The following is a 121,896-nucleotide window of genomic DNA, read 5'->3' as shown; positions in this document are numbered from 1 at the left end:
GGCCCCTCGCTACAAGAAGGACGTTGAGGTGCTGGAGCGTGTCCAGAGAAGGGCAACGAGGCTGGTGAGGGGTCTGGAGAACAAGTCTGATGAGGAGCGGCTGAGGGAACTGGGGCTGTTTAGCCTGGAGAAAAGGAGGCTGAGAGGAGACCTCATCGCTCTCTACAACTCCCTGAAAGGAGGTTGTAGCGAGGTGGGGGTTGGTCTCTTCTCCCAAGTAACAAGCGATAGGACGAGAGGAAACGGCCTCAAGTTGCGCCAGGGGAGGTTTAGATTGGACGTGAGGAAATATTTCTTTACTGCAAGAGTGGTTAAACATTGGAACAGGCTGCCCAGGGAAGTGGTTGAGTCTCCATCCCTGGAGGTATTTAAAAGACGTGTAGATGCAGCACTTAGGGACATGGTTTAGTGGGCATGGTGGCATTGGGTCGACGGTTGGACTCGATGATCTTAGAGGTCTTTTCCAACCTTAATGATTCTATGATTCTATGATTCTATGACCCGCTCCAGTCACTTGGGCTGCAGGGAAAACCCTCCCCTGCTGCCCAAACCCCTCCTTCAGCATGAGCACAAGGAGCATCGTGGTGTGGGGCTGCCCAGAGCCCAGGCTTGCCACTTGAGAAACAAGACTGGGACCAGAAGCTGCGCCCGGGATCGTAGCTACTCCTTTATTATAAATCATGCCGTTACGTCGCTCATCCTCAGAGTTAGTAAGTTAAACATTTTTCATTATATATATATCTATATAAAAAGGTGAAAACACCCCCTGCCCTCACCAAAATGTCAGAACGGAGCATTGCACCAGGAAGGAAGACAAATGAAGGCCCGCTCGACAGCCAAACGGGATTTGCTGAGCACCAGAGAAGCTGTGATCGGCTGATGAGCGCGTAAAAATATAGATGGTAGAGTAACACATGAGGGCTGGCAGGGCGGAGAGGTTTGCTCTGGGGAAAGAGGGCTGTCTGCCTCCCTGCACCATACGGATGACCCCCAAGGGGAACAGAACATGGCTTTGGACAAGATTTCCCATCTTTGTGATGCAGAAATGCCTAAAAATAATAACAACAACAACAATAATGACAACAAAAAGAACATGCTTTGTAGATTGGATATTCAGGTCTCCTCTGCAGGGTGCGGTGGTCCATGGAGAAGACGTGTGTTGGCCCAGATTTGGCCAGGAGGTGACCTGGAAGAATTTCAAGCCTGCTCTTTTCTCATCACTGGAGGTCTCCTGAGGGCAGAGGAGTGGGTGGCCCTGGGACCAGCACCCCGAGGCCACAGCAGCATGTGGCGAGGCTGCCTTTGGAGGCAAAGCACCTTTTGGAGGCAAAGCACCTTTGAAAGTAAAGCACCTTTGGAGGCAAAGCAGCTGTGGAGGCCATGGCGTTCACTGGGGAGGGCCGAGGACCAGGCAGACTGGTCCCAAGTCACAGCTCAGCAATGGGGACACTGTGACCAAGACAGTTCTCGTCCTGCATCCTCCTTTGTTTTGCTTTTTGCAGTCCGACACGTCCTTGATGCCCGTTAAGTGACTGCAACCCCGAGCACGCCTCAGTGCTGACCTCAGTTTGTGCTTCGAGGTGTCTCTGGAATAAAAAATGGTCATAATAGTGACAAGGGCTTTGAAGAAAAATAGGGGGGCACCCCAATCAAAGTAGGTTGTTACAAGAGTTTGAATAACCCCCTCTCCCAGTTAAACTGGTGTCACCACTCTGCTCACTGTGTGACCTGCTTTCCTCTGTCCCCTGCTGCATGTCCCAAGGTGACAGGATGCAAACCAAGAAAACAATATTCCTGCTCCAACCCCACTCCCCAGAGCAGCTCATCTTCATCCATCACCCAGAAGCAACAAGCCACGCTTGTCACCCGTGGCACCTGAAACCACCTCCCTGTCTCCCCTGGGATCCCCGAGGGAAAGGCAGCAGCCCCCGGTGCGCGTAGCCTCCGGGGACACCCCACTGTGGACCACGATGCCCCGCGATGCCCTCGGGACACAGGCACGGAACAGGACGAGGCAGGAGCGGGGCGAGTGGTGCCGCTTCGGTGGCTGTCTCGGCGCTTGCAGGACCTGGGTCCGCTACTAATAAATAACAATGTCAGAATTTCAAGTAATGTCCCTGCTGCCGTGCTCTGCCCAGCTTCTCCCTCTCCCACCGCTCATCGACTGGCTCCTGTCGCACTGGGCCGTGGCGGTGCCTGCAGTGGCTGGCAGTGGTTTAACTGGGAACCTGCCATTGTGAAGCTCGGGGGCAAAGGGTGCATGTCTTTGGGGGACGGGTTTGGGTGACGCCGGCTCCCACTGGAAGCACGACCAGTGTCTGTGTTGGACCCAGGGGAGATTCCCAGGGCGGAGAGAAAGGGCACGGTTCGGCGGCCCTCCGGCGCAGCTTTTGCCTTCCAGTTTTCCCACGGGGGTCACGCTGTGTCCCTAGTGCCCCTGGCATGTTTTACAGCACATCTGTCGGAAGTAGGTCCGGCTGCAGAACTTGAACTTCAGGACGAGCGGGCAGTAGGCCACCTTGTTCACATCCTTGCATTCTGGATGGGCGACAGAAGGAAGCAGGGTTACAGCTGCCTCGGGGGTGAGAAGCCCTGAGGGGGGTACTGCTAACCAGCCATCTGCAAGCTCCTTTTGCACCCCGATGCCAAGCTCCTGGAGGCTGTTTACCAGGAAGCAGAAGATGCAGCCATGCTGAAGAAGCTACTGAGAACCTCACCACTGAAAACCTCTCTTTGCCAAGGTGCAGTTACTCCATTTATCAGGGTCACGGCATGCCAGTTTGGCCTGGGACCAGAGGGGACAGCATCAGGTCTCCCCACAAGAGCCTTACCCCACAGCACAGCACCTAGAGCCCAAGTCGGGCTGTGCTGGCTCCGGTGTCCCTGTACCGTGTGGCCCCTGAGGCTGGCAGTGCTCCGCATTTCCCTCCCCAGTCCCCCCATCTCCCTCACCTTCAGGGTTGTCCGTAGGTCCTGATTCGCACTTGGTCTCGCACTGCTGCATGCCGGGTGGCTGCAGGGTCTCCACGCAGTCGCTGGACGGCTGCCCGGTGTGAGCCAGGCACTGGACGGATCTCCTTTGCTGGCCAAGGCCACATTGCGCAGAGCACTGCCGGGAAACAGCACAGCACAGAGCTGCGGCGGCCGCCATGGCTTTAATAACGTGGGGGGAGAGGGCATGGCCAGGTCTTAGGAGGTGCAAAAGGTGCTGGATGCAGTCATCCCTTCCCTCACCAGAAGCTGCAGGGACCTCACCGGCACGGCTGAGCTCTGCGGCCCTGCTTCCTGAAAAGCTTGGTCCGAACCTCCAGGGCTCAGCGAGGGTCTCTCCATCCAGCCCTAAATCACCGGCCTTTCCCAGGCCTCCTGCACTCCCATGTCACCCTGCAGCTCAAGGGGTGTTAGAGGGAAGGGAGGACTGTCCGTGTCGCCCCGCTGTGGCAGGTGGCCCAGCCCACCTCTGCAGCCCATTGCTCCCACTGCACTGTACCGCTCCCTGCCTCGCTGCCCCCCAGATACCCATGGGGGCCCTCCGACGACTTCTGTGGGGCCCTGCTAGGCCTGGGAGACTCCCTGGGTCAGCTGTGCGCTTGGGCCACCATCACAATGGCCTCCTGAGCCAAGGGGGAGCAAAGAACACTGCCACAGAATCCTGCTGCCCCTGAGATAGTTGTGGTGGCCACATTGGGTTCTGCTGGCAGGTAAAAGCCTCATGTGCGCTAGGATGTGAGGGGCTGGGGAGGCAGTCTCTTCTCCTTCAATAACCCCATGAAAAGGATTGTCCCTACCTCTCCCCACTCGCCAGTCACCCAGCGCGGCGGTGGGCAGCGCCGCAGGTTGCACCTCATGCTGGTCGGGGGCTTGGAGCCTTCGTAGCACTGGGAGGTGGGCAGCGTTGCACTGTGGTCACCGCTCTTGCAGAGGACAATGCGGTGGCGGAAACCTGGCCCGCAGCTTGGGGTGCACTGCAAAGAGAGGACACATGCGGTCAGGATGTACGGCAAAGAGCAGAGAGGGGCAGCGCTGGCTCTCCCCACCAGCGCTCCCACCTTGCCTGCCTCCTGAGCTACAAGACCGTTTACCACATTACGCTCTCCATGGCCAGCAGCCATCACCGATGTTCTGGCCTAGTGATTGACACTGTTCTCCTAAGGACCAGTGCCATCAGGGAGGTGAGGGCCGATGTTAAGCACTTACCTCAGACCAGTCCAGGGCGACCCACTCTGGAGGGCATGTCTGGTTATTGCAAGGCTCAAGCATCTTTGGCCGTGGAGGGGTGCAGGAAGCATCATCCAAGGTCTTCTCCTCGATGGCAGAGATCTTACGCTTGCAGAAGACGCTGCGTGTGCGGACACCTTCGTTGCAACTTCGGCTGCATTCAGACCAGTTCCCAATCATCCAGCTGGAGACAGGTAAAACAGCAAAGCTTGCGAGGGGCACAGTGGTCCATGCTTGTCCCCATACGCCTGTACACAGCCCTATTCCTACTCTGGCCACAGACTCCCAGGCAGCTCTGGTTGAACCACAGAGTTCCTCCATATCTCCCCTTCCCCTTCAAGAGAGGGGTAAGGGCCAGCCAGGGAGGGGCTGGGACAATTTCTGAGGGACTGTGCTGAGTATCTGCTCTGCACCAAAGGACCAGATGGGGAGGGCTCCTTTCTGCAAGTAGCACAGCAGCGCAGGGAGGAGGTCACGCTACAGGGACCACCTTCGGCCAACACACCATGTGCTCGGCACATCTCTCACCGAGCAAGGCACAGTGTAGCCTCACGGACAGAGCACAGGTTTCTGCTCCCTGCATCGCCACTGCCCCTTCCCCGCAGTGATGCACTTGGGCTGTGCAGGTTGCGCACTGTATTGTGCTCATGATGGGGCACAGAGGAGAAAACTGCCCCCCACCCTCCAGAGCAGAGCTGCTCCAGCCAGGTAGTGTCACCCCTGGGTGCTGTGGCAGGGGACTCTGACTTGGGAATGGCAGAGAGGGGGGAATTTCACCCTCCTCCACACTGGCTTTTCCACCCACACTCCCTTGATCTGGTCTAAGCCATGGTACTCACGCTGGGGGGCACGGTTCGGTATTGCACGGCCTCTGTCGCTCTGGCATTTTGGTTTCAGGGCTACAGAAATGGTTGAAGACAGTTGAGCCATCGGAAAGTTTCTTGCATACCACAGATTGGATCTGGCTGCCTGTCAGGAAAAAGAGGCAAAGGGGAAAGAGAGGAGGACCCTGAGGCTAGCGCTGAGCCAGGCTGCAGGTACAAGCCCCACAGCTCTGCTCCCACGTGGGCAATGTGACCAGGCAACCACTTGTCACTGCACCTCGTCAAGCCTGAACCGACTTCTCTATTCATAACCAAGGCCTCCTTTGCCTCTAACACGTCCAGAAAAGAATGGATGGGGTGAAGGCTCACCAGCCAGGGCAAGAAGCTGGCAGAGTTTGCAGAGGATGGAGGATCAAAGCGTTCCAAGGCTCTCATCCTCAAATAAACCTGTTCTAACCTTGGTCTTGTGACACTTTCTGGGCAGCACTGGGGGGAATAGCTGGAACAAGAGGGGGCAACACTTTGTCGAGGCCTAGCACGCAAGACCAGGTTAGGGCCCTTATCTTTTAACAGGGAACATTATTAAGTCTTGCTTTTGAAACTGCCTCTCTCTTCTTCTGAACACCAGCTCAGTCACCCGCAGCCAGGTTCTCCAGAGCCAGGAGACATGGCGCAAACCTTTGTGTCAATCCCCACGGGAACCAGCCCAAGGGATTCAGGGAAGCATCAGCGGTGTTTCAGTTCACAGCCGCATAGATCTGAAGGCCAGAGGGGCCGGTGCGATCGGCTAACCTGTCCTGCAATGCACAAGTAAATGAATTTCAAGCATATCATGCTACCTTCCGTCACCTCTACCACTTACACCGCAGTCCAGCCGAAGAACGGCATCCAGGTTGTTCGCCCTGACACTCTGCCCACAAGATCATGCTGACTGACACCAGCTTGCATGTAGCTGAGTGCAGGATGGGAATATATAGAAACCCGAGAGCTCCTTTAGAGCAAAGCAGATGCTAACGTCTGTGCGCTGTCTCACGTGGCCCAGACACAATGCGTGGGAGTCACAGGAGTGCAGACACGTGTCCCCCCACCAGCCGACATGGGGTCAAACCTCACCCCCTGCACACAGTGCTGAGCATTTGGTCCATGGGGTGTAGTGCCAGGAGTACTGGTTCGAGGCATCCCTGCCGATGGGTGCGTTGAACTTGTACCGGATCCCCTGCAGCTCTGTCCGCACAAGGACCTGCAGAGAAAGGCATCACCGAGGCATCAGTGCCACTGAAGTCCAGCATGGTCATGACTGTCTGGATGGCGTCCCACAACCTCAGAGCGCTTTCTAAAATCCAGGGCAGCTGAAATCTCCTCCCCCTTCCCTTTCCAGCCCCTTCCAGCATTGACATGGCAGCCACCAGTGATGACAGTGGTGCAGCCACGAAGGTGACATGATCAAAGAACAAGCTCCTGTGCACTTACAGATCAAATTGTTCCAAAGCCTGGCAGGTTAGGGAGAGAGACCTGAGAATTTAGCCCAATTTATGTCTGATCTCTGTGCCCCTTTACTCCAGACAGCGAGGACAGAGGCTGATTTGCTCCAATTCCCACGTAGTCATGGCAAGGTCTCTTTAGCCCAGACCAAGCCCACACCAGGTGGGGGTATGAAGGAACCATGTTACCAACCATGACAAAGAGGGTGACGTTGGTGGGTCCCAAGGCCTCCAGGGACTCAGGCTCCTCTGGGGATCTCCTGTAGTGGAATGTTGTGCCTGCGATGTCAAAGCGCCGTGGGGGGTCGATGGAGAGCTTCCCATTGATGTAATACTCGCCGTTCTCCCCTCTCAGCGCTGCGAGGACAGGGAAGCAAGGGTTAGCAGAAAGGCTGAACGTACCTGTATCCAGCTTCGGCCGGGTGCTTCTCATCTGCCAGGTTCAGAGCACTGCTACAATGGAGGGTAAATATCATCAGCCTCATTTTACAGGGAGGGAATACGTGGGGTAAATAAAGTAGGTGCCCAGGTCACGGTCACACAGAAAGTCACTAGCAGAGGTGGGACTAATGTACCCATCATCTTGTCTCAGCCTGCGCACCACCTCACTGTGGAAGGATGATGCTGCAGGGAGCTCAGCCAGCTGCCTGGGGTGGTGATGGGGACACCTGGCAGTGTGACAAGCTGTGGCCACGAAGCCAGGCTCCAATCCAGCTGTGCAAACTGGGTCTTGGCTGCTGGGGCTACTGGAGGAGGCTGGTCCCCAGGAGCCTGGCTGTGGTTGCCCAAGCGAGTCGCTAGAGGGGGATCGGCTTGCTTGCTCGCTCCTGCTCCCGTTCCCACGCTCTCCCTGCTTGCTCTCTGCCACCAACACCGTGCTGGCGCCCAGCTCTGCATCACTCCTGCCCTTGCTGCTGGCAACGACCTCATTGCCATGATGCTCTGGAGGAGGAAAGATACTTCGTACGGATGAGGATGGAGGGTGCTCCCTCCCCTCCCACTGGGGTGCAGGGACAGATCCTGGAGTGGGAGAAACTGGTGGCAGCAGTCGATAGGGATACGAGCTTGGGCTGTGCCTTCAGTACACAGAAATCCAGCTTGGATGTACACGAGGAGTCCCCAGTATACCTGGGCCAGGCAGGGAGGGATGTCGGCATCCCCGAACCCAGCAAAGGGAGCTGGCCTGGAGGGATGCTGCCAGGAGAGCCCCGCTGCGACCTCCCACCGGTGCCGGCATCTGGGCAGGCTCCCGCGGAGGCACCAGGCAGCGAGCCAGCAGTGAGTGCCCCTGCCCACCTCTCCGCAATCACTGTCCATTGCTTGGAGGACAGAAAGAGAAGGCAAGGAGAAAGAAAAAAGCCCGTTGTAAAAACCAGCCAGAGTCTGGCTGGAAAATTAAGCCCAAGGAAAATGTGAGCAGGTCTATTTTTAATCCCCAGCCCAACATGCTGGCGGAGGGGGGGAATGCCAAGGACCTGCAGACAGTGCCAGGAACGGCGGGGTGTGGGGTTTGCTCAGGGTTACACTACTGAACAGTGAGCGCAGGACGGAGGCAGCACCGCAGCGAGACAGGGGCTGCGTGTGCCATACTGACACGGCCCATGCTGGCCTGGGACACGCCGCCCTGCCAGCAGGCACTGCTGCCTTCCTCTGCCCCCAACCCCAAGCTGGGACGCCCAACCCCATCCTCTGCTGCAGTGGGAGGTTTTCCGTGCTGAGCCTTTACCACGCTCTATTAACCGCAGGGAAATGGCAGACCAAGGGGTGTCTGGCTGGGATTTCAGTGTCCCCCAGCCCCATCTCACCTAGGTAGTTGATGGAGAGGTTCAGCTCCCGGATGTCGATGTGGACAGAACCCTTGGGAATCTGGATCACCTCCTCGTAACCTGTGAGACAACCCGGGGCTGGTAAGCAGCGATGCTCAGCCTCCGAGCCCAGAGCTAACCCTGCCCTGAGCTGGATGGGAGTGTGTGCCACCCTGTTACCCATGGGTTAAACACTAAACGAGATGCTGGCAGTGCAGAGGTGTTCGTTCAGCCACCCACTGCAATTAAACAGAAAAAGCACTATGGCCTACCAGGACAGTGACTTGCTTGCTTTGCAGTGCGGGCTTTTGTGATGGGAGTGGCCATGCTGGGGAGGTGCTGTGGAGCTGGGATCTCCATGGGCATCTCCACAGCCTGGCTTGAGGGCAGTGTGAGCTGGGGAGCAGGGAAGGAGCTTGGCGCTCTGTGCCAGGGACTTGGGTGCCAGCGGTGGCTGGGTCACGGCTTGCTCAGTGAACAGGAGCGATTTGCTCCCTGCTTGCAGCCTGGTCCTACCCTTTGGGGTATTTCCCTGGGATATGTCCCTGCCTGTCCTGTGCATCCCCAGGAGCAGGTGAAGCCGAGGAGGGACTCGAGGGTGGGTGACGCCGGCTGTGCTGGCCAGGCTGCTTGCTCCCTACCTCCCTCCGGCAGGGACTGGTTGAAGACGCCCTCAACGGTCTCACAGGAGCTGCCGTCTCCCCCACACACGCGACACTTGTCCTCCTTTGAGTCAGAGCCCAGGACACGGTCGCAGCCCACATGCTGGAGGAAGGAGCAGCAGGGAATTAGCCGTCCTGGTGGGGCTTTGTCCTCCCCACACCTGACCTGCAGCATCCCAGGGAGTGGGGAACTCCCCTGGGTTCCACCTCACTCCCCTCCATTGCACTGTACACCAGGCAGTGCTCAGTAACATCACCTCGGCCCAGCCCCACTTTTCTGCCACCCCTCTCCAGGGACAGCCCTGGGGGGGTCTCTGTCCAAGGCTGGGGGGCGCAGGCAGAAATCCCATGGCTGCGGGACGAGGCAGAGGTTAGGGTGCCTGAGTTGAGCTGGTGGAGCTGCAGCAGCCCAAGGAGAGCCGTGTCCCTGCAGCACCAGCATCGCGGTAGCAAGCCCACATGAAGCCTCCGGCTCTGCCCCGCTGCCACAGTACAGTATGTGGGCTAGCAAGCGGGTCACCACCACGGCTGTGGCTACCTATGGTGCAATCCCCGTTTTGTTCCACAGTATATTCAGCCCCATAGAGACAAATAGATCCCAGAGACACAGGAAGGGAGACAGAGACAGAGGGAGCCTGTCTGCCTGCCTGCTGGGGGACATTCACCACTCCCGCCGTGCTTTCTTATAACTAAACTTTTATAGCCCCTCCAGGTCCCATTTCAAGGGAAATATCAAGTGCCTGGGACTACATGGGCTGTAAATGCAGAGACCCATCACTAATGCAGGCCATTGTGGCACCCGGTGCATGGAGAGCAGATGGGCACAAGCCCAGAGGTGGATGTGCTCCTGCTCCTGCAGGTGAACAGGCAGAGGGATACCTGTGTCCGTGCGGGCATGTGCAGGGCAGCGCTCCCCTGCCTGGGGTCCTGCCCTTGCCTCCCCATCCCGAGCCTGTCCCAGACCCCGGCAGCACCTTGCATTCCCCGTTGACGCAGATGTCGTTGGAGTCCTGCCGGCACGGTGTCCCGTCCACCACGGCTGCGGCTCGTTCTGTGTAGAAGTTGAAACCCTCGGCCAGGCAGTTGAGGGAACAGGCTTTCACACCCCCTGGGAAAGAAGCAGAGGTTCAAATAATGCCACCAAGGACAGCGAGGAAAGACGTGGAGAGACAGACCTGGATAACAGCTGCCTTGCCCTCAGCCTCCCCATGCCTCCATCCTGCACCTGGCCCACTGCACAGCTCCAGGTGCCCAGGAGGATGTCCCTGCTGAGTGGAGGGACCCACGGAGGGACCCAGACACACTCCTTATTGATCAGCACCGAATCAAGACCCTTGAACTGGACACTGACACATGGTGAGACACTGTCCCTTCTGCACAGCCTGGGAAACACTGGCTGTATGTGACAGGGAAGGAAACAAACTGACTTGTTCTTATCTGGTGTCGGTCACTCCTGGGTCTCCTGGCACTCTACAAGGGCTGTCAACACCCTTGTGCCCATTTTACAGACAGAGAAACTGAGGCAGCACCTCTTAAGCGACTTGTCCAAGGTTTTTCAGCTACTAGACCAGTTACTAGGCCAGAGCAACCATTTCTTTCTGTTCAAGGCTGGTGGATACTGAGTCCTTCACAGCAAGGATGATAACAGCAGCGTGAGGATGAAGGGGAAAGATGCTCAAGCTATAGCTAAAGTACCTGCTTCCCAACACCCCTTGCCAAAGCACCGTCTAAGGAACAGAGGCTGGATATATGGATATTGACTTATGGTGCCTGGGAGCAGGACGTGGGACCGGTTATGGAAGAAGACACCTGAGCAGAACAGTTTCCTGCCTCCTGTCATTGGATTTTATCAAATGCTGGTGCAGATCGCGGCATTTGCTGCCTTTGCTGAGCATCCCAAGGAGACCCAACGGCCTGCATGACCCTGGCAGAGAGATGCATGCCTGAACTGTGGCAGTTCGCTCCTGCAGGCACCGGCAACAGTTGTGAGCTGTGTGCCAGAGCTGGGAAGCACCTAGGTTGGGAACAACCGAAGTCTGCAAAACTTGCAACTCGATACAGCACATCAAAAGGGCAGATGGAGGGGAGGGGTGGCCCAGCTGTGCCTGGGAGCACCTGAACGCAGCTGGGGGGAAGAAAGAGCAAAGCTGGGAGAGAGTGGAACAGGAGGAGACACGAGAGGGGAATTCAGCACCTTGGAGGCATGCCATCGAGCAGGATGCCTGGGCAAGCCCCTAGAGAAGGTGCTCAATCAACCCTCCTGGAGAGCCAAACCCCTCCACAGCACCCTGGGCTCTTCCCCGCCTGGCGAGGGAGCTCCAGGGCCACTGAGAGGGACAGCACAGGCATGACCCCGAAAACCTACAGCCATCTAACCACAGCATGCCTGGACCCCAGGTCTGTCCAGCCAGACCTCAGGTGCATAACATCACCAGCAAGGTAAGAAAACACGAGTCACGAGGGACCTACGCTGGCTGCGGGATCTCCCAGCTTGGAGAGGCCGTGCCACCGAGCCCCACCGACAACTGCACATCCCACACATGCAACTGTCCCACCAGCCTGGGAGAGGGGCTTGTGCTGGCCCTTCCTGAGACGTATCTGTGATTTAGCCAGCGCTTGCTGCCTTGGGAGCATCTCTCCTGCCGGTGAACTCGCTCCTGGCAGCGCAGTAGTGCGCTCCGTCAGCTGCATGGGACCCTTCGTCCCTGCCCGCATGCAGCTCTCTAAGGCCGTGCTCTCTCCTGCCATCACTGGAGTGCAGAGCAGACTATGCAATGAAACAGAGCTGAGAAACAGCCAGAAACTTGGGCTTTCATTTCAGGGCTCTCAGTTGGGTTTGCTAAGCTATTCACATGCACTCCCTATTCCCTTCGTTGTCTCCAGCTACAAGGAAAAGCGAGACCCACTGCAGACACCTTGCTGCAGTTCCCTGGTGGGCAGCTAACCCCTGCCACAGCCTGTTTCTGCCTCTCTCCCAGCCCTGGCTCCATTTTAGTAGCTGCCTATCGGCTGCATGATCCTCCTTTCTACCATAACTCCTCACCGCTGCTGCCCCGTGCCCAGGCTGGTACCCAGCCTCCTCCAGCAGCAAGCAGCCCCGACCGTAATCATCACAGCCTCGAAAGAGGAGCCCGTGGGGAAACCTGGAATGAAAAACATAACAAGCCAGAGGGAAAAAAAAGGGAAAGAAAAGAGGGAAAATAAAAGATCGGGGATTGGTGACATGAGGCCAAATTTCTTCCTTTGCCTTAAGTGCCCTGACTTTGTTACAGGACTGCAAAAGTGGTGCAAGTGCATGAACTCAGCTCATCGCAGAGCCAGGGGTGTTCATGCAGGTTTCCTCATTGCCCTCCCCTCGCTGGAGCCCAGGAAGATTCATGGGTGCGCACATGTGTGCGTGCACGCTTAAGTCCCCAGCAACTTAACCTTCTTTTGAGGTGACATCCGCAGAGAGGGAGGAAAGCACGTGGAAGAGAGCAAGCCCTCCATGCCTGGACAGTTGCCCTGGTTCCAGCCCGTCACTAGTGAAGACCCATTGCTGCCGATGCAGGCCCTGGATACCGGTGGCTCCGAGCATCTCGTGTGCACAGAGGGAGCCTGGGAAGCAGCCACTGAGCAGGGGGAACTCAGCACCCATCACCTTCCTTCCTGCAAGAGCTGACAGCGGGTGCTGGACTTGGGGGTCTGTGCATGGAACTGGGACTTGGGGTCCTGTGGTCATGCTGCCACCCAGCTGCTGCTCCACGTGGGACAAATCCCTGCTGGCTCTCCTCGTCTAGCCACTTAGGAAAGGCTTGCAGATGGGGGATTTCTGCCCTTAAAAGAAACAGTCTTATGGAAGAGAAATGGGGAGAGGGAGAATGAAGGAGGAAGGGGGAGAGAGAGGGATGACCTTGCATTGGTATCTGCATCCTAACTGTGGCTGCTCCAGTGAGCCAGCTGGGCCACCTGAGCTCAGGACCAGTCCCCAACACACCCTCCCCACCCTCCCTGGTGACAATTTCCAGGCAGGATTTGCCCTTGGCAGCCAGGTCACCCTCCCAGCGATCAGAGGACAGGGGGGCTAGTATCACTGCCCAGCGACTGTCAGGAGCTGGACTTTCCTGGGCACTCAGCTGGCCAAGAGGTACTCAGGTGGTCTGGGCATCACCTTGTCCTTGTTAAGGTGGTTCCTTAAAAAGGCACCTTTCTAAAGCCCTAGACCGGTGACAACTGTGTGTCCCCACGACAGCAACACTGACCACAGCAACATGGCCGGGGTGCATTTTGGACCCCAGAAAGATCCTTTGAAACAACATGGCACTCCTTGACATTCCTGGAGATGGGAATTAAGGACCGTATTTTCACCAGCAACCAGGATCCAGCCCCTCCCTTCCCAGTGTGTGAATGGTTTGGTGGGAGCTGCGCTTTTTGGGGTGGGAGCCTTAAGCCTGGCAGAGCAAGGCAGTGCTCTGCATCTTCCCCGGCTGGCTCACTGCTCCTCACCAATACCTGCATCCACAGGGCACGAGTGGGATCCTCAGCGCAAGCTCCGTGGGGTGGTTGGCAGCAGAGGGGCAGGAGGGGCTCTGCAGTGCCCATTGTCACCTGCACAAGCTGGGTCCACCACCATGGGAGAAGAGCCCACTTCCACAGAATGAGTGGGACCCCCTCAGCCTGCCCACTGTCCGGTGAATGTTACTAATTGACTGGGAAACGAGCAGCAGACAAGACCATACAACCCCGAAGAGCACAGGGTCTGCCATAAACACTGTGCAGATCCCCAGCCCCCTGCCCCCAGAGACGCAACCCCCCCCGGGCCATGCATCGGCCCACAGAGAGCTGCCCGCCCTTCGCTTTGGGCTGAGTAGCCCAAGGTCAGCAACAGCCGGGTCTGCTGCAGGTACTCCTTTTAATCTTTAATATAGCTATAAGAATAGAATAGAATAGAATAGAATAGAATAGAATAGAATAGAATAGAATAGAATAGAATAGAATATTTTCAGTTGGCTACGCAGTGCCTCAGAGGATGTTTTATTCCTCCTGCCTGCCCTGTCCCATAGAGGAATTAAAGTGCATTACAATTTATGATGAGCAATCTCCTGTTTTCTGCTAGCCCCTGCTCCTCCCCATCCCTCTCCCAGCCCTGTGAGCCGCTCCACTCTCCCTTGGCTCTTGCATCCGCCAAGAGCAAAATGAATAACTAAGCGAATAAAGCAAAATAAACAAACAATTAAAGCCGCATTCCACGAGGTATCTGCTGACTGTTGAGCTCCGAAAGGCTGAGCTCAGCACTTCTCACTGGGGCTGTGTCTTGCGATCCTGGGGTCTGGGCTCCAGGACCGTTATAAATCACCACCAGGAAAACACGCCGTACTGGCCTCATGCAAAACCCGACCTCAACTTGCCAGTGACCTGGCGGCTGGCGTCAGGCTTTCAGCGGGTGGCTCCTTCCCTTCCCAAATTCCCTGTGGGACCGGTGCCCGCCCCCATCCAAGCCAGTGGGGTACTCCTTGTCTTCAGGGTAGGGTTGCTCCATGCCCAGGACATTTCCCTGAACCGATGTGGGGCCAGTGTCTGATGGGCAAACGGCAGAAGCACCCCTGCACCGCCGCACCTCTCGGCAAGGGAGCGGCTCAAGGGTGCAGTGCCAAAGGCAGCGGCTGAGCCGAGCAGGGGAAGAGGCTCAGCAGAGGGCCAGGTGGTGAACAGCTCCCAAAGCAGGGACACGTGCCCAAAAGCAACCTGAAGACCAGACATGCTACCAGCTGGAGGGCAGAATGCCTGGGGATGAGGCTGCTTGTGCCAGTGGGGAGGGACTGACACTCGCCACCCCAGAGCTCTCTGGGCACCACTGGAAGAGGCCAAGAGGGAGTGAGGGAGATGATGGCCAGCCCTCATTGCCTCTCCGATGCTGGGGTAGGGATGCCTGCTAGCACAGGGGCTGCAGGGGAAAAACATGGGTCCTGAGAGCAAAACACCCATGGCAAGGGGAAGACAAGAGGAAACCGTTCCCTGGGGGTCTCATCTATGACATGGAGAGTGTGGAGGTGCAAGGGATGCTCCCTACCTCCCCCACAGATGTACCTCTGACATCCAAATGACACCAAGTATCACAAAACCCTGCAGGCAAGTGAAGATGCAAGTACTCGTGCTGCTGAAGTCATAGTCATAGAATCATAGGGGGGTTGGGGTTGGAAGGGACCTTCAAAGACCATCTAGTCCAACCCCCCTTGCCATGGGCAGGGACATCTTCCACTAGGTCAGGTTGCACAAAGCCCTGTCCAACCTGACCTTGACCACTTCCAGGAATGAGGCATCCACAGCCTCTCTGGGCAACCTGTTCCAGTGCCTCACCACCCTCATCATACACCGTTTCTTCCTTATGTCCACGCTAAGCCTACCCTCTTTCCGTTTAAGACTGTTGCCCCTTGTCCTGTCACTACAGGCCTTGGTCAAAAGTCTCTCTCAGTCTTTCTTATAAGCCTCTGTTATGTATTGAACGGCTGCAATCAGGTCTCCCCAATCCTGACAGAGCACCCAGACTCAGGCAAAGAAGGTCGTAGATGGAGTGGAACAGTGACGACACCTTACCACCTCCACGGTCCCAACTGATCTGAGGAGCCAGTGTGGACAGCCCATGCCATGAAGAGCTGATCCTGCTAATCCCGGCTGACAGCTCCCAGGCAGGTGGGTGTCAGCACACAGGGTTTCTCGAGAGCTGGGAGACGGGTGCCCTCCCAGCCAGGGGCTTGGCTCCCAGAACAGGCTGAGGAGCTGCAGCTTCCAGCACCTTTCTACTCATGTGAACGTGCTTCAGTTTCCCTACCTGGGCCACCGCAGAGGAAGACAGTGATACCCTTTGACACTGAATAAACAAAACATAACTGCTCTTCGTGGAGGAGCATGGTCCTCCATGAGCCAAAACATGGCTCCCCATCACCATTACCCACAGCCAACATGGAGAGCTGAGACAGGGAGCTCCCAGATCCCTTCAAGACATGATCGTGCCAATGCTCACAGCCTCCTGGGAAGGGGACAGGTTTCATCACCTTATTTTATGGAAGAGGAAGCTGAAGCAGAGAAAGACGAAGGGGCTTTTTTTGAAAGCCAAAGCAAAACCCCATGTCAGAGCCAGATTACAATTCAAGGGCTGATGTTCAACTGGCCAACTGTGCCCTGGACTCAAACCACTGGGCCATGCCTGGGGAAGAGAGAGGTCTGAGCACGGGCAGATCCAGCCTGCGGGGCTGTCTTCCACCTTGGCATCCATTGGGGTCTTTGTGTGACTTACTGCTTTGCAATTTTATTACTTTTTTATTGATCCATCCCCTGCAGCCTCAGCACATCTGCTCCAGCTGCAGGAGCCCCGCTGGGAGGTGTGCTTATTTACACAGCTGCGAAGGATTTCCCCAGTCAAGTTCATTAACTACATGAAGGAGACGCGCTGTTCTTTCTCATTATTAAGAGATTTCTGCCACAGAGGCCTCCTCCCACCCCCTCTCCTTGCTAGACACTTCTGCAGGACACAGGAGGACAGACCTTGGGAAGACGGGAGCGTTGCTCTTTGGAGGATCCACCGGTTCACCTCCCTTCCGCCCGTGTAGGAACTGGAAGCTTTATCTGCCTGCACAGGGAGGGCTGCCCTGTTTTCTCCCCATCAGGTACCAGACACTAGCAACTCCCTTCTCTCGTTTGTCTTCCTCTTTGCTCACTCAGCAGTTAAGGAAACAGACTCGAGGAAAGAAGTTAAACAGCTCTGATGCTGCTGGAACTGTTTCTAGCAAAGCGACGAAGTTAAAGAGCAATTGCACAGGGGTAAGTGACCCAGGGCACGGCAGGATGGTCGTGGGCCAGCGCCAGGGGCAGCTGCCTGGAGGGATGCACGTCAATCCACAGCCGCGCGAGGGAGAGGCAGCATACCCCAGGGACACAGAGCCGGCAGCCTGCGGGACCTGCCCACCAGACCACTGGGACCACGAGACCTGTCCCTGCAGAGAACGGGGGAGAGCAAAGCCCTGCACGGCCCTGTTCCAGTTCTGCCTGAGCCAAGGGATGCTCAGCCCAGCCCCAGCACTAACCTCCACGGTACGTCTTCCAGGTGTAGTACTTCCCTCGGAAGGGGACGTTATCAAATTCGGCACACTGCAGCTCTCGGAAGTCCTGGGAGCCCGGCGGGCAGTCCTGCGGCCACACAGCCAGCGATCAGCACGTTGGTGGGAGCAGCCTGCCTTATCTGCTAGGAGGGCAGGAGCTGCTACAGGCCTCCCAGCTGCGACTAACACGAGCCCTTCTAGGAGATGGACAACTGGACGCTGTTGCAGTATGGCAGAAGCATCTTTCCTGCAAAGCTAAATGCTATTTGAAGACTAATGGCATGAGCCGTAGGGCCCCAGCTGGTCTGTCTGCAGATGCAGCACTTGCTTTTGTGAGCAATCCTTTAAAAGCTAGGTGCAAAGCCCAGGAGAATCAATGGGGAGCCATCTGTTTTCCTCACTACCAGCCTGTGGATGTTAAAGCTACCATTTCCCAGGTCCAAAGCTTCACTGAGCTTCCCTGCAGCACAGTTATTTCTCTTTGCTCCCCTTGAGGTTTAACCCCCAGCCCTGGGAAGCAGGTGCTACGGCGTGTTTCGTGAGCCGCTCTCACCTGACCAGGCCTGCACTTGCAGCATATGAGAGGCAACGGTTGTCATGTCAGTGCTGGAAGCCTCTGATCTCTCCGCCTTATCCTCATTATCTTTTTGGGCCCCTTCTTGATACCGAAGCCCTGCAGGTACATACCTCCCACCCGCCCTCTGAGCCAGCTCGCAGCCGGTGCAGGCGTGCATCATCCTGCTCGGCTTTCCCCATTGCAGGATTGCTGCCGGCACAGCATGGCTCACCCCCACCCAGTGCTGCCACCTCCTCCCATGGGTCCCACAGCTGCACGTAACGCCCCGCAGCCATGCTGCAACACAGCGCTGCCTACCCCACCAGCAAAGCCCTGCTAGCTCACCACCGCTCCTCTCCCCGAGCCCACCGGTACTCACGTCAGTGTTGCAGGACCGGTACCGCTTCCGCTCTCCCAGGCAGTACTTCCCTCCGATCGTGGGCCTGCCAAACCGGGAATGAGACGGGAGAACCAGCTCAGGGCAGCGAGCCGCATTTGTGGCAGGCGGCTGCCCCAAGCTTGCAGGAGCACCATGGCTTTTCCCAACCCTGCACTGCTGCAAGGACGGATCCTGCCTGGAGGGGCTATTGCAGAAGTGCAGTCCCCCAGCAGACTTCGCATGCTTAGCTGCAAGCGCACAGTGGAGTTGTCCAAGTGGCTTTGGGTCTGTGGCTGCAGACCCAACACCAAAGGCAAAAGCACCTAGCTGCTGTGAAAGCAGGACATAGGATTTGCGTGTGGGAGCCAAGACCCTCCTGGGAACTGAGCACAGAGCTGCATGGGCACCTGGCTGCTGCCTTCCCCCCTAACCCGAACAGCGATGCCATGCAGCCAGGACAAGGCAGGGCCACGCCAACACAGCCACGTGCACGTACACCTACCGCGGGCTGTCACAGTGGCGAATGGATGATGATACGCCTCCGCCGCATGTCCTGCTGCACTCCCCCCAGGATGACCAGGCTCCCCAGGCACCATCCACGCCCTCCGGTCGGGTGCCGAAAGGCACACACTCCCTCTTGTAGCACCACTGGGGAAAGAGAGAGCTTCAAACACCCTGAGCAGACAGTCTCCCCCTCCCAGGGTGCTCTATTGGACGTGGCAGCCAGTTCAGAGCTGGGATCTGGTTTGACCCCATGAAATCTGAATGCGGAGCTGTTCTGGCCTTGGAGTCAAGTTCTCCGTTGCACAGGGCATTTGCTTCTCCTTAGGCACCCTCTCCTCTGAGTCACAGTGTCACCATTTGTGCATGCTGCGTACTTGGGGTTCTCAGGGATGCTGGGGCTGGTGCCCCCACTCCCTACCCCTGGTGCATCATCCTGTGGGGCAGGTGACCACAGGCAAATGGGTCACATCCCCACTTCTCCTCTAAAGGGGTCCCGGGTGCTGGGTCAATCAGAGTGACACACGTTGCGAACAGGGACATGTCAGAGCACACACCTCACGGCCTGTAAAAGCACATGGCAGTGAGTCCCAGGTGGGACTTGGACGGGAGCTGCTGCTGCTGGGCGGCAGGGCCAGGATCCCTGGGGTCATGGACACCTCCACCGCCAGCTGCTTCCTCCCAGGAGAGAGCGAGTTTTGTATGTGTACTGGGAGCTCAAGCTGTGGTTAATGTGTTAAAATGACCCAATTTGCAGAAGGTTCAGGTTAAAATAAAGTTTTGATTGTAACAACAACATTGTTGTGTCATTGTTTTGCCGAGGATGCCTAAAGAATCAGCCTGTCTCTGTCCTGTTGGTGACAGATGCTCATGCAAACTTGCCTATGAAATATTTCCTCGGACCTGGAAAGCGTCCTGCACCCCCTGGAGTCAACAGTGACGCAAGGAGCGGGACACTGCCAGACCCGCTGCCGTTCTCCGGGCACGGTGCCGGACACCATGCCTCGGGGGCTGAGATAATCCTAGGAAGGAAGAAACCACTGTGCGCTCCTTCCAGGGGCTGATAACCCACCCTGGAGCTGCTGGCACAGCCTCTCCTGGCTCCTGAGCCAGGCTCTCCACGGGCAGCACAGCCGGCAGGGAAAAATGAACCACGGCCTCCCAGGACACTCAGCTAGTGACCTCCTTGCACAGCAGCGCCTTTCCAAAGGTGTGATCCCGTGCAGAGGAGATGCTCTGCAGGCACAGCCTTTCTGGTGTCCCTGCTGATGCTCCAGACTGGAGGTACTGGGGCTGCTGCTTTTGCAGGAAGGACCCAGGAGCCTGCCCAGCCACTGCAAAGCCCTCCACGTGCTCAGGACTCCTGAGAGCATCCATGACGGGCTCTGCCCTTGTGCCCTGGCTGCTGGGAGCAGACCCTGGCGCTCTGTCCTGCAGCCAGCATGGACATGTGCTGGCTGCGAGGCCAGATATGAGTTGGGGGCATGTGGGGAGGGAGGATGCATAATGAAAGGCATCCTCACAGGGTGCGCTGACCACAACCTGCGTAACAAGTGCTTGATTAATGGAAATTAAAAAAAAAAAAAGAGATAAGAAAACCAAAACAGGCAGGGAAGGAGCCAGCAAGACAGAAAACCCGCTGTCTGAGCCGCCAGGCTGCTGGGGGCACCCCTAGGGCAGCAAAAACTGCCACGAGGTCTGGGCCTGAAGTCACCCACTGTGGGTGCTTAGGGTAAGACAGGTGAAGCCATAACAACCACGGAGGATCAGTTAAAAAAAAAAAAATGGAGAATTTGGGAGGAGGAAACAACCAGAGGCCTGGGATGCAGGCACAGCCATCATCCAACAGAGCTTCACCCAGCCTTCCCCCCTCACTGCTTCCCCACTTGGGTGGCAGAGCACAGAAACTCACCCTATCTCTCCTTTAATCTTGAATACCTTAAATAGTTTCTATGCCCTGATCCTTCCCTCTGCTCTCCCCAGCTAGAAAGGGAGGAGCCAGGGTAGACCTCAGAGAGCTGCTCCAGCCAAGGGTTGAGGTCTGAGGGCTCACCCAGCCGGCGAGCGCAGGGGCCACCAGATGGTGAAGGTGTAGAAACTTAATACAAAGGTGCATCTTCTTTCACCCAAGGATATCAAATCACTTCTGAAGCATGAATTAATACAAAAGGATAAACAGAAGCACAGGAAGGTAACTGAGGGTTCAAACTGAGTCAGTATCTTCACTGGGAATAGCTCCCACGAGTCCTGAGGGCTGTGACCGCTTGTCACTTCACTTCTCTTAAGATTTTTGAAGAACCCTGGTTAAAAAACAACTAGTAAGTGGGGGAAAAAGAGATACTTAAAAGTGAGAAAAGCTGGTAAAAAAAGATGACTAGTAGAAAAAAAATTGCCATCGTATATGGTGACTCTCCAATAGCAGGGGTGTTCAGCCCCAGGAGCTGTCTACTCCTTTTCGATCTGATTTCCAGCAGAACTAAGACAACTATTTGCAAAGAATAATGCATTTGTTAAAGCCATCCTTTTTCCTGCACATCAGCTTCTCCAGCTTCTTAAGGATTTGAAATTATTCTTGAATTTCTTGGGAATTATTTTTCCTCTAGTGGAAAAACACACGTCCATTTAATGGAGAATGTCCCAGCCCTGATTCTCCGTTATCCCAATTATCATTCAGTTTGCAAAGGCACTTTGTTTTAACAGTGCTACACGCTCACTTTATATTGACGCAAATGGGTGTAGGAGGTGCAAGGAACGAAGCGATATCATTTTGACAATCAAGTCAAAATTCACTTTCATAATATGTGGTCATGAAAAGTCCTGCCCTCCTCTCTCAGCTGAGTCTGAAAAATGAAGGTTTCATCATATCTAGAACTGCGAGGCAGTTTTTCACAAGTTCCTCTGAAAGCATGTTACAAACCTATTGCCCCTCCTGGGGAAACTGGGGCAAAAAAATCACTTTTCTCAGGACAGCCAGGAGACCTCAGCAGACCTGAGAACAAGATGTTCATCTAAAGCATACACCATAGCTTGACGTCACCTTACTATGCCTCCTAGGCGAGACCAAGAAGCTCGCTGGAGCAGGGACTTCATATTCTGCATTTCCAGCAATATGCATGATGATCTGTACTTTGGGGTGATTACGGGCCCCATGGCTCCTTGGCACATCCCAGCCTCCCTCCACGCTGGCGGTGAGGGTGGGAGTGGCTCCAGGTTCTGGGAGGCAGGGGAGGACAGGCTGGTGGGTGCTCTTAAATCAACTCCGTGCTCACCAATGCAAACAATAATCCTGGTTATTGCTGGAAGAGGGATTCAGCCACTCACTGTCAACTCGCTACGGTGCCCCAGGCTTCCTTACCCCCTTTTCAATGGTGTTGGTTTGGCATATGGTCCCCTCAGCAGCAGGGATGCTGTTGGTTATGCAGCGGTTGCTTTTACTCAGACACCATAACTCACTGCAGACTTCCTGGAAAGAGAGATTTTGGGGGAGAGAGGGGGAGGGAGGAAGAAAGAGACAAAGAAACAAAGCCGAGATTAGGATTCGCTTGTGCTAGGGGCTGCAAGGCTGGGGCAGCAGCACGCTGGTGCGCTTGAGAAGCACCAGCTGGGCTAGGACACAGGGACAGGAGTGTTTTCAGCGTGGTGGGGGGAAAATGAGACAAAATCTTGCAAGGTGTTGCCAGCTGCAGTCACCCCAAGGCCACTGACAGCTCACCCCCTTCTCTGGACTAAGCCTAAGCACTTCTCCTGCGGCTGGAGTTCTCTGGATTTGGAGGTTCCACTGCACTCAGGTGCCAGAGCCGGCTCCCCAGCCAGCCCCGCGCAGCCAAACCTGGTCTTTGTGCCACAGAGGACACATCTCCTCGGACATCTCGGTGAGTCCTGAGCTAATCCCGCTGTGTTCCATCTGACCCCTCTCCCCAGGGCTGAGGGATGTTCTCTTTTTTGGGTCTGTGCAGTGGAGGCCGAGCATAAGGGCCCATTCCTAGCACCTGCCATGAGCATCCCTTCGCCACGTGGGTCCAGATCTGCCACGCGGATCTGGACCTGCCTCTGTGGGAAGCTGGGATTCCCCAGGAGCATCAACACGGCACATCTGTCATTTCCTGCTACAGGAATGCACCGCAGCTCACAGTGTGACTAGCTTGTGTACTGGCAATCTCCAGCCAGCCTAACAGTTGTAAAGGCAAGACTCCTCTGGAAGATTTAGAGCCGTTTTCAGAATAATCAAAATAATGCCAGATACTGAGCTAGCCCTTAAGCAGCTCCAGAAGTGGGTACTTCTGCTCTCTGTCTCTGCTAGGTGCAGCTGGATCCACTGAGTGATACTGGGCTGAGGACTCCAGATCTCTTTCCAGGAGGTTTCCTGAGCCGCAGATCCTGAGCTTCAGCCCATCCTGACCTTTCAGAGCACCAGCAAACAAAAAGCTTCCCTTGGCTGTTCCAGAACCCACCCAAAAGTTAGGTCCATGACAGAGACTCTGCAAAGTTGTCACAGCTGCTAAATCAGAAAGTCCAGGCCCTTTGAACCTGCTCTGCCACAAAATCAACCAGGCTGGACTTCAACACCTGCAAACTGCAAAGCAACACCTAAAATCCAGAGCTGAGTTTCCTGCCAGGTCACCATCCTGCTCCTATTCTTACTGAAACAAGCCTATGGAAAACTTGCTGCTTTTCAGAGAGCAGCTTGCCGTGACTTAGGTTATACTTGAAAGTATTAAACAGGTTCACATTGTCAACGAAGGAAACTGTCTCGAGATGTGAGAGCAGAGCCCCAACAGCCACAGTTGCTGCTAACGCGCTCCCAGCACATGCCGGTGCCATTGCTGGTGCACACCAATGCTGCAGCACGGGCTGAAGGACCCGGCGTGCTCTGCGCTGCATGCTCCGGTGCCGGCACAGCGACTGCCTGGCCTCCTGCCTGCCTCCAGTCAGGTAGCAGCCTGTTCATCACGCCTCCGGGCTTGGTTCAGCCTTCCAGCAAGGCATTCCTCCGCCCCGCCAAGGGCTGTGCTCTAAACAGTAACCGATACCCCCGCAGGATGAACTGACTCAACGACTGGGAATCCTCTGTGCTGGTACCAAGAGGGATGAAAAGACGAACCTGGGATTTCTCTGCTTCCCTCCTGTTCCCGGGGTTGTGATAGCAGAGTGACACAGGGTGAGCCGGCAAAGGAAAATTCTGCGGAGTCTGTATCGAGGACCACAGCTCTGAGATGCAAAGGGATTTTGGTTCCCAACTCCTTCGCCAAAGCCCAGCTGCAGCTGGCTTTAACCAGTGAAAGGAGAAAGTCTCTCCCATCTTCAAAAGGCATCTACCCCTCCATACTGCTCTTGGAGAGCCAAGCATGACTATTGGGAAGTAGGAGCTCCTGTATAGTCTCTTTTCTCTGAGTCACCAAGGGAGAGGACTTCCCAGCTTCAACCAGTGACATCTGTTCGCTCTGTCCTCATCATATCTATTGATCATCCGCTCTGTACTGGCATGGAGGAAGGGATCCTGCCGTGTTTGCGCCATCACCCTGGCGTCTGTTTATATGGGGCACAGGATGGGTGGACTTACACATTTACCCAGATTTATCTGCACACACTTGAGCCCTTACGCCCTTTGGGTTTCTCCCAAACAACACGCAAGACAGGCTGGGCTAGAAGGGTCATCACAAGGACATCTTGTGCTTTTGTGATACTTGTATATATACAGGAAGCGTCTGTCCAAGCTAAAAATTAGCTGGGAAACAGGCATGTAAACGTGGAAAGTTTCCATTCCACTGCCTCTGGCTCAGCTGAGGAGGGGCACAGACCGCAGTCGGTAGCACCTGACATCAGATACCACGACCATGGTATTTGGACCCAGAATTCTCCTGCTGCGGCTCTGGGCATCTCACGAGACTGCTTCTGCCCCATGTCCAGCAGGCTCTGGGCCCCTGGGCCATGTCGAAAGACAGCACTGGACCAGGGAGAGCCAAGCTTTGCCCTTTGTTCACCAAGATGACCTGGTGAGACCACCAGGAGGTGGTTTAGTGTATAACCGTACCAAATAGACGAGCACTCAGAATGATAAACTGGTTCACATCAGGTCACTTCAATGGCAGCATTGGGCTTGGATTTACATGGTTGCAAGAGAAACTAAACCCTGGTCTGATGTGTTTCCTCCTTCACAGCTTTCCAGGGCTTGGACTGGGGTGGGTACACATACACGTATGTTCATCAGACAGCACAGCTGCCCGTGTATCTTACTGCTGGCTCCTCCGTTTTCTCTGGGGGAAAGTGGATGTGTTAAGGAGTTCAATTAGCCCTTTAGTGCAGATGCTTCCCCCCTCGCCACCATGCTCAGATAGTTGGCAATGTCCAGTACGTTAAGAACAGCAAAACGTCAGGCTGAGAACTTTTCTCCTGAAACAACCTTTCCTTTCAGTGGTTTCCTGGATTCAAAGATCAGGGGATGGCAGCATGATGGCGGGAGTAGCTTAGGTGGGCAGCTGTCCCTCAGACAGATCTACAGCACATCAACCCACCTCACCTGGAAGAAAGAATTTTCTCCTCCTAAGTTTGTACGAGCAGCATAATGACATCTAGTAAGGATTATGAAAAATATGTGTGTGTACGAACCCCCACTGAGAGAAGAGTCTGGATGAGGGGACTGCAGCTTGGCTTTCAGCTGCAACCCTTGGGGTCCAGCAGCAGCCAAGGTATCAGACAGAGGCAAGAGATCTCTTCCCAGGGGAATAATCTGACCGAAACTGAGCTGGGGTCAACCTTTGTGGATGGGAAACGACCTCCTCTGTCCTCTCACAGGGAAGCAAGGCAAAAAGCTCACAGGGAATGTGCCAGTGCCCTTCATTTGAAGCAGGACAGCAAAGCGATGTGGGCAGCAGAGGAACGGCCCCATGGCCCCTTTGCCCTTGTAGTCCCCGTCCTCCGCCCCCTGGGAACCGATAGTAAAGCAGGAAGGCTCTCTACCCCGTATTTACACTGGCGAGATTTAACTCCGTACTGGAAACGGCACTGCTCGTCTGCATCGTAGGCCTGTCCTGGAGCCACCGTTGGGTAGATAAAGTCTTGCTTGGGAGGAGCGTTGTTCAGGCATAATCCCATCCCGGAACTGGAAACAAGAGATGAGAATCAGAGCTCAGAAAGGCTTGTAGGAGAGCATCGCGGTGGAGCAGCAGGCACTCCCGGCTCCCCATGGGCTGAGCTCTCACATGCTTGGCTGCCTGGGGGGATAACTCTACCAGCCTCCTCTGGGCAAAACCGGTGCTGAGAAAGTGCTCTGAAGTCTTTCTGTCTGTGCCCTTGGGGCTGGGAAGCACATGCTTGTTCCTAGGTAACTCTACAAGTTTTAATCTGAGGGTTTTGCAGGCTATCACCAGCCGCTGGTTGTCCTGACGGGTGCCAGGTCCAGCAGACAGCGCGTGGCAGTGTGCAGGCAGGCACGCGTCCAGGACCCCCAGGGTGGCGGGTAGGCAGAGGGGCTGCCCTCCCACCCCATGGCTGCAGAGCCCCAGCTGAGAGCAACCGGAGGTGCCGAGCGCGGAGAGCCCCTGCTCTCCAAGCCCGTCCTTCTGCATGCCAGAGCTTTGTAGGAGCGTCCAAATTTTGCAAGAAACACGCCTTTCCCTCCCCGTTCCTTGCTGCTTTCTGAGCTCTCCCTAAATCAAGGCCCCTGTCACCACTCCCCCAGGCCTGTGTCTCGGGGTCTTGCACATACCATGGCCCCATCCCGGCAGAGGCTTCTGGGGCCGTGCTCAGGCGGGGGCGGCCAGCACAAACCGTGGAGAGGGCCGACATGAACTCGCCGTCCTCTGCCAGCCCCACTGGGACCTCGGGGTTACCTGAGGACAAGGCAGCCTCTGCCATGGCACTTTCCCGGCGCTGTCCGTGCAACATGCCTTGCTGCGGTGCACGTCCAGGGTTGAAGAGGGAGGGGGACAGGTTTTGCTGCAGCCAAACGTAAGCTGCCAGATGTGGGATTTGGTGATGAGCCATGCAGTTTGGCCAAGCTTTGTGGGACAGCGGGGCAGGCGGCAGCCCCTCGGGGAGGCTTGCCTTCGCTTCCCCTCTCGCAGCGTTACAATAACAGTGTCTCCAGTAGAGGTCTGGTATTCAGACTCCCCAGGGACTTCCCACCACAGTGATCCCACACACTTGCTTCTTCCAGTTGTGACTCAAGTCCTACCCAGTCCTTCCATTAGGTAGTGCCCATATCCTACCAAAAACCCCACCAAAATTGATCCTGACTGCTCATTTTGTGATAGAAACTCTGGGGGCTGCCTGAACCCTGGACGAGAAGCTCTTTCGGGCTGCAGAGGCATGACTCAGGCAAGGTGACAATATTGGAACTCTGGGACTTAGGAGCCTAAATCCCTTCTCCGAATCCTAAAGGTGCTTTGGAAAAAAACCAAAAACCTTTCTCCTACGTTGCTTGTTCACCACTGAAAACTCTCCTCCTTAGTGTCTGGAGAAGCTGCCTAGACCATGCAGACAGTCCTGTCTCCAGATCCTCCTTCCCCAGGACACCAACCCTTCCCTGCAGTTCCTGGCTGAACTTCAGAAACATCCAAATGCCTCCAGAAGCTACTGATACATTTGTGAAGTTTGTGGAAGTGGGGAACCTAAATAAAGGTCTCACAGCTGCAAGGTAAATGGGGTTAGTATCTTTAGCAGGCAAGCAAACCATGGGAAAGTCTAAAGGAAGGGAGGAAAGCACATGCCTCTTGGGACAGGATGAGGTGCTGGGAGACAAGACAGAAGGTGCATGGGCTGTGTGCTTTGGGGGCTTTTCTTTGGCTTTACCCACTCCTCACAACTGACTGTGAGAGGTTGGAGGTGTGTACTGGTTGTGAGGTAGAAGGAAGGGCAAGGTGAGATGGATTCCTTACTCCAGGAAGCTGGTGATGTAATCCCTGCTGCACGTGGACCATACAAACGGGTTGGTCTTCATGGTGATGTGAGCAGCCATGAGCTTGGCCGTTTCTTGCCCACGGGAGCCACAGCTGTTGCCGACCCCATCATGATTCATGCCAAACCTAGAAGGCATCACCAAGGCAATAGAGAGATGATCAGCTGCTGCATTTTTGACACATTCAGCTCCTGTTGGCAGCCACAAACCAACAGGGGCCCTTCCCTGTGATGGCCACTCCCAGGGACTCTTCTGGCATGGTACTCACGTGTGGCCGATCTCGTGGGCAATGGTGAAGGCTGTGGCCAGGCCAATGTCCTCGTTGATGCTGCAGCTTCGTTCTCGTTCGCACATCCCACCGACGGGGGCCAGGCCTAGGGAAGCCAGACAGAGCCGTCACATAGGGTCACAGCACAAAGCATCTGTAGGGGACGTGGGTGGTATTTGGGGACCAAAACTGATGTGCTTCACACTCACTAACACTGAGCATAGCCTGCTGTCAATAACAAGTTTCTTCCCACCGGTTGCACTGGGCTTTGGGATGGACCCATGGCTCTTATGGGCAGTGGGCATATGGTCACTCAGCACTGTCAACTAAATTAACAATGACAGGCTCGGAAATGCTAAGAATGGGTCAAAATCCTCTGAATTTCATATCCAAACCCCAGACTGTGCAGAGGGGGAGCAGTCCCTGCCACAACACTAGCACTGCTGGTAGGGGAACGTGCGATCAACTGCATCAGCACTTGGGCATCCGAAGTCAGCCAGGGCAGCCTGGACAACCGAGTAAGCCAGGATCCAACCTGACATCCACGCTTGGTTCTGACACCCACCATGATCAGGAATCCAGCCTGACTCCATCTGGAGGGCTGAATCATGCAGAAATCCCCCCTGATCAGCGGATTCCCCAACCCTCTGCCCATACACTGTCCCACCACTGCAGGCTGTGCCCGCTGCACCAAGCCGGGGAAGGAAGAGTCTCTGTTAAAGGAACGAATCAAGCCATCACGGCACCTCCAGCCTCAACCTCCCTCCCAGGCACCTCATCTGCAGCTGCATCAGGTCAGAGATCCACCAACTTTTCCTTTTTAACTGCAGTGATTCAGAGCAGTAATCCCTCCCTGACTGCTTAGTCTAGACCAGGGCAAGACAAATTAGGAGCTACAGCCAGAGAGAGCTGCAGGGTCTGTCTGCGTCTAACAGTTTAAATAAAGAACTCCCTTTATAGTCATCACAAAAAAGTCTTATTTCTCTCTCCTAAGCCAGGAATACACCACTAGGCTATGGACCAGCCCTAGATGTGAGCGGTTCTTAATCATCAGGCTGGACCTGACCCAGGGATATAACGGAGAAGCGTTCCAGAGCCCATCCGTCCTCCGAGTTGCTGCTTGTAGTGTTTACAGAAGTAAGGAGGCTACACAGTTGAGCGGGCTGGAAACCACTGGCCTGTTCCTGGCTCTGCTGCCGGTGCTTGCGGTAGCGCTGGGTGAGCACTTCCCCTCAGCCTGCTCACTAGGAAAGGGGGATGGCACAGCCCGCTCTTGCCACGCTCCCAAAGATGCGTGTGCTGGTGAGAAGTGCTGCCGAAGGGGCAGCAAAATCCTACCTACCCAGGGTGCCACACGGTTTATTCTTGTAGATGCAAATGTCGTATCTGCAAAGAAGAGAAGGCAGCGTTAAGAACAGTTACAATTTCGGTGGCTCCAAAATAGCGCATCTCCATTTTACTGATGCGTTCAACATCCAAAACACTTCAAAACAGCCCATGGCTCATGCAACACTTCTGGAATGGAAAGTACCAACTGTAACAGGTAAGACACCTCTGATTTGTATTGTACAACACTCACTTTCCCCAGGTCGAGACTCACTGTGGATTTTTAACAATAGCTCCTGTCCCTTAACTATGGGGCAGTGCTGAGCAGGGTCAGAAGTTTGGTTTTGATGAAACGTGGTAAATCAGCAGGGACAATGCTATTCCAGCCTTGAAGCTCTTTGGGTTTGGGTGAGGGGTCCAGCTCTGCTCACTAGCACCAGTGCACTCCCAGGAGCTGGCCACTTCTCTCCTGGGAGGCATCGGGCTCAAGGATCTGCCCCAGCAGCGCAGGGTGGAAGAGGACAGGGCCAGCCTCCTGTCCGCAAACTCAGGTCCCTCGCAGCAATTCGTATCAATCAAATATGCAATTCTGAATTTTTTTTTAAAAAAATAAGGAAAACATTTCAGTTTGAAAACATGTTCCATTTCAAAACCCACTGTGGTTTCATTAAAATGTTAAAGTGATTTTTTTTTTTTTCAGTTTAGTTCTTTACTGAGAATTTTCCAAACAAATTCAATATGGGTTGATTCAAGATGACTCTTCCCTCTGTTCCTGGCCTTGACTTCCAGCCATTGCATCAAGGAATCGACTGTTTTGACATCGTTAGCCGCGTACAAGGAAAAGCTAAACAAGGACAGCAAATCAAAATCTCCTCCAAATTGAAAGGCAGCACCCTCGCAATGGGACGCGGCAGCAGCTCCAAAAGAGACCAGTTTGGGCCAGAGAGTGAATATTATCATTTAATTGCAGAGATGAACCACATGCCCTCCCTGCCTCTGTTCAAATGCCTTCTCCAGAAGGTGAGACTCCCGTGACATTTGGGTCTTTGCAAAACCGGGGCTGAAAGGGGCAAGGTTAACACTGAAATCTGTGCAGGGTGGGCAGGCGGGGGGACTGGCGGCAGCCGGGCTGGACGCCCCAGAGCCGGGTTGGGGTGTTGCTCCTTAGCCCCGAGGTGCATTGCAACCTGAGTGCGAGCTGGGCTCAGAGCACCGTGGATGCTGATCGCGGTGCGGGTTTGGGGGATACCCGCACGGTGAGCAGGACCATCCGACACCGCTCGCCCCGGCGGCCTCACAGGGACGGGAGTGGGGAGGAAGCAAGCTGATAGCACATGATGGGTTAAGCGTAACGTGTTTCTGGTGATGGCTCCTGTCCCTTTGGCCCCTGGCGCTCTCTGGAAGTGTCCAAACCTCTCACCCCTGGCAGGAAACCAAGAGAGTGAAAAACGTTTGTTGCTTTGTTTTGAGTGAATACCGTTAAAGCCTTCGGAGGCTCTGGTTTGACACGTCCCTGCAAGAGAAAAAAGCCCGCAGCTCAGCAAGATGTTATCGGGAGACGGGGAATTTATTAGAGACGGGGCCGGATGCACTGGTGCTGTCCAAGCCTGGTGCGGCTGGCCCGGCGAATGGCTTTGGGTTAGCTCAAACATCTGGTGGGAGGCCGAAGAACTCGGAGCCAGCATTTGCGTCCCACACGTGTGGCGGGAGGGAAGGAAAAGCAGACACCGCAGCCCCAGGAGGGTGAAAAGCTGGAGCCGAGGGCCTTTCGCTCGCTCCTCCCCTGGTGCTTGCAGGCTCTCATCTCACAAGCTCCCCAGGAGGGATGCACCAGGCAGCTCTCACGAGCTCCCCGGGAGGGATGCACCAGGCCGCACATGGCTCCCGCCGCCAGTGGGAACTGGAGCAGGAGAGCGGCACATGGCGCCAACGAAACCGGCTCCCGCTTGGAGGCTCCCCTCTCCAGAGCTTTCATTTTATGACTTTCTTCCACTACGCAAGAGGAGGAAAACAAGGCACAAACAAATCTTGGGTTTGCCTTTGGCGTCTCCCCAGGCGGCTGCCCCTCTGCCCAAGCAGGGTTTATGCGGCACTGGAGAGCCAGTGTCCTGGGTGCAGCTGGCAGCACCGCCGAAAGCTGCCTCTCAGCGCCCTTCGTCCCCTCTGTCCTTCCAGCTCTCCCTTTGGCATCCTCTGTCCTCCCAGCTGCCCCTCTGTTCCTTCCACTGTCCCCATCATCCTCTCTGCATCTTCTTTCCTTCTGACCATCCATACATCCATCCTTCCAGCCGTCCCTCCCGTACCCTCTGCTGCTCCAGGCTCAAGCATCCACCTATTCTGACGGGGGTTATTTGTCCTGCATGTGAAGGTTCAGACCCCTTCACCCAGCTCTGGGGGTCTAATTCAGCATCCAGGTTAAGCTGCTGACCTAGACTGTTGATACAGGACTGCAGAGACACAGGCAGGGCAGGGCTGCTCTTGTCCTAAGGGAGCTGGGATGAAGTCACTACTTCAAGGGTGTCCATCAGCTACCAAGGAGAGGGTTCAGCCCTACATGTAGGCACCTAAAATGAGGTGAGCCAAATCCCATACTGGCTGGAGGCACTCTGCCACTGTCATGATGCTCAGATCCCACTTGTATCCTCTTCTCCATCTTTCACAGCAGGGGCAGATGGAGCTCTCTGTTTCAGTAGGATGCCCGATACTCCACAACTCCGGGGTGGGTTCTCATACATGCCCAACACCGCTGTACGCACTGCGCCATTGACTTTCGGTGCACAAATACCCATGGCTGCAAACTAAGCTCCTTGAGAGCACAACAAAGACTGAGGGAAGACACTGGAGGACGATAACTATCTGAACTGCAATAATCTGCATCGCTGCAAGGGAACTGGCAAGTGGTCAGCCTGAGGGACAGCCGCTGCCAGGCAGCTTGCGGGGGAGCGCATGGGAAGGAAGCCTTGGATGAACCACTTGGACAGAGATAGAGGACAGCTGCACAGAGGACATCCCCCCCCTGCGAGGACAGCGCTGCCAGGGCTGGTCTCAGCCTTACCTGGTGATCAGCACTGCAGTGTCGTGGTTGGCTATGCCGTTCTCGGGGATAGCGTTCCCATTGCCATTCCTGTTCACAATGGATTTCTGCCACTTGCAGAAGCTGTCCAGGGATTTCCCGGCATGGTGGTTAATCTCCAGTGTAGGCTGGAATGGAAGCAATATGACAGTGTGTTCCCAGGAAAGCTCTGATATGAAGGCACTGCCTATTCCCATGCCAGCAGAGCACTGACACCAGTCCAAATGCCTCCACCTTTTCATGGAGGCCACGGGAAAGCAAGACTTTAGAAGGACTAAAGCTACTTAAACCTCCCTAAAGCCACCTTATAGAAACAGTCCTCAGAGTCCCAGAGGTCTCCTCAGCCCATAGCCTGAACCCAGACCCCAGCTGCCATTGAGAGGATGTGGTGCACCCAGCAGACTGCGCTGGGGGGACGTCCCAGGGGTGACATCCAGGGGGAACACACAGACCCGCAAAGGAAGTGCAGACGCATGACAGAAGTGGCTCAGCAAAGCCCACCTTACCTGATCCTCGGTGAGGAGAATCAGCCGGGTCACCAGGATATTGACAATATTGCCCAGACTCGAGTCCTGGAAAAGTTTGGCAACCTGACCTCCAAGAAACAAGAAAAGACGAGTCTTAAAAATGAGCTCGCTGGCTGGGTGATGGTGCAATCGGCGGGTGAGCTGGCATGTGCTGGGCACCCAGCGGAGGGAAACAGGGCTGCTTCATCAGTGTGGGCTGCAGGGTCTGAACACAATCTTTTCAGAAATCAGAAATGGGTATCGGACTCCACGTTACCACTTGGATTGCAGAGCCTCCTAAACCATGTTCAGACCTCGGTGTCTCCTTCTGGGGAGATTCGAGCAGTGAAGCCGACATCCCACAGCACCTGCTCCTTGCCTGGAGCTCAGGTGGGGAAGCCCCACAGTCCTGGCATTACGCAGCCACGGGGACGAAGCTTTCCTGACTGCCCATCGGCAGGGGACGACACATGGCATCTCTCAGAAATCTGCCGCCACACGATGGGTGTTTTACAGCAGATGAAACGGTTAGAAATGGTATTGTTTTAAAATCTGGCATCTGCTTTAGAAATGCAAACAGAGCAAGCCATGAAAAGAGATCCTGCAGAGGACAGGACAAAGAACCATCACAGAGGGACTTTCAGCGGTTTGATGGATAACTTCCAAGCGTATCTCACCTCACAGGAGGATTCAGCATGGCCAATTCAGGCTGTTAATGCATCTAGCCTGGTATCCTGCTGCCAGCAATGACCCAAATCTGATGCTGCAGAGGAAGCTCCTCTGCAGTAACCCAGAGACATGGGCAGCACAGTATGGAAGAACAAGGGTATTTCTCCCTATCCCTCACGCTGATCAGCCCCCAAGCGTGAGAGCTCACTGTCCTTATGCTTTCCCATGTGTTTCTCAGCTTGGCTGGCCCTATTTGCAATGCTAATTTGAGATGAGAGATGCTGTTCAAAGAAAGGGCTTTGTTCTCCCAGTCCAGATCTGGCCTGTAGCATGGTCAGATGGGCCAGAGTTTACGTCTCCTACAGTGCCTCCCCTATACAACAGAGAGTCCCTGCAGGCTCCAGAGTATCACCGCTCATGAGCAGCAGCAGCGTGTCAGGATTTGTGACCCAAACGTCTTGCTCTGGGGATGGGGAGAAGCCACTGCCATCCTGGAACAGACCTGATTTCCCCACTGTGTTCCCATCCCGCTTGTCTTCTTGCAGGAAAAGCACATGGCACCCTCTGCCAAACCCAGGCATTCGGGGTGACGAACAGGATTTATTCTTGCTTGCTCTCTGCTGCTGGGTGTGTGAGTCCCTGGGGTCCCCCAAGGTTCATGATGTGGTTATAACACTTACAATATTCATGATGGCCAGGATGTACTGCTCTATGTCCCGCCGCCCGTGGTACCCCACCATCATTTTGTCAGCCACCACCAGGGTCTCCACGTAGCGCTCTGTGCTGACGGATCTCTTCAGGGGCAGCTGGCCTCGCTGGCTGTGGTTGCCCGACGGCTTCATAGGGGAGGGCTTCAGCGTCCGCAGCCACCAGTGTCTCCCTTTCCAGGGCTTCTCATCTGAGGAGGGAAAGAGTTTTTTCTGTTGCCCTCCAGCAGCGATTCAGCAGCACACAGAGGTGAGGGGTGCACAGTATGAGCTTGGTTTCAGGGAAGGAAAGGCCATTGCAAGGCTCTTAATGCACCACGTGGGGACGCAGCAAATGCTCCCACCGGCTGGATCTGCTGAGCTCTTCCTACTGCAGCCCAGGGCTGTCCCCGTGTTCCTGCCGGCCCCGCTGGCATCCTGCCTGCCCTCCTGCCCTCCTCCTGCCCAGGCACTGCACGCAGAGGTGTGCGCCCATCCTGCTGCGGCAGCCCCATGCACTTCACTGCCTCTGCACTGCAAGGCCCTGCCCTCGCCTCTGTCGCGGGGAAGAGCGGTGTGGATTTAGAAACTACACAGACATAATCTGAAAATAAAGCCATTGCAGATCATTTCCTCTTTCATTTTCCTGCCAGGACCTGAATTTAGGACTTGGCTTTTCCTCTACAGAAATGGCTGCAGCCTCCAAAGCAGCAGCAGCAGCAGGTTTGTAGGACTTTGCTCCAGGCTTCAAGTGCTACTGAGATGTGACCTTAGAGATGCCCCCAGCAGGGCCATCAGCTCCAAGCCCTCGGCCTGGAGACCACCACAGGACAGGAGAGCCGACTGGGAGATTACAACCGCTCTCCTGCCCTGTCAGGAGAGCCAGCTTAATCCCCCTCCTCTGCTCTGATGCTGGATCATCAAACATCCAGCAAGACTGGGAAGATGGGCAGATCACAGGCGGCCCCACAGCCTACCAGCTCCAGCCCCTCCTGCTGATCAGAGGGAGCTCACGGGGGTGCTCGGGGCCCAGCTGTGCTGGGCAAGTCAGGACAGGTCCAGCCTGCGGGGCGAGGAGACAGGGTGGCTTTGCTGGGGCCAGTTGTGCTGTGGTTGTTCTGAACTGTATTTGGCCTGTGGCTCCCACTGCATGGTCTTTGCTTTCCAAGAAGCAATTAGGAACAGGCTAACTTTTGTCTGGAAGCTGGGGAATGTGGCAAAGAGTCAGCAGAAGGGGAGTCTGCTGGCGCTTTGTCCAACATGACTTAGGGAACTGGGACGGGAGGAGCCGGGCCAGGGAAGCACAGGTTGTCTCCAGAGATGCTGGCAGGTCTGGGGACACTCAGAGCCTGCTCAGAGCAGGCTGGCAGTGCCCCGGTGTCTGCAGAGGCTCCATCCTTTCCAGCAGTGACTCCTCATCTGGTCAAGTGTCACCACTGGGGCACTGGATGAACATCCTGAAGTGACACACAAACCTGCCAGGAGCAACTGGGAACAGCTCTGCTTCTGCATCCACAAGCTCTAACCCATAAAATGCGAGCCGGCCCCTCTGCAGGGATGGCATCTCCTCTCATCCTTATGGAGCCAGGGGAAGCCTCTGTAAACTGAGGGAGCAGCATCCTGTGTGCATGCAACATTTTGGGTCGACGGAGAAACTTTGCACGTTCACAAGAGCCGGGGATTTCAGCCAGGCTCTGGGACACAGACTGACTGCTAGCAAGGACGAGAAGGGCACAGGCATGTGGGGAGAGGCCAGGGCAGACCTGTGTGAGTCCTTTAGGAAGTCAAAGGCCTGTAAGTGTAGAAATGGGGTAGACGTGCAATTACCATTCCCTACAAATGTCTCCCAGAGCCCACCGTGGCTAACCAGATCCCACATCCCACCCTACAAGGCATCTTTCCACCTGGTCTCTAACAGCAGCAGATGTATCTCAATGTGGACACAATCTTCAGTGACTAAAACCCAAAGACAAGTCTCTGCTGAGCATGAGTAAGCTACGATTTCTCAATACCTTGTAAATTGGCCAAATCTGGGAGGGTTTTTCTTAAGAACAATAAGAGGCACTTTTTTCTCTTCTATTCCATGCTCTATTCACAAATGTAAAAGCCCTGCTGCGAAGAAGAGAGTACAAGAGCTTTCCAAAGACCAGGCCACCAGAAATCCTTAACATGAGTAAAAGTAGACACAGAAAACTTTCTTGAATGCAGGAGATAAATTTGGTTCTTTGCCATATAGGGCAGTGTGGACATTCAAAGCCTGGTCTACTGGGACTTTCCCAGCCTGCACTGGGATGGATTGAGGATGTGTTGGTGGGTACAGTTACCTAGCACGCCGCAGGCTGCATCCATGTGTGGGTACTGGAGAGATGATCGCTTGTACACGACGTGGGGGCTGCCCTTGCCCTCGCTCCCTGTGCTGACATTGGCTCCCGGGCTCAGCGGTTCGATGAAATATTCCTCCTCATCTGCGACGATCACCCCATGCTGCAGAAGGAAAGAGAAGGAAGGCAATAAAAGAGGTAGAGAGAGACCTGGGTGACATACTGGTGGCTTCTCGTAATGAGCTTTCTGATGATTAACCACTGAATTTCTGGGGACTGACAAATACTTTTGAGAATGTGAAGGAATCCTTCATTTACGCACAAACATGGAACTATATGAACCTACAGACCAGAGAAAACCGAGCCAGATGGTCGTGGATGCCTTGGGACATCTGTGTTCACTAAAGTCCTCTGGAAATCACAGTCTTCCCTTGCAAAATTATGAATAAGTTGTTTCCTTTTCCACCCACTCAGTCTAACTGAGAGCTGTCTGTGGGATCCTAAATACCATACCTTCAAATAGCAGCACAACTCAGCAGTGAGATCTACCTCCTATACTTTTCATCCTCACCGAAGAACCTTTGAAAGCAGCTCAGGACCATTACCACCAGCTGCAAAACTCAGGCACAGAGCTGCAGAGAGGCGTAGATGCTCAGAGGCTTTTGAGAAACACACTGAATCTTTAAAATCTGAAGTCTGATTAGCAGTGAGGCAACCAGCAGGAGCCACAACCTTTCTCTGCAGCCTGAAACCTGCATTGTGCCCCGTAGGCATCACTGCCCCTTTTAAACCTCTGACTGGCCACTTCAGTCAGATGATCTTGTTTCTGCTCCCTTATTTGGTTTTTGTTGTTCTCCCTTATTTTATTGTTTGACTGAACGAATCTCAGCTGTGAGCCCAGACTTTGCTCTCTGCGAGTGGACCCACTTGTGAGACAGTGATGACTGGGCAGGAGCAGACCCCAGCAGGATGAGCAGCCAAATGCCCCAGGTGCTGGCAAGGTCTCTCCTCTGCAGCTGGTCCTATCCTCACAGCAAGCTTTCCCTCTACCTAAAAGGTCTGAGCAACCTAAAAAGTTTCTGGCTGCCCAACATGATATAAGTAGAAGGTCCATCACCGTAACAACTCCTGGCACTGAATCTCACCTAACTCCACGAAACGTGGGTGTGCTATCAGCTGAACTTTACCAGCAAGCAACCGAGGCACAGAAACATGCCTGACATTGCTCAAGCAGGACGAGAAGTATCCCAAAAGCCTAAGACCCATGTTACCTGGCTGTCCTCCCACTCCCTGTGTGCAAGCATAGCTCTGGGTGCAGAGACACCCCCATTCTGCCATCAGTTCTGCATCGGTGCTGTCCTTTGGATGTCACAGCACTTTACCAGCTCCCCTCTATGCAAGGGGAACAGGAGCCCTGATCTGCCATGACGGGGAGTGGGGAAGCAGGTCTCTGTAAAACATCTTGAGGTCCTTGCATGTAAGGCACCACCTGCATAACAGCATTACTGCTGAGCGTTCGTGGGGGAGAGCCTCTCTGGGGTGGATGCTGCCTCCATAATAGGTCTCTCCCCCTCTCCTTCCCTGCCATGAAAGCTGAATTGGGGCAGTGTGTGCACAGTGAAGTCCCCATCTCCAGAGTGCTGGGGGATTTCCTCCTGCACCAGGCTCTGTTGCTCTTGGCTCACCTCCACCTTTTCAAACACAAGTGAGGTACTGTGAGGTTAGCCTGGCGAGGGCTCCGGCGGAAAGCCGAGTGTCGGCCTGCAAAGCCAGCTGGCTGCCGGCTTTGTGGGACGGGGAGAAGGAGGTCACCACCGGCTTGGGGCAGAGCAGCAGGAGGGGAGAGCACGTCCTGCCCAAAAACCATGTACCACTAGAAAAGGGCTGTTCTTACTTAAACCTGGAGCCTCTGCAGAGCGCGAGAGGCAGGAGGCTCCACCGCTTGCCTGGCATCCTTCAGCAATGAAGCTCGGCCACCACAGGAGACTGAAAACTGCCCCATCACTGACCCCATAGACCAAGCTCTGAGGTCCAGGCGCTGGACGTGACACAAGCCTCTTGAAAGGGGGCGGCAAGAAGCCCTTAGAGAGATCCCTGTGGTTTGTGGGGGAGCTAAACTGGATATCCTGGCTATGATTCACCCAGGTCATCTGCAGAGCAATGATGGTTTATGCTATTAGCTTATGACCACACTTAAGAAAAGCACAGCCACATACTGCAATTCGGCTCTTCCACCTCCTCGTACATACACACGAGCAGCTCGACGTTAGCCTCAGCAGCGGGGCCATCTGCCTTGCTCCGAGCATTTAATGTTCATGCTGACTTCAGGAGGGCTTTTCAGGTGAAAGCACAGTTTCAGCACAGACACACAGGGTTGAAAACCTGGCCTTCAAACTGTCCTTTGATGAGCTCTGACACAAGAGGTAAGAGAGTGGCATTTCTCTCCTGAACTTGTTTTCTGCTCGCTGTGATTTTTTTGATGGTAGCACACGGGTCCTTGGGATCTCGTGCAGCCAGTGGGATGAAACACGGCTTTGCTTAAGACAGGGATTTCAGCTCCTGGCCAGGCTGAGGCAAAGCTGCCCAGGCTGCTCCCTGCAGGCTCCAGCTGCTTCGTGCTTGGCCCTGCTGGCAGCTCACGGCTCTGCGTGTTTTGGAAAATGGACCATTTTGCCCTTTGCTTACAACAACTTAAGCCCGGGTGACTTTCCCCCTGCTCAGCATGAAGCGCAGCGCTGCGTGCTTTCCACGGGAGATGCGTGGGGTGAGCCACATTGCCTGCCTGCCCTCAGGCCGGGGTGACGGTGCACGTGGCCGGGAAGACGAGTTGATGGGAGTGTGCCCAGATATTGGCAGGCCAAAGCTGGGGTGCCATAAGGTGCGAGTCACGTCATGGGTGTTTGAAAACAAAGCGGTTTACAGCAGTACACTTTGCAGACACAGAAATCGCTTAGGGATGCGGGAGTTTGAGGACAGCAGGATGGCTTGGGGCTTGTTACCCGTTCTCACAGCTTTGTGTTGGATGCTTCTGTGGATGCAATCGTCCCTGTCCCTCCTCCTCGTGCACAGCTCAACCCGCAATCAGCACCTGGCCCCTGCTGGTGCCCATTCAACAACACAACACACAACCCCCTTTGCATCAACAGTGAGTCAGGTCTGTGCAAACGTGGGTCACCGTGTGCAGTCCCCCCTTAGCACGTGTCAGCATGAACCTGAACCTTGAGACCTCAGCAACTGGAGACCCTCTTCTGTCCCTACCTGTCCCCTCCAAAGCGGATTGATGCCTGCCTGGAGGGAAGCATGCTGCGGCTGAGGGATGGCACGAGTGGATCAGCTGTTACTGATCAACCAGAGCTCTGCAACAGGTCTTCTCTGGTGGCAAGTACAGCCCCTACTCTGCCAGCTAAAAAGATGCCAGACTCCTCTTGTCCAAATTCCTGACCCTATCATCCTCACTAACCCAGAAGACCTCCTCCCCCTTCCTTGCTGATGTCCGTAGCTCCTGAGGGCAGAAGGACAGAGTTCAGGAAAAGAAGAGGTTGCTGGATGACACTCCGTCCCTCTTTCTGCCTGGCTGCATTTTCCTCCAGACAGCCCCTGGTATCTTTCCAGAGCTAAACAAAGCCTGTGGACTAAATTATCCCAGTACAAGTGCTGCCGGGCTGTTGCTTGCCCTGGACTTGCTGCCCTCTGAATTGAGAAGGTAGGCTAATGCCAGATCCCTTCTGAGCCAGCAGCACCCAGCTCACCCTTCAGTGCTTTTGTGAACACCAGTAAATGGTCTAGGCCTTCAGCAGAGTTCCCGCATCTAAACAAAGGGCTAACTAGGGGACCAAGAGTTTATGCAGCTCTGATTTTTGGCTGTGAGATAGAAACATTAGACTCTATGATATAATAAGTCAGATTCTCATTTCTGTTAATAACCCACAGCACTGTTCTGGCAGTGTAATTTAGCAATAAATCAAACATGAATTCATTCCCATTTGGAAGCTCTTCCACACTGCCAGAATACTGCTAAGAGGTGGGGCTGTAGCATAAATACGAATCTGGCCTACAGAGTCTTTTTCTACATGTTACCCCTCCAAGGGATTCGCGAACAGGGTATGTTTGCTCCATCCCTCCATCTGGTAGGTCATGAAATGAGCTTTGTGAGCCAGAAATATCAGAAAATCACAGAAAAATAAGGATGGAAGTCCTCAGTCTATTCCCAGTGCTGGAAGAGCTAATGGATCATACCTGGAGTATTTTTGAGAGGCATTTGTCTGGCCTATTCTTAAAGATCTCCAGTGATGTAGGGGCCACATACTCTCCAAGCAATCTAGTCCAAGCTCAGCCATCCTTACCACTAATGTCTACCATTAAGATTTCTTGCTGATATTTAAGACCATGATGTCTAGTCCTAGCTGTTAGGACATGCAAAATCAATCATTCCCACTCTCTTTGCAGCAGCCTTGCTGTTTTTGAGGAATGCCATCTTGTCCCCTCTTGATGTTCTCTTTTTCATATTGAAAAACTGATTATTTCAGTTTTTCCCCCAGAAGTCACATTTTTAGCTCCTGAAATCTGGACAGAAGTGTCTGGGAACCCCAGGAATGTATCTGCAATTGTAAAGATCTGAATGCACTTTTGACATTCCCAGTTGTGCCGTGAAATTCCTGCCCTCCCGCACTTCTTCCTCACTAGCACATGTGAAACATACCTTTTGCTGTTGCTGTTGGAAGTGGAGGGGAGAGTTCTGTGAGAGCCAGAATAATGGTCTAGAGCCTGGATTATCCCGTTCTAATTAAAATCAATGGAAAAATGCCCACTGACTTTGGTGGAAACTGGACTACAAGCGAAACACGGATCAGGAGCCCCTACAGATGTAATGAAGGGATGTGGCCTTCTTCACCCTTAGCTGGCTTTTGATGCCAGCGTGCAATATTCTAGCTTGACACTAACCCCGTGCCTTTCCCACCACCATGGACCCACCTGCTGGGACCCAAACCGGGTTGTACTTCTATAGCAAAGATCAAAGAGGCTGCAATCAGCTCTGCTTTATGGGCAGCTCTAGTTGTTAGTATTGCCCTTGGCTGGGCAAAATACAGAGACTCACCAGGCCATTGCAGTTGCTGATGGCGACCTTCGAGTTCAGGTACTGATCCTGCAAGTGGCCCGCGTAGTGGCAGTCTTCGTGGAAATCATGTTGCCAGTCCACGCCATCTCGCTTCCAGTATTCGACAGTGAAGTGCTCAGCCAGCAGGTTGGAGTGCAGTGTCAGGTTGAGGAGGAACTGGGTTCGGTGGGCAGAGACTTTGTAGAAAACCTGCTGCTCAGATGGCTCGTAGGGCAAGGAGCCCAGACTGCGCCGAGGACGTTGCTTCAGCTGGCTTCTCACGTCAAAGGTGAGGAAGTCCCCGTTTTGGTCCACTTGGATGGGGAACGCAATTTCATAGTGATCGAGGCTGGAGAGGAACTCCTCTGGGGAGGGAAAGCAAACACAGGAGGAATGACATTCTGCAAAGAGAGTCAAACACCCAGCGCGGAGCCGGCTGCGCCTGCGCACAACTGAGCCGCAGCCAGGGCAAGGCGGAGGGACAGGGTCCTGACACAGAGGGTCTGCTCTGTCCAGGCTGCAGGGTCCTTGGGGTACCCTTGGGGTACCCTTGGCCTATAGAGCCTTGGGGTATCAATAGGCCTTGAGCCTACGGAGCGTAATCTTCTTCCTCTGCAGGTGATGGAGAGAAACAGACTGGTCCAAGGGGTCATTCAGGACACCCAAATTCTGGCTCTGGACCTGGACTATCCCCCATCTCTCCATCTCCACTGGGCAGAGGGACTCCAGGTTGTGCAGAGTCACACTCTGTGGTTTGGAGGGTTATTTCAACCTGGATCCTTTCAGTAAAAAAGCTATCAATAAGGTCTCTTCAAAATGAGCCAGAACGAGCCTTGGGGAGACAATGTCTCAGGAGAAGAGAGTCTTGCTAAGGAACCGTGGGGTTCTTCAGAACATCTACAGCTGCCACGTGGACCTGCTAACTCTGCTTTGGTAACTCGCATAACAGCACCATACCAGCCTCCCCGATCGCAGCTGCATTAGTGCATTAGGTACTGGGCATCCTCCTAAGAGGCACAAAGACAATGTCCTTGCAATGCCAATCTTGCAATCAAAATAAAAAAGAGGGTAACCAGAATTCCCCAGCTGTGCTGAAAAGGCAGCAAGAAAAGAAGTCAGACAACCTGATTCCCCAGCCAGGTCTCTATCTATGACACCATCCTGCCTTCCCAGCTCACCAGCTCTTTATCGTATCAGCCTGGCTTAGCACCTTCTCTTGGGGCACTTGAGTTTTTGAGCCTGTCTTGTACCACTTAGGAAATGTGCTCTGACAAGGTCACTGTCCAAACTGTCTGCCTGCACTCACATGGTAACACAACACTTTTGGCTGTCAAAGAAATTGGCACTCTGCAACCTCTACAGAAATTTCTCATTTTCCAAGCAAAATGTCACAGGGACTGCCAGACTGGATCTGACTGGAGGTCCAGCTGTCTCTGACAGCGCTCAGTACCAGAGACTTCATTGGAAGATGTAAAAAAGTCATGCACTGGACAGGATAGCTCCCCCCATCACAGTGTGTTCTTCTGAACCCCTCATGGCTGGAGGTTTGCTCATGGAGTGGGAGAGGATTTGCCCTCTTTTCACTCTGGAATATTCTTACTGTGCTTTCTGCATCCTATTTGCAGTTGTTTCCTAAGAAAACAGGAGAGGCCAGGCTGCTCCAGGGTGGCTGCATTTCGCCTGGCTCCATAGCACCCATCTTCAAAGCCTTCCCAGCCATCATAAATTTGGACTCCAAATTACACTCTTACCACATGGCAGCACCGGAAAGTTTCCTTTTCCTCTAGTGTGTTTTCCAGTGTGGGAGCCTGACAGAGTGGTTTCCTTGGCCACTGGTAATGGGACAGTCCTTCCCACCAGCTGGGTTTAGGGGTTAGCTCCCATCCTTCCAAACCATAAGCACTTCTGGCACCCCTCCCTTGCCGCGACAAGCCAGAATAATTATTAGTTTTTTAACTTCCTGTGCTCCAGCTTCTCCTGCATCACACCGCCTCGCGTGTGATGCAGCCAGGCAAACAAGAGTGACTATTTGCACTTAAGCAATGACCTCAGGCTTGGAAAAATTTGCTATCGGAAGTGTCTTGTTTTTCTTTTTCCCTCTCTGCAGCCCACATGGGAAGGAGTGACTCGGAAGGAGTTTTGTGCACGCAGTGGCTAGAAAGGGGCTGGGACCCTGGGCTGCAGCCTCTGATCCTGACCTGCAAGGTACGTCCAGGAGGAAAAAAGGTGTCCAGAGCCTGGGGGTGAGGTTGTGCGTGAGAACCTGCTTTTGCTGTAGTGCCAGTCACCATGCATCCTCTCAGGGATGTCTACTCTGGAAACCGAGGTACAGGAAGGAAGATCTAAGAGCAGTGCCCTGCTTCACATGAATGTTTTAGGAAGTGATGTTTTGGAGTGGGGATGCCACAAATGGGAAAAAATAACGGAGACTTTAAACACAAGGAAGAAGCCAGTGTCCTCGTCCAGCGTTACAGCTGGCTCCTTCCTCTCCTCTAAAAATATAGAAGATTAGATTAGGCTCTAAGAGATTGGGACCTCTTTTACTCCCTAACCCTGTGTATTCCACCCAACATCACAGATCTTCCCTTATTCCCTCATTTGCTCACCTCTGCCTTGGTCATGCTCCCCATATTACAAACCATACTGGGAGCTCCCAACAGCAAGAGCAGCACTGTTCGGCCGTTCCTTCCTTCCAAAAAAGCCCTCATGTTCCCTCTGCCCTCTCAGCCACTTCACGCTGTATTAATAGATCTTGGCCTGAACTGTGCATTACTGCACCCACTGTATCAGAAGGGTTTGCACTGGTGATAAGCAGCCTGGTGTTTCCAGAGAGCTGTCAAACTGCTTTGGAAGAGATGCTATAAAAAGCCTTTCTCCAGGAAAACCTGCTCATGGCTGTGGGGGACACTGGGCACCCTTGGAGGACCACAGACCTCCCAGGACAGGGCAAGGGAGAAAGCTGGGAAGCAGGATGGATAGGGTGCGGGGAGAGGTACCTTGCTGCCCCATTTTTGGTGGAAAGGGAGCACGCACCTGCAGGGGCGGGGATGGCAGAGGAAGTGAAGGGGCACAGGGGAGGTAGAGGGCTAAGCTGAACAAAAAGGAGAGGGAAGGTGAAAGTGGAGGAGGGAGGATTTTGTTCCCTCCTTGTATGCTTACCATTGCCTCTCTCATTACAGAGCTGCTTAAAGGATGAAAAGGAAGCAGATGTTTGCTCTGGTCTTGTCACCAGAGCAAAGATGAGCCCCAGCTGCAGCCCAGACACGATTCCTAAGGGATGGCTGTGGAAAACGCTATGGGATCCCACGACTTCAGGCTGCCCTGGCATTGCGTCAGTCTCACTACATCCTCCAAGGGTCCACCGGTTTACATGTGAGCTGGGAGCAGTGAGGTTAGCCTCACCTCATGTTCTATAAAACAGAACATCTAATCTATCACTATGGTTAAACTAAAGCACCAACAGAAAATTTCTTTTTGATTAAAAATCATTCAGCAATGGTGGGCATGTGCTGAATCCTTGGTCAATTGTTTCAGCTGCTGTTCCCTGCACTGGTAAAAACTGCAGCCTGAGCGTACACGTTACATCTGAATCTCGTCACATTTCTGCTGGCTTGAAGAGACCTTCAACGCTGGGCTGCTCTTTCCCACAAAGATAATTACAGCTTACGACTATGAAACCTTAATCTTTTTCCTGCATAAAATAAATACACTGATCTGGAGTTGTGCACACGGGGCACGTGAATCCTGCTCCACTGCTAACTGGAGCAAGTCACTTGGTCAAAATCAGTGGCTTGTTGAAAACACTGGCCTTTATTCTCCGTGCCTCCAACTGCTAAGAGGAGATAACACCTTGAAAGCGTGTTGTGAGGATTATGTACTTACTATCTCAGCAGCGTGGTGAAGAGAGGTGTTGAGTAACATCAATAGCCTGATGCCAACCGTTCCGGATGCAGGGAGCCTAAAAAAGCGCTCTGACAGCAAGAGGGGCCCATGGGGCAGCCTGACCCTCAGGACTGGACAGGGACTGGGGAGGGGACAGGCTGCAATCCCCGGCTTGGTGCTCCCACAGCACCATGCTCCCAGCAGCATCACGGGCTGAGACTCATTCCCCAGACCTGCTCAGGGGAAGCCAGGATCTAGGAGAGCACAAATGCATTAACTGTAATTTTGGTGAGCCCTCGGGTTTAGACCAAGGTGTATTAGCAAACGGTGTGGGGACCCATGAGCGAGGGAGGATCTGAGCTGCTGTGAGTCAGGATGGAGGCGATCTGGCAGCTTAGTCCTTGTCAGAGCGTCGCTGCGCTGCGAACGCGGTGCTGCAGATGGAGAGAGGTGTGAACTGACGAACGCGGGAGGCCCAGAACAGTCACCCCAGGCATTGCCAGAGGCTTTGGCGAAAAGGACCAGAAACCGTGTTTGTTTCAGATTCAAGAAAATCTGCCTGTGTAACCTTGCACGTTGCACAGCGCCTGCATAGCACGCAGCTCTGTGTCTGACTGCCTCTCCTTCCACCCAGAGCAAGCTGCAGTATGGCAGTGCCCCATGTTTAGCAACAAGACGGTGTTCAGACCCAGGACGGCACGTGGCTTTCAGTTGCCTTTGCTCCTCTTTCCAGTTCTGCTTCACAAGACAACCCACAGCCATCGTAACTACAGCCCAATGGCATCGCACTACTCAACAGCCCGGGTACATCGCCGACTTTGGTCCTACTGCAGTTAATCTGGGCACACGTGGTATTTCAGGATTATGGCTGCGTAAGTACACTGCTGAGGTTTTGACACCTTGCACAGATAAATGTCTAACCTGGGAGCCCTTTCTTCTTACCTCTGGTGCCTGATGGGAGCGTTCATGTTGTCTCTTAAGAAATTGCACAAATACAGCATGGGCAGGTAACACAGGGTAGTTAAATTGCTTAATACTGGTGCTGTATTTGTACTCTAGGCTGGGTACAAGGCAGTCCACCTCACTTTCCAGTCCCTTCACTCCTAACCTCGAATAAAATCATATACAAAGGCACAAATCTATGTACAAGAGACCCACATTCTGCTTTCCTTGCAATCGCTTGCATGCGTGGCTCTGTATTTAAACACAAGACCATTAGAAACACACAGACATACAAGACAGGTACAAGGGTGCTCACGCCTGAGCAGGTTTGAGCATTTACTAATGGCAGCACTTACAGAAACATGTATGCACAGACTAAAACTGCTCCTCCAGCAGCACACATCTGTCCAGACTCAGCTGTATTTGTATGCTCCAGCAGAGACCCCCATCCCTGCACGCGCAGAGGACTGCTCACAAGCGCACCGGCTGGCTGCACACACACAACCCTCCTTGTAACAAAGCCTCTATTCATCCAAGGATGCGCTGCTCCACCCGAGTGGAAGGGGAGCTTCCTCTATTGCTACCACATCCTCTTCGCTTTCTAAGCCTGTACGTGGCTCTCATCTTACACAGACCCTACTGCTCTGAATCCTGCAAAAAGCCAAGAAGCGTAACATCCGAAAGCAAAACACATCCTTTCCTCGGAGGTCAACGGAAAACACCTGCAAATTCAGCATGAGGAGCTCTGCTGCAGTACAGCAAGCAGAGCAGAGTTCGGGGTGTCTCCACCTACTCCCCAGCACAACATTACCCTAATACCTCCCCCGGGGTTCCCATTAGGGTTTCTGCCAGCGGAGGTGAGTGGATCCAGCTCCCCTCCCCACAGCGATCCCTACCTTGTGACTGGAACGTGTAACCGGGAAAGTTGCACACAGCCGCAGTGAAGATGACGGTCCACGTGAGAAGCCTCCAAGCTATTGCCATGGTTAGCGATGCTTGTCTCAGTGCAGGGAGTATTGTGCCAGCTGAAAGGGCGCTGTCCCAACATGTCTCTCCCTCGGCCACCGCTTATGTAGAGACAGGAGTCCTCGGTCCCTCCGCAGGCATCCTCGGCCGCTCCGTGCTCTCCCCAAAGCAGCGAGGCCGACGGTGTCTTTGCAGCGTGCTGTGCTCGGGCCAGCGCAGTGGGGTCAGCATGGGCTAATTCGAACCGCAGGCTCTTGGTGGCATTGCCCCTGCAGAGGAGAAGGTGGGGATGAGTGAAGGGGAGAGACAGGCAGAGGGGAAACAAAGGATGGAGGAGAAGGACACGCGGGAGAAAACGGTGTACAGCGTGAATGAGGAAAGCCTGAGCTCAGAGAAGGGAAGAGGGGGATGGAAAGAAAGAAAAAGGAAGGGGAGAAAAGGACGGGAAGCGAACGCAAATGCAATTAACCACGTCAGTTCACAGCATCGGAAAGCCACGTTATCCTGCTACAGGGACACTGCACACCCGGGTGCTCTCACGGGGCTGAACTCTGCTCCCAGTGCAGCCCCTGCACTGCTCTGACAGCGGCACTAAAGGTCTGGTATATACCTTATACGGTAGGAAAGGAGCTCAGAATAAATGGGAACCCTTTGTCCTGCGGCAATGCCCACGAGGAAGCCCAGACAGAACAGTGACCTTGTCTCAGTTACCTGATCTCTTAAAGAAGAGCACAAAATAAAAGCATTAGCGGGGTGGTAGTGAGCAGCAACCTAGAAATCCTCTCTACTCCAGTTCCCCTGGCTTTAAAATACACTTTAATGACCGTCACTGCACTGAGAGAAGCGCACTTGCTCCCAGAGTGTATTGGCTAAACCTAAAAAAGTGATTGAAAACAAAGGACCCATTCAGTGAACTCACTCTTACCCTCAGCTCTATCCACAAATGGATTGTGAGATTCCAATTGTATTTGTTATTTAAAATGATTTGCTAATTGCTTCAGTGAAAGATTTTTGGCTTGCAGATAATTTCCACTCAGTCTGCGGCAATTATACAAAACTCACATAGTGCTGGAGAGTTGCATAAAGCCTGTGGTTTTTGTTTCTATCCAGCGATTAGATGACGTATGCAACGAATATGGCACATACCTAACTACCGCCCGGAGAATCCCAAATATCTGAACAGCGATGTTCTGCTCGAGAGCAGCCCCGCAGCAAAACGCAAACGTTCCTGCAAAGGTGACAGATAAATACATACTGAAGTCTGACTTCAGACCGGTGATGTAGCAATGACTTGCACAGCAGCAGATGGTGCTGGAGCATGGCAGGGAAAGGCAGGACGGATGCTCCTGAGCTGCTGGGAAGATGAGGCTCAGCTGGAGATGGAAGGATGGTGCTCTTTGCAAAGGTGTCAATAGCCATGGCGTGTGCGCGGTCCTCATCCCAGTAAGGAAACACTTGGAATAACGTCATTAACCCTTGCCTCGCTCTGCTCTTGTGTGTTTTAAATAGCAAAGACTAACTACTGGCTAGAGCACAGGGCAGGAGACCCCCGGTTCCTCCTCGGGTCTGCCACGCTCCCCTTCATCTCGCGTCCCCAGGGGAGTCTGCAATTTATTTCTACTTCTGTTTTCCCATCTTTACTATGCAGTTAATGTTATTTGTGCTGCGGGGGCTTGGAATAACACCCATCACCAGAGACTACGTAGGTGAGGTACAAGAAGAAATCAGAGAGACAATTCCCGCCCCAATAATTAATGTAAGTAAGTTAATGATTTTTCCCTACCAGACAGAAATGCTGGCAGGATTAATTGTGCGTCTTTAAATCATAATTTGGAGTTTCATATTTTAAATGTTAAGATTTTTAACTGTTTATTTACAGCCAAAAATGGCCAAAGACCATCAGTGAGGCCTTGGGATGGTCTCCCCAGTCACATCTGGTGCCACTTGCCAGGCTGGTTTCTGCAAAGCTCGAACACAACACCCATGACAGTGGCCTCAAAGACTACGCACGCGATCAGCAACCGTGACAATAAGCTGCCTGACTGGGGAAAAACTGTCTAAATCTTGTCTCGGGCTGTTCCGCTCACCAGCAACAGATAAAAGGGAAGCAGGCAGTGGAGGCAAGAGGGTTGGCAGGACTTCTTCTGCCCTCCTCCACCATGACACGAGGATGCCGCGAGGATGCCGAGATCAGCACTGCGGGTCCATGAGGCCACGTCCACCTGGTGACAGCATCCTTTGTAGCGTCACCCCCCCGGCTGCGGAGCAGAGAGGGCAGAGCTGGGGCTGCAGCAATGCACAGCCAAGCACTGCGGCTGCTGCGAGCTGCTCTGTGCCTGCTCCCTGCGGGGCTGCGGGAAGTGAACTGGAAAAGGGAGAAGGCGAAACGAAAGCCGGGCGTGCTGCGGCCCTCTCCTAAGTCAGCATTTTTCAGCATCTATTAAAGCTCGAGATTCCAGCTTTCAAATCCTGTCATGGCTCCAAGGTCTGCAGACAGAAAGCCGCTCAGCTGAAGTATATTTTCTCCTGGGCTTCACACTACTAATTTTTCTTGTTTTCCAGCTGTTGAACCCGCTTCCTCAAGGCTGTCATTATTTCCTGTCCTTCCTCCGCCTCTCCGCGACCCTGAGCTGCGTCAGTCGTGACTGGTGCCCTCATCTCCCCTCTGCCCTTCCCCTTCAGTCCTGGCTCCTCGGCATTCCCCGGAGCAGGGGCTGGGAGGGAGCTGCAGGCGCCGAGACCCCTCAGCCCCGACCTTGGGGGAAGGAGGCATGTTTGGAGCAGCACATGTCAGGAATTACAGCTGCAATATTCCCGTAAACCAGGCTGGGGGAAGGGCCCGGCTTTGATTCCTCCCCACATACGGCAAGGAAAACATGGCCCCTTCCCAGCGACGCTTCACTTCTGAGACCCCGACGAGCCCGTCTCCTGCAAGAGAAGGACCTGTAACAAGGAGGAGAGAGCTGGAGACGCGCGGGCTCTGCGGCTGCTTCAATACGTATAAAGTTTTCCATAACCTCAGTTTTCAGATTTTGCTTTCTGAGCAGCAGCGACCGGCAGACAGGGACAAGCCCAAGGAGCCCAGGCCCATGCGAGGGGCGGCGGGACGCTGGGGTCCCGTGGGCCACGATGGAGGGGCGGCGGGGAGGCCCGGGGCACGGGGTGACCTCTCCGGTCTCGTGCCTCCCTCGCTTGGGCCGGTTCTGATTTGCTCCTTCCCAAGGAATTCGTTGTCCTTGGCAGGCGCCCCGCGAGTGGCTGACGCTCCCCGCTCCCTCCGCCAAGGTGGCTTTCGCCGCGTGAACCCGTGGGCCGGGCCGGGCCGGGCCGGGCCGCCTGCGCGAGGAGGCGGCGGCGGTGGGGACGAGGGGAACGGGGGCCGATGCCGCCGGAGCCGGTGGCGGCTTCGAGGTCGCCTCTTCCCACACCAAAAACACGCGAGAAGCGGTAGGGGCTGGGGCGGGGGTTTAAAATTCAAGCTGGAATAAAGCAAAAAGAGAAGAGAAAAACGAAAAACAGATGACAACTGTTACTAATTTCAACATCGGGGCTGCAGACAGAATTCCCTGAAAGCCCGGCTTTTTGGCGGGGGAGGCAGCTTTATGGGAAGGTAATAGGAAGCAGATGGGCTCTGCTCAGAGCCAAGAGGAAGGTTCAAGGTGCCTCCTAGTGCAGAGAAGAGGAATTTAACTGCTTTTAAAGATGCAGGGCCCGGTGGCTTCCAGGTTTCTCATCCAACTTTTGCAAATTATGAGCTCAGGTGTCCTTTTCCCTTTTTTGAAAGAGAAATAAATACAAACACAGATTTCTGCTTCCAGCTTTCCCCGGTGGGAGGAAATACTTGCAGTGCACCCCACCAGCCCCCGGCCCTTCCACTGACACCTTCCCAACATGCAGTGCCTGCGAGCAGCGAGAGCAGTGAGAGCAGTGCCCCGCAGCCCCACCGCTTCACCCCGAACAGCCTTTCTGGGCTGTGCTATTAGCGACGGCGTTAACAAATGAATGAAAGTCACCAGCCCTCACAGTTACTTCTTCTTTCCTCTGTAAAATGGGGTACTGGCACTTCCTAACCGCGCCGGGGTTATCGCGATGCCACGTCCCACAGCTTGGCCAGCTTCAGCCCCGGCTCTCTCCTGACCCTGCCAACGGGCTGAGCAGCACTTCAGGCCCTGCAGGAGGGCAGCTATGTGGCCATCGTGTGCAGCCCCTAAAAACAGAGCACCGTAGAGATTTCTGCTCCTCCATCCACTCCAACTTGAAATTGTCCTACCAGTTCAAAAGTTACCATCGGGGGGAAGAGCTGCAAACACATGGCTTGCTCCGCAGGCCTTATTTTCTTTGGAAACCAAGCTAAATACAGTGGGGACTGCAGGGTGCTGGGATGTGTGGCTCATGGGCCATGCCAGTGCCACGGAGAGGCACTTGGCAGCAGCAGTAGGCTCTTACCTACCGCCTGTTATCACAGCTGCCCACCACGGCCACACAGCAAACCTCACAGTGCCTGTAGCTCATGGATGCCAATCCTAAAGTCGCCATGTTTTCAGAAGAAAAAGCCCCCTTCTCACCTGCTGTTGCTGCTTCATGGAGGCCCACAAGTTTTGGCTGTAAATCCTCGGCTGAAATCTGCTTCCCAAATACTGCTGCAAGGCAGAAGGATAACTCCTTCACGTGGTCTCCAGGGATTGTCCCAGTTTCAGCCCATGCTGCTCCGTGCAGGGGATGCTCAGAAAACCACCATGTGCCTGTCGCTGCCTGACCCGCAGAGCTGAGCGCCATCGGGGTCAGAGCAAGGGGACACCCGGACCACGAGCCCCATCTCCACCTCCTTGCAAGTGCGAGCACATGGAGGGGCTCACAAAAAGCACGAGGGCTGAGCAAATCGTTTAATTGGGGACTGGAACGTCTTAAAAGCAAAAGCCCTGGTGAGCTCTGCCGGGCAGCAGCCGAAGGCAGCCCTGCCCAGGTCTCCAGAGACAACTCAATGGCACCTTTCTGTGGTCAGCCTCGCAGAGAGCTGCATGTGCCGGTGGCCACCTCCAGCACCAAGGTCTCCAGCATACATCCAAAGGCAGCTAGCAGAAAGCCACCCCCAGTGACCCAAGCCAGCCTTTCGGCATACGAAAACACACAGTCAGATGGCTCCGCTCAGATATAAAAAACCCACATACCAAAACCAGAGCCTTCAAGGAAAATTAGTCGTTTTCTTGCACTTTCAACCAAGCCCATCAAACATCAACTTCCATGCAGCCAATCTGCATGCCTAATTTAGCAGGCTTCTTGGTCCAGATCGTAGGAGCAGGCAATACCGGCCAGTCACTACCATAGCAAGAAATCAGAGCTCAGCCCTTACAGCCGGGCATGGACGGGGCCTGTTTGCAGTTCACGGCCGAAGGGGACATCTCCTTCCTCTCCCACCGCTGCACACAGCTGCTCTCCGTACAACCAGCTCTCCCATCTCCACCAGCGCCTCCGGCCTCTCCTTGCCATCCGTGGCGTAAGGAGGGGAAGGGAAGGGCAGCAGGGGACGAGGAAAGCCACCGACGACACTCCTGCCTCCTTTCCTTGAAACTGCTCCCAAATCACTTCTCACCATTTCTACATCCCTCCTTCTCACCACCTCGACTCCGCACACCCCAGGGTATGGCAATAGGCAGGTCCTTCCCTCTGGGCGCCAGGTTGCCAATGCAGCTGTGTGGTTGCTGCCGGGCAGGGGCTGCTGGCCTGCTGTGCTTCCCTGGGGCGGCGGGCGTTTCATGCGTGCGCAGTCACCACCCCAGCTCCCAGCAGGTTCCTGCACATTCCTGAGGACAGAGTAAACAGCGCTGCTCCCCCCCCGTCATGCTGCACCTCCTGCGGCAGGGGGTGAGAGGCCGGGCGGGCAGTGAGCACACGGGTGGATGCAAAGCTTCCCGAGACCTTCCCGGCTTTCAGCAAGAGACCGTCCTGATATTCCCGACAAAATATTTGGCTGGACTGCTAAGTTCAAAACACGCTGAGTTGCAGATGGCAGAAGTCTTTTTGCAGTCATCCTGCCAGCATGACAGGACGTCCACTGGGAAGTCATTTCTCAGCTCTAGAGTAGCATTATGGGTTAAAAGCAGAAAAATCAGCATTAACTAATCAGCACCTCACTGCTAGGAGCATCGGCTGCAGAATGCAAAAAATGGGTTAAAGTCACAGGTCTGCAGAACTGAAAACAAGAGCTTGAACCTTAATCTGCTTTGCTGCTCCAAGCCTAGCCTCTCTGGGGGCACGGCAAGCAAAGAATCAGAAACACGTAGTTATCAGTGTTGACCAGAAAACAGCAGCCTCCAGCCATGGGATAGTTACTGCCTACACTGCTCTACAGCAACCCTTTAGGATCCCCTCGCCATCCCTCTGATTGCTCCTGTTATCAAGCCCACACTGGAGTAAGGGCTTTTGCTTTTCCCTTTCTTGCTGGCATCCACCGGGCTGAGAGGCTGCAGCCCACCTCACTTGTAAGGGCTGTTTCATCTCACCCTACGAGCAGCTCTTTGGAGATACCCATCCCAGCGACTGCGGGGTCAAATTTAGAGTTTGCTCGGAGGAGAGATGCTGCTTTCGCACTGTTAAAACAAGATCCAACCCCATCCAAAGGCGTTCACCAGCAACATGGGAAATCCAGACTTACGCTGCCAGTCTGAACCTGAGAGGCGAGGGGTCTGAGCCCAGGTCTCCGTCCCCCTGCCAGCACCCTGGTACCAGCCCAGCTGAGCAGGGGAACACCCTCACTGCCTTCAGACCACCAGCTCCCTCTTACAGGCTCGCTGCTGCACTCCACGCTGGGCCCTGCTGTGCTCTAGCCGGGCACACCCTCTATCCCTTTGTACAAGCAAGCTTCACAGGGGTTTGGGCTCACTCCAGTACTGTGTGGGAGTATTTTTTTTTTAAAAACACGAGAATTGTTTTACAGTCAAGTCTATTCAGTGCAATCTTAGTGAGGAAAGGACTGAATTACCCCCTTGCTCCTCTCCAAAATCCAGCGGGATCTTTAATTTCACCAGCAAAGGGGCAAAAGAAACGCAGGACAAAGCGAGGGCATACGAGTGGAGAGCTGGGAGCACCGACCTCTCTCCGACATCGACTGCTTTGCTTTCTGGAAATACTATCTCTCTGTTATATAAGGATCTGGCCTTATCTGGAAAGCTGGGGTCATTGCATTTCTCCAAGTGTGGTAAAATGCCCGGAGGTCCTCAACAGGAAAGCATGAGAGAAGTGCCAGCTCGTATCATCACTGGGGAGGGGTGTTCGGCACGGGGCAGTGCGAGCCCCAGGGCTGAGCCCAAATCTAGCTGCTAGACCAGTCAACTTCAGCCAGATGTAAGGTGGCTACTGAGCAACCCAACACTCCCAGCCTTGGACTTCTTTTGCTTTAAGGAGATGACTCCACCAAGCAGGTCCACTTTCAGACGGGACTTATGCAATAGTTTGGAGCTGCTCCATGTGACCCAGACTTGCTGGCCCCCTGCCACCACTCTCCTTGCTGGCTTCAGCCGTGCACAAAACAGCAGAATTAAAAAGACAACCGAGCAGTCATTAAAAGGAAGCGCATCTCGCCTACCATACAGTGCCCCTGCCAACTACACACATGCACCATGCATGTAAGTATGCATGTCATCCACATGCATGCAGACCACGACCGCAGCTGTTCGTGTGCGGCTGTGCACGAGGATACACGCTATCTGTACGAGGATACACACTACCTGCAGGCACATCTGTGTTTGGTACCCACACGCTTCTCTGCATGCCATTGTGCACCGCCGATACCTCTAGATATGCATGCATGAATGCTGGTTTTATACCTGGCATCTCCATGTCTGCATGACTGCCTTCTGCCTTCATAAAACCACCCCTTCTCTCTGCAGGGTTCAGTGCAGCCAGGAGAGAACCCAGATCTCCTCGGCCTCCGCACAAGCAGCTCCCTCCCCGTGCTCCTACTGCTTCCCCTGCACCAGCACGGAGCAAGCAACATGACTCTGTGGTGCTCGGGATGCCAGGCTGCCCCAGGCTCTCGGAAAGGCCAGGAGCACTCACACCTCTGAGCAGGCAGGGAAGCAGGCGCAGCCACTGCGACAGCCCCGGCTCAGCCATCTGCATCCCGGCAGAGCTGGCTCCCGCAGCAGCCCTTCAGCAGTTTTTGTGCTTACACAAGACAGCAACACAAGGCACTGAGCCCTGGGGTTGCATAAAGACAAACACCCTCCTGTGCCAACACTGAGCTCCACTCACCTGCATAACTGCCACCAGCTCTCTCCAGGAGGGATCTGGTCTGAGAAAGGGATGTGCTGTTTGTCCCAGTTCAGGCAGTAACACGTTTTATACAGTTATACCTTACAAAGACCCGTCACAGCTCACACACCAAGTGTGGCACCCTAAATTTGACTCCTCCGTCAACCTGGCCTTAGGGCAGGGCCATACCCCACACATCCGTAGTGCTGTACCTGTGCTGGGACCCTCTGACAAAGACGTGTCTGGTCATCAGACTGGAAGTGTTTTGCTAGAGGGCAGGGCCCCACTACAGCCCCTCTCATAGCCTGCCATGCCACGTGCATCCACGGTACAGCACAGTCTCATATGCTGAAGCTGGAGAGACAAGAGAGCCCCACCTTCCCAAGAAGAGCATCGGAGGTGACTCCTGTTACCCAGAAGGGCTGTGAGAAGCACCATGGGACCTGCAGTGAGCAGAGATCACTGCTCCTTCTACCACCACCACGGCACAGCATCCCCAAGGCACAGCAGTGTCTAACACTGCGCCCAGCAATAGCACGGTCCTGGACAGGGGAAGGGATCCACAGCATTGCCTGTCTCCAGCACCCATCGCTGATTTGGTCCTGCCAGACTGAATCAAAGAATAACTGAGGTTGGAAGGGACTCGAGGTGATCTCTGGGTCCCACCTCAGAACAGGGTTAATTTTGACATTAGATAGGTTTGGATCACAAAACCCAGGCTGTCTCACGGGGTCACATGCAGAAGTGGCTTGGAGGAAATGCAGTGAGCTGTGGAGCGGGACCCTAAAGCAGCAAAGTTTGGACTTTGTGCTTACACAACACAGTTTGGACCACGCTGTCCTTCCAGGAAATCAGAAACATGTCCCTTCAGAGGCGGCTGCATCGTGGTAACACAGAGAAAGGGAGAGGAGCCCTGGCTGGCCAGAGAGGTGGCTTGTCCTGATCTGCCCTACCTGCCTCGCTGCCTGCTTGGCTGTGTGCTTCCAGCACCTCAGGACCGAGACTCCCCCTCTGCAGACGTGCAGGCAGCACCCAGCCTCCCAGGGCACCGAGAGCGCGATAACGCAAACACCCAGCCTAGCTTCTGCCACTGTCCCCACAGCCTCCCCACCTTTCAAAGTCTCCCTGCAAGCAGGTGAACGCTACTGGCTTTGTTTCACAGCAGGGCAAACCAAGGCAAGCGGGGAAGTGATTTTGTGACAGCCAAGCAGGCAGTCTGTGCAAGAGCATGGGGGCCCCTCCATGCAACCACCCTGGGGCCCCCTTCGTGCAAGACAGCGTGACCATGACAGCGAGCACCCACAGACCCCAAGACACGTTACCACGGAGGAATGTGTCAGGGGAGCTCTGCAGCGGGATGAAGTCTTGCAGACTGCATTGGGCTATGGACTCCCTCCAGCCCATACAGATCTGTAAGATCTGCAGATCGTTTCCAGGCTCCGGCTCCCTTAAGCGAGCTCCATGAGATCTGCTGTGCAGAGAGTTTATGGGCCCTATTTCCCTCCCTGCAGGTTCTCTGTTCAGGGAAACATATGGCCCAGATGGTTTGGATTTGATGGAGTATGGCAGGGTGCAACAGAAAATATGCCGACTCACAAGCATGTGTGGCTTCCTAACGAGGAAGCTGCAGCCCAAAGGCCACTGAGTACATTTCTCTGCGCCCGGCCATGGAGGAGCTGCCTTTGTTCATGGCCAGGGAATGAAAAGCCGCAAACCCAGATAGGACTGAACTCACGTTTGCACTGTGGTTTTGACCGAAGCCACTTCGGGGTGAAGTCTCGGTCCTGTTGAGGTTAGTGGCACAACTCCCACAGCGGGAGGCCAGGATTTCACCTGCGAGCTCAGCTCAGCTGGAGCCAACATTTATGAATGTTTGAGTTCAGAAGGATTTGCAGAACTGCACAGGAATAGATTCATTTTAACTAATTTTCCCTTTAAAAATTAAGCTACAATGGAAGAGTAGGAAACACGATAGCAATAATGGTGGGTTGGGATGATAAACAGAAGTGTAAAGATGCTGAATAGTCAGAAATGGCATACCCCAAGCATTCTTTTCCCAGTCTGGGAGAATGCAGAAGGTAAGAGAGTAGCAGCAATGGAGCAGCTGGATGGAGACTCTGCCCTTAACACGTGCCACTGACATTGCTCCACTGAAGTCAGATGGAGCTAAAATATTTTGGCAGAGTTCCTCAGTGGAGAATCTCCCAATTCTTGAATTGGTTGCAGACTTAATTGACGGCACTCACAGTAACCAAGATGGTGTCCCTTTAAAACCTCCTTCAGTGTTGAAAAATGGGTCTGTATCCAGGCTGGTGGTTTTCCATGTTTCTCACTCCCCAGTCGCTGCATGAGATCTGACCTGCTTACAGATTCCCAGGAAATGTTTGTAACTACGCGCCCTGCAAACATTTCCTATGGTGGTGGGGTCAAGCGAAGATCTTTTTGACTGACATATCTTCAGCACATCTGAGCTGACATCATCCAAATCACTAGTGAATTGTTTCTGAAAACTTGACAAATTTGGTCCAAATTCTGTTTGTTTTAAGTTCATTTGTGTTAACTTGAGATCTAGGCAGGACAGGACGTGACAAACACATCCTGCGGTGTTTCTGGCTTAGAATGAACTAATTGCTGGAAACTTGGCAAGAAAAGTGGTTTTTGGAGTTGGGGGTTTCAGATAAGCTTTAGATAAGTGTTTGAACAGAATCATCCTCTGGGTGGGCCTGATGCAACCTGCGCTGAAAAGCCCTCCACGGAGCTGCTCCTCTGGGCAGCTGAGCCCATGCTGTCTCTGGACCAGGGCTTCATGTGATGATAAGCACAATTACTCCTCCCCGTAACAGTCTCTGGGTGGCCTTGAGCCATCAAGCGATAACAGAGCCTCTCATGCTACAGGTTTGCATGTTGGTACTTAAAAGGCCTCTCGCATGACTAGCAGACACTGTTTATGTTGAGCAGGCAATACCTTCCCCTAGGGCGACACTTCACCCCATCGACTGCTCGCTCAGTCGCAGCTTATCGAGGGCCTCCTCTGCCAAATGAAACAGTTCAGGCCCCGAGTCTTATCTGGGAAAAGCATGATTTACAGGAGATGACAGGACCTTTCCCATTCCACCCAACAAGCAGCTGCTTGGGGAATGCAACTGGAGACGCACCGACGAGTGCTGGAGGTTTTAGGGATCTAAGGAGGAGAAGGAAAGGAGAGGGTGCTGCCGTGGGGCGAAGCAGGAACAACGGGAAGCCGAGGATGGAGCAACCGGAGCACTCGGCATGTTCCATATATGGAGAAACTTTGTGACACTGGAACAACCTCCCAAGAACTGGAGGAAGCCTTGCTAAAGGAGGCATTTCAGACTAGTCTGGGCAAGGCTATGGCAAGCAGAGCAGAGGGAACACCCCTGCGCCGGCTGGGGAATTACCTGGGCGCCTGACAAAGCATTTCCCCTTCTACCATCCGCAGCACGGGGGAGACCAGAAATGAACAAAGACTTCAAAAATCTTCCTGCTATCACCCGTCATGCACTAGATTGCACGCTGTCACCACGTGAGCTCTGCTAACAAGAATATTAATGAACAGAATAAGAAACAGATCTCCGGTATGGCTGAGCTATCTCCAGCCAATATGGGTATTGGCATAGACTGAAACAGGAAAACAAACGCCCCCTGAGGTTTACATCCCCGCATACACTTGACCAGAAAAGTCCCCAAAAACGAGACTCCGTTTGAAATTTTAAATTTTGCCGCACAGCCGCAGCTGGCGCCGAAGCACGGTACCTGCCCTGGAGCGCGGCTCTGACCAGCGCAGCTCTGCGCTTCCCTCTTGGTTTGATTCTTCCCCTCTGGAAGATATTTGCCAAGGTTATTTTATAAACTCCTTTCTATTTATAGCACAGCTCCTTCAGCTCTAATGAGATAATCTTCTGGCATTTCACCATCACTAATATTTACTTTGATGTTTAAAATAACATGTTCTGAGGGATTGATCTTTTAAAAAAAACCTTTAAAACATAATCAAAGCAAAGAAATATATGACTAGTACAATGGGGCCAAATGCCTGGTGATGCACACAAAGTTAATGACATTGCAACTTTTTCAGGGCAGACAGTTTATAATCCTCTGACCACATCGTACAGGAGGGAAGGAGGCATTGGCAGCTCCTGAAGATGGAGAGAGACAGCGAAAGAGGGAGAGGGAGCGCAATATGTGTTTATTCTCAGGAATGAAGACAGCAAGGAATGTATAATTCTGCAATAGGGATTATAGCTGTTGCTTTCTGTAATTGAGAGTTTCGCCCACGGCAGCTCTGCATAAGAGAATTGTATTTCAGAGCAGCAAACATGCGATCAGATGGCTTAATGCAATAAAAAAAGTGGAGTGGTGTGGGGATGGGGGAGGCGAGGGAGACAGCGCGCGAGTGCAGATGCCTGACTCCTGCTGTCTGCAGACACTTTGAAACACAACCCTGCGTTTTTATGGAAACTCTGAATGTTGGAGAAGGGTGAACATGGTTTTCATTCTCATAAATGTTTTTCCAGCGTGCAATGCTCTTCGGGCTCATTCCTTCTCCAGGGAGATGGTTCTGATTTCAAAGAACATTCGCGTTCCCTCCACCCCAGACCACCCCACTTCAACCTCAAAGAGTCTTCTCTGGAAAAATTATTTTAAAGAGTGTTTTACCTTTTCTAGTGTTTTCCCTCCTTTCTTCTTTTTCCCCTTTTAATTCCTTGAGCTTCTTTTTTTTTTTTTTTCTTTTTCCCAGCAGCAGCCAAAAGCTTCTCTCTCCCCCTCAGTCCTGCGCGTGTCAGAAAGTTTCCAGGCTGAGGGTTTATGTCGCCTTCCTCAATAACCTTCTTCTGTCAGACCCAGGCAGCGCTGGAGCTAGAGGCTTTGCTAAAAACTCTCCTTTCAGGAAGTGAGCAGTAATAAGAGAGCGGCTCGGAGGCAGCATGTATAGGGGCTGCTCAAAAAAAAAAAAAAAAGAAAAAGAAAAAAAAAAGAAAAAAAACTTTGCTCAGGAATTTTGCCAGGATTATCCAAAAAAAAAAAAAAAAAAATCCCCAAACCCATAAGGCTGTAAAAGTCCCGCCCTGACTGCTGACATCAGTGCAGAAGGCAGGTCTTGCCTGCAACGGTATAAAACTAATCAGCTAAGCCTTTCTGCAAAGGAGCAGGCAGCGATCTTCTCCGGGCAGCCCCGGCTGCGAGCAGAGCCCCCGAGGCGATGCAGGCAGCTCCCTGGCCGATAAAACATCCCAATAAAAGCAATAAAGCAAAGAGGTCATGCTGACGGTGGCAGACGGCAGGCAAAACGGATAAAGCAAGCCAGGATTTTTGTTTTTTTCCCCAACAATGAACAACACTCCCATCCTTCATTTTAACCGTAGCTTTCAAAAGGCTTTTAAAAAGCCAGTGCATGTCTGATGAAACGGCCTTAACAAAGGCAGCTGTGCTCTAGGGTAATGTTAGGTATTGGCTTTAAATTTAAAAAAGCCTTCAAGAATTTGCTAATGTTTTAAGAAGTCCCTTCCCTCCCGAGTTACATCATTTTCGCCCTGCTGGCTCTTGTGATGCCATAATTTCTCTTGTTCTGCTGCCACCGTGGAGTGTCCCACAGAGGACAATACATTTCTAAAGTAAAGAATAAACATTGCAAATAATAAAATACTGCTTTTTTAAAAACAAAGCCCTCTCAGGACACATAAAACAATAAGCAACAATAAAGGGCAGGAGCTCATTTCCTTCTTCCTTCTGAAGTCGTCTTTGAGATTAGAAAGCTGAATATGTGAGCCTTGGTAAAGAGAGAATTACCTGGCAATTCTGCAAATATTATGAAAACAGGCCCTTCCAAATCGCCATGCGCTGCCCTGCTTTTCTCTGGATACAGAGAGGGGCCCTGGGGAAGGACACAGGGAAAGGACGGCAGCACCAGGCAGCGGACCTCCAGCCTGAGCCCATCAGTGGGGACAGAGGGACCCCAAAACCATCCCCAGGGAGCCTTTTAGTATCAGAGGATTTGAATAAAGAGTAAGGGGGTGAAAAGTTGCCGGGGGAAGATGTAACCTAAGTCTTAGACCAAGCTCCCTGAACATGAGACCCCTCCGCCCAGGAGCATATTGCAAGGGGGCACTCTGGGAGGGGGCTAGAGGGTTTGCAGCCCTGTGAAGCGTGGCGTGGATGCCAAGTCTGCGGGACAGCCAGCCCCTCCAAACTGCGTGTCCTGCCGTGGCCCTTCTAGGTACGTACACTGCCAAATCCACAGGATCCGGCCCTGGGACAGGCCTGAGCAGCCAGGACTCTTGGCGATGGTCCTGGGTGCCACGCAGGCTGACCCAGCACTAGTCTGTAACCATCTGACCATTAGATGGGAATGGAGAAAGGAAAAGCCACAAAGGCCTGGCCAGCCCTATGTCCTAATGGGATGCTGGCCATGGGATGCCTAAGAAAAGGGATTAAGAAAAAACCAAGAAGCTGTGGTACTTTTTGCAGTATATCCTCCTACATCCTCTGCTATCAGTAAACTAAGTGCAGGGCTGAAGCTAAGCCAGAAGCTGTATCTTTGCATTTAACAGCCATAATTCATTTTCTTCCATGAATTTGTGTAAACCCTTATTGCAGCCCTCTGAACTCCACTCCCTGGATGGCGCAGCAGTGTGACCTAAGCAGGAGATGCCCGGGAGGGACATCCTGAGCCTCCGCTGGTCTCGAAGTATTCGGTATTGCCTGGTAGGCGTGCTCATCCTAACAGCCCTGAGAAAACAAGGAAAAACATCCTTTGCTCCCAGAAGGAGATGCCTGACGGTGGGAGTTCACAGCCCCCAGCTCCACTCCCAGTGCTGCCCCAGCCCCGGGGGCATCCCAATGCAAGCACAAGGGCCACTCTTCCTTACAGGCGTCCAAACTGGAAAGGCCTGGCTCTCCGTTTGAAAACCGAGTTCAAAGGGTTTGCTTGGCTGGATTTTTGGCCCATTCCCTGGCTGGGTGGAAAGAGCGGTTTCCTTCCTCCCCAGGCTGTGCTAGCCATTGTCTGGGCCCCCAAAGCACATACATAAAAGAGCAACTAAACAAAGTATTTGGGGTTTAATTGAATGGTGCCGCTTCTGGCCAGGGAAAAACTAATTGCCCAAAGCGTGGCCCGGTGCCATACCAGGGGCTTTCTGTCTGCTGACGCTTGTCTTCAAACACACTTGGTGTGCAATGAAGAGGGACGGAGGCTGCAGATGCCCATCTTCTCTGCTCAGCAGCAAGCGGCTCGGTGCTGCCTGTCCCTCTCCCTTCCCAGGGAAACTTGCTTTTCCCTGATGTAGCAGGGTCTCCGGTCTCCCCTGGATGGTAAATATAGTGTTACAGACTCCTGACATACAAGGACACACAATCTGTGTGCTTGGGGCCAACCCCCCCAGCCCCGTGCCCAAAAGCAGTGCTGCTCTGAGGACCCTCTCATACTCGTACCAGGCCATGCAAAATCTTCAGCTCAAAAACCAGGCCTTACTCCAGTCTGGACCTGTCTCTGAAGCGGTGATGAAGCCCCCTCGGAGCTGCACACACCTTCCCAAGCCAAGGCCTCCATCACTTACGCAAACGCCCAGAAAATGGAGAAAGGTAAAGGGACCAGATACTTGTAGAAAAGAGGCAGAGGATATTGGACTCTGCCTGAAAAAAAGCGTTTCACGGGCAACTAACAGCCACTGCAATTCATCTCCAACATAAAACAGTGCCAGCCAGTTGCTTCCTCTCTTTCTACGATGAGGAGATCATGATGCATTTCCAGGAGACGCTTGAAATCCTCTCCCTCCAGCTCCCCTGCATCCTCACTCACTCCTGGGATGGAGGCGAGCCCTGTGTTCAGCACAGCACCAGGAACCCAGTCCCTGAAGTTCAGCAGCCCGGTGACACTGCACCCTCCTGTGGCTACACGTGGCAGAGGCTGCACTCTCTGATCCTGCACGCTCGGATCCTGCGAGGTCCAAGCTCAACACCAGGCTGGCAGAAACCCTGCAGGGATGATGCACCGGACCCTGGGGAAGCACAAAGAGCAACGCTTCCAGCCAAACTTGGCGCCGTCACTTCTCGGTGGTGCTGGCCGATGCCCAAATGCATCCAGCGTACCCAGCTGCAGCACCAGCTTGCACGACACTGAGGCCAGTGCTCATTTTAAGGCTTATAAGGCTGCAAACTCTGTCCTGGTTGCCATTAAAACACACAGGGAACAATGCTGAGGCCTGATGGGGTAATTTTGCATAACCATTTTGTATATAAAGTAAAAATAAAAGAAACTCTCTCTTGCTATGTCTAAACTGCAGGGCCTGGGCAAAATTCCCAGCTCTGGCTCTACATCACAGCCTGGCCCCAAGTCCATGTTGGGACTAGCTACTTAGCCACTGACTAACCCTTTTTATGGTTGTACAGTACCTAACACAACAACGCTCCATTCAGTCTTTTAGCTACTGCTGTAATAAACAAACTACTCCGCTTTGTTTGTAGCCCAAATACTGCAGGTTGAAAACCTGCAAGTGAAACCAGCCGTAAACAAATGTTTTTTTGTTTTTCCACTAGTGTAGAGACATGCAAACTAATTGCCCAACAGTTAAAGTCAGCTTAATTAATCCCAGGTGTTAGATAAAATTGGGTCAGTGTCTCCCAAACTTGTAAATCCAGCTTGAAAGAGCCACGGCTAGCTTTGAAAGCACAGCCATCAGAAAGCGATTATCATCAAGATCACTGTACATTGCCTAAACTTTGTGGGGATTTTGGGCAAAGGATGAATGTGCAGGTGAGCCTTGCTGAGGGCTCAGGATTGAGAGCTCCCTGCTCGCGCTGCAAGGTTGGGTGTGTTGGGATGCTGCATTTTCACCATTGTAAACTGCCTAAGTGACTCATCCCTTCTATCTCAGGATCTCACCTTGTCCTTGGAAAAAACTTTAATATGGATTTCTGAGTAAACATCTTGTACAGCTCCACGTCAAAATGTAAACAAAGGGCTCCTCAAGGGGGATTTGGCAATGAAACGCCATACAGTTGAGTAATGCTCAAGGATAGCTTGCATTTTGCATATCTAACCCTATTACTGTATGTTTTTATTCCAATCTGTCTTGAACATCAGCAAGCTCAACCTGCCATGATCAGGGCACTAGTCCCAACTTCTACAGTACTGAGTCTTCTGCCTGCACCAGCAAGACACTTTGGGATTCCCCATCCGTCTCATTGGGGCACCTCTTTGCATGCAGCAGAAAGAAGTCACGGCACTGTAGCTCTTCTCCCCAGTCACCAAAAGCTGGCACTGAACACTGACCCTTTACCCATCTCTTCAGGCTAATGAGCTGTCAAGCGGTAGTGAGCTGTTTACCATGGCTGGTGATGAAACGTGGAAACTTTTCCATTCTGGAAAGGGAGATGTCCCTGAGGAGCAGCTGAAAACCCTGCCAAAAATAAGCACCATTTGGTGAGACCAGCTGTTAGTGTTATGGCCATTTTGGCACTACAAAGAGTGAATCACAAAGCGGAGCAGGAAAAACAGTCTAGGAAAAGATTCTTGGGTTACTGAGCCTGCGTCTTGACCATCACAAACTGTCCCTCCAAAGCAGCCCTACACAGAGGGCCTTTCTCAGTAGCCTCTGGCCTGGATGTGGCAAATCCAAAGAACCTACGCTCTCCTTACCCTCTGGTGACTTCGAAGGGACACAGCATGGCATGGCAAAGGTACTTGTGCAAAAAGGCTCACTTCCCCATGAACATCTGTTCAATGGGCAAGAAGACAGCTTTGCTCTCCAGGCAATGTCTTCCCCCACCACATTTGTTTAAATAACGACAGCTCTTCATCACCTTCCTCTGATTTGTTTTCTTCCATAGAAGACCCATGCCCTGGCACTGAGAAGGTCTCAGAGCTCTTTCACTCTTCAGAGCTACACAGCTTTTATTTTCTCTTCTTTCCTTTCCTGTGCAACAAGGAAATAGGTCACATTTCAAAGAAACCAGCAAACGGAGGTTAGCGAATGCCAGACAGCTCACTGGATGGTGTGGCCCGTTCCCCTCTCGTCTTCCAAAATCGACACATTTCTCACTCGAAGAATATTTTCCCTCTTCTTTCCTTTCTTTCTTCAAAATTGCTGTAACGAAGCCCCAACAAGACATCCTGCCCATCTGCAAACCAGGTAAGAGGCACTTTTTTTGCTGTTGGTATCTTTGGTAGCTGTTACGCGACATGGCTGCTTTGTTCCTTGTCTCGTACCTTTCTGCACACCCTGGTAGCATCGGGGGTTTAGTGGCGGGAGGGGAGATCCTGTGAAACGTTGGCGTTAATAGGCCCAGATTAATCCATCGTGCAACCGCTCTAGCTTTTCTACCGATTACTCCATTGGTTCAGGAAAAAACCTGGTGTAAGTTAGGGGGCATCACATTCTTTTTGAAGTTGGGGGAGATTTAGATAGGTCAGAAGATGCTGAAATAATGGCCCGTAGTCCAACATTCAGGGCCAGCCATTCCCTTCCCTTTACCTCTGGACATGACATCAAAACTCGTCTCCTCTGGAAGGTTCTCTTTAAACTGCCTGTGAGCCTCAGTGGCAATGTGGGAAGACTTAGGATACCTGGCACCTGCTGAACAATGCTCCACATACTCGAGAAGGACTTCAGAGATTTCCTACTGACAAGTATAACAGCAAGTATGCTCAAAAACAGAGGCCTCTGGCAAACTCACATTTACTTCCTTCAATTTCTTTGTCATCTCGTCTGTTATTGCTCTGCACTTTTCTGTGAAAACAGGCACAGTTCCAAGTCCCATCAATTCAAGCACAGTCCGTGGTGTTACGGAATAAACTAGAACAAAGGAAAGTTGAGATTAAACCTCAGAAAACATTTCCTAATGGGCAGATCTATTAGACTGTGGAATAAACGCTGCAGGGACGCAAGGGAAACCCATCACATGGGCAGAACTGGAGAGGGGACTGGAGAAGGGATCAGGCAGAAGGCTCCTTCGCTGGCAGGGGGATGAACAAATAAGGTTATGCTTTCTGATATATTTACGATTTTTATATTTTCAACCTTTCATCATCCTTTTTCCTCTTGAGAAGAGAAGGGGCCCAAGTCTCTGAAAAGCTTGCTAATGCTCCGGGGAATAGGATTTCCTAAAGAAACATGGATGATGCCACAGCAGTATTTAGAATCCACACATGTGGGTGTTTAATGACTTTAAAAGTTAATTCCTATTTAAGACCTTAACCAGAAAGAGGGTTTCCTGAGAACTCTCAGTCGGCAAGAATTATGCCGCAGTCTCTGTACTGCCCTGTAAGGCAACTGGCTTCACAAAGAGCAGAAAACCTTTGAAGCACCAGGCTCTGTACATGATCTAAGCCCCACTCAACCAGCTACGTAAAACTTGGCTTGAGCGGCAAAAATCTGAGAGGGCCAATGTGGTCAGAAAGGACAACAGATGTGTCAGTTAAGCCAAGCTTTGACTCACACAAACCCTGAGCAGGTGGGACCGGCAGCACAAAAGCAGAGATGCCAATGGCAAAGGATGCCTCCGAGATGATTTTTTTTTCACCTCCAACAATTGTGTGGGTCTGAGTTGAGTAACGTGGCTGGGAACAGAAAGATGCACGAAGCAGCTGTTAGTAGGGCAGGCACTATCAAGGGGCAATGCAGAAAATTAATCTGCGGGGTTGGAAATACACAAGAGTACAGATAGCTGTTACCAAGTAATTTAAAGCCCCACACACTTTGTGTAGCACTTGCTTTCCCAGGAATATCTGCTAATTCATACGGTAGCATTAGATGGGCTATATCAAACAGACTAGATTAGGAATTAAAATATAATACTTGTTTAGTCCTTTCCTCACTGGTGCAGGAATATGCATTTTTAAACACAGTTTTGATCAGTGAATGTGCTTGCTTAGTCTTGTAATATCCCCAGAGGTGCCAGGAAAGGCCCTGCTGGGTATGGAATTGAATGGGCCCAGCAGAGATTGGGGCCGGGCTGGAGAGAGCCCAGAACATAAGACAGATACCAGGGGCCATGGAGAACACGGGCAGCTTTCTACAAACTCCATAGAGAGACAACAAACGAAGTTATAGCCACCGTAAGGAAGACAGTAAGGATAAAGCATAAACTAAGGTCTTCGATAACTCTACTTCCCTAAATCCTATTCAAGTAATTGGAACAAAAAGCCTTTGCCATTATTATTTAAAATAAACAAAAAGCCCTGTGCAGATCTAGCCCATTATTTCTCCATGCCTGTTTTATACTTGGAAAATAGAGATAGCAAGCTGCCTGTTAGTGAAGCATTTCAACACTCAGAACAGGCCTTTTCACATAGGAAATGACTGATTGTGAATGCAAAATCAAACTACCACTTGCAAGTCACATGCTTTGCTCAAACGCATGCCGATCACCTGCAAACACATACTTACCCTTGCAGCTAATAAGCTTTTGCAAGAAGAGCAGAGCTGGTGAAGTCCAAGTCTTTAGCTTCCCCTGCCTCCAGTTGTATTAGTTTTCCTCTTCAGAATTTCCTCTTCAGGAATTTCCTATGACCGCCCTGTAATCCTGCGCAGTCTCAAGTTAGTTAGACTAATCCTCATAACATACACCAGTAAAGGAATAGTCTCACTCTGCTTTGAAATAGTGTTCGAAGAAGTCCTGAACAACAGCAATGAGGCAAAGTTTGCGCTCCCACTCTGATGAAGACCTATCAAGACTGTCACTAACCATCAGGACAGTATTTTACACCTGCGGTTTTGGAAGCTCAGCTGGATCTTGTAGAATTCCCCTCCTTGTTGCAGATTAGATTTCAAGCTCAGATTCATCTTTTGTCTTTTAAAACTCCAAACAGAACAACTGATGCTCAATAAACTTTGCTGTCAAGCTGCAGATGACTGTTAGGCTCTGAGCTCTCTTTCTACTTTATTTGCCTAGTTTATAACCTTAAAGCCAGGAGCTGCCAGGTCTGCCAGTTCAGTGTCCTTGGCTCCAGTCAGACATGGTGTAGCTTACCACTGCTCTGGCCTTTTTCTGCAGAGCTGGGAAGATGTTTCCTGGGATGTTAAACATGCCCTTGGCAATACAAGGACCATCTCCCACTTCCCTGTGGCTACTTCAGTGAGTAGCAAGTGCCAAAGAGCAAGCGTGGGGACCTTAAATTCATCACCTAACAGAGCGTTTTCAGAAGACCCTTGTGAAGCACGACCTCAAACTGCTTCTGACTGTTGAAAGGAATAGGGTTGCTAATTGCCATCCTCTCCCAGTTCATACCAGGGCAGCTTATCCAAAGACCTAGTTTCGTAAGTCACAGAGGACTGAAGCCTCTTAAGCCAGCCTGCGTAACAGCCTTTGGCTTCCAACAGGACCGGGGTGCCCGATTTTCCGCAATTCTGCTGATCGATGCCTGCCTCTGCACTATGTTCACCACGCAGAGATATCTGAGCTGGCTTAGGGACTGGAAACACCTGGCTGCAGTCACCCAGTGCAATATTTATGCAGTATCTTTGCGGGCAATATGTGTTAAAGGCAGCTACAGCTACTAAACACTTCTCCGTGCCATTAGCCAGACCCTACATGATCTGAGCAGCCGATTCACCCAGGACCTTCTGCAAGTGCATCAGAACACGTGGATCCTTTGCAGCAACCCAGTACTTGGACACTACTCCTGGGCACCCAAAAAACCACCCTCACAGGACTGAAGCTATTAGCAACTGCGTAGCTCATCTGGACCTGAAGAGATGGCAGGAAGGTTTATAAACTTCTCTCAGCCGATGACAGAATTACTTTAGGAGGGACAGATGCACATAAGCCACACAATATGCATGCTGTAGAAGTTGAAACTTTAGGCAAGACCTGTCACTTGTACCTTGGGACATATACATAGCTCTTTTTATTCTGAATGGTCCTAAAGTACATCAGAAAGCAATGACTTCATCTCCTGGGTGCCCCGAGGGGACAAGACAACACACAATTGTTGCAGCGAGTTAATAACTCAAACAGATTTAGGGGTCTGGCACAATAAATGGGGTAAAAGGCTTCAGATTATGCTGCGTTTTTCTGAAAATTCCACAGGATTTTAAAACAGCACAAGAAACTTCAGTTCTGAGCCTCACTGGCCATAATAAAGCATGCATAAAGATGACAAACTCACTATTTTTCCAAGGTCCATCCTAGATCATCTAGAGATGCCATGTGCTTACCGTGATAGGCAGCATAATGCGAAAGCACGCAGGTTACTTGGGAGAACTCCAGCCCATGGCATTACCATGGCATGAGCTCTTCCGCCTCCCTCAACTTCCCCATCTGCAGGAGAGGGGGGATGTCATCACCGATGTCATCCCTCAGCTGCCTAGAAATATAGAAGAATTGAAAGGTGGCACATGGGTGCAGAGCACATTCACCATCAGCACATTTTCAAGGACCAAAGTTCTCCTCACCCTGGACAAAACCTGGGGTAAAGCCTTTGAAGGGACAGGGAACAGTCCTGGCTCTTAGGAGAATCGCTCGCTACCTGCCAGGTTTTCCAGCTGAGAGCACTGAAGCACAGCAAGGTTACAAAGCAGACAAGAGCAATTTTAAAGCCTTCCTGGACACATACTGAGAAAATCCTCTGTCGCAAGAGTTAAAAGCCCAAAGCAGAACATTGAGCCTTCCAGTTCATCCGCCGCGAGCGTTGGCAGGGCTGCTCAGATCTCGACTAGCACTGCAGTGGGATGGAGTCGATGGGACATGCTGGATTCTGCCCGGGGCTGCTGGAAGGGTCCCGGGCTGGGCAGCGCTGGGATGAGCTGCAAAACTGCAAAGCAGAAACAACTGAGCAGCAAAACAACTGAGCTGACGTTTCAGGGGTTACGTTATCCACTAACTATGAGTACTCAAGCACCTGGATGGTATTAGTGAACATAGTCTCAAACCTTATTTTATGAGGATTTGACCAAAAACAAGTCACTCTCCCCAAACACTTAGAATTGTTGCTGCCTGTCAACAATTCACTGGACAGAAAAGCAGATGACAGAGACAAAGCTGGAAGAGATACCAGACCCATCACCTATCAGTCATTGACTCAAATCCCGAGCTCAAATCTCGGAGAAAGTCCTTCTGCTTCTGAGATGCCTAACACAACCGCATTTTGCCCAGCTTCTCTCTCATTTTGGCCAAAAAGAACAGGAGACTAAAGCCAACTGAGTATTTTAAACTCTTAAAGTCTTTTGAAAAAACAATTTATTTGTGCTTCTGAAAAGCTTCTAAATAATCCCTCAGCAGAAGCCTATTAAGTAACAAAGTTACGATAGGTTGGGCCAGTGAAGAACAAATTATTCAGTTTTTTTCCTTGCCCATCTGCTATCCTGCTCCTACCTGCCTCTTCTCCACCTCATTAGAAAACTCCCAGTGTGTGGCTCTGGAGCAGATCACACTGGAATCTAAAAAGTTGTTGAGATCCGCAGGGCAGGTGGAAAGTTAGCAAGATTTTTTTTTTTTTTGAGTGAAAATCATGACCCTTTTCCCGTCAGATGTTTGTGCAGATCCTGAAGATTACTTGTGAAGACATACACATATGGTTTGCCCCTCGTTTCTTATCTGAGGAGATTACAATCTTTCATGCGCAGAGGTAAGAAGGCAGAGGTAGGAGTATCCAGCATAAATACTATATAACAACTAGAGGCTTATTTTATTACATTAATACAGCCCCAGGGATGAGTGTGAGACTATGCACATTTCTGCAAACCAGTGGAAGAAGCATCCTCCCCAAATCCTACATCAGATGTTCAAGGTCCTGTAGCCATTGTCACGTCAAGTGATAAAGGACAGAGGGGTCTCGGCGAGGGTCCTGCCAGAGTCAAACTGTGCAGGCAGGTAGTCGGCACAGACTCCAGTGCTGTGGCTGAGCTGGGAAAGGAGCCAGCAAATATTGCCCCGAGGAACATAATTTTGATGCAGGAACAGACAATAGTCTAGAGAAAAGCCCTACAGCCACAGCAAAATGTGGCAATAGGCGCCCGAGGCACAGGCAAAATTTTCAGGGGTGTTCAGCGCTGCCTGCATCTCTCCGAAACCATGTTACAAGGGCAGGGTTAAACAGCACCGGGCACTTCTGGGAACTCAGCTGGGCCCACACAGGGCAGGACATGCCCTGCACAGCTGCCAGTGCCCTGGCTTCCCTGGGACCTGGAAGGATTTCCACTCCGTCTCTGCTGAGAGTGCTAAAGAAAAGCCTATTTGCAACTAATTGTTGCTGCCGAGACACACCCGCTATGAAGCGGGCTGCGAGAGCAACAACAATTCTGCTAGCAGTGCCTGAACCAACTGCCAGGCGGGAACATCCAGCCTGTCCCACCATGGCTGGATGCAATCCAGCAGCCTAGAGGGCTCTGCAGCACAAAGCCCTGTTCCTTGGACCACAATGTTCTCCTTGGAGAATTTGTTTTGATGGGTTATTGGCATCCCACACATCCAGCTGACACGGGGAGGTTGCAGGAGGCTGAAGCAGAAGCTAAGTGACCAGAAGGTTTTCTGTAAGACGGCGTTAACCCTCTGCTGCTCGTTTTAGTGTCTTGCATCCAAGAGAGAAAAGAAGATGGGTGCTTGCAACAGGATGTTCAGCTGCAAGGTTAATTCAAGGGAGATGGTGCATTTTGCCCATGGTAATAAGAACAGACTGAGCACGGGTAGACACTGATTAATGCAACCTCCCGTTGACGGCATAGAAAGGACAAAAGCTAAGAACTTACCAGACCATGGAGAATGAGCTATTTTTTCACTTTAGTCATCACATAGCTGATCACTGAGCCACATTATAAAAATGTGCAGGAGAAAATTCACTGCTGTGCATGTAACCCTAGTCTGCAAGCAAGTAGAGGACTTCATTCTCATTTCAGACACTGATGTTCAACAGAAGACCACCAAAAATGTCAAGAGCGGAAGCAAAATGCTTCTGCATTCAGTGTTTTTCAGTTTTCCACGGAACATTGGCTGAACTGGTAATTACGTTGGCCAGAGAAAGAAATTGAAAGTATTATTTTCCCTAATGGAACTCAGAATTGCAGAAATTAGATATGGGAAAGTCCTATTAGCTCATCCCAGTTTCTTCCTGCCTGTAGAGGATTGTTCCCTACAGCACATTTTCTGATCCAGTGTTAAGTGACTAGCAATGGGACTTCCACTATTTCCCCTGTTCCACATCCTGATGGATCTTCTTGTTAGGAAATGTTTCTTGATAACCAGACTTACTTTCCACTGATTAATATCTTCTCCTTTATCCCCATATCATCTTATTGGCGCATCCAAAACAGCTATTCCTCTCTGAAAGACGATCATGCTCTTCTACCTTGCTCTCAAATTTTCCCATCACGCTTGGTCAACAGCTAATGTGCATACGCCATCCCTAAGAGCTGTACTCATTAATCAGTCCAGTCAGGCCCTTCATCGCTTTTATTGCTCTCTCCTGAACTTGCGATATTTCCAACACTTCTAGTATCGAATCACCTAATGAAATAAGTAATCTCAATAGCACTAAGGTGCTGAGATCATGTTCGCCACCGGTACTGAACCACATGGGTGGTATTTTTTTTTTTTCATGTTTTTATTTTTAAACTGCAGGAACTATGTTTTGGTCTGTTCCATGTAAACGAAACTCATCTTTGTATGTCTGAGAAGCAATGAGTGCACCCAGCACTCTGCCAGCCTCTTCCCCACCTGGCAGCAGCTTTTAACCACCCTACTTACAGTAATATTCTGTTCATAAAAACAAGTGCTACGGCTGCAGCGCCGGTGGCAAACACCAGGTGCCGAACACATTCGTTTTGTCATGTTTGGATCTGCTGCTAGCCCCCTTCGCCTGGGCTTTCAAAGTGAGATTGAGAAACCCCGTGACTCATGACCATTAGAGCCCATGGCACTTACTGCAAGCACAGAGAAGTTGCTTTGGTGCCTCAGCCAACTTTTGAGCTGGATATTTACACTCTGCCTGCCTACATCCCCTCTAGTAGTGCTAGAGAAGGTTGTCTCCCTGTTTCAGGCACTCCTGTGCCAGCACTGGGGAGCACAAAAGCTGCTGTGTCCCGTGTTGGGGGTAGCTGCATTGGAAGATGAGGATGAACCATCTCTAACGTCTGCTTCAGAGATGTTTGGAGAGCCACTGCAGCAATGCCAGCTCCGTACGTGTGAGCTCTAACATACACCCAACATGCCCCCAAGCAGAACCCCCTATCCAGTGGCTGCATACAGTTATGGGGCAGCTCAGGGCACATGGAAGCCTCTCCCTGGGCCGAAGCTCAACACATGGCACTGACGCAGCACCAGTACGACCTAGCTCAGTACTGGCTTGAATGGCAACTGCCTGCTTCCCTGTCCCCATCCTGCTCCTCTCCAAGAAGGACTTGCAGAGCTCTGGGTATGGCTTCAGAGGAGGATTATAAACCAGAATAAGCTTACGAAGTGCCACATCTGCATAGCAATATTGTCCAGAGTGAGAATACCTTTAAAAAATACATCTTGTATAGTAGACAGAGAAGTCAGGTAGCTTTGGACAGACCAACGTTTGACAGTATCTACCATATGAAACAGCCGAATGACCAAAGCAGAGGACAGCCTATGGGAGGTGTTACTGGCGGAGACACAGTAACTGTTTCCTTTCAAGGCTAAATTAAGGCAGAACGATTAAAGGACCGAAACCCCACCAGCAGCAAAGCACTAGCCTACAAGTCAGATGCAATGTATTTTCACTGAATCAGGTTTTAACTGATATGAAGCGTTTAAGAGGAACTCTTAACCGAAGGTTGGCCAGCAGGTGGGTGAGCCCCCCCATGTTACCTCCAGACAGCTCGTTTCCCTCCCCAGTAGACCCGATAACCCAGCACCCTACCAAGTACAGTACAAAAAGTCAGCACCCCATCAGGAAGGCATCGTAGTCCAGTGGCTGCAGAGCCCTGGACACCAGGAGCCAAGGAACAAGATTTTGGAGCTCTATACCTGACCTGATCACAACTGCGCACACAACACTCCTCCTCAATTTGCCTCTATGTCCTCCTCCCCCTGCCTTTTCAGGACAAAGACTGCGCACTCCTATGCAGTGCAGACAGTGGCTGTGATCTTCCAGGGAGTCTGTAGGCATTGCAAAAAATAAATGCTGCTAAAGTTTAAGCTCAGCTATTACATTTATTTTTAAATGGCAAAGGCAAAGCATAAATGCAGATGTTTATGTAACAAAAACACCGTCATTTTGTGGTTGGAAATAGAGTTGTCAGCCACTTCACCACCCAGAGCAGCGAGGGGGGCAGAGGTGAGAAGGCACGTTGTTCAGAGCAGCATCGAACCTGCTCAGCAGGTTTCAGTCCTTCCAGAGAAGGTACCTGCTCCATCAGAAGGACCTAAGCCAGCGCAGGACACGATAAACTTGTTTCCAGTAAGATTCGTCACAGCCAGTGCTCTCGCACCGATGCGGCTCAAAGCCGTCTGTGTCACCTTTACTGCACCCCGCTGAGGGCTGCGCTACTTGTAGTACTGCCAAGGAATGGATTCAAGCCACAGGCTCACCATCAATCCCTCACGTAAATATCTCATTTAATCTTTCTGCAGCTTGCACTCCCCAAATGCTCTGCACTGGCAGGAATCAATCTCTAGGCCCATGATGTCGTGTGCTAAGTTGTTATTTCAGCAAAGGTACCTTCACAAGGTAATGCAGGGAGGCCACGTAGAAGCAAGCAAAAAGCCAGAGCCCTTCTCCTCCAACTTATGCACAAGTTACTGCAGTTTTCTGTCATTGGCTCCATGAAAATACCTGCTAGACCCAAAATCCAGAGGATTCTGCTGGAGTACTGACTCTTCTCTCTGGTTAGTTGTCAACACCAGCCCCACCTTGGTGGCAGGGACAAGCTCGGTGCTCATTCATCCCCAGGACAAACATCTTGCCATCATTTGTTTAGACGCAATGACCCCTAGCTGAGTTATCAGACCACAAGAGCACTTGGGTATACCAGGCAGGAAACTGCATGTACCGTGTTTAACTATGTATGTTAGACCCTAATTAAAAGCTGTTCAGGATCAATGGGTCTGGAGCCGGGAGTGTTTTCAGTGGCTCTACAAAGGATCAGCAGGGTGTTTTCACAGCCTTCCAAACTAAATCCACATGCAACAGAGGAGCACAGGCTGCCTTAGGACAACACAGTCACTTTGCTTTACCCCATCACACAGCAGCGTCACCCTGCTCGTGGACCCCAGCACCCCACCTATTCCAGAGCTGCCCCGAGAGGGAAGCTGCTCACCAGGGACATTTGGCTTGTGAGAAGGTACTACTACAAACCAGTAGCAGGGGCAGCTCCAAGGGCAGCTGCGTGTTGCACCAAAACTCAGGTTTCTGTTCCTGCACTAACCCAGCCACTGAAGCCTACGGCAAAGCTCTCATCTTCTCTGTGCAGGACGCAGGGGTCAGGGTACTTGTGCCTGTCTACATCACTGGAGGTTCCCAAAATATTAATGTCAGGTTGAGTTTAAACAAAGAACCACATTCAGTTAAATTTTCTGTGCCTCTCATTGCAGCATTTCAGGAAAAATACGGTTCTTTACATTCTGATTTATCAGGGTCTGCCAGGCTGCAACCTAGGATGAACACTTGCTCAGGCATCTTTCCACAGAAGAGAAGCACCAGATAGAGAACCAATACCCCTTTCCTTAGGGAAAGAGCCAAGTATTTAGCCCAAACTCCTATAGTTAGTGGCAGAACTAGAGCCAGCTTTGTGGCCAGTGATCACCCAGTGCAAAGCAGACTAAGAGCAGCCACTTGCATTGCTTTGTGCTGCACTCCTTGGGTGCCGAGGAGCATTACCAAGATCCGCATGGTTAGTTGTGTCTTTCCATCCACACTCCCCAAGCAGTGTACAACCAGACAACAAGGTTTTAGTAAGAAACAGGTGCACTCTGCTAGACAGAGCATGTGATACACCATGGGCATGACCACATGTAAATAGGAAACAAGTTCATGCATACAACAATTCACCTGTGTTAATCCAGAAGTAGTAACACACCATCTGCGTGTTTTAGAGACCCACTGGTACTTCCTACTGCAATATTCTCACCGCGCTTTGGCTCAGGGGGCTGCACTCTGCCTGTTTGACTCCCCTGCTATGGCACTGCGGACATATCCACCCAGCCTCCTGCGGGGAGGCACCGAGACCTGCCTCATGCTACCCTTGAGGCAGCTGCATTGCAGGCTCACAAGCATCAGTGGAAAAACTCAGAGGAAGCAGGGTGACACCAGAAAACTGCTTTCTGGGAACAAGGAAATCCCAGCCGTTGAAACAACAGCTTGAACAAAAGAGGCAGATAGTTATACCCACCAGGCCCCATGCAGGTGGCCTTCTCCCTCCCCAGCCCCCTCCCTGTCTCCTGCTCTCAAAGCTAGAGGAGCAAATTGCTTCCGCTCATTAGCATTTGACAAATAACCACAGAAGGAAAACAAGTCCCCAGCAGGATATGAATGAGCTCAGGCCTTTATTGCCATCTGACTGCACCAAACAAGCATGTCATCAATTTTCCATGCTCTATTGCACCGTTTCTCCCTTTTGGAGAAGGATGAGCACCCTTGCCTGCTTGGGCAGGTTCAGAGTGGCCAAGTTGAAACAGAGCAGCAAGAAGGAATGATCCGAGAGCTGCAGGATGGGAGCAGAGGTGACACATGGCAACTTCGGAGCCTCTGGGCACAGATACGAGCGTCAGGCTGGCTCTGCAGGAAGGGCTGCGAGCAGCGTGCTCGTGCATTGACCTCTCAAACACTAAATGCAAGCAAGAGCACTGGCTCATGGGAATAAGTGTTTTTAACAGGGCTGAGGGGACACAAGGCAGCCTGCCTAGCTCAGATCCTGGGTGGAAGAAGGCACAGAAAACCAGTCACCCATTAGCCCTGCCACTGGATCAGCACTGGCTGCTTCTAGCATACATGTACCATAAGACCAAGGCCACAAGCATTTGAGCAGAACCTTCCCCTCTATTTTTGATCTCCAGTAATACTGTGATGGGGTGGCACTAGGTCTCTGGCCAAGGATTTAGAAGGGGGAAGAGGGGTACTGATCTCCATGGTACCAGCTTTTCTCAAAGCCTGTGACTGGTACAGCCCTGTCACGGTTAGGAGCCTTCACACCGAGTGCATCACAGGAGCACCAGGTCCCTCCATGGGCCTTGCAAGTGCTGCTGTGGAATTTAACATTCTTCCTTCCAAGAAGGACTGTGGACTGTCCCTGGGGCCAACTGGCTCCCATGTTCCACTTCAAAGGGGGAGGAGGTATATGAAGCATTTCTGCACCTGGCCTGGGATCCACAGGCAGCGGAGGGGCAGTTTGGACTTACCTGCTTGCTTCGAGGACAGCAAGAGCAGACAAGGTCCTTAGTGGAAATCAGGCAGGTTTTTCTGTGGAGTTTCTGTAAACACAGCCATTTCAGGCAGGACTGAGTCAGTAATACTCACTGAGAAGTAGAAAAGATGATTATCTTCACATGCAAGCAGAAGGCACACTGTTTATGAGTACAAACATAAATGGACTCACACTTTCACAAACTCCCACTCACACATAGCTCAAGTGTTAATAAATGATTGAGTAGCTGAGGTTTTAATGAGTAGTCAGCAGGGAGGTTAGGAAAGCGGTTATAACCAGGAATGTAAGTGCTCATGAGGAAATCTTGGGAAGAGCTGCCATGAAGTGCGTAAATAAGAATTAAACATTAATCAAGAACAATTAGAAGAGTGTAGTCAGGCCAATCCAAAGTTAAGTTTTTCAGGTTTTTCTTTAAACTAAGAAGCATTTCAAGTTGAATCAAAGTAATTTCAACTCTTTTGTTATTTAAGATTTAAAAAAACATGTGCCTGAGCTCCAGGAATCAGCTCTTCAGTTCATCCTCTTGCATGGTGCCAGCTACTCCTGGGAAGAATGACTTGGAAAGGGAACTTGTACGCTGTCGATATTTTTCAGCCTTTCATATCTTCAACCAGGCTTTCCACTGTAAATCTAGTTCTCAGATCAAATCAGGAACAACAGAAGGGAATCCAGGGGAAGGGATGGGGGACAGCTGCTCTGGGGAAGCCAGAGGGTCCCTATACATGCCCATTACCTCTGCAGGTACAGAGGGAAGCAGCTGCTGCTTGAGACTCGCTCCACTTTCTGCCATCCCTCTCTGCACCTCACCCTGCTCCCACCTCTAAATCCTGCCTACACCTTCATTCTGCCACAGCCTCTGCTCATCAGGCTCAGCCCCACTCCTCCAGCCAGCCGCCCCTCCGTGGGGACCAGCAGAGCTCCTGCAGCCACTCCTGGAGAGCTCAGTAAACAACAGGAGGGTTGAAATAATCTAGGGTACAAATCTTTACTCAGTGCTTTCCTAAAGCACTGAAAAGAAGGGGCTGTGAACAGCACCATAAGAAAGCACATTTACTCTTGCATTAACTGCAGGTGGGTCTAGGCAAGGCACCATGAGAAGCGTATTTCCTTCCCATGGGGTGGTCCAAGAGGCCAATTCACATCAGGAGGAGACAAGAAGGCAGCACAGGCCAATTAGGAGCTCGGAACAGAACTGATGCCCCACACCCACCCAGCTGCCTTCACCCATGCAGTGCTCCTGCCTGCAGGGCAGACAAGCCCCTAAAGCTGGGCTGCTCCCCCTGCCCATCAGCAACCCACCCGGCTGCCTGTGCCACAGCTCAACCCCCCCCCCAACACCCCCAGCCCTGGGGGGGGGGCAGCAGAAGTGACCCACAGAGGAGCTCAGAGACCCCAGCTCCCATCAGACAGGCTGACCTGACCTTTCAGCAATGCCACAGGCACATGTACCATGGCAGATCTTATTTTCAGTTACATCTTTTCCTCACCGCAATTAAACATCTTTTAGAGAATTAAGAACACTCCTCCCCACATTGCCAACAGAAACTTCAGCAGCAGCTCCTACCACAACCTCCAAAGCACACAACTCCCCCCCAACCCTCTTTTATACCCCTCCAGGCTGGTTCACCATCACCTGGTTCCCATCCTCCAGCCCTCCCTGCTGGCTCCCCCATCTCCCCTGGGCAGGTCCCTCCTCTACCCCAGGCTGACCCAGCCACCTTAAAGGGACAGCCCAGCCAGCCAGGGCTGTGTTATAAGGGATTATTGCTGCCAGAACAATGATACAGAAAATATGGTCCTAACAGGATGCTAAAGTTTGCCGGTGCCTCCTCCGGTTTCATCAGTGCACCCCGCTGCTCTCGGGGACTGGCTCCGGATTCACACAAAGTGGTTCTGCTATTCTGAGAAACTGTAAAATCAAACCAGTTCCTGACGGTTCTTGTCTGATCTAAGTAAAGGCAAGTGGCTGGCTATATATAGATCTGATTGACTGACATCTCAATAGCTTCCTGCCTGGCTTTATTTAGAAGTTTTTTCTAATAAGGGTAATTTTCTAATAGGGTTAATTTGTGGCAGCAAGGCTTGTATGAAATGGGTGGCATAGCCTGAACCAACCTCTGATCCCTGGGTTCACTCTCATATCTCCATGAGGCTTTCTTGACTCACAGCCCTGTGCTTGGAGAGGAAAACCAGTCTGTTTATAACAGAACCGCCTGTGTAGGCAGCTGGAAACTTTGTGGGAGCTCAGTGGTGATCAATGGCTTCTGACATCTCATTTTCACCCGCCTGAGCAATTGTCAAACATGTTCCATTTGCTGTGATGTTCTGGTCCTGGACTTTCCAGAAAAGGGAATCGGCATGTTTGGGTGCAGCGTCCTTGTACCTAATCACTGCTTATCCCAGGTAGCTAGTGGAAATTAGTAGCACATGAAGAAGGCCGCCGACCTTCCACTGCCCACTCAGTGCTTCCTCTTCCTTGACTCGTGAACATGACTCATGAGCCTGACTCTGCAGTTAAAACCAAGAGCTGCAATCCTTGCTCCTCGCATCCTTCAACCCACCTTCCTGGGACCTGCCTTCCCCTGGGACCAGGCTGAGGTCAGGAAGACATGGCAGTCATCTCGTCTCAGGAGCCGAACCTGGGGATACGCCTGTCCAGTGTCTGGGCTGCTTTGATGCCTGGAGGCATCAAGGGATTAGGATGTTTGCTTTGGTTCCGAGCACTGACTCGTTACGGTTTAAGCTACAGGGTGTTTTCATTTGCCTCCTGTGTCCCAGACTGGCAGGTCTGCCAAGACCCCACTTTGCTTCATTTGATGAATTTGATGAAAGGGGCTTCACGACTCAAGCTTATTTCTGCTGTGCCTGATACGGTTTACGCTAGTCCCGCACCCAAGCTGCAAACACCACTGACGGCTTCCTGTTGTGGTTTCCTGCCTCGGCTAAAACGCCTCCTCGGCGGAGCCTGCTCTCCCTTCCTGTTCTCATCAGGGCCATTTCTGGGCTTAATGAAGACAACGAATAGGTAGAGAAGAGTCTGGTTGCCATAAATCCAGCTCCCCGTGGGTCTTTGCTGTTGTAGGCTGAGCAGAACAGGGCGCACACAGCAGAACGGTTTCTCCTGAGCAGTTTCCTCCTGACCCCTATCCCGTTCCTGCCCACACAAAGCACGTATCCAGCCAACCCCTTCCCAGCTCCAGCAGTCCCAGCGCCTGGCAGGAGGCAGCCCTGTCGCTATGCTGCTGAGCGGGCTGCGGCAGGCTGGGTGAGACGGAGCAGGGCTGACCACCAGCCCCGGCACAGCTCCAGCCACTGCCTGAGAGCAGAGGCCGCTTTTGGAATAGCGCAGTGGGCCCAACCCCTCGGGCAGCGACTTCTCCCATCACGTTCAGAAATGAGAGTTATGTTGGGAAGAATCAGGGCAAATACCCAGTGCGCCGGCCAAAAAGCCAGTGTTTACTCTGAACGCGAGTGACACATTTGTGGGAAATGCAGATGGAGACAAACACTCTGATCTTTTTTGGGGTCAGCATCTGCGCAATGACAAAATCGAAGATCAGGCTCCAGGGAACAAATGAGACCCTTCGAACATGATAATTTTTCCATTAATCACTGGAAATTGGCTTCTGTTTGTGGGTGAAATTTTAGATGATTCAATAAAAGACCTATAGCTCTTTGGCAGAAGAGGCTCTGCAGTGACTCAGTCAACAGAGTGCCATTTCTTGCTAGATTCCCACCACGAGCTGGTGCTGCAGCAGCATGACGGTAGGTTCATTTCTGGTTTTAGGCTGTTCTGAACAGGGGGCTCCAGTAACGCTTGCACATTGCAGCTCAACAGAGACAGTGGGATTAAACTCACTTTGCAGTGGTGGCTGGCCACATCTGAGCTGCGTCCTTCTCTGGAGCACGTGCACGATGTAGAAAAAGGAACTGCCAAACGGGATCAGAGTATTGGCCAAATTCAGAAACCAGCCAGAGTCAGGTATTGTGGGAAAAAATCCATAAATTTTTCAAGAGACAATTAGAGGAAGGTTTCTTCTTGTTCTGTCAACTGATGGTTAATATCTGCCCAGAAGCATTTGGGTTTATCTTTATCTCCTTTTTGTGTTTGGTGCAATTGTGTATCTAAATGTTTTTTAGACATTTAAGATCCATCTCATGTTTTAATCTTATTCCATTTAAGATTTTGGCCTTATAGACCCTCATGGCAAAACTAATTTATTCAGAGAGGCAAAAGAATTTCCTTTTATTGTGAACAGGGCTGGAGAGAAAATGGTAGGAAGTCAAAGCTAAAAACTTCGGGATGGATGTAAGAAGCACATTTTTAATAATGAAGGTAATTAACCATTGGAACAATTCACTGTAGGATTCAGTGCATTCTCTATTGCTTGAAATCTTTAAATCAAGATCAGATGGATTTTTACTAACACTTTCTAGCTGCATTCAGGGTGGGATAGAGGAATCACCGTGGGATTCTCTGGCTGGGGATACGAATGCACCCACGGCTACTCTCCATGTGATGTTTGAAATGACGCTACAGATAGTCAGCTGAGGGCTGAAGAACCTCTAGGCAGACAAGTTTGAATTCCAATTAAACCTTTTTGCAAAATTACGTGTCAGTGAAGAACTTTGCTTCTTTCTTCCAGATCGAGCACTAGCAGTGCGTGAGCTGACCCAAGCAGTCCCGGTAAGCGCACGGAGATGCCAGATGCTGCTGCTCACCTGCCCTTTTACTACGGCAGCATTGCCAGGTCAGAAGCGGAGGAGTACCTCAAGCTGGCGGGGATGTCGGATGGCCTGTTCCTGCTGCGGCAATGCCTGCGCAGTCTCGGGGGGTATGTCCTCTCCATGGTTTGCAACCTGCAGTTTTACCATTACGCCATCGAGCGCCAGATGAACGGTACCTACGCCATTGCGGGGGGCAAAGCGCACTGTGGGCCGGAGGAGCTCTGTGAGTTTTACTCCAAGGATGCTGACGGGCTCTGCTGCACCCTCCGCAAGCCCTGCAACCGCCCCAGTGGTGTGGAGCCCCAGCCCGGTGTCTTCGACAGCATGAGGGACAATATGGTGCGCGAATATGTCCGGCAGACGTGGAAACTAGAGGTACTGGCCATTGCCAAAGGTGGTGTGGGGCTGTGCAAGGAGTGCTCCCCAGGGCTCACTGCCGCTTGCTGCCTTGACCTCCTCTGTCGCTGTCATCCCCCTCTTACAGCATGGTAAAGCAAGGTCCTTCTCCTTGGAGGCTGCTCGCACTAAGAGCAGTCTTAAATCTCTCTCTTTTCCAGTTTCTTCTTCAGAAAGAGGTCTAAACATCTTCCCAAGCCTTCAGACTCTTCCTCTGAACAGCTCGTGTTGCGTCTGCTCTGCAGGGCGTTGGAGCTCTCTGCCCACTTTGCAAGCATTTCCCCATGTGCCATTTGCTCCTCTGCAGCACATGGGACGCTCGCTGCCGTTAGACCGTCGCTCTCCATGTGAGGTGCCTATGCCTCCATAACATTGTGCTGAAGATGTAATGAAACCAGACTTAAATTCTTGCTCAGTTTTTCCTCACCCTTTGAAGTCAGTGGCCTGGGGGACTGAGGTACTGGGTACTGGATTGGGTCTGTCTGTTACTTAAATTTAAAAATAGCTACAGACAGGTTCCTGCATTTTATTGCAGACTGGAATACATATAATGCAGGTATAAGGCAAAACTCTGTAATGGTCACACTGGCAGCCACGTAATTAATTTCCTTCTACCTGCTGTCACCTCGAGAGTGGCTACTCAGACACTTCCAAGTCCTCACAGAAAGATGGCTCAGGCATTCTCTTTATGGAGCCTTTCTATGAAAGATCTCTAAATTTGGCCTATTTTAGATGAAAGGTGCTTGACAGAATGAGGTATCTATAGGGTTCCTCCTTGAAGCTGATCTGTGGACACTGGTAGATAACACAAAGGACATTGCCACCTACTGGCAAATGAAAAACTACAGTTGTTTATAAAACGTGTGGGGCCAGTAAAATTAATTTAGGGTCTCCCACATGATTTCCAGACTGCACTGCTCTTGACAAGTTGTAGTGTCTGGGGACAGTGAGCAGCCAGGAAAGGAGAGGCACCAGAAAGAGGTCCTGCTCTCCCAGGAATGCAAGGCTGAAAGACACCCTGCAAGCCTGATGTCAAGACCCCCCATACGAATACGATGACTTCTCTTCCCTCCAGCAAGTCAATGGACTTCATCTGGATTCGAGGGATGGGACCAGTTTAGATAAGCAAGGAATTCTGCTCTGCAGCAGAACAGAATTCAACCCACTATTGCTATAGGCATGATTAAGGCCACAGGCACTTCAATTACGAGACCTTCCAAGTTTCCTGTGTCATCTGCAAAATAAACTGTGCCAAAGCCATGCAACAATGCAGCAGAGTGGCAGGAGGTCTCATTTCTCACTCTCTTTCAGGGCGACGCACTTGAACAGGCTATCATAAGCCAGGCTCCACAGGTGGAGAAGCTCATCGCCACCACAGCCCATGAGAGGATGCCCTGGTACCATGGCAGCATCGCCCGGGATGAAGCTGAACGGAGGCTCTACTCTGGGGCACAACCTGATGGGAAATTTCTGTGAGTATGCAAAACCCTGGCAGAGGCTGTGATCCCTGTACTTTTTACCGTTTCCCCATCTCCATTACCCTGTAGTTATTGGTTTCACATGACAGTTCCTGAGAGGAGGTTTAGCTGAATATGGTCAGACTGGTTACAGATCTTTCAAATAGGTCTGACACCCCAAACCTATTATTGTCCAGGCAGCATCCGGCCTCCATGAAGAGCCAATCTTGAGCTTTATTTGTTTCTCACGTTTAGACATCTCTATGAAGTATGCTTGTTGATGCACCAGATGATATGAGAGAGAGGGTTCAGTGGGTGAAGACATTTAACGTCTTTTTACGTTATTTTTAACGTCATTTACGCATGACACGTAGACAATGTGTGGCCAATAAAATACAGGAGAAAGCATTTGCTCTGCGTCTCTGCCGAGGTGAGACAGCCCTTCATTTAATTATCTCCTGAATGAGTTAGGGAAAGGAAGAATTAGCTGGAGAGGGTAGGGGAGAGGGGCAAGAGACTGAAGGTGAAGCATCTCTCCTCAGCCTCCGCAGAGGGGTGTCAGGAAGGTGGCAATTCCAACAGTGGGGTGCAGGGACCCCTTACCAAGTGCCCACTCAGTGACCCACTGCCGCTACGGCCATGATAATTTGCAGGGTAAAACCTAGAGTTGCTTTTAATAGTTCTCCTTCCTACCAGGCTGAGAGAAAGGAAGGAGAACAGTGCCTACGCCCTCTCCCTCGTCTATGGCAAAACAGTGTATCACTATCGGATAGACCAGGACAAGTCCGGCAAGTACTCCATCCCTGAGGGGACCAAGTTCGACACGCTCTGGCAGGTACTGTACTGTGGGATGCTGGCCACTGGTGTCCTAATAGAGCAAGGCACTTTTCCCTTGTTACAGCTGTCCATGCCTTGAGGGACAGGAAAGGCCATGTGGAGCTTTAAAGGCTTTAAGACTGTACATGGGTGGTTGTAGCCCCTTCCAGAAAACCCTTACATTCCCTGGGTCTGGCTGTCTATCAGCTCACCTCATTGCATTCATTTCTGTGCACTCCTAGCTAAGTAGATCTAAGTCTGGGATATCACAGCAGCTCTGAAATAGTGCTGGCTTTACCACTGCCTTCATGCCTTACACCAGTGTGGTGCCCTCTCCAAGGAAGCAAGAGGATTAGCGCTTTTAATTTCTAGCTTTAAGCCAGGATACTTGAGATGGTTATATTAATTACACTTGCACCCCATCAGCAAACATCGCACATTCAGCCACAGCGTGCACCTCGGTCCTCTGCCTGCAGCAAGCCCCGATGAGATTGCTCATCCCAGGCTGTCCCTCCCGTGCGTCCCCCACGCTGCTCCTGGACTGGCAAAACTGTTGTGTGCAGATTGCCACTTTATTTTCCAAGTGACTGACTTCTGTGGGAGTCAGAAGTCTTGAGCCAGCTGCTAAAATCTTTACATGACAGAAGATCCGAGTGCCAGGAGACACATCCTATCACCCCCAAGAGTCAGGGGCTTTGGGAAGTGGAGATGGCTGTAATGCCCCAGCAGTCCTCATGAGGGTGGGGCAGGGTTTTTAGGGAATGTGACACATGGCCCAGCAGCTCTTGGCACCGCTGGGGAGTCGCATGCCCCCCCAGAGCCTGGCTCTGCCCTGTGGCACACCACTCGGACCTGCTCCAGGGGACGGATACCAGCGCTTCCTCCTGGGCAGGGCTGTCTGGGGGATGGTAACTCTGTTTTGCTAAATTTTTTAAATTCCCAGGACTGTTTTCACTCTGAATTTGACTGAAAACAAAGACTTTGGGGCATTTTTATGGAAACAGAACCATGCCAGGCTCCCAACTGCAGATGAAATATGAGCTAGACAGGAGGGGAAGAGAAAGCCTCGTCTCCCCTGCGGTCTGGTGGCCAGGGGCTGGTCTGGTTGTCTCCAGCCAGAGTCAAGTCCCGACTGTGCTTGAACCAGTGGTTGCTGCAGTAAAAAACTGCCTGGGATCCACAGAGCTAACCCTGGGGTTCCTCTGGGAAAGCAAAAGGTTTCTCTCAGGCTTTATCAAACACAACACGACTTAAAAACCTTTCTGGCTGGGACAACAATAACATTACACTGAAAATGCCCTACCCATCTCTCCTACTGGCGATTTTCCTTTTGTCTTTCTGTGGTCCTTATCTAACTTCCCAAGTTCTTCCCAGCTCTGGCAGATATCCAGGTATGCAAGAATCTAGGAGATCCCTGAGTGCATGGATAGGAGAGAAAGAAATAGTCAAGTCCCTGTCTGCCCTAAATCTGAGAGAAATCATTACCATAAGCCACACAAGTTGTCTGCAAAAAAAAAAAGAGATGATTTTCTCCCTGCAATAATCCCTTTTTCCTCCGATTCCCTTCCCAGTTGGTGGAGTACCTAAAACTCAAACCGGACGGGCTGATTTTCTACCTGAGGGAAACCTGCCCCAACCCCAACATGCCAGGTGAGCCGACATCTCTCAGTGCCATCCCTGGCCTTGGTTTACCACTGAGTGGGGCCAGTTTGAGCAGCGCCAACCCAAGTTTCCTTTACCGTGTCCAACCTTGCTCAGGCCCTGGTGGCGAGGGAATGGTGAGGTCTCTGCTGCTCTGGCAAACTGGGCAAGGCTCACATCATGTTGTCTGCTGAAAGTGGCCACTCTCCAGGCATGGCCTAGGGTGGCCCAAAAGACAGGAGCAGATGGGGGAATCAGTGCTCCAAATGAATTAGGGACTTCTGGTACCAAACAGATGGCTTCTGAAAAATGACTTGCTTTTTAGACAGCAGGAAACAACATGTCCTGCAAGTCTGGCTCCTGGTGAGTCTCTTGAGCTGAACGCTCAAAACCATGGGTCACTTTGTCCTGGCCCAAGCATCACAAACATCACTTCAGAGCCTGCCCATGGGACCCCCGCTCTCCTGGGGAGGGGGCTCTGGGGTACAGCTCAGCCGGTCCCTGGGACCGATGGAGACTGTAGGGCCCTCCGGTGGGCCTGCACCTCCCCTGAGGGCTGCTCTGGGAATAACACCCACATCCAGGCACGTTTCTGCACCTTTTTTGGCTAAAGCTGTGGAAACTGGCCTTTGTAGCGGAGGGGATCAGACCCAGGCGTCCACACAGTCCTTGAAGGACTGATGCTCTGATCCTGCTTGGGGCATAGGCAGACTCTTAATAACAACTTCTCTTTCCTGATTCACAGCGTCTGCAGCACCGGTTCCACCAACCCACCCCTCTGTGAGCGTAAGTTTTGGCAAGGATCTGTTTATTAGTACCTCAGTAGTTTAATGTTATTGCATTTCAAGCTTGCTGATCAAACTCTGCTCTTCTCTAAAAGGCAGTAACTCAAATGGAATATATTAAGCCCAGCTGCAATGTTGTCCCCTTTCCAGCTTGGATGGGGACGAGGAATAGCTGGGCACAGCTACCATTAGAGCTGAAAATGGTTTCCATTCATACTGCGCTCCTTGCAACATGTGGGCCTGTCCTCGGGGAGCCCTCACCCCCCTGCCCTCCTTGCCAGGCAGGAGCGAGGAAGACACGGTTGGATTCTGGGAACACTCAGCCTTGCTGCTGGCCGCTGGCCACCGGCCAGGTCTTTGTGCTCCCTCTGCGTCCCTGGCCTCGGGGCACGTCTGCGCTCAGTACGTCTGTGCTCAGTCACCGCTCCGAGCGCCGAGCAGTGTTGAAACCAGATAGTTTGGGCTATACGAGCAGCCCAACCCAGAGCCCAGCGGAGGCTAAATAAAGGCCTGAGCATTCATCCATCTTCTCAGAGAGCTTTCACAATCTGCGGCGGGCTCTCATGTTGCAGCAACCCTGCTGCAAGCAGCACTGGCGTGCAAAGCTGTGCTGGACAAATGTGTACCATACCACTTTGTTGCTGTCTGCTTTTGGAACAGTGGCTGTTTACAATGTCCGTGTGTGCTCACGGGGGCCACTCTTCAGGCAGGCAGGTGTGCTGGCTGCAAGCTGAGCTGCCTCCGGGCTTCCCTTCGCTCCCTGTCTCAAAACAAGCTGCAGAGACTTGGCTGGGATGATCCCTGCTGCTGCAGGAGACTTGTCGCTTTGGGATGGGGAAAGCAGAGGAGGCAGAGAGCAAAATGCAGCCCTGTGTGCATGCCCCTCACTGCTCAGGTAAACACAGAGCCCTCAGCACCTCACCTTGCACAGCCCACGGGCTGGGTTACTGGAGGGAGATGCTGTATTCAGGCTCCATGGCAGTGAATCTCCCCAGGGTCCAATCCCTGCTGTGCAGCTGCAGTGGGGGTACCTGCCAGCCGGGACTGGAAGGGAAAAGTCGGCTTGATACCACTCCAATCTCCTGTGCACACCTCAGGGCCTTTTAGAAGAAGTCACCAGCTGTGGCTCTGTGGGCTGCAGAGGCTCCCCGTCCCTCTCCTCTCCCATTTCAGACTGAAGCACTTTTCCCTGGCTGCATTATCCACTTTATCCCCATTTCTTTTCCAGAGACACCTTGGACCTCTCAATGCAGACGGATACACGCCAGAGCCTGTAGGTGAGCATCTTTGAAAGCCCTCTCCACCTAACGGGAGGAGAGAGGACCCGGGGATGCCACAGGGACCATGAGGGTTACCTGAAACATCTGTATCACCTTCTGGTCAAAGAGCTGTGCTACAAAGCCCCTTTCTTACAAAGGCACCCAGGAGCATCCCACCCGTTTCAGGGCAAAACTGTTTGCCCACACCCAGCACCCAGTAAATCAAGCCCCATCCCATTCCCCATCATACCCAGTAAATCAAGCCCTGCCCCATTCCCCATCTTCCATCCTGCCTACTAAATACTCAGTGTATTCAGTTACATTTCAGTGGGGTGAAGTCACGCACATGCCCACGTCCTGCAGGGTCTGATGTCTGGAGTGGGAATGCTCAAACACCCCTCCCCATCCTGGCTCCTTCAGCAGCTGTAACTAGGAGAGGCCATGGGTTGTGAAAGGAAGGGAGATGCCCAGGAGGGAGGCTTGAATGCTGGACCTTGATGGAGAATTGGCCAAGAGACTAGAAAAAACCTTCCCAACCAGTGAGGGAGAGAGGGACGGGGAAGGATACGTTGTTTACAGCTATAAAAAACTCTCTCATGAAGGTGCAGGAAAGTCACGCCTGCTACCCATGGACACCAGTGTCTACGAGAGCCCATACAGTGACCCCGAAGAACTGAAGGATAAGAAGCTTTTCCTGAAGAGGGACCACCTGATGATCGATGAAGTGGAACTGGGGGCAGGAAACTTTGGCTGCGTCAAGAAAGGAGTCTACAAAATGAGAAAGTGAGTGCCGCCCTGAAGGATGCCAAGGAAGTGGGAGGAGGATGCTCCAGGCTGAGCTCAGACATGTCCCCAGCTATCCTGTTTCTAGCTAGATGGACCCTGAAGTGATAATGGGGTGGAGGTATAAGAGATCCTCTGGAAGGTCAGTGATGACTTTCCACAGACTTCCAGTGACAGCCTCATTGCCCTGAGAGTGTAATCTACACTGCACGCTCCCAGGCATAAGACTGCCACTTCTGAAGGCATTTGCTGGGCTCAGAGGAGCAAGTCCGTGCTTCCAAGGTCATCTTGGTCCATGTCAGGGCAAAGGAGTGAGACTGAGGAGATGTGCAATCCTTGGCTCTGTTGCTGGTTGTCTATGAGTCCACAAAGATGGCCTTTGCCCACTTTGTGCCTGAGTTTCCCCCTGGAAAAATGGCAACGATGATGCACATCTCAGTATGTGAGGTGATGCGCCTTCAGATCTACAGATGGCAAATACTGGCTTACACTATAAGGGTGAGGTGATCCTTTTCTCTTTGGCCTTCTAGCAGGCCTGGGATACCAGTATTGTGCAGGGCTCTGCCAAAACAGGCTATTGAGATTGCCTTTGAGAGATCAAACAGCATCACGTGAGAAGTGGTTTACATTCCTGGCTGTGATACATGAGTCCAGCTGCTGTTTAATTCATCCCACGTGTGTTCCTCTTGCGCCCTGTGCAGGAAGCAGATCGATGTGGCCATAAAGGTGCTGAAGGGCAACAACGAGAAAACAGTGAAGGATGAAATGATGAAGGAAGCCCAGATCATGCATCAGTTGGACAACCCCTACATTGTTCGCATGATTGGGGTCTGCGAGGCAGAGTCCCTGATGCTCGTGATGGAGATGGCTTCTGGAGGGCCACTCAACAAGTTTTTGGCTTCCAAGAAGTGAGTACTGAATAAAATGTGGCTGGATGATTTTCTGCACTTCTCATCAAACTCTCTTCCTCCAGGGGAGCCTGGCTTTGTAGGTGGAGGGAAGCTGGTAACAGCAGAAAGAGATGTCTTTTCATGTGAGGTAATAGGGACTGATGCTTCTGGAACAGAGATGTCCACATTCATTTCTCCCTTGCAGCTAGAAAGCTTGGAGGGGACTGTGGTGTACAGAGTAATGGCAGGTCCTTTATTACTGCATTGTCCTTTCATCTTCCCCAGAGACGAGATTACAGTCAACAATATTGTGGAGTTAATGCACCAAGTATCCATGGGGATGAAGTACTTGGAGGAAAAAAACTTTGTCCACAGGGACCTGGCAGCCAGAAATGTCCTGCTGGTCAACCAGCATTATGCCAAGATCAGTGACTTTGGACTCTCCAAGGCTCTTGGCGCTGATGACAGCTACTACAAGGTAAGTGTAAGCACAGCGAAGGATCCAGATAGCTAGCAGGAGCCCTCCTAACTGGGGGGCTGAGACGCCCAGAGGCAGGGGGTCTGGACTCTTCCCAGGAGCTCTGCTGCATGACGACATCACACTCTGGCTGGCCTCACTGCTTTGCAAAAAGGGGCTTTGCAAAGCTCCGCATGGCAAGGAGGAAGTTCAGATGGATGCAGAGGCAGCGAGGGGGATGCAGTGCAGTGGGATGACAGGAGAGACGAGACAGGAAAGGAGCCAGAGCAGAGAGCAGGGAAGAGAAGGTGATGAAGAGTGAGCCAGGGCTGATCTTCCCAGCAGTGTGCACCAGTGCACAATTGCACTGAGCCCCTGGGGCTGGGGTGCGGGAGAGGGTGGCACCGCGGGGCAGCATCTCACACCCAGGGATGGCTAAGCAGGGCCAGCGAGGCAGCAGGGCCTGGGCCAGGGTTTGGGGCTCAGGGCTTAGAGCTCGGTGCTTGGGGCCTTGAGCTCCCAGCCCACGGCAAGGGGATTTTTTCAGCAGCGTGGGATTGCATTTGACACAGACATTTAGCAAAGCAGAATTCCAGTTCAGCTCAGAGCAATCTGTGTCTCAGGGTGGAAATGTTCCTCTTTGCTTTGCTACAGGCCAGGACAGCAGGAAAGTGGCCCTTGAAATGGTATGCCCCAGAGTGCATCCTCTATCACAAGTTCTCCAGCAAGAGTGATGTATGGAGCTATGGCGTGACCATGTGGGAGGCCTTCAGCTACGGGCAGAAACCGTACAAGGTGAGGCAGAGCTGGGTCCATCATGGATGGATGCCACAGTCTAGTTTCCTGCTCTACAACAGGCTGACACACACTGAAACTACAATTTCTATTTCCTCAAGTGGGTGCTCTTCCCACTGTTGAACAGAGGGGAAAGGAGACAGGCCCACTTCCACTTTACGAAAGGCACAAATTAGATTGTTTGGATCCTGCGGCTTTGTGTTCATTTAAGGGAGAAGAAACAGAAAACAAAACAAATTAATTTGGGTTTGAATCAAAGCAGATATTCTCTTTGATTCTTCTGCTCACTTGCAGAGCTGAAAAATCAGTTGCTCAGCCATTGCTCTGCTCAGGTTTGGGATGGGGTCTGCGGGCTGGGCTGGCCACAATGCGAGACACCACCGCTGGGTGCCGGGGTTGAAAACAGTGACTGTATGGGGTGTGTAGTGCATGGATCCAAAGCATTACCCCAGGCCCAGCTCTAATCTGTCTCTTCTAATCCTGTTGCCAGCTCCAAAAACATTAAAGCATTTTCCCACTTGATCCTATCCTAGAAAATGAAAGGCCCAGAGGTCATCAGCTTCATAGAGCAAGGGAAGCGCATGGACTGCCCCACGGTCTGCCCGGCAGAGATGTACGCCCTCATGCAGCAATGCTGGACCTACAAGTAAGGCTTTCACTAGCTCAAGTCTTTGCTGGGTGTCAGGTCCATCAGAACAACACACACTGTCTGGATGGTAGCAACACAAAGCAAATGGTGTCTCCTGCCTTGGTCTCATTCCACAGTCTATGATGAATGATGCACCTATTTCTTTATTATCATACCCCTCCATTTGCCTGTACCAACCCTGGAAGATGCCTCTGTGCCTCTGTGCCTCTGCCCCTCTCCATCCCAGAAAAGTCTCAGCTGCCCTCCTAAGCCCTGGTACAACTGGGCTGCTGTTCTTCCCCAGGTTCTCCTGTGCTTGGTATCTTCTCGTTGCATCAGTCCACTTTTGTCCTTTCTGTTGACTCTCTTTGTTCCTTTCTGCCCTTGCAGATGGGAAGAGCGTCCAGGATTTATTTCTGTGGAAAACATAATCCGCTCCTACTACTACAGTATTGCTACCAAGACAGAAAATGGGTCAGAGACAGAGGACAAGTCAAAAGCAACTCTTCCTTGAGTTCCCCTCTCTGCTCCTCAACACACACCCTTCCTGCATGGGACCTGGAAAGGCTCTTTGCGAATTTTTGCTTTAATCTCTCAAATGCCGGTTTTGTTTCTCAAGTAGTTCCAGAACTAAGAACCTGGGAGCAATGCTGTCACAGCAGACAAGGGCACTCAGCTGTGCCTCGTGTCTCCAAACAGCCGGCCATGATTTACATCTCCAGCCTGACCCAGCACAGGACAGTACAGACAATATTATAGTTCCTTCTTACCCACTTCCAAAACTATCCCAGGACCTCAGAGCTTAATGCCTACCAGGCTCACTAAGGATGAACTGTGTTGGCTCCAGCAGACCTGGATTTTTTCCAGATCCCTTAAAAAACAATTATTTCACAGGAAACCACTAAGTACGCATTCCTGGTGAGGTTTGCATGGGGTGGGACACAGGACAGGGAGCCATCGAGTCCCCTTCCCCTTGGCTTAGGGCAAGAAGCAGCTGGTGTGCTGCTCGCTCCCAGCAGAGACGGGGAGGAGCAGTGGGGCAGAGCTGCACGGTGCCACTGCTTTGTCCTCCGTGCACCCTGCCAGCCACAGCTCTTACACCCCAGGGCACTGCCATGTGCCTGTTCAGCACAGAGCACGGCATACATGGCCCCTGCACTGCCACAGCCCTCCAAGCTGGTTATGGCTCCTGAAACACCTGAAGTCCCAGGACCCACTGCTCACCTCCTGGATCCCATTTGGCCTCTCTCTGCTACTGAAATGAGCATCTTGCTTTTCAAGCCTGAAAATTGGTCACCCTGTAAATAAACTATTCTATATTTTTTAACGTAACTATTACTCAGACTATTGAACTATCATAAATGTTTGCAACTGCTTCAAGCTGACAAGAAAATAATTGTAATTTCCCTCCACTAGGCCAGGGTTTCCCTCCTTGATGCTCTCCATAACCCTGCAGAGTCACCAACCTGGTCACCCTTGGGCTGGCTTCACTGCAGAGCTGGAGCTTTTTTGCAGCTTGCTTGCAGCTAATGGCAGACACAGCTGCTCAGCTGAGTCCACTGTGGAAACCCACCTCTTAAGATTAAGGCTTGTACTGGCCTACCCCCGCCCCCGGATGCAGTGGATTACCCATGTTGGGGGGACTGTGGTCTGCACTGTTGCAGAGAGCGGAGTGGTTGTGAGGGCTGGGGAAGTGGGGGAAGCTGAAGATCAGAGCCCTGAGATACAGTGAATAGAAAAGCTTATCTCTCACCATCTCCTGGTATCCAAAAGCCACACAGTAGCTCACCCAGAGTACCTTGTCCTGGAGGCAAAAATAAACAGCTGCAGCCCAGGCCAGGGCCCAGCCCTTATCTAAAACCTTAATAGGAGGTGGATTTGATCTGAAGACAACAGTTCCTGGGGAGCATTCAGGTATGTGGCCTCCATTACCCTCTCGGTACAGCCTGTTTAAGCACTCAGAGAACGTAGGTCTGATGAAAAACAAGTGCTCCTCTTTCCTTGCTCAGACTACAGCCTCCTGTGATACCAACTATTTATGCGCCAAAGCATTTTCTCTCTCAATCCCATCAGCTTGTCCTGTCTTCTTGAGAACTACAGACATATTATACCTACCAGTAGAGGGGAGAACAGAGGTATCAGAGGAGAAAGTGGCTTGTTCCTCTTTGTTCAGTAAGTTAGTGGCAGAGACAGGAAAAAAATTCTCTCCTGTGTCACGTTTTCCTCCCAGAGAAAGCAAATATTTTGCTGGAAAAGAGAAGGTTCGATGTGCTTTCTGTTTGAAAACCACTGCCAAAACTTTTTGTTTAGACTTTTCTTTCGAAACAAATCCATTTTCCGGTTTGAAATGATTTCTCATATTAAAATTTAAACTAACTGATTGCTGGTATTTTTTCAAATGAGGAAGGAAAGTACCAGAGAAGTCATATCCCCAGAGGAGCTTCTGGTTTAGTTGGAGACAATTTCAAGTGAGTGTGTGTGCACACACCCTGACAGACAGAATGTAAATCCCTCAAGATCATGCCACAAGAGTAAGGGGCAGAGGCTTCTCCTCCAGAAAGCCATCTAGGCTGTGGATGTTGCTCTGGCTGTTCCAAGAGCATCGCAAGATGTCAGGAGTTGCTGTGGGGGAAAAAGGGAGTGAGACAACCAGGACCTGAAGTCACAGGGCTCTGTGACTCCCGCATCTTTGTGACTCCTGCTTTTGGCATGTGTGAGGTCTGACAGTCCCCCCCCCCGCCGCCCCCAGGGGAATCTCCTTTGACTTCAGGCACTGCCTCCCTCCTGGGCATCCCCAGTCCGCAATTGCAGAAGGGGCTCAGCCCCCTCAGTAAGACACCCCTCTGGGTCCCACGGTGCAATGGCCCTGCAGACCAGAACAGCCTCTCTTCTTCCCCATCCACACCATGGATATATTCAGCTCTGTTCTCTCTCCTCGCCCACTGCAGGCAGATCCGAATGTTGAAACACTTTGCTGGACCTTTCAGTCCTCTCACTGACTGATCCCAGAGGCAGCGGGTGTTCAAGCAAGAGCTGTGTCACTGATAAGATAAAGGCATAGGCTGTCGTTAGCCCAGACTCAGAGCTCAGTGCTCTATGGCTGCTTCTGTTCTCCCATAAACTTCCGCAAATCCTCTCTTCTTGCTCACCTCTCCTTACCTCCTTCTCTCCACTCGCCCCATTTCCCTCTGTTTTACCTGAATCTTTAAAGCTCTTCTGATTCTGATTGCACTCTCCGTCTTGCCAGGGAAAAGATTAACTTCATCTTCTATCTAAGGATCCACAGTGATAACATGAGACATGATAAAGTATCGGTAATCATGTCTGATCACCAATGCAGATCTATCTCATTCCAACCTATCTTATCACCAGTACATGCCTATTTATCAATCGCACTGCGATATCACCAGCACATACTGGCTTTTCTATCTCTTTCAGCTATCTAGGCACTTTCATTTTGTTCAGCAGCACAGCAACTACATGACTAACACAGCTCTGTGCTCACTGACCTTTGTATCATACCCCAAAGTAATTTACTGAACCGATGCAAAAGTAAATTTTCAAAGCTAGCGCTGGATATTGTCCCCTCTCCCCAAGAAGTGCTGCCTGGGAGATTCCTCAGGGCATGGCTCAGCGCTGCCAGGGGGACTCCTGCTTTGCTGCTGGGCTGCCCTCTCTCCCATAAGCCTGGTCAGCAGTTAAGCTGTTCAGTTTTGGCTGCTTTCTGGGCCTGAGGTATTTCTGTATAGCAAAGGAGGCAGAACTAGAAGCACTAGGCAGGGAGAGGGGACCAGCCCGAGGGAAGAGCACTGGCAGGCTCCACGGCAGCTGTCTCCATGCAGCCCTTGCTGAGACGAGCTACTGCAGCGCTCACACCTGCTCCGTGTTTGGGGAGAGGGCAGGTTTGCATTTTCAAGATCTCTGTCCTGCTGGATGGCTCCAGCTGTTGGCAACTTGGAGACACTGCAAGGGCAGGGCACAGACCTACCCACCGTCATCACCCTTCTTGTTACGAAATGCCTGGCAACCGTGAAGTCACAGAACGCTTTAGTCCTGCCCTGATAAAATACACCTCAAAATCACAGATTTTTTCATAAGTGTCAGGTGAATCACTGATCCTACACTGTCCACTTCTCTCCCTCCATGATAGGAGGATCAGCTTGTTTTTAATTACAGCAGAGGGAAGTGAGACAAGGGAAGGATATGACTTGTCTGTGATTGCACAGGGGCCTGGAAGAAAACCTCCCATCCACCTTAGTCTGTTTTCATACTTTCATCTCCAGATGATGTCTTCTTTTTATGTTCAAAGGCCTTCATGGTTCAGAGAAGCTGAACAAGCCAAATGATGCACCAGCACAAAGAGTGCCATCACATGCATCGATATTCGATATACTCACTCAGCAGTGGCCCAGAATTAGCCAAGTCTTATTATAGAGGCTTTTACCATCAACCCATTGCACGTGAAGAAAAAAGGATGTGCAAGGCACTGGAAGATGCAAACCTAAGTACAAAATCAGATGCTCTTCACTGACAAGAGGAGTGCAAGTGATGGGGCTGGTTTAGGTATTAACAAGTATCCAAGTCCTGAGGAAAAGAAACTCTTTTCACAGCAGGAGGAAATTATTTTTCCACCAAGAAATCTGGTAGAGCAGGAGAGACTTGGACTGAGCCAAAAGGCCTTTTCTTCATTTGTCTCTAGTTTTTTTAACGTTACCTTGGTTTTGCCTGTCAGATAGAAATCCCTGTGCTGGCAGAGGAAACTGTAAACATGTCTTCACAAGTGTTTTTTTTTGATCAGCATCAGAAATCTTGGAAAAGAAGAGAGGTGCTGGTACTGGCTGAGAGTCTGCTGGGGAGCGGTAGGACATTCAGCATCGCTCATCTCTTCCGACTTCACATGATCCCATCTGAGGACAGGAGCACACTTGCAGTGTGAGGACAGGCAGCGGGACCCCGCCTGCCCGACGAGCCGGAGCCAAGGCACAGAGTCAGGCCCTGCAGTCAGCAAGGAGGTGCAGAAAGGCATCAGACACACACCATGTCACGGAGAGAGGCTATTTTTGTCCCTAACTGCCAGCAAACAGCGCAAGCAGTGACAGGTGGTTTCAGCAGCTAATTCTCTGTGTCAGTTTTTGTGGCCTTAAGCGATCAGCTTTGGTCGATGTAAGATGTCGCTCTGTTTGATTCGCACGGGCAAATCAGGGTACGGTGGCTGGTGTTCCCACTGCCTCTTCAAGGCTTCTGCTCTGGTAAGATGGCAGTTTCAGAGCCTTGTTCATAAAGCCTGGAGGACTTGCGGATACCCAGCAATTTGGCTCTTGATCTGAGGTCCCCTTACGTCCCATCCTCCCTGCCTCCTCAACTCGCAGGCCCTCCCTGCCTGTGACCTCCAGCCCGTGCTTCCACTTGTAGCTCTGGGACAGGGTGAAGCAGCCTCACACAGAGCAAAGAAATCACATTCCAGAGTAACTGGGTGTTGAAAGGTTAAATAACCAACTCCTTTGGTAAATATATTTTACTATTAAATTAATCTATTAAGTAACCAACCAATTTGTTGTTGCTGTTGCTGTAGAGGGACTGCTTTTCTTCTTTGGTAGGCTGGCTGGGGCATTAGGCTGCCTGCTACATTGTCTGCACAGCAAAAGAAAAAACAGCTCCAGAAAGAAACTTTTAAATGGCATTTGATCCATTTCTGTCCTTTTTAAAATCAGATTTTAAAATGTTGAAAGAGGTAAAATACAGAGTTGTCTGGACACTCTCTGTAGGTACATTCAGCACATCCCAGCTGTGCAGAGGCCAGTGAAGGGCAGCAGCCTCCGGGAAGGGCGACGGGGCTGGCACAAAAATGAGAGCACTGGCAAAGCGTAGCTGCGGAGAGCCCTGCTGTGGCTGAAGGAACTTGTGTTCTGGCCTTCATGGGCTGGAGGGCTCTTTATATGTGCTTCCCCTTGCAGATCAAAGCCTGAGCACATCCCCTGCAAGGTCCTATCCTCCAGCAGAGTCCTTCTGCACCTCGCTCCCCAAGGGACCTCAGCTCATGCGGGGCTGTGCAGCGACTGCTTCTCCAGAACAAAACCACCCGCTGCGGGCCCAGCAGCTGCACTGCTGCTATTACTCATAGCATTCTTCCAATAAACTAATCAATGTGGTTGTTTTGTGTCCTCCCAAACACTCCCGTCATTCAGAGCTTGGCTGTGCTCCTCCTAAAGCTTGTACATGCATGTGCTTGTCTGCAGAGCGATTTTAAGTCCAACTGTCCTCAAGCGAAGGCAGCCGGTGGTCTCGCAGTCTGTCTGAAGGCTGTGGATTTTTGCTGTTGGGAGCCCACCTGCATCTTGCATCAAAAACAGAATATATCCTTTGCAGATACAGAAACAGTGGTGGGCTTGGCATGGTGCAGGAAGGAAAGGCAAGGCTATGACAATGCAGCACGTTTGGCCTGAGGCTGAGCTTGGCTTGTGGTCCTTGCCCTCACTGTTGAAGCCCTAAGCTTGGTTGCAGAGCCCATTTTGGTCAGGGGAGAGCTAGCCAGCATGCTGCACCAGTTGCGGTCCCTCTGACATGCAGAAGGATGGAGTGGCAAGTGCCAATGTTACTCAAACCCATCTCAAGTGCTAGGTGGCAGTTCCCAGTTTAGGTTGGAGTGCAGGCCCACAAAGGCTCCCTGTCTGTGAAGCACTTACCAGCACCTCCCGGAACTAAGGCTGGGGCTGAGAGTCCTGCAGGAGCTGAGAGGAGCTAGGCTGAGAGGCTGCTGACTGTCCCCTCCCAGCTGAGGCTGAGCCAGGTATGGCTGCTCTTCTCCGCTGCTCTGCTCAGGACCTGCATCCCACCATCAGAAGGTGGCAGACGGAGTGAGCGAGGCAGGCTGGCACTCACCAGTATGAACAGAGAGACAGTAACCACTGCTGGTGGCCAGCGATTGCTGCTTCTCCATGAGTCTGGTGCCTCTTACAGCCAAGACCTATGGGCTGCCTTCTCCCCTGGACAGGCCCGCAGCAGGTCAGTAGTCTCATCAGGCTTGAACACAGGTCAAACACAGCACAGGCAGCTGCCTCCACTCGTAGTTAGAAGCTGGCAGGAGTCAGCACCTTGCCCTCCTCACTGATTATGTACAGGCCACAGAATGGCAAATTCTTCATTATTCTCTCTGGAGCTGGAATTTGACTAATCCACAGAAACTCAGCCCCTCTCTTGGGAAGACTTCTCAGCATTGTGGTGAGGTTCAAATATTTCTCCCCCTGAGGATGAGAAGCACCAACCTCCCTGTACACGTCTGAACTTCCACTGGCAACAGAGCAGAAGTAGGTTATGCAGGAAGGACAGAAGGGACCAAAGCATTAGGGGACATCTGCAGGTGGCGGCTGTGAGCAGGCAGGGTAAAACGGGGGGAAAAACACCTCCCCTGCTTTATTTTCAGGGCTTGCTCCTGGAGCTGGAAATCACGTTACCAACACAGACGAATGGACGCCACCTTCTGCTGCATAAAACATGCACTACTGACAACTATAATAACAGTAACTCTGAATTGAATGCCAAAATAAAGCATGGACGATTTCAGTGGGATGAAAAATCCCACGGAGTTTTTAAAAATAAAACGTCCAACTCCGGGAGTCAGAAAGTGTCTGGTCACAGAGCTGCCCCCACGCAGGGAGAGAGCTGTGAAAGCTGGTACCTAACTGGTATCTTGGCCTCCATGAGCCAGTCAGCCAGGAAAGCTTGTAGCCACAGAGCCAGAAAGTCCAGGAACAAGTAGGCAGATGGGTGAACTGGCAGGAGTGGAGGCAGGCTCGCCCATCAGACAACCTGGCCAAGGCTTGCTTTGTTTCCGCTGAAAGCTTTGACGGAATCAAAACCTTTCCACGGAACCTTTCAATTCAGTCTAATCAGCATTTTCGGATGGAAAACTCTTCTGTAGGAAAATTTCCATCCAACTCAAGTCATTTACTCCTGGGGCAAATGAGTATAATGTGGGTGTAAAGCACGGTCATGTCAGAGATGTAGCAGTTGCCACATCCTTTGGCATGATGTAAATAGGGATGTGGTGTAACAGGCGATGGAGAACCAGCTCCCTCCCCAGACCTACAGCATCAGTGTACCGTGTCATCCTGGACAAACTTAAGAAATTGATTTTGGCCACGCGTCAGTGAATTTTGGGAAATAGGCTGGAATGACGAACAGTAAAGAGCCCTGGACCTAAAGTGAATAGGAAATCCTGTCTAGGCATGGAGTAGTACGTGGACATCCATCTCTGCCTCTTAGCTATCTCTCCGCCTTTTTTGTTCCCCAGAGCAGTTCCAGAAATATACAGTTAACCTAATCCTTTGCCAATTTGCTTCATTGCTACATGGCAATGCCCTACTCATTTGCAGTTTTAACGCAGTATGTTCTACTGCAGCAAATCTTACAGAAAGTAATGGTTTTATTTGCGAGTAAGAAGCACAGCAAGTACCTATGTGGGAAATGCTAGCAAGGGCAGGCTCTAATTTCCAGATTGGGAAGCAGCATTGTTGCTTTCTCCTCTAACAGGAAAGATTAATAAGCAAACTCACTTAACTAATGTTTTAAAGCAAGGATCACAAACTTGGTCCTTTATCAACTCTGACACCAGGTTTAAGTGTGTATTTGCACCAGTGCAACTGTTTTTGTTACACTGTTCACCAGCATGCTTCCAAATGTGTATACAACTACATTGTTTAAAAGCTTCATAAACCAAGACATTTTAGTCCTACTTCTGTGCAGGTGCTTATATTACACAGATGCTATGGTGAAAGCGATAAAGTGATCTTTTTTGCACCAATGCGAGCCATACCTTCAAAAAAGAACTCAAGATCTTTGTGGCAATAAATAAGAGAATCACAAAATATACTGTCTTGCTCCAGCCATTTCAATAGAAAATTTAACTAGTAGATATTCAAACACTTTAGCAAAGCAAAATAAAAATACTGATATGGAAAAAAATTGCAATGATTAATAAAAGGTAAAATATATCATACAATCAGTGGAAAAGGGGAAAGCGGTATGTCTTGTGTGTTTGTGCTTCAACTGATATGAAGAAAAACAAGGATGGAAAAAATGTTTTATGGACCATAAATGGGTTAAAAAACAGACATGGGAAGACAGATATTGAACCATGCTAGTAGTTCACCTAGTACAGCATCCGTTTTCCCAAATGTGAAGCAGCAAAGAATCAGCAAAGAGAAAGAAACTGTACAGAAGCCTAAGACTTGATATTTAGGGCAGCCTGTTTTAATACCTCTGGTGCTGTTTTGGCATATTTGGAAAAATCACAAATAAACTTACACTGGGAGGAGCTGAAAAGATATAGCAAAGGTGGAGAAGGGTCAGAGAAGTTACTAAGTAGGAGCAGAAATAATTATGTGGCCTCAGATACAGAAAGTGGAAGGTAAGGAAGTCTTTTTGTGATATAATATAAAAAACTCACAACAATCTGCTCTCAGAGAGGGCTAGGAATTTAGCAAAGGGCAGTTAAGACATTGGCACAGTGAAAATTTCAGATTCTATTCCGAGGCAAGTATAAACTATAGGAACCATGTTTTAAAGGTGATATTATATTCCACTTTGCTATCTTTAATCCTCCATTTAATGTAAAATCATCTGTTTTGTCTCTGTTAACGTGACTTCAGAAATTAACAAAAATCTCCCCTCTAGGTTTTCTTAATTAAGTTTTCTAAATCAATTACCCTACTTGGTTGTAGCTTCCTCTAATCAAGAACTCCTGCTCTTTTCACTATGATTTAGGGATTTTCGACCTTGCTTCTCTGTATACTGGCAGTAGAGCAAGCAAAGGCCATGCTCCTGAAGGGGGTCCCATTTCCTTCCCATACCCCACCTGTTTTGCCCTCCTCTACGCAGGGGTCAGAGCCCAGAAGAGGATGGCGAAAGCCAGCTTGACAAGATGGAAACGGGAGCTCCCACCGATGGAGAAGGAGGGCACGGCATCCATAGTTCTCCCTCTGTCATTGGGATCAGGATGCCTTAGCACAGTCGCAGACTCTAGAAGACCAATGTAAGGGAAAACAGATTTCATAGGTAGAGTTCAAATGAAGAGGGACTAAGTGATGGGAATTTGTGGAGGTCATTCTTCCCAGCGAGTCAATGGAAGGAGGATGTAAATGTTCCTTTTGAACAGTTTCCAAAGGACAATATGACTTACAGTCAGAAGAAGTCTAATCTTCATTTTCCCTTTCTGCACTTCGTTTTTGACCCTTTTAACTGCAGAATAACATCTCTGTGGCACTTTGTGCATGTGCAGAAATTGTCAGGCATGTTTATGCCCTGGCATGTGTAGATAACGTTTTGTGTGTGTGCCTACATACACAGAAACACAAGGACACTCGTGTGCAGGTCTGTGTTTTTATGCATACAATAACAAAGGCTGTACTTTTGTTTGCACTGTTCGTACACTAGTTATTATCTACCCAAAGTGGAAACATCCTAGTCCTTTCAACCTCATAACTACAGTGGATGTGAACTCCTGGGCTATTCCCTGGTGTCTGTGATTTAATTTTTAGGAGAAAACCTATTTGTTTCTGCACATAGACCCATCCCCTTCCCAACCTATTCATTTTTTAAAACCCTGTATACTTTATCGAATTGCATGAAGTGATTAATAAACTGCCCTGATGCAAGTAATAAAAAGTCTGTATTTCCTGTTTATTATATTGATATGCTGCACAGAATGAGGCAGCATATTTCAAACACAATTAGTGGTGATGTAGCAGTAAAATATACAAGTGGGTAAACTCAGCTGCTTAGCATTTAAAAGAAGTGCTAAATGATAGAAATCCCATTTCAGAAGTGGACAAATGCTGGCACTTACTTGTGAACATACAGAGGGGATGTTCATGCAGTCACCCACTACGCTACAGCCCTGTCTGAGAGAGCAGTCGGAGCTCCAGGTTCAGGTCCCCACTTTCCAGCTAGCTCAAAATCTTGAGCAAATCTTAATTCTTTTTTGCTGCAAGTGGAAGCAGAATTTGGCCTCTGTGTTGTACTACTAACATCACAGCAACGTAGAAAAATAATCGAGAATTTCAGTAGGCTATTCAAATGAGAAGTGCAGGAAAGATTTAAGTGAACCATGGGGAGATATCACTGATTGGAAATAGGTTTTATACCATTTTCATTTAAAAATCCACAAAGTAACCTTAAAAAATCCTCTTATCCACCCAGATTCTTGTTTTATAGTCTCCAGTACTGTATTGTGTACAGGCACAAACATTGGGCTACGGGAGTTGTATTCCTCAAGGAACAGAACAAGTATACTTACTGTCTATAAGCTTATTGTTTTTATTTTTATTGCCGTTTTATGAAACTAAATATGCAAGACATCAGGTAGAGATTCTGGGAAATGGGGTAGATCAAACAATAGTAAGACGGGAACTAAGTCAAACAGAGACTAACTTACTTGATTTAGATCACATAATGCATTGAAATTGCTACATGCCAAGTTTATACCTTAACCACAGCAGCATCCATTCTCCCATATAGCTGTCTTATTGGGAGTGCTCAGGGCCAGCTTTTTGTACATTACCTCCTACACAGATGGGGCCACTTTTCAGAACAGCAACGCTTTCAGCCACAACCATAGGGAAAAGGTTTGCAGAACAGCTCTGCACCCACACTCACAAATTTTGTTTGTCATGAACAAAAAGTTTATGAATGTCATTTCAGCAGTTGGCTTCCTGTGAAAACCTAGCCTTCGCTATTAGAGAGGGAAAGAAGTCAAAGACTGGTTTACTCCACAGTTTCCTTAGTCCTGGTGTGTGACCTTGAATAACTGCTTCCTCTGTCTGAGTTTTTTTCCCTGCCCCATTCTGTTCAGTCTCATTTGTGCAGTTCTGAAGGGCTGTTATCCCTCAATGAATGCCTGCTTTAATTTACCCCTAGTAAGAAGTGTCACAAATATGGATGTTTGGATGTTTATCATCAAACTCCTTTGCCTAGGATCTTTGACCATTCTCCATGCAACCATTCTGATGGTTCTCATTTTCACTGGCCATAAAGCATGCAATGAAATTCCTACTCCATGTCAGCATGAGCACACACATGTACAAACTTTGGTAATGGCACAGAAATGCTAATTTATTTAGATGGTGTGCTCTAATTTTGTGTTTTGACTTCAAGGGAAGAATTGCAGAACCATAAATGAAACTTCAGGCCTCAAGCTCCCACATCAAGAGGATCTCAAAGTATCTGTTCCTTTAAACATCTACCCTTAAATAGGCTTTTGAGAACCTGCCTCTCTCAGTAGACATCTGTACACGAAAGGAGTAGATTCTCAGTTCAGCCTAGGGTCGTTACTGGAGTATAGAGTAATGACTGCATTTCTGCTGAGCAGAAAATGTGCTCTGTGTCTCTGAAAGCCAAGAAGGTGAGGACAGGTACGGGGAGGATGGAAGAAGAGTTTCCTAAGAGAATAAGAAGAGGAAGAGTGCAATCTTTCTGATTATGCTTGGGTTTGACACACGGCCCCCATGTGAAGCAGCTTCAGTCCCCCTCCCTGTAGTTTGCAAGCTTCCTGCAGCACCTTTGTTCTTGTCTCACCAAGTCCACAAAATCCCCTCTGCTGGGAAATGGCAAAGGGGACTTTTTGGGTGCCCTGTGGGTATGAATAATCCAGTGAAAAATCCTCCCTCTGCTCTGCCTCGCTCCAAGAGCTGCCTGCTGCAGTCAGAAAACCACATGCCTCTTGCGCTGCCCCCATTTCATCTTGAGTTGTTTGAATAGCATCATCCTTTAGCCTAGCAACGAAATGCTAAAATGCTGGCACACCCTGGTCCCAGAGTGACAGCACTGACACTACAGATGTCAGAGTGTTTTAATACCAGAAGCTGCTGCCAACTCTTAAACAATGGCTCAGGCATGACAGAAGGGACCAAGGAGCTTTCCAGCCCCTCAGGCCAGCTACTTCCCAGGGATGAATCCTGCCACAATCTTTGACCGAATGTGCAGGACTGCAGTGATGGAAGCAAAATCCATCCCAATTCCAAAAACCTCCAAGACCAGAGTAGTGAGAACCCAGCTAATCCTTCCAGTCCAAATCCAAATCACCATCCATCCTTCATCCATCCTAAAATTTCTTTACTGCAAGAGTGGTTAAACATTGGAACAGGCTGCCCAGGGAAGTGGTTGAGTCACCAACCCTGGAAGTATTTAAAAGACGTGTAGATGAGGCGCTTAGGGCCATGGTTTAGTGGGCATGGTGGTGTGGGGTTGACGGTTGGACTCGATGATCTTTGAGGTCTTTTCCAACCTTAATGATTCTATGATTCTATGATTCTCCAGTTCTGGCTGAGTTTTCTTATCTCATGTGGCAGCAAGTTCCAGAGCTTACTCTTATATGAAGGTTTTTACTTCATTTAGGCTAAAATGTGTAGTGTCTCGTTATTAAGTCCCTGCAGTAATTGGCAGAATGGTATGAGGAGCTGTAGACAGGGCCTGTTCTTCTTGGTAGCTGGGGTGAATGATCACTGAAGGCAGCTATCCCCTAAAAATGCTGTTGTGGCACTTTCTACTCCCTCTCTGCTGCCAGCATGCAAGTAATTCCTCTTGAAGTCAATAAAATGTCTGTACAGGTAAAGTCCAGCTCAGCTGGAATAAAGGTGGTGGCAGAGCAGTAATTTGTTTGCTGGGGTTCAAGGGGAGAGTGCAAAGAAGTCAAAAGAGAGGTAAGCCCATGGTCTTGCATGCAAAGGAGGAACACTCTGTGGTTGCTCATGTGGGTACATGGGTGAGGTGAGGTTTTGAAGATGAGGTTCAGATACAGCATCTCACCAGGAAAGGTGAGACTTAACATGACATTTGCAGGTTTCCTGCTATTCTGGTAACAGTACTAAGTATGCTCAGCTTTAACTTGAGTTAGTGAGAGAAACAGAGAGGAACTGTATGTCTGGGAACCACAAAAGAGCCCCCAGGGAAGCTGGGCAGATGTTGTCCTTGCAGCGAAAAGCCTAGCGGTCCCATGACTACGTATTTAGAGCAGTTTATAAATTTTCTGTTCCTGCAACGATTTTGACAACAGACAACCAAAAAAGGTTTTGGTTTTTTGACAAGTTTTTCTTCGCAACCTTTGGAGGCAGTCTTAAAACTACATGTCTGAAAAGTAAAAACTATTTGGGGATCTCTTGGCTGCAATGTTTTGATTGTCCAAGCTGAAAACCACTGGGGAGAGGGAAAAGAAATAAGAGACATTTCCAAACTTCTATTATGAAAATTCAATTTTAATTGAAAATTTAGATTTGCTGTGGAAAACTTCTACTTGATGAAAACACACATTTCTGTGGAAAATGTGGTTTGAACAAAGCATTTCACACATCTCTTTTCACACTCACAGTGCACAACAGACTGCGACAGGGGAGCCCTGGGATGAAATTACCTGATCTCTGAAAATCTGAAATGTAGGCAATCAGCTAGAGAAACGCTGCCTGCTTTTACAACCTGATGCGATGGGCTAATCCCTGTTCACTATGCATATCCTTAAAAATGCTTTTTATTCCTATCTGTTTTCATAACTAACAATCCACTTTAAACATGTAGCATTTTGACGTTTAACTTCTAGAGAGAGTAAGGATCTTTATGTCAGAATCTCATTTCTTCACAGATAAAAAACAGGTCTTGCAAAATCAGCATTTTCTGAGGGAAAATTTCTATCTTGCAGACAAAAAAACCCCACAGCATTATTTCCCAGTGGGAAAAAAAATCAAGCAAAATATTTTATTCTCAGCATGCTTAAAATTAATATTGTTTGGTCTGTCAAGCCTGACTGAAGAATTAATTTTCAGTTCCACTCTGCTTTGAACTGCATCCATATGCAGTGGCCATTGCTCATTAATAAGTCCTGGTGCAGATGCCTCATGCCCTCGTTCCCCTTTTGGCACAGCTCCCTGGTGGGCTGGCAGTCCTGTCTCTGCGGTGTTTTCTGGCTGAACCACCGCACCACATCACACTGCACAATGAAGAACGAAGCCTGCTGGGGAACCCAGCCCACAGAGAACAGGGATGTGAGGGCACCAGATTCCCATGACAGGCTATTTCAGGAAAACCCGCTTCTGAATGGGATGTTGCCTTGGGAACTGCACAGTAAAATTCATCTGCAATAGTTGTGTTCAAAAGAAGTGACATGATATATGTTACATAGCCAGCAGTGCATGAGGGAGCATTCAGCACCTATGCTGGTTCATGCCTGGGTTGAATGTGTGTGGCTGATACGTACTGCCGCACATAATGATTTGAGGCAATGTTGGTGTGTTGTTGCAATTAAAAAAAAAAATTTAATTGGAGGTGATCACTGATCTTCTGTGATCAGATTCATGGTTTTCTCACAAGAACACATGCTCCTGAAGCATGCTATGTTAGTGTTGAAAAAAAATCTGTGACGATTGATCACGATTTAGAGGGTCTGGACGAAAAAAAGTTTTGAGTGGTAACAGAATAGCAGTGGGTACAGTCTACATCTTCAGACCCTACAAATTACTTCCTCGCAAACGCTAAGTGTCCTGGGTTTATTTTTCTATTCTGGGGCAATCTGAGGGGCTTCACATCCACAACAGCCCGCTCACAAAAGGTACTATGCTGTTTCTGACCGGCACTCCTAGCTCTACAGCAGGAACACAGACCGATCTGGTAGCACTGTAGCTCTCATCCAGACTACTCGCCTTCCACTGCCTTTATGCCCAATGCAGAGAAAGATGCTAAGAAGTTTTTTTTTTTTTATTCTCAAGATACTAATCTAAAATAGATCAGATCACTCACACCCTACAAAAGTCTGTTTCTCTCCATTCACTATAAGAGGAATCTTAGAGGACAGGTCCATATGTAGAAACCCTGCTTTTGCAGATATCTAAAGCTAAATGAGATCAATAGTATCCTGATTCCCACTTCTGGGAGCAATGAGGGAGAAGAGTGACCTCTACAGCTCAGCCCCTTCCCAGGCCTGCTGTCCTGGGAGGAAAGATTCACTCTCTCCCTTGCTCACACTAATCCCATCAGAACCAGGGAAGGAAAAAAAAAAAAAAATGCAAGCCAAACTTACAGAGACAGGCCTTCAACCGCCACTTCAGATATACAAGTGCCTCTGTCCCTCAGGCTGACATTTTACTGCTGAAGGCTAAAGGAAAGTCAGTTTAAAAATAAAATAAAGCTAAACATCCAGGGAGACTTTAAAATATATTACCCAGAAGACTAAGACCTAGGTTCCTTGGTTCATTCAATGCTTTTGCAAATTTTAATTCGTATTGGTTAAAAAGGCAAACAACCTATACTCTGGCAATTTTAACTTCCTTTGATTGAAAAGCAAGATTCTGTAAAAGCTAATGAAACTGGAATGAATAAAAGTTTTCCCTGCAGCTGGGATGGTTCAAACCCAATCATACAATACAGGACTTCTGGTAAGACTCCTCGTCCCTTCCTGTATTTGGAAGGCTCTGGTAGCTAAGGCACTGCACACTGCAAACGTGTGCTGGTGAGCAGCACGGACTTGCGCACACAGCCAGGCACGGTTGCCTGGGAAGAGGCACGTTAATTTTTACTACAAAGCAGTGCACTCTGACGGCATACGGGGCCACCTTCTCCACACTTTTAAAAGTTCATACCAGCATGTCTCCAATCCCATTCGTATCCCTCCAGCTGGGAGGTTCAGCCCTCACTGCTCTTACACTCTGTCTCAAAGGATTAGAGCAGGCTGGGTTGGACACCTGGGACCAGGGGCGGTATTTGTGCTTTCAGCAAACATTTATTTCACTCCAGTGCAGCCCAGTGTTTCCTCTTCGGTGTCCACCAGGTGGCACAGGCTCCTGGCAGGTTTACAAACAGGTAATGGGGCAGCAGACCACAAAGGCGATTTCTGCTTTGCTGAACTGCACTGACTCCTCAGCAGAGCTAGTTCCTTCTTTTTCTGTCCTCGGGGTATGCAAGCCAAGTTTCATGCCTGTATCAGAGTTTCATCACTGTATTACAACAGAACAAAAAAAGCACAAATAAGATGCTAGCACTGCCAAGGCAGATGGAGCATGTACCATATGTGCACCATAAAATCTGCCATCTAAACAATGATTATCCTCACTTTATTGATCTGGAATTTCAATCTAGAGAGGGATACCACTGACTTGCCTGAAGTCTCAGACCTGCACCCATCATCTACGCCTTCTTTGTGATATGCATTGCAGTGTGAGTCCTGATCCAAAGCAAACTATTGCCTGCTTTGTATCTGGATTTCCTCACCAAGGGAAAAAGCTGGTTCATTCTAAACTACCACCCATGAGCAAACCTCCTGCAAGCTGTGGAGCACAGGATATAGCACCTGCTTAAACCAGTAGCAGAAACATCAGTGAAGGATGCTGTAATGTGCTATGTTGAAGAATTCAGAGGGAGAATTTAATTGATTAGAATCAATTCATTAACTGTGACTGTCTTTAGCACAGTATTTTGCTGTGTGCTAATACGTCACTCATCAATAATGAACAATGCAAAAGCAATGGTGTGAAGGAGAGCCATGGAGGGAGATAAGGAATCAACACCATATCCCGTGTGAAAGAGCAAGTCTCCAGCATTGCTCGCAGCCGCAGGTCTGTCACACTGACTGCTGCCCCCAGATAACTGTTTTTCCTTGTATTCTCCTCAAGGGTTTTAGAGTTCCTGCACAAAACTTACAACATTTGGAGGGGTAACAATTTCTAGGTCCTATAGATCAGCTCTTGGAGGATTTTACACACCACGTAAGTATGTAACATCTCCCACATCACAGATGAGGCACAAGAGGCATCAGTAAGTGTCACAATAACGGCTCCACCTTCCCCTCATGATGGAAACCTGTCCCCTGAAGCTGTCCCCTGCTGAGCCATGCTGCCATCCCTGTGCCTGCCCAGGCAAGGAGCAGGGGCACCTCGGCCCACTGCCAGCCCCCAGAACTGGGCAGGGAGCAGGGCTGCCTTCACCTCCCACCAGGCCCCGTGACCCCGGCACCTCCTCAGCAGCCGCCTTTGTGTTGTGCAGACATGTTCTTATGTGAGGGAAGAGTGCCATAAATACTCCAACATGCTCTAAAAATGGTCTATTAAAACTTTATATTAAACTGTGTATTAAAACATACCTTGAGGGTGCAGCCGCTTCAGCGGGGGAGCCCTGCTTCCCCTGGGCCGGCTGACAGGGCAGGCAACAGCTGGGTGCAGCCCACAGGGCGAGCAGCAGGAGGCCCCGGCGCAGCCGTGTTTATCAGCCTCTGGGGATTTAAAGGCAAATCCCAGCCCCGGCTCCTGACAGAAAATGACAAGATGGGCCCAGGCAGCTGGGTCGCCATGTTCAGCGGCGATCGTTCCCCCCCGGCTCCCGAGGAGCTGGCCGATGCCACGAGCATGGCTGCGTCAGGACGTCAAACGTGTCTCCCCTGAGGGAAGGCGCCTCGCTGAGGCCTCCATGGAGCCGAGGCCTCCATGAAGCTGTGACACCCCAAGAGCCCCAGAGGCCTAAGGTGGCGGGGTGAGCAGCACCCGCGTCCCTGTGGGCAGGCAGGGCCTGAGGCGGGGAGACCCCCTTCTCCAGGGCTCCTTGTCACCGCAGGCTGGGTGGGCAAACCTCGGAGGTGGGAGAGGGTGGAGGAAGGGGTGAGGTGGTGGGAGAGGGCGGCTCCTGGGCATGGGGGCCTGGAGGGGAGGAGGGCTCTGCCAGGGGTGCCTTGAGGCAGACAGGAGTCTCCCTATTTATTTGCGCCGTACTGACTTGCCCTGCCTCTTATTTAAAGCGAGATTTATCGGGCTGCATCCATCGAGCCCTCCTCCTCCTCCTCTCCGTGTTGTACCAGAGCCCCATGGGGCTCCCCGTGCTACCCTCTCTGCCTCAGGCCGCTGCTCCCACCTCCCTCAGCTCGGCTGGGCACGGCACTCATCGCCTGCCTTTCTGAGTGACTCAACACCTACAACAGCTTTTTCAACTTCCAGCTCAGCGGGGAGGCCACCCCCCTCGCTGCCACCACCGGGGCCGATGCGCTTTTTCAGCGTAAATGCTAACGGGAAGCTCGAAAGCAGCTGTGCTGCTGGTAGGAGCCACCTGACCCCCCCCCACCACCACCCCGGTGATGCTGCCTGCTCTGCCACCGCATGTCACCGCCTCTTACGTAATCACTACATGACTCCAGCTTTCCTGGGACCTGGTTATGCAAAAAAGCAAACAAAAAAAAAAAAGAAAGGGCGAAAAAAAAATCCTCACTGACCCACTAACATGTTTCTCAGTGCAGGGCTGTCACAAGCGGGCGGGCGGTGAGGCAGCGTTCAGCAGAAGAGGAGTTCATCATCCCCCTCTCGCCTTGCCTGGGTGGCTCTTGGGTGAGGACCCAATGCCCGATGACCCTGAGTGTCGCGTCTGACCCACAAGGTAAGTCCTGGCCAGGTTGGTGAGAGGGAGTTCATGGCGTTGTGGCTTTTCCGGGTGTTGTGGGGCAAAGAAGGCAGCAATACCCTACCAGACAAGCATTTCTATGCTTGTCCCTAGACCCCTGCTAGCTTTCCTGAAAAGTGAATGACTTTTGGCATCAAAATTGCTGGCTTTTTTCTTTTTTTATCTTTTTTTCTTCTTTCTCTTTTTCATCTTTTTTCTTTTTTCATCTTTTTTTCTTTTTTCATCTTTTTAAATATTTTTTCATCTTTTTTCATCTTTTTTCATCTTTTTTTCATCTTTTTTCATCTTTTTTCATCTTTTTTCCTTTTCTCCATCTTTTTTCCTCCATTTTTTCCTTCTTTCTTTTTTCTTCTCCTTTTTTCTCTTTTCTCTTTTCTCTTTCCCTTTTTCCTTTTTGCTTTTTTCTCCTTCCTTTCTCTATCTCTCTCCCCCCATATGTTATCTCTGTGCACTTTATGCTTCCCTCCGTCTGTCCCTGAATTTGTGTCTTTCTCTAAACTTCCGACATTCAAGCACTCCTCCCTGCCACACCTGCCAACACACCGACACCTGTATGTGCACACACATGGGTGCACACACACTCATCATATTGCAATGCCTGATATCTTCCTCCCTAATTTCTCTTCCCCTCCTCAGGGGGAGTGATGGAGGTGGTTATATTTGTAGATTTTGTTGTACGCTACATTTGCCTAGTTGTCGAAGTTGGACATTTTTGTTGCCTGTTCTTTCCTATGTGCTTATTTTGGTTCAATCTCCTCTTCACATCAGAAACACCAACGTTCATGCACTTGCACATGCCTGGGTGTGAGACTAAGGAAGACTTTATTTCCTGCATTGGGCAGACTTTTGTTGTTTCTAGAGCATCACCTGTGTCTCTATGGCAGCCAGCACAGCAGTAGAGCTTGATAATAACATAGTGAATGTAAAGTGCTGGATTTGCAGCCCTGAAGAGAGGGGTCGGCACCATCTCCATGGAGAAGCCCCAGTAGAAAGGTGGCTTCCTTGGAGAGGACCTTCTGCCGGCAGCTCCCACCCTGGCAGAAGGACCCACCTTTCAGTGGATGGAGCCTTTTGCATGTTTCTGCACAAAGCTTCACTTGCGGAGATGACGAGGCCAGGAAAGGCAGTTGGCCTTAGTGATACCAGTGGTTAGTATGGAGTGAATGGTTGCCTAGGCCAAGAACAACTCCTATCATGGAGGTCCCTGCATGGTATTGGCATTTGCTCAACTTTATGTTTTAACCACGGCAAACTCTACTGTGAATTTCCTAAGCTAGTGAGCTTGCACTGAAAGCACAACCTGTTTTATTCCAGCTGGTCTGTATGCGCTTCAAACCTTTTGCTTCCATCTCCCTGTCTCCTCATCCTCTCCTTCCCTGGTCTAAATTTCTCCTATGACACTTTTGACCAGTTTTTCACAGTGTTGGAGTCCCTAGTTGCAAAACTCTTCTGAAAACCTCATCCTTTATGTCAAAGTCTGTGTAAAAACATAACATTTGAAAATTGGCTTTGCCTTTGCTTGCTCTGTATGGGGAAGAGATTGATGTATATGCCCTTCACTATGTCCCTTACAATATCAGAAGCACTGAGAACCACAGCAGAAAATACAAATGATCCAGGCATTGAAAACTGCTAAAAAATTATTAATGCCACGTAGGACTGTTTGTTTCTTTCTATCATTGCTCAGCTTGTAACGTGGTTTCTTCAGATCACAAAGCTTCTGGGGACAAGCCTTTTCCTCTCTTGCTTTGAAAAACCTTTTGCATCTAATTTCAAAGACGGGGAGCGGTTGTTGTCATTTCCCGCCTCCCTCTCAGAATTCCCCTTCTGTAGCAAGTTTGAGAGAGAAAGGCAGAGAGAAAACTATTCCAAAGGCATGCAGGATTTATATAAAGGCAGGTGATAAATATTTATTGTACCTGGAGGAAGGTGTAAAATTATTGTGTGTTATTTCCGAAGCTTGTGGTGAAACAGTTCTCGTTTTGAATTTTGAAGCTGACAGCTGTCAGGAATTTTTTATATGAAGAAAAGGTGTATTTAATCCCCATTTTTCCCCCCAAGGTTCCTTATTTTGCTTCAGCAAAACAATGAATTTTACAGTGAAGAAAATAACATGTTAAATATATATTAATTATATCAATTGAGGAGAATGATAAACATCACAGTCATTAACTTAGAGGGTTCACTAACCTCCACTTCAGAGACAGTCTTTGGTGTTGGAAGCAGTTTAAAGTGGCGTGAAAATCTGCAGCCAGGGCTGAACACTACTGCATGGTCTGTAAGCACAAAACCAAAGGCTGCGCCTTGAAGCCACTTTTCCTACTGGCTTTCAGTGAACTCCAAAACACAGCATTTCCTCCCCTGTGGGCAAAAGTATCCCCGGAGTTTCTCGTTAATGTTGTTACCATTAATTAAAATGCAGGAAAATTGGGGATGTGCTGTCAATAGGCCTTGAGAATTACTCCTGAAAAGAGGTCCTGCTGCCTTGGAGTAACCGACTCCCCCGTGCACACTGTGCATCCCTTACCACACAAAAGTCATGGTACATTCAAACTCTTTCAGATCACTGTGGTAGCAATGGCCCTTTCTTTACTCTTTGTCTAATGTTAAACCCAATATTCTTTGTATACTTTATAGTCATCGCAAGTAATATGCAGTAGAGAAAACTCGAGAGAGAAAAGCTGATATGCAAAAGAAAATGAAACTGCCATCCTGAATTCTGTGGAATTAACCAAATTTCCCCTTCTACATAAGCATCAAGATTGTAGATATAAAATGCAAGTTAATGAAACAGTGTACATTTGTTGAAAAAACTAGTGAGTCTTATATGACAGAGATGCATATCTATCTGGATGTTGCAAATCTGCGAAACCTCAATCTGCTGTTCATAATCACTTGGTTATTTACATAAGCAACATAAAATGCAGTTCCAGCTACAGAATCTTGTTATTGCTAGCAGACACATATTAACAGTAAACTAATATCAAACGCATGCTAAAAAACTCTTTCTGAAGATTTTTAATGAAATTCTCTGAAAAGTTATGTCATTAGATAACTAAAGACTGTGGGAGGAACTCTCACATTCACTGACTTTCAATGCCAGTGGCATGTGCTTACTTAGCTGAGAAATGAAACGGTGCATTTTTTTCCTTAAAAGTCAAATTTGCAAAATCTCCTTGGCTTTAAGCATTTAGCAGGGCACTTTGATGAGGTTTACAAAAGGATTTAAAAGCACCAGCTCTAACTTCTTCTGATTTTCTTTAATAGTTCATGCTATTGCCTCCGAACCTTTTGGTGTCTATTCCTTTTCCCAGCCACCCAACCCTTGTACCTGGTACTCCAGCTCACCTTCACTCCCATTTGGCTCTTGGATTTCTTGCATTATAAGACAGTTCACATTTTCAGCTCACCAGATTTAGAGAGCTCGTTAATTTTCAGTGCAGTTTAGATACGCACATCTCTAAATAGTTTTAGAAAATAGGTTGTAGATACCTGAAACTGTTACTGCTACAATGCCACATCCCATTTACGTTCTTTGTAGATTTTGCTCCTGAATTTCACAGGTTATTTTTGAGAATGAGAGTAAGATGTTTTCAATTGCTTTTGCAAGTTGTATTTTTTGTCATTACAGATTTTAGGCAGCAGATTAGTCTAGCAGAAAGAACCAGTTCATAAGGTGTAGTCTTTATTTAAGCAAATTTAAATTAACGTAATGTATATGATAATGCGCATCCATATTGTTTGACAGTGTATTAAGAACTCCAAAGACAGGAAAGGAAATCAGCCCTTGAGTATTTTTAGACCTCACAGATTACAACTGAATGAATTTTTTGCGAGAGACTACATTCAAAAAACAACAACATATTAGTGACCCTAAAACTGTTTTTCTAAGAGTTCCACTGGCAAATAATTTTGATTTAAAAAAAAAAAAAAGGAAGCTGTTTTTGGGAAGACTCAAAATGCTTCTAAACATCTTCTACTTCAAATTTACCAAGCAAAATGTAATTTCAAAAAGGCGTTTTCATGTTGAAATTGATCAATTCCTTACAAGAGAAAATGGTTAAGTATCCTGAAACATTTAATTTGAGATAAAATCAAAATGCTTTCTCTTGATCCCGTAGAAACAGTTTTGCAGCTGTTCAGTTCAGCCATGGAAAGAACTCTTGTAGGGCATTCCAACATGAGCTGCACTTTGCGCCTGAAGAGGGAATTCAGGTATATAAATAAATAGAGGGACAAGAGTCATGCAGACAGTATAATGAGATCAAAACTGCAGCTTCAGAGAGAGCAACACAATTTTGTATATTTTTTACATTTCCAGCAAAACTGTTTCTTCTGCTCTGTATAGCGAATACCTACCTAGCAGAATTCGGACGTGGGCAGCAGATTTGTTTCTCCTATCGAAAGATAATGATGATGCCTGAGAGCAGGTTTTGCACCCCACATGCAAAATCTAGTATATTGTGAGTATCGAGGTCTGAGCAGTATAAAATGTGAAATTCCAGTTTGCTGCATTCTTTCTAGTGTGGTGGGAGAGATTGAAGCTTTGAACGAAGGACACTGGTCTTGTCATGTCAGTGTAGCTGAAACATTCAGGTAGCCACTCCCCAAAACTACTTTATATGTGAAGTGTGGACATTTTAAACAAGATGATTGTTTTTAAATCCCTTCCATGTATAATATTGAAAATAATTAGTAGCCAGCATTGGTTTTGATTTAAAGAGAGTGTGACAGTAAGTAACTATTCTGTTGATTAAAAAAACACGTGCGAAGGACATTTCTCAGGTCCTCCCAGACCAAGAAGCGAGCACTGAGAGCTCACCCAAAGGTTGGAACCTCCTGTTTCTACATGCGACAAATGCCCTTGCTGTATCATACAGAATACAAGACTTAACATTTTTGAAATGTCTGGGTATGGTAAATTTTTTACCACTCTAAACTTGAACTTTACTGTGCCTTGGCTTATGACAGGCTAAAGTTCTTGGAGACATTCAAAGAATTGTTGGGAGAAGGAAAATGCAGTTCATAAGTGTACTACATGCCAATTATCCCATATCTAGCATCTCTGCTTATCAGAAATAATTATTGCAATAATTAATGTAGGATGACTTCCATGCCAGCATGAGCGGAATAATCTGCAGACATCAGGCAGTATTTCAGAAAAGACTAATGACTCCAGACTCTGACATTTCTGATTGCCAAACGTAACAGGCTTCATTTTAAAAGACCGCTTTTTAAATTCAGGCATCCTTTAAGATGTCTCAGAACTGCAGTGCTCTAATGAAGAGACTCTAAATCATGAACTATTTTAAGAAAACATTCCACTTCTAACTTTAAAAGATGTCTTCTTTGCAGCATTTTTTTAAAAGCTAAATTCAAGTGATGTTGAGTGGCAAAATCAAAATGTGAAGAACTTCTGGTTTTGTTTTGGTTTGTTTGTGGGGTTGTTCTGTTGTTGTTGTTGAAGGGAAGCTTTCTATTTGTCTTGTTTTTGAGACTCCTCAAAGTCAGTTACATTTTTAATCCTCTGCACCCACAAGGGCTAAACGCATTTTTCTCTAATTGAAAGCTGAGACTCCTACCTAATGAGGTAACTTCAGCTAGCAGAGGCTTTCAGGAAAACAGCAGATACTAGGAAAGTCTTACTAAGCTTCAGGACTTTTTGCCTGAGTGACTCCGAAACATCTGTCCACCTGCAAGCAACGACGCAAGGACCCAGCCGCATCCTTGTGATTCCTGCCCTGACTTTTTCACTGAAACACAAGCCTCTAGAGCACAATCCAGTTTTCGCTGTTTAGCCTTTCTCACTCCTTGTCATTTGTCTCACAGTTTCCCCTGGCTGCAGTGTTGTTCTCTGTTTCCTGGCTAGGTTATTGTGTGGTATTGGTTTGACATGTGCTCTTACTGTGCTACCATGTCAATGTGGCCGTGGCAACTGGGGGAGTGAAGTGTCCCCTGAGTTTCAGTCTTCGGGGAGTTGGGGACTGGTCCCGTGCTCCTGGGGATCTCTCAGACCTAAGAGCTCTGGCAGGTGAAAACACTTTGGTGAGTAATTTGACGTGTGTCTAGCTGAAATCTGTGCCAAGGTCACAGCTCCCTCCTTTTTCAAACCTGTGCAGTGAGTCAGATAAGGTGCAATTAAGAGCAGAAAGTCAAATAAGATGCAGTTAAAAGTGGAATTTAGCTTTGTGTTTTGAGAAGGAAGAGTATCTTTTTTTTCTTGTGGAGTCAAACATTTCAGGCAGAAATTCCCACTGCTTCCATCTAGTGAAAGTGTACTGTGAGTATTAATATTGCAAGGAATAACCCAAGGGATGGAAGAGATAGTTCATTGTCTTTTGCTGGTTTCTGTAAAGACTATTATAGTCTGGCTGCTGATTTCTGCTGCTTTGACAGAAGTCTGGAATGAGTTGTACAGCATTAGTGGAGGCACTCCAGATTTGACCCTAGTGTAGTTTCAGACAAAACCCAAGTCCTAATTTAGAGCCTTATCTTCTTTTCTGATGATTTAAAAAGGAAACTGCAGCAGTTTGAATCTGGACAAATTATTTCTAGGACTGGACCATGTGAATTTACATAAGCGTTTCACTTTAGTTACCCAGAAGTAAGTATTTTGAATCTGATAAAGCACTGATAAGCACCCTGTTGCTTTGGGCACAGAGAAACTCAATGATTTGGGACTGAAATTAGGAGTTTCATCTTTAGTACAAGTGGGTTGTCACCAGTTTTGTGTATTGTAGAAACTCAGGCAGAAGTGGCCGATACATGTCTCTGCCTTGCAAAATCTTCAAAGGTTTCATTTATTTCCTGCGATAGCAGAGTGAAAGGGAAACCTCTGACAGAAAATCTTGATATTAACAATTAATGAATGAGAGATGTGGACACGCTCTGCAGTGAGTGCCCTTTGCATGCGCGTATGAGCGGAGGAGGCCTGGCAGCCTTCAAGACAAGCCAGTAGTGACGGCTTACTTCCTTTAAAAAGGAAAGCTGTTAGAGAGCATCAGATCCTTTGACAGGACTTCTGCAAAAGAATACAAGGATGGGAGTCTTCCTGCCAGAAAACTATGAGAAAGGCACCATGCGCAGAAGTTTGTGGTCCTTGATATGCTCCACTCCTGATCTGCTAAATGTTTCTGTACATCTTAGCGTGAATGGTTTCTATTTTGTGATCATTGGTTTCTTGTTCGAAAACAGGAGGGTAAGCAATGAGATGAGTTTTATTTAGGCTCTGCAAAAACTTTTGTAAATGGGATGCTATGATCAGTCCTGCATTCTGGAAGTGCTTGTGCTGGAGCTAAGAGCAGGAAAAGACTGGGAGAAAGAGCAGGAGAGCTTGGCTTCGGTTTGTCTACTTAAAGCAAAATAATTTCTTAGGGCTGGAATCTGGATGACAGCGCTGCTGGGTTAGCAAAGCCCCGTGGGGCTCTATGCGTATGTGCATAGAGATACTGCGTATCTCTATGGCTCAGCGATAAGCTGAGGGCTTAATTCAGTTTTCTAAATAAGGAATAATTTGCAACTGCTGATGTAAGTGACCACACAACAAGCAGGAGAATGGGGAATGAAGTGGGTCCTGGAAGTTCTACGGGCTGAACAAAATATTTTTGGTCGGGCATTTTGAAACAGATATGTGAAAAGAGGAAGAAAGGAATCAGGAATATCAAATACAGGAGAAGGCTGTCTTTCCTGATGACTGGTGTTTGCTGGGGAATGGATTTTGAAAATGGGGGGGAGGTCCTTGTTTTTATCAGGATTTGTTCTGCTTTTCCTCTTAAAGTATTGTTACGAACTTTGTGACAGTGGTATCTTTGCAGCTTTTACAGAGTGGGAGATTTTGTCATTTGCAAATGATTCCACTCCGTTTTTAAAATAGGGATTTCATGTGCCCTCAAGACCTACTAACCACGGATGATTGCGTCTAGGAAAGATTAGAAATGTGTTCAATTATTTCCTGGTGGTCCTTGACTTCTAATTTCCAAGATAGAACGCCACTGACTTGCCAACATCAATGGCAGCCCTGCTTAAGCCAGCATTTCTGGCCCTGTCTCAGAAAAAGCTCTTAGCATCTGCGTAATTTTAAACCCATGTTTAGGTCTCATTGATGTCATAGCCTGCAATGACATTCTTGTGCTACCGAGTGGTAGGGCCTTACCTTTGGGTCTAGACCGCCTCTCACTTCTTCCTCATGATGAGGCATCACCATAACATCTGGGGTAACCTTCAGATAATTATGAGCTTTATCTTTGTGAATTGATCTTCACTTTTAAAAAAACTATTGTGACAGCAGTTTTTGTCAGATTCAGTATGAACCAGATGGAATTTTCCATCCCTCTGGGTAGGCAGAGAGAGGTGGAGAGCGGATGCAGGGCTGCACGTACTGCCAGTGGCATGCTGCACACGAGCATCCATCTGCTTGTTCAACTGGAGCCAGACGTGTGAGTTCCCGGGCTAGTTCTCTTCTTCTCCCATCAGTCGTGTGAGTGAAGATCTAGTGACTGGAAAAGACTTACTGCTGAGTTACACCAAGGTAAATGCAGCCATACCTTGCCGGTTCCTGTTAGCACAGCAGACCAAAAGCTGCCACTTAAAATACCCACGTGCAAGAGTTAACAGGTTCATACCTGCCATCTACGCTGCTGCGTAGCGTAATGATTTTATGTGTTATTTATTACTTTTCTATAAACGATGTGACACAGATCTGATACGGTGTGTTCTGGTCCTCCAAATCTGTGCACGACAATTGTGCTTAAGCGTGCGCTCAGTAAGCCAGCTTCAGTAGTAAATGTAGTCTGGACATGGTAGCATTGCCAAATTGAGCTTGTTGGCATTAGTTAGCTTGGGGGAATTCCAGTCTGTCTCAGCATCGTTGCATCTGAATGAAATAGCTCAGATATCTCTGTGCTACCCTGCGTTGTGCAGTGAAGAAGCAGCAAGGGGAAAAAGAACAATTTGGTTATTTGTGCTTTATATGTTCCTGGAGCAGGGTCCACCAAGTAGGTGCTGAAACTAAAGGAACAAGACAACTAAAAATGTTTGTAAAATATTCAGTAGTATCCAGACCATTTTTCAGAAATAGCTGGCTTTCCAAGGAAAGTTTTAGTTGTTTAAAAAAAAATCATCAAAAATTATCTGAAAATACTAAGATCTTAATTGTTTTGCATTTTCAGCTGAAACACTTGAGTTTCTGATTCCAGTATTTCAGAATTCAACTAAACTATCCCTGCCAAGCATAACCTGCTGAAAAGTCAATACTTTCAACCCAAACTGTGAAATAAAGGAGAGGAAGAAAAAGGATTTCTTTAAAGTCCTTTCCCAGAGGAAAAAAAAAACATTTATGAAGTATCTTACATTGAGCCATGCTGTGACGGGGTCAGCTTTCTTGGGCGCAGAGGCAAGCTGAATGGAGCAAACACCGTGAAGGCTTCATTATTCATCATCAGCACACACTGAGGCATTTGCAGGCCAAGAAATGCAAAACACTGTCACTTGCAAAGACTCATTAGTAACTTAGGGGTTTTAAGGGTTTTGCAGTACATTTCCAGTCTTACGGTCTGATGTAGAAACATAGTAAAATTTAGAGGTCATTTTGTTCCAGATAGAGTAATAGCTGGGCTGGTTTTGAGGCTAGTTACCATGAGCCACGCAGCCTCAGCGGCGTGGGCTTTGACCACAAGGACTGTGGAATTGAGGAAGGCTTATATAGCTTACAAGCTGTAACACCCAGCAATTCTGCTGCAGGTGGTTTGATAATTTTGGGTAGGTTCACATGGTTTGAAGTCTCGGACCTCAAGACCAAAAGACGAAACTAATTCTACCAAGCCCCTAACAAACAACCTGTTGTGATTAACCTGCAGAGGCAGTGATTTAATATCTTTGAGCCTAGAATTTTAGTACACCAGAAAGTTCAATATATCCTTCAGACTCTGAATCTGTAGAGAAAAACTTGATTTTCAGGAGTTCAGCATCTGTGGTTGTGGCAAGGTTTCAAAAGTGATCCACTCCAGAGAATCCTTATGGGGTCTTGGAATCTGATTTTCAAACAAGTGCCCAAATGAGTGCAAAGCTTCAGTGGAAACCAGACTTTAGAAAACCTGTCACGATGGTGAAAATGCTTGATTTTGAAAATCTGT

At 50.5% G+C, this 121,896-nt stretch overlaps 2 protein-coding genes across 4 annotated transcripts; one reads left to right on the top strand and one right to left on the bottom strand.

Annotated features, from left to right (window-relative positions):
• Window positions 1-1,077: 1,077 nt before the first annotated feature.
• On the bottom strand, window positions 1,078-77,817 carry ADAMTS10 (ADAM metallopeptidase with thrombospondin type 1 motif 10). Of its 3 annotated transcripts, none has more exons than XM_076359345.1 (25): window positions 77,693-77,817; window positions 47,062-47,400; window positions 41,342-41,706; window positions 36,250-36,409; window positions 33,920-34,137; window positions 32,571-32,654; window positions 32,047-32,192; window positions 29,008-29,051; window positions 27,666-27,771; window positions 27,378-27,524; window positions 25,459-25,600; window positions 21,857-21,964; window positions 18,503-18,648; window positions 18,001-18,064; window positions 17,051-17,153; window positions 9,965-10,098; window positions 8,970-9,093; window positions 8,329-8,409; window positions 6,717-6,880; window positions 6,156-6,282; window positions 5,058-5,187; window positions 4,198-4,402; window positions 3,789-3,965; window positions 2,953-3,109; window positions 1,078-2,538 (listed from the first exon to the last, which is right to left on the bottom strand). In XM_076359345.1, exons 2-25 carry the CDS (start codon window positions 47,147-47,149, stop codon window positions 2,429-2,431), a joined length of 3,330 nt encoding a protein of 1,109 aa, XP_076215460.1. In that variant the 5' UTR covers window positions 47,150-47,400; window positions 77,693-77,817; the 3' UTR covers window positions 1,078-2,428. The 3 variants fall into 3 exon arrangements, with proteins under 3 accessions (XP_076215460.1, XP_076215462.1, XP_076215461.1); XM_076359347.1 differs by lacking the exon at window positions 77,693-77,817 and adding an exon at window positions 60,059-60,073; XM_076359346.1 differs by lacking the exon at window positions 77,693-77,817 and adding an exon at window positions 48,278-48,339.
• A 4,602-nt stretch (window positions 77,818-82,419) lies between these two features.
• ZAP70 (zeta chain of T cell receptor associated protein kinase 70) lies at window positions 82,420-92,867 on the top strand. The gene is made up of 12 exons (XM_076359230.1): window positions 82,420-82,821; window positions 84,154-84,314; window positions 84,996-85,134; window positions 86,687-86,765; window positions 87,502-87,542; window positions 88,770-88,818; window positions 89,403-89,583; window positions 90,285-90,491; window positions 90,759-90,951; window positions 91,585-91,725; window positions 92,259-92,371; window positions 92,744-92,867. The coding sequence occupies exons 1-12, from the start codon at window positions 82,420-82,422 to the stop codon at window positions 92,865-92,867; spliced, it is 1,830 nt and encodes a 609-aa protein (XP_076215345.1).
• The last annotated feature ends 29,029 nt before the right edge of the window (window positions 92,868-121,896 follow it).

This window comes from Aptenodytes patagonicus, chromosome 25 (assembly GCF_965638725.1).
Source record: "Aptenodytes patagonicus chromosome 25, bAptPat1.pri.cur, whole genome shotgun sequence".
Taxonomy (NCBI): Eukaryota; Metazoa; Chordata; class Aves; order Sphenisciformes; family Spheniscidae; genus Aptenodytes; species Aptenodytes patagonicus.
This window is presented reverse-complemented; position numbering and strand designations above follow the sequence as displayed.

Bases quoted from the DNA above. Each gene is read 5' to 3' on its own strand.
- ADAMTS10 (XM_076359345.1), bottom strand. From the start codon at position 47,149: ATGGCAATAGCTTGGAGGCTTCTCACGTGGACCGTCATCTTCACTGCG. The intron at 27,772-29,007 runs GTAGGTAGGATT...TGGCTTCCCTAG, and splicing joins TAAACCGTGTGGCACCCTGG to GCCTGGCCCCCGTCGGTGGG. The intron at 3,110-3,788 runs GTAGGGACAATC...GTTTCCCGGCAG, and splicing joins TGACTGGCGAGTGGGGAGAG to TGCTCTGCGCAATGTGGCCT.
- ZAP70 (XM_076359230.1), top strand. From the start codon at position 82,420: ATGCCAGATGCTGCTGCTCACCTGCCCTTTTACTACGGCAGCATTGCC. The intron at 88,819-89,402 runs GTGAGCATCTTT...TCTCTCATGAAG, and splicing joins ATACACGCCAGAGCCTGTAG to GTGCAGGAAAGTCACGCCTG. The intron at 89,584-90,284 runs GTGAGTGCCGCC...CGCCCTGTGCAG, and splicing joins GGAGTCTACAAAATGAGAAA to GAAGCAGATCGATGTGGCCA.